This window comes from Odontesthes bonariensis, chromosome 23 (assembly GCF_027942865.1).
Source record: "Odontesthes bonariensis isolate fOdoBon6 chromosome 23, fOdoBon6.hap1, whole genome shotgun sequence".
NCBI lineage: Eukaryota > Metazoa > Chordata > Actinopteri > Atheriniformes > Atherinopsidae > Odontesthes > Odontesthes bonariensis.
Window position 1 is genome coordinate 27,125,572 of NC_134528.1, and position 144,179 is coordinate 27,269,750.

The 144,179-nt window shown below is 40.1% G+C and overlaps 3 protein-coding genes across 6 annotated transcripts in view; 1 reads left to right on the forward strand and 2 right to left on the reverse strand.

Annotated features, from left to right (window-relative positions):
* Positions 1 to 6,321: 6,321 nt before the first annotated feature.
* On the reverse strand, positions 6,322 to 53,489 carry mbtd1 (mbt domain containing 1). 2 transcript variants are annotated; one of them, XM_075457696.1, is made up of 17 exons: positions 53,313 to 53,489; positions 52,119 to 52,323; positions 51,909 to 52,042; positions 51,146 to 51,260; positions 50,979 to 51,061; positions 50,776 to 50,893; positions 42,329 to 42,463; positions 42,167 to 42,255; positions 41,565 to 41,799; positions 28,636 to 28,691; positions 20,088 to 20,192; positions 19,801 to 19,948; positions 19,582 to 19,664; positions 19,148 to 19,382; positions 9,776 to 9,847; positions 8,201 to 8,356; positions 6,322 to 7,796 (listed from the first exon to the last, which is right to left on the reverse strand). In XM_075457696.1, the coding sequence occupies exons 1-17, from the start codon at positions 53,331 to 53,333 to the stop codon at positions 7,678 to 7,680; spliced, it is 2,109 nt and encodes a 702-aa protein (XP_075313811.1). In that variant the 5' UTR covers positions 53,334 to 53,489; the 3' UTR covers positions 6,322 to 7,677. The 2 variants fall into 2 exon arrangements, with proteins under 2 accessions (XP_075313811.1, XP_075313810.1); XM_075457695.1 differs by having other exon boundaries at positions 52,119 to 52,347.
* A 295-nt stretch (positions 53,490 to 53,784) lies between these two features.
* Positions 53,785 to 74,785, reverse strand: tdrkh (tudor and KH domain containing). The gene is made up of 13 exons (XM_075457685.1): positions 74,691 to 74,785; positions 73,025 to 73,185; positions 72,779 to 72,870; positions 64,955 to 65,156; positions 62,262 to 62,401; positions 61,843 to 62,164; positions 61,576 to 61,742; positions 60,906 to 61,081; positions 58,404 to 58,468; positions 58,080 to 58,231; positions 57,883 to 57,993; positions 56,759 to 56,813; positions 53,785 to 54,454 (listed from the first exon to the last, which is right to left on the reverse strand). The coding sequence occupies exons 2-13, from the start codon at positions 73,152 to 73,154 to the stop codon at positions 54,399 to 54,401; spliced, it is 1,668 nt and encodes a 555-aa protein (XP_075313800.1). The 5' UTR covers positions 73,155 to 73,185; positions 74,691 to 74,785; the 3' UTR covers positions 53,785 to 54,398.
* A 20,753-nt stretch (positions 74,786 to 95,538) lies between these two features.
* tmem94 (transmembrane protein 94) overlaps positions 95,539 to 144,179 on the forward strand; it is a 67,172-nt gene continuing 18,531 nt past the window's right edge. Inside the window, exons 1-21 of one of the 3 annotated variants that reach the window (XM_075457023.1) lie at positions 95,539 to 95,649; positions 97,710 to 98,092; positions 109,725 to 109,844; positions 110,736 to 110,857; positions 115,364 to 115,500; positions 117,347 to 117,552; positions 119,317 to 119,468; positions 120,260 to 120,362; positions 120,450 to 120,536; positions 120,757 to 120,873; positions 127,138 to 127,194; positions 127,525 to 127,554; positions 130,869 to 130,973; positions 135,989 to 136,162; positions 136,308 to 136,520; positions 137,064 to 137,370; positions 139,796 to 139,969; positions 140,604 to 140,706; positions 141,316 to 141,524; positions 141,616 to 141,797; positions 143,691 to 143,823. In XM_075457023.1, the coding sequence (XP_075313138.1) occupies positions 98,069 to 98,092; positions 109,725 to 109,844; positions 110,736 to 110,857; positions 115,364 to 115,500; positions 117,347 to 117,552; positions 119,317 to 119,468; positions 120,260 to 120,362; positions 120,450 to 120,536; positions 120,757 to 120,873; positions 127,138 to 127,194; positions 127,525 to 127,554; positions 130,869 to 130,973; positions 135,989 to 136,162; positions 136,308 to 136,520; positions 137,064 to 137,370; positions 139,796 to 139,969; positions 140,604 to 140,706; positions 141,316 to 141,524; positions 141,616 to 141,797; positions 143,691 to 143,823 (2,755 nt within the window). In that variant the 5' untranslated portion in view covers positions 95,539 to 95,649; positions 97,710 to 98,068. The remainder of the gene's footprint in view (positions 95,650 to 97,709; positions 98,093 to 109,724; positions 109,845 to 110,735; positions 110,858 to 115,363; positions 115,501 to 117,346; positions 117,553 to 119,316; positions 119,469 to 120,259; positions 120,363 to 120,449; positions 120,537 to 120,756; positions 120,874 to 127,137; positions 127,195 to 127,524; positions 127,555 to 130,868; positions 130,974 to 135,988; positions 136,163 to 136,307; positions 136,521 to 137,063; positions 137,371 to 139,795; positions 139,970 to 140,603; positions 140,707 to 141,315; positions 141,525 to 141,615; positions 141,798 to 143,690; positions 143,824 to 144,179) is intronic. The other 2 variants (XM_075457024.1, XM_075457025.1) reach the window with 2 other exon arrangements.

The window sequence follows — 144,179 nt, forward strand, 5'->3', positions numbered from 1 at the left end:
TCCAATTCAAGCCAATTGGAATTCAATTAATTGAAATCATTATTCATAAAATAATCCAATTAATTCATAGAGCCAATTCACTGTAACACCATTCAAAGGATATGTTGGAACAGGGAAACATGAGTTAATGACCACAATGTCGTCACATATACATAATATCATTCGAGAAATTGAACTGGGGAAAAAGTGAGGAAAGGTGTGACAGATGAGGCCCCCCAGCAGTCTAGGCCTATAGCAACTTAACTATGGGATTTCAGGATCACCTGAACCATCCCTAACTATAAGCTTTATCAAAAAGGAAAGTTTTAAGCCTAGTCTTAAAAGTGGAAAGGGTGTCTGCTTCCCGGACATTTACTGGCAGCTTATTCCACAAGAGAGGGGCCTGATAACTGAAGGCTCTGCCTCCCATTCTACTTTTAGAAACTCTGGGAACCTCAAGTAAACCTGCAGTTTGGGAACGAAGTGCTCTGTTAGGAAAACATCTTACAATGAGATCTTAAATTCTATTCTGAATTTAACAGGGAGGGATTCATGTGCAAACCCTCCCCATGTGCAAAAAGCTTATTTATGCCAGTTGTTGCACTCTTTGGGGTGTATAAACGTATAAGAAGGTGCAGGCGACGCTGCAACTGTTGTCTAGATTCTTTCAAGTGTCCAGCACCAAATTACAGAAGTCTAAGGTTTCAGTTGATGTACTGTTTATGAAAAATCATTACGTAAGAGGATGCACTGTTATCCAACCAGAGGAGCAACAATTAGGTGTTTGCATTCAGAGCCAGTAATGACTTTTGCTTGTGCACTTAGCCATCTTATAGTTGCATACATTCACCACTTAAACTGTCCCAAAATTCACTTGAGTAAATTATGAAAGAATGACCATGTGTTGGATAGTGGATGAGGATCCAAGATAACGATTGCATAAAATTGTACAGTCATTTATACCAGTCTGTAGCCAAAGCAAAATGCAGAGGGATTTCGAACAGAAGTGAAATTGTAAACTAAGAGCCAAACCGAAACTATGCATTAGTTAAAAACAAAACAAACGGTCTGATCCAAACATTTGGCTTTATTTACAGTATCACAGTACAAATTTACAATGTCAAAGAAACTGATATGCACTATCAAAAAGATATACAAACTTTAAACTGCAGTCAAATATATTTGAGTAAAGATTAATATGAATAGATTTTTAACTATCAACATCTTCAAAATTTGTATCCAAAATAATTTTTTTTTTTTTTCACCAAAATCCTCTCAAATGGCAATTATTTTCAGACAATAACAATCCAATTGCATCATTTTTTTTTATCAAATATATTGTTAGCACCACAAGATAACGTTTTAAGATAATTTTGGGGGAACTATACAAAAGACCCGTGTTACTATACAAGCTGGGAGGGTGGAGGAGAGAAAATGAAAAAAAAACTTGAGGATACTCTTCATATATGGAAAGATCACAATTGAGGTCTTCAATAGAAACTTGTGGGGGTTGCATTCAAAATCAAAAGTTGTCACTTTTTTTCTTTGAACTTTAACAAAGCAATTTTACAGACGAATTACAAGTTTAATTTATTTGGCCAAAACCGTAGAAACCAGTACAAGTTGATCACAGAATAAATGATTTTCTTTGTCATAATTGCTATACTATACACTTAAAATTGAGTGGCTTCAATTTGAGTCCATGGTGTCAATAATTGATATTCAAACTAAAACAAAAATTATGAAAGAAAAAAAAAAAGACTAATTCATTAAACCTTTGACTTATCCGACAATTATTCTTATATCTCCTGTTAAATGTATTTTTTCTGTCATCTTGGTACAAATGGACTTCTAGCCCTTCCTGATCACAGCGGAAAAAAGAATTGGAGTGAAGAATAACCAACGGCAACTACAGCAACCTGAGTGGGGGCAGAGTATGAAAAGCTAAACAACATCAGCACTAGGGATTTTATAAAATGCATTTAGGTGAACAGTGAAATCAAATCAACTCATCACCTCCATCCATATGGGATCAAGTTGATTTAAAACAACTTTGTGCATTTTATTATTACAGGTTATCTTGAGGAGGGTAGCAGCAGTAAAGTGCAGTATTTAAAAAAAAAAAAAAAAAAAAAAAATGTTGAAACAAAGATATGAATGCAGTTTTATCAAGTACTTCAATGTTGTCCTTTTCTACCTTAAACATTAGAGGAAATTAAAAAATCCCCATCAAAGACTAATTTGTGTCCTGTCCTTGAGTTGTTTACCACTCATTTAGAAACTTTTTTCAGACAAGGTGTGTCTCCAATATCAGAAGTGGAAAGTGGCAGAAGTAAATGATTTGTGAATAAAATATAAAACAAGGAGCACGATGAACCAGAAATGCAACAAACTTAAGTTTTTGTTTATTTACTGAGGAAGACAAATTTAAAAAAGCGTATAAAATACACTCATCTGTAGGTAATAAAAGACTTGTACTGTTATAACTGAGCCTTATAAGCAGCTGAATTACTTTAAATTTTAACCACAATTTTCACTGTACAGATACCACTGAAAACCCTGCAAAAAAATACTTTTTTGCATTTTCTTTAATAAAAAAATAAAACAGGAGAAAAAAAAATTAACATTTAGTGTTGCCAGGCCAATTTCTTCATTAACTTTTTGATTCGTCTAAACTTTTTTCATCAGAAAAAAAACAGTCACACAGTAGTTACACAGAAAGATATGATTACTGAATTGTAGAATTGTATCATCATGGTTTTAGTTTTTCTTTCAGATTTAGAAACACAGGACTCAAATATTTGAAAAAATAATTTTTCAGAATTGAAAAGAGACATATAAAACATTAAGAATTTTTGTTTGTTCAATTACTCATTAAATGTATAATTTGCTAAAGTATAATACATGCAACTGAAAGGAACAAATAAAATCAATATTGACAGTTTCATCTTTGACATTGTAAAATGAAAAAAAAAATTATCTCTGAAATTAGAATACAATTATTCCATGCCTATCTTATACATTTGTTATTTAGGTTTCAGTACTAAGTATTCAACAGTTGCTCCATTTCTGTTCATTTCTTGAAAATCATATAAGAGCATTTCTTTGCTTCCACAGAAGAAATTATCATGATAAATGAAATAACAAAGTCGTTAAGCGTCTCAAACCCTGCTTGATTTTGAAATGTTATAATAAATTGTACTGACAAAAAGAAAAATAAGCTTCCTGAGAACTGAATCCTAAACCTTACTGGTAGGAAGAGAAACACTGGATCTTTTGCCATCACTGAAAGTTAAAAGTCTGCTCTGCATTTCAATGCGCTCTTTGACCATCCAGTGAATATTCATTGTGAACCCTTGCCCATAGATAAATCACAGTTGTACAACAGCTTTCAGTAAATTTTTCTTATCTCTTCATTATATTAAAAAAAGTTATCAGGACAGTCGCAGGTGTAAAATTTTTATTTAACATAGCAAAAAAATATGGGATGTTATTGCATAACATTCAGATGAGAAGACTACCTCACGTGCTGTGAAAAAAAAAATCTCCATTTGGTGTCTAGTCTTCAAGCTGTTATTTTTTTTTAGGTAAACCTCAAAATTTGTTTGCATATGCTAACACACTCGTTTTAGCTAAATGCTACTAGCATTGGGAGGTAGTAGGTAAACAGCTGTAAAATTCTAGCACTTAGAATGAAATCTTATCCATTTTTGACTGAGAATTTGTTACTCTATACTATCTTAGTCATGAGAAATAGAATTTGATTAATAATAATAATAATATATAAGTTTTATATAGCGCTTTTCCAAATGCTCAAAGACGATTAATATATATATTAGACTTTTAAAATACATACATACACACTATATTGCCAAAAGTATTCACTCACTCATCAAAATAATTTAATTCAGATGTTCCAATCACTATCGCCACAGGTGTATAAATTCAAGCACCTAGGCATGCAGACTGCTTCTACAAACATTTGTAAAAGAATGGGTCGCTCTCTGGAGCTCTATGAATTCCAGTGTGGTACCGTGATATGATGCCACAAATCCATTAATGGAGTTTCCTTGCTCCTAAATATTACACAGTCAACTGTCAGTGGTATTATAACAAAGAGGAAGCGGTTGGGAACCACCGCAACTCAGCCACAAAGTGGTTTGCTATGTAAAATGACAGAACGGGATCAGCGGATGCTGAGGCACTTAGTGTACGAGGTCGCCAACTTTCTGCAAAGTCAATCGTTACAGACCTCCAAACTTCATGTGGCCTTGAGATTAGCTTAAGAACAGTGCTTCCACTTTCTTAACCCAGTCCACTTTGTGGAATGGGTTTCCATGGCTGAGAAGCTGCATCCAAGCCATACATAACCAAGTGCAATGCAAAGCGTCGGATGCAGTGGTGTAAAGTACGCCGTCACTGGACTATAGAGCAGTGGAGATGCGTTCTCTGGAGGGACAAATCACGCTTATCCATCTGGCAATCTGATGGACGAGCCTGGGTGTGGCGGTTGTAGAGAGAACAGTACTTGTCTGACTGTATTGTGCCAAGTGTAAAGTTTGGTGGAGGTGGGATTATGGTGTGGGGTTGTTTTTCAGGAGCTGGGCTTGGCCCCTTAGTTCCAGTGAAAGGAACTCTGAATGCTTCAGCAGACCAAGAGATTTTGGACAATTTTATGCTCCCAACTTTGTGGAAACAGTTTGGGGACGGCCCCTTCCTGTTCCAACGTGACTGTAAAATGGTGCACAAAGCAAGGTCCATAAAGACATGGATAAGCGAGTTTGGTGTGGAAGAACTTGATTGACCAGCACACAGCCCGATTGAACACCTTTGGGATGAATTAGAATGGAGACTGCGAGCCAGGCCTTCTCGTCCAACATCAGTGTCTGACCTCACAAATGTGCTTCTGGGAGAATGTTAAAAATTCCTATAAACACGCTCCTAAACCTTGTGGAAAGCTTGCACAGAAGAGTTGACCCTGTTATAGCTGCAAAGGGTGGGCTGATGTCATATTAAACCCAAAGGATTAAGAATGGGATGTCACTTAAGTTCATATACGTGTAATGGTAGATGAGCGAATACTTTTGGCAATATAGCATGTGTGTGTGTATATGTGTGTGTATATATATATATATATATATATACACACACACACACACACACACAAATATATACATATATAGTATATACATACACATACATTTGTATGCATGTGTGTATTCTGCCCTCAGTCTACAGGATAACAGTGCATCATTTAATTTTGCAAAGCAAATCTGTCATTCTGTGTAAAAGAGTCTTCTGCTGGTCACATATAGTGTTTAATATTTTCTCTCTTTTTTGAGGTTTTAAAGCATTGTTTGAAAAAAAGTAATCTAACCATAAAAGAGTCGAGTGTTATTTTGGTAGCACACTGCAACCTCCATTGGAATTGAAAAAAAAAAGATAAAAGTTCCAAACGGAGTTTTACCTCTAGATACGAATACAGCAGCCATGATCTAAAAAACGCCCTTCTGAAACATATCAACCTTTGACACTGCTTGAGTGATGCCTTCTCAACATGAGTAATGATTGTATGGTGTGGATGACACGGTGATCAGTTGTGCCATCTGATTATGATTAGAATTAAGTTCATCCCTGATAGCAGCTTTATCCAAAGTGTACAGATCAAAGCTGTACTGTGAGGTTAGAATACTTGTCTGAATGTACCCTATCATACCAGTAAGGTTTTGTTTTTTTTGCAACACATACCCTGCATTTAGCCACACTTTGCTAACTTGTTTATTATATTTCTGTTAAATTAAAGTAAGATTTTCTTTTATTTCAATAAAAAAAAGTTTTCATTTCCACAGCTACATTATTACAGCACAAAACTGCTGTTTCTTTTTTAATACAGGAAAAAAATGCATTTCTCCTGGACTCATCAACACTGCAGAATTCATGAAACAGCAGCACAGTTAGTGGTAGTTTGGCCTTATTCAATTTCTTCAATAGGTCCCTGAAGCTCCACCTTAACTTTATTTTAACACCCAACACTGTCACTTTGTTGCTGTGTAGATGTGTACTCTATAGATTAAGCTTATTTTGGCTATTGTACTCTTCAGTAACCTGAGGGGAGATTACTAGCTGGACCATGAAAGAAAGCTTCAGTGAAAGCTGTTTCAAAATAGAGGTTCAAAAAGAAACACAACAAAACAAAATAAACCATGCCTTTAGCAACAATTTCATACAGAAAGTATTTGCAGAATTTAAATGGAATGTGAGAGAGTACTTATGTGGTATGTATCTACAAAAGTATGCGTTATTGTTTAAAGCTGCAGCAAAAAAGCGAAAAAGGTATGCATGTAAGTGAACCAAATGCAGCTTTAATGTTCAAAATAAACAATTGGTGGATTAAATAAATAATTAGAAAATCAACAAGTAAAATAAGGATCAAATTATTTCATATTGCAGAGAAAGAATTCAGCTTAACAAAAAGGAACAGGCTGTAACTTCTCTGCTGACCTATCAAGAGAAAAGTAGTTGTTTCCTGAACACAGAGTTGGGACAGCTGCTTGGACAAAGACATTTTCCTCATTTTTAAAATGATCAATCAACAAAACAACTGAACAATTAATCCTCAATAAAGCTATTGTTTTAGCAAAAGGTCATTTTTGATTAAATCTGTGAAATTATATTGTTGAGTGTAAATCTAATTTTGGTTCTGTAATGATTTAATTGGGAATAAATGCAGCTGTGGAAACAAAATCTGTAATGCTGAGCAGCACTGTACTATACTGTAATAAGAGTCCTCTTGAAATCTAAGTAAATTATATCTAAACTTTGTAGTTCTATGACAATAAGTCTCCATATACAATATGAATTTAATTACATAATGGAACAATGCACATTACAATTCCCACACAGCCACAACAAAAATCTAAATGCAAAGGAAGAGCATTAAGAAAAAGAAAAGAAAGGCCCCCAAATCATAACAAAATAAAATGAAAACTTCAAGTACTATTAAAGTAAAATTCACCCTGGTAATGTGTTCTAAAGAAAATAAAGAATATATACAGAACTTTGCTGCTCTCTCCACCAACTTCTGTTCTTTTTTCAGGCCGTTCAGTGGCTTACTCTCTGACCTGAAAATAAACTGAAACAACAACAACAACAACAAAACAACTTAAGACCTGGCTCAATAAATGGTCCTCACAGTTTCAACAGATCTCTACGTGCGGCCCAGATTATAGCAGAGGCAGGACGGGCTGATGTTGATAAGCAGAACCCTCCTCTCTTTGAACAAGGGTTGCTTTTTTAATTTAGTCATCTCTTGTCTGGAACAAACTGTGGAGCAGAGAAAGCTTGAGATGGTATAAAAAAGAGAATGCCCAAACATCTGTGACTCAAGCCAGGATGCTTTCTAACTCTTTCATCATACCGGTTTTTGATTGTGTAAGTTACACAGCTAAAAGGTTAGACAACTGCTCACAGGGATGTTCCCTTCAGGATTTTTCTTTTCTTTTTTTTTTTTTTTTAAGAAACATGAGATCAGCCTCCACTCCTTCTTCACTGGCATGTCCTGTGGTGACTCAACATGCAGCTTGTTGTCTGCAAAAGAGGGTGGAGGCTAATTTGACTTCATGTTCCCAATCTTTGATTGAATTTTCAAGAAATGTGTCCTTGTCCTGGTTCCTCCTGCTTATCCTTGTCCTTGTGACCTCAGGGCTCCTGTTTGATGTAGTAGCTGCCTGAGCCATTGCTCTCTTGGTCTGATGTGCCCTGTGAGAAGGTGAACTCATCCAACTCAGCTGTCTCCTCTTTCATTCTGAGGAGAGACTCTGCAGGAAAGGTGAGAGAAAAACAGCAGCTAATGAGCCACTTGTGTTCTGACAATGAATAAAATACATGCGGAGCCTTCGTCTTTGCCCTATGTGTTATGTTAAACCACCATGCATGACGAGCATCAAGATAAACTTCTTCAGAAACATTTTGAACATGCTTCAAAATGAAGACAACAATACTCGGAATGCATAAACTGGAATCCCTGTGAAGAGGACATAACAATTAAAGGCCATGTGAGAGACAAAGAACGTGTCCAAAAAGGTTGGTTTAAACATCAGGACAAGCAGTATCAGCAACCTGCAGTTTCACAGTGAGCCACTATGTATGGAACTCAGAAGACGGTCACCGGTTAAAAACGCCGCGAGGTGCCGTGCTGGTTTGATCGTTAGTGTGAGGTTACCTGATTTGTGGATTTGATGGAGATGGGTTCGTGGCCGGGGCCGAGTGGGCCCCTGGGCATGGTAAGGGGGTGGACTCTGTTCTTCATCCCCCGAGAAGCTGCTCCTCCTCCTGCCTGCCTGACTGAAGGGCCGTCGACCAACTGGAATCTTCCTCTCTAAACACCAAGCCAGACTCGGGTAAGCTACCAGGGGCTTATTACAAACGGGTTCAAATCATCTAGTGTGTTCTCAGTATTTGGGTTATGTATGAAGAAAGAAAGTTAAAAGGCTGGAGCCTTACGGTGAAACCTTAACCTCAAACCGTTGACACTTGCATTAATTTACCCAAATGAATAAGCCCCTGGTAAGCTGTATACAGATGGCCACACTCAAGTAAGCAGATGCACCATTAGCTACCAAGATGAAAGGTACAGCAACACTATCAATAGTAGACGAGTCTGTCTACAGCTCTTGTCAATATTCAAATGAAAGAATTTCAAAGCCAATTATATGAAAATTATTGAATTACTCTGCTTGAATGGAAAAAAAAAAAAGAGGAAGTAACAAACTAACTTTTTGTGAGAAAAACGCATAGCCTCATGTAATTCCAATTTTTGAATGACCTTTTACTTTAGGCGAATGGACTGTTTGGACAAAAGTGCTATATTCAAGAAATTCTGACGATTATAACTTTCTCCGCAGAAGATCATTGTCTATGTAAGCATAGCAAGATTCACTGCACAGGCGTTGTGTCTTAAAGTCACCTGAAAGGTGATTTTGTCACTGCGTATATAAAAATCAGGATTCTGTTAGAGGAAAGGGACAGCCTAAAAATGCTTAAAGTGAGCGCAAGTTGACATGAAGTTTTAAAGTGCTGTTTCTCAATTACAATTCCTGCTAAAAGGAATGGATAAATGTAATGAATGGAACATTATTAGGGATTGTGCAATATTCAGAAACAGAAAACATTATTGATTCCGTTTTTACCAAAAGATGGAACTTTGGAGCATGCGTGGAGCACCTAGGGCCATATAAGTGTAGTAGAGTATATATATCTACTTTGATTCCCTACCGCAGTCAAGTGGTTCCCAGACTTTCTTTACTGGGCCCCCCTTTGGTACATAAGAAAAATTTTACCAAACTCAAAATGAAAAGCCAATTTCAATAGACGCAATTTAATTGTTTTCACGCTTACAAGTATAATAATAATGTTTTGTTAACGATATCCGAATTTTGTCGCATTATATGTACAGAAATACAATACATTTAAATCTTAGGATTTTTTAATTAAATGTTTTACTATTAAAAAACTATATAAAGTGTTCAGAGCCATTGGAACATTAGCACTTTTTAAAAAAGCCAAAAATAAATCAAAACATCAATCACTCTTCTGCTCATAAATCTTTGTAATGTGATGCAAAAGGTCCGATAAATGTGTTGCAGAGTCTGAACCTGTGATGGATTCAGGAAGCAGCAGAGTTTCCAGATAAAGTTGTAGCAAAGTGAGGAGCAGAAGCAGAGGAAAAGGAGATGGAGGAATGAAGGAAGAAGCAAGAGGTAAGTAACAAAATAGTAGAGTGGGAGGGACAACTCACTTTTCTTGTGGCCTTTGTACTGTTGGGCCTTTTTCTTCTGCTTGGGCACAGACTGAGACGTTTCTCTGTTCCCTTAAATAAAAATAAATAAAAATTTAAAAAAACAACATGACATTAAACCACAATACACTTATGAACAATAAGGACAAAGTAAAATGAACACATGGGATCACAAATTCAACATATGGACAGTAAAAAAAAAATTGGATGATTGTTGTCAACACTTATTCCAGCTTTATGATCAGTCCTAGTATAGTCATATAATTATAAACAATAACAAAACCAACATATGGTTTAGAGCTGTCAGATAGTTAAATACTAATTGATACTCACAGAAACACCAGGAGTTTTAGAATCTGTGTATGGCTCTTGTATGTGTGAAAGAAACTCAGTCCAGGCGGGAAGTGGGAACAATTAAAGCTGCGAGGATCCTCATCTACCTTACTTTGCTCCTTGTTTTTAGCTGTCGGTTCATTTTTCAAAGACACAAGCCGAATGCTCTGAATGAGCGTCTTTTGATGGGACACTCCTGAATTAATAATGATGGTAAGATGCAGAAACAGTAATCAGAGATCACCTTCCAACAAGAAACTGCCTCAGTCAACAAAAAAAACCTTCACAATCCATGAACCAAATGATGCAAATCACCAATTTTGTAGCCTAAACTCTCACATTACTGCAAGTATCACATATGTATTTGCCCATATAGAATTCATCCATATTATATTTATATTATATTTTCTCAAAAATGTTATCTTGTAATATTAAAAAAAGAACTGAAACCTTTCAAAGCGTGTAAGCATTTTACAATACACTTTTATTTAACATCACAAATCCAGTATAGCTCTTGGCCTCACAATGCGACTTGATCTTGTGGTGGTGCTTTGTTGTGATCTTATGGACTAGCAAAAGCTCATTATCGCTGACTACAGTCTGTGGTATTTCAAACCTAGCAAACACCGCTTTCAGCTTTTTGATGAGTAATTGTGATTTTCTCCAACTCAAATCATCTATTGTAGTAGAGAGCTGCAACTATATACTGTCATTCCACGTGAATAAGATAGTGGCTACCACTTGCCAGGGTTGCTCAGGGACAGGAGGTGAAATCATCGGCTCCTTTGCAGAAGAGTTAAAACTCTCAAGGTAGATACTCCAGGATCTTACTTGTGCCTCCATTTCCTTTCCCATGCTGGGCCAGAATAACATCTCTCGCTTGCTGCTTACACTTATACCTCCCCAAGTGTCCTAAATGTAAGCGTGTTAGCATTTCAGCCCTGAGAGAATGTGGCAGGATGCCATTCATCTCTTGAGATTTTTTTCCCAATGCTCTAAAACAGAAGATTATTTTCTTTACTAGGGCCATCCTGTAAAGGTAACCTTTCTCAACACTGAGAGCTGCTTGTCTTTGGCTGTTGCGGCCCTGCCATTTTCCAGTCACTCACAGAAGCACTGCTGATCACTGGGTGTATTTGTGAGTCCATGCCTTCACTCAGCGAGCGGTCATCACCTTTGATTGGGTTTCTTGACAGTGTCTGCTTTCCCAGCTTGTGTGTAATGGTAATACCGCAGCTTTAAAGTTGCAGTATCATGCGTTGCAGTTGGGGTGGCACAACTCCCAATGACTTGTGCATCATTGCCTCTTATGGCTTGTGGTCTGATCCGACAATCACCTGTCGATACTGGTGAAACCTCTTGCATCCAAAGTGTACTGCGAACAAGCCCTCCACAATTTGTGCGTAGTTCTGTTCAGCCTCATTTAGTGCCTTATGGCGCTTTTCCACTAGCTCGGCACGGCTCGGATGCGTTTCCATTTACAACCGAGTATACTTCGTGCCTCCTCGACGCGGGCGGGGTCGGCGTAACACGGCTGTGCGACCAGGACAACAACAACATACAAGGAGGACATCGAGGCGCTCGTGTTGCTGCTCACCCTGTGGCTTTTTGTCGCACAGAAGGCAAGAGAAGAGAGCCAGAGAAGACTCCTGGCTGCCAGACAAAACAGTATTGAAAAGTGACGACACTCATCGGCCAATCAGTGGAAGGCAGTCGGCTGACGTCACGTTTTAGTAACGCTTCGGCCCGCTTGGAACCAGGGCTGAGGTGATACGGAAATCTACCTGGTTGCAGGTACTGCGTGGTAGTGGAAACACGCAATAGCGCGCCGCGCCGAAGCGAGCTAGTGGAAAAGCGCCATTAGATATGTACAGTGAACCCTCGTTTTTCGCGAGGGTTACGTTCCAAAAAGAACCCGTGATAGGCGAAATCCGTGAAGTAGAAAACTTTAGTTTTTTACAATTATTATACAATGAAATACTCCATAACACATTGAAACCAAAGAACAAAACCTTTTTACAGGCCCAAGCATTTGTTTAACAAATAAAAGTACTTTATAAACGTTTTTTTTATTTTTTTTATAAATAAATACTGTACTGTAAAATAATAATTTTAATCATCAATAGGAACGCTTCAAATTGCGGAGATCAGCACCGCCCCACCGTGACCCGAGTCATTGGATTAGAACGGGACACAATTAAAAATGATTATGAAAAAAAATACAAAGTACAGTACAGTAGGACAAATAGTGACTCACGTGTATTTCACTGCTCTTCTGACTAAGCCGCTGCATCCTGACTCCGCTCTGTAGCGTTTTTTTCTTCTAAAGCCTGCGGTGCAGGTGTGTTTTTTCGAGAGAAGAACATCGTTATCGGTAGTTGTTGTCGCTCTTTTCTCTTCTGGGCAAAAATATTCTTATATACCGACATGCCACCATCGATTAAGTTTGAGAACTGTAATAAACGGCTCATCAAAGGGTCCCATTCTTGAGCTGCTCGCTGAAGTTCAGTGGCCATTCTCAGCATTGTTGCTAAGCGACCAAGTGTTAGTCCATCCTCCTCATCTTTATCCACACTTGTGTCCTCTTCTTCCTCTTCTCTTTCATCATCGTTTGGTGGCTTTGTCATTTCTGCCAGGTCTGCATCGGTCAGCGGATGTGCGTCTGCATCAATCAGGGCATTAATGTCATCCGGAGTCATGTCATTAAAGGCTTCTCCTCCAAGCTGTTTAGCGAGATTCACAGCTGAGTGATGGATCTCGTCAAGCGAGCCTCCGGTTGGGTTTTGCACTGCCTCTGGCCACAGTTTTTTCCAGCAGGCATTCAAAGTTTCAGTTTTCATCTCCTGAATGGCCCTCTGAATATTTTGGAGACATGACGCGATGGTGTATCCACGCCAGTAGTCAGTTACTGAGAAATCTTGATCCGAGTCCATAGCCTCAACAAGATGTTGCGCGTATAGAGCCTTGAAAGCACGGATGATGCCTTGGTCCATGGGTTGAATCAAGGATGTAGTGTTTGGCGGCAGAAATTCGATTTGCACACCTTCATACGCCAAATCACCATCGTTGTCAACGAGCAGAAGCACTTTAAAGTCTAGTCCTTTTCCTCTCAAATAACACTTGACCTCCGGGATGAAACAGTGTTTGAACCAATCCAGATTGAGCGCTTTTGTCATCCAAGCCTTTGCCTTGTGCATCCAGTAAACGGGCAAAGCATCCTTATTTTTGTTTTTCAGTGCTCTGGGATTTTTAGACCTATAAATAAGCCCTGGTTTCATCAAAACCTGCAGCATTTCCGCACATAACCAGAGTCAAACGATCTTTTTGGGCTTTAAATCCTGGGGCTTTGGCTTTATCCTGCATGATGAAGGTGCGGGAGGGCATTCGTTTCCAAAATAAGCCAGTCTCATCCATATTAAAAACTTGTTCAGGCTTATATCCCCCTTCCTCAATGATCGCTTTAAATTTATTGCTCACGAACGCTTCTGCTCCAGCGGTATTCGCAGAGGCGATCTCTCCGTGCAGAGAAATTTTTTTAAGTCCAAAGCGTTTAAATTTTTCAAACCAGCCCTTGCTAGCATTAAATGCGCTTGGTACTGCGTGAACAGCACTTGATGATGGCCCGGTATCTGCATCCTCCTCCTCTTCCCTGTCACTGTCGCTGTCAGCAAAGGTTTGATACAGTGTTCTAGCTTTTGTGCAGATAACGTTCGTATCCAGCGTAATGGTTTTTTTTCTGCAGTCATTAATCCACAAAGCTAATGCAGACTCCATCCTTACCATGGACTTGTTGCGGACAGTTGCAACCCTTTTTGCATCCTTACTGAAACTTATTCCTGCTGTCGTCCTTATGTTATTTTCCTCCTCCTTTATGGAACGAACGGAAGATTCATTAATTCCGTAATGACGACTTACAGCCGCATAGCTTCTACCTTCCTTTAGCATGTCCAGAAGTTTAACTTTTTCTGTGATAGTTAGCGTCTTCCTCTGCCTTTTGGGCCCGACCGCAAGTGCCTTTGTCGGTGCAGAACGTTTGTGATGTAATTTAGAGAGGGAAACAAATAATGTATGGCTTTGTTCATTCAACAGGGGTCTAGACACACTCAAAGCTTCCCTGTTTTTGGCATTTACCCACTCAGTAGGTTCTTTAATCTTTTAAATTATGTCCATTTTTTCCATTCAATTTAGTTCGCCTTTGAGACGGCATTGCAAGGGTGTACTTCCCAGGAATCGATCTGATGCATTGGAACATGTCGTCAAACTTATCTCTAATGCTAGTGCTTGGCTGTACATTTACCTTGAGTGCCAACTTAACCCAAGTCCCAAGTTCAAGTCTGGGCGTGCTCGCAGGGCCAAAAGAGGAAGTGCATTCTTTGTGCATACAATGTCAAAGTCTAGCATGGCTATTTCATCTGCACATAAGCTTGCAGAAGCCGTCCACAACGAGTCTCTGACTGCCATATCCTGAAATGGTACTATCTGGTGGGCTCAGCACTACATTTCCAAAAAGCATGTAATGTTTCAGCTAGTTTAATGTTGGCCTTTGCGCCTGTGTCCAATTTGAATGCCTCCCTTTTCCTAATTCTACCTCTACAAATTCCTGTTCTCTGGTTGTGTTTGCTTCGTGATAGTGTCAATAAAAAGTTAATCTGGTGGCTGTTCCACTGTCTCTGCGACAGCATGCAATTTGTTAAGCTTGTATTTTGTCTTTGTTGTATTTGTGTCCTGCAAATCCCTTTAAGAATGACAGGACTTCTTACATTTGTTGCATTGGCATCCTTTTTCTAGACAGCCCCCACATGCTCCACATTATTTGTTACATGCAGGAATTTTGCTGTCAGTCCCACTTACTGTTGCACATTCAAGGTGTGTGCACTCTGGCTTGATTGGTTTTCTGATAACTGTTGGAGCAGGGTCACTAGCTGACGAGCTCATCTTCAGCTGTTGTTGATACAGCTTGTATTGCCCATGCTACAACAATTGCATGTTGTAACATTAAGTCTGGACCACAACATAGTAGTTTCTCACACACTTTCGGGGAGTTTTTGCCAAAGATAACCGTCTCTAAATATTACGACACTCTTTAAGAAAATTTCACTTTTTTATCATCAACTTCAGCTCAGTTACAAATTGGTCAAAACTTCAGATCCCTGAACGTTTGGTGGAATTTGTATTGCGCAAAAATTGGGCTTCTGTTTTAGTTTACCATGGACTTCAAACTTGTTGTAGTGCGTTTCCATGCAGTTTCTTTCTTTCTTCTGCAGAGTGTCCATGTGCTTAAGGCATAACTGCCCTTATCGCTAATCCAGAGTAGCAGATACCTGAACTTTTTTTCCTCCTTGCGTGACCTAGTGAACATTAGCTCTACATGCTAATTTCTTCCACGCGTTGGGAAAGTTCAATCCATTCAAGTTATTGGGACACCTGCATGTTCCATCTTCCATCGTCAGGACTATGTGAACACTGTTCTATCTGACACCATGTAATGTCTTCTCGTTTACCTACATTAAATTGTCTAGATAAACAGAAATGACTTGCTTTTACTGGTGCTGCGGTTTTCAATTAACTTTTTTTAATTCACATTTTCACACTGAGGCATGCGTAGTTTACCTATCAAATAGAACATTCTGAGGATATTACAAACAGAGACCCTTGTGAAGGCAACACCAGAATGATGTACAAACTACATTGGTGACCTGCAGCGGGTCCGTCAATATCAATTCAATTCAGTTTATTTATATAGCTCCAAATTACAACAAATGTCATCTCAAGGCACTTAAATAATATAGTCCAATTCAAGCCAAATTGGAGTTCAATTCATTGTAATGATAATCAATTTAAAAATAATCCAATTCATTCATATAGAGCCAATTCAAAAACAATTTCCTAGCTAAGGAAACCAACAGTTTGCTCCGAAACTTGTCTTCAGTCCAATCTCCCATTCTGAGCATGCATGAGGCGACTGTGGAAAGGAACGACTCCCTTTTAACAGGAAGAAACCTCCGGCAGAACCATCAGCATTGCATTTGAATTAACACATACTTAACCAATCTCAACTAGCCAATTATACCAACTTCATTGCTCTGACACAGAGACACATACACACTCACATCCCTGGAGATTCCCAAAGATAGACACACAAACATTGCATCATATTGTGAGGCCACATTTGTGCGGAAAAACACACAGCATCCCATACATACAACTAAAAAAGTAAAACTTTTATAAACACCAAATATCCTAGCACAAATTTCCAACACCAGTATTTTGATATTTGAATGGCTGAAATTGCGAAAAGTTCATAGCTTAGTTTTGGGTTGGCTGTAGCTCAGCTTCCCTGGGCCACAGGTCCGCATTGCCCACCCATTCATCCATTGGTGTATGAATGTGTGTGGATATCTAGAATGCGGCATGTAGTGTAAAAGCAGTAAGTGGTTAAAGTGGTCTTTGTTTACACGAGCTCAGGACAGTTTCGGATTTCAATATAGAAAAAGTACACCGTTAAGAACTCTAATTTCAGTCAGTGCTTCTATGAGTATAGTATAAGATCGCCAACAGCTGTTGGACCTACGGTCATCCGGTGTTCTCAGCTTTGTGGACGCAACTAAGCAGGAGCGTTTACGTAGCTTACCCCGGCAAGCACCCTGGACAAAGTCGGCACAAACATCAAGGAGGCATTCAGGCCAGCCCACCATCCCCACCTTGGTTCTTCGTATCACTCTTCTGTTATGCTAATTCAAGCATACAAGCCCCTGCTAATCTGAGGAGAACCTACAGTGTGGCAGATACCACTGATGTAGATGAGTACACCATGTCTGTGTCAGCTTCAGGGTTGGGGAGTAACGGATTACATGTAACGGCGTTACAGTAAAAGGATACAAAATAAAAGTAACTGTAATCCGTTACAGTACAAGCAAAAAAGATGTACTCAGATTACAGTTACATTCAGTGAGAATGGGGGTTACTTAACAGGATTACAATTTGTGCGAGGTTGCAGTGACAGAAGTACAGAGCGGCAGGGTCGGACTGGGGAAAAAAGTCGGCCCTGGCAATTTTCCCCGGGACCAGCCCCCCCTCAGTATTAATTAGTATCTCCAATCTAATTAAATAAAAATAACAAAAAGGAGCACAGACCGCTCATACAGTCAATGGCATGTACCCATAGAAAAAATACACACTCACACACACGTCACACAACCTGACTATCGCCTGCTAACAACCATGATCAGTAACCAACACAAACCCAGACACATAATGGCTCGGCGGCCAGCAATCGGATAAACCAATGAAGTGAATCAATCCTGTGAAAGAATGAAAACAAGTGAATGAAACCTGCACTCACCCATTATGAAGTTAACTCTGCCAGCCCCATACTCTTGCCCCTGCTCAGCCAACTCCTTGACGTCGGGTATGGTTGGTAACGTTACGGCGGCTAGCATTAGCAACGAGGCTGCTAGGCTTGCTAAATCGGTAAGCATTAAGCATCAAGGCTACTGAAGAAGAAAGCTAGTCTTTTTAGCTACGTTATATTATCATCTTTCTTCTCGGCTATAAGTTAACCTTTGTTTACGGCCACTGGCCCTAACCTGACGCGCTAGCTGTCAAATCACCTGGAAGTTTTCACCGGAAGTACTGGCGCACACACACAAGCAAGGGTGTGCAAAGAAAAATAAAATGTGATGTAAAAGTCTTACTTTGCTTATTTATTACTAAAGTAGAGCACTTCATTGTCATTGCACATGTATTAATGAAATGCAGTTTGGCATCTTATCAAGTGTAACGCGTGCAGATTGTATAGCATGCAGTATTTAGAGATAAAATGCAGTTATTTACAGCTAGTGTAAGGAAAGATGGTTAATAGATATGTGCAGAATAGATCAATTACCTAGGGAAATGCATGTATGTGCAGAGAATGTATAATGTAGTTATGGCAGTACAATGAAAAGAAAAATAGCATGGTATAAATAAATGTGATAAATACAGATGGAATCATACAGATAATAGGCTACCATAAATAGGTAAAAGTAATCCAAAAGTAATCCAAAAGTAATTAGTTACATTACTTTTTTTAAGTAATCCAAAAAGTTACACTACAATTACATTTTAAACAAGGTAACTTGTAACTGTAACGGATTACATTTTTAAAGTAACTTACCCAACACTGGTCAGCTTATATCAGTAAATGCACAGAAAACTTCAGTCATCAAAAACATCACCATCCAGGACTTTTTCCATGACCCCTGTAACACCAAGAACCTGTGGCAAGGCATTTGGGCTAACACCAACTACAGGACAGCCCTTACGGTGTATAACGATGATGCTGACTTCCTGAATGATCTAAATAACTTTTTTGGAAGGTTTGAGGTGCTGAACAGCACCCCTGCTGTGAAAGCTGTCCCCCGCCAGAATGAGAAGGTACTTTGCCTCAACAACATGGACATGTGGCGGTGTCTGAGGAGAGTCAACACTCGGAAAGCCCCTGGTCCAGACAACATTCCCGGACGGGTGCTGAAAGATTGTGCTGACCAGCTGGCTTGTGTTCTAACGGACATTTTTTACACCTCGCTAGACCAAGCAAAAGTCCCAGCTTGTTCCAAGACCACCTCTATCATCCCAGTGCCGAAGAAAACCCCAACTACTTCCGGCCTGTCGCAGTCACACCCATTATGATGAAGTGCTTTGAGAGCATCACATTACCTCCACCGCACTGCACAGACATCTTTTCAGTTTTTTTTCACTACTGCCACCATCACTTTGACCTCTGGTGTTTCTATTTATCTTCTGTTTTATACATATTTTAAAACTTTTATCTTATTTTTAAATTCTCTTATTTTTATTCTTTAAAATGGAAATGGTGTCAAGTGACTTCATGCACAACTCGCATGGAAAGACTGTTATCTGTCATGTATAAATCTGCAATGCATAGTAAATTCTGCTAGTAAATATATAAGCAATTTAACACATCTCGATTTCAAAGCTGACAAAGGCTTTTACTTCAGAGAGCCTCATAAAGGGAAATAAAATGCAATATATTCTTACCTTGTGAGGCTGGGGGTTGGAGCTGGTAGCCTGTTAGTTGACACCAACCCACAGGATAGAGGTCAGGTGATTCGCAATCAACCCACTGGTCATACTCCTCTTCCCAGCCGTCAAAGTGGATCTTCAGTAGCCGATGCACAATCCTCGTCACCGTGGCAACACACACCAGCCGTGGCTCCATCAAATCAACAGCTTCCAGCTTCATGCCTTGCTGGAAACCGTGATTGGGAACCTCCTGGAGGGCAAATGACTGGTCAAAAACCAAGTATTTACTTATGAAATAACAAAAGTAACCTAAGTTAAACGAGAACGTATCCTCTGGCAAATACTGAAGCATTTGTCATAGTAACCAATACAGACATCTCTAAAACAGTGAAGACCAGAAAACTTCCAATCTTACAAACTAATAAGAAGGGACAACACAAACAGCCTACCTTGTTAAAGAGCCTGACAGGGGCAGCTGCTGAGCATGTTTCTTTGAGGTAGTCAAACCATTTAAATGGTAGTTTAGTGTACCCTGGGGAAAAGGGGTCAGTCATTAAAACTGGACATAGGCAACCCCCAGCCAACAATCAACTTAAGCTCTGTAATCCTCCAGTGACAAACGCTTTGTTACATGTCACAGCAACACCAAATATTAAAGTGTACAGTACCTCTAGGAGGTGTGAGTTCAATGTTGTTGATTTCACAGAAGCCAACAGGGAAGATGGAGGGGGAGGTGCCATGGTAGCAAAACCAGTCTGATCCATCAACAGCGTCTGAGCCATCTATTCCAATCATGAGGTATCCATCTGCCAACACCTATAAAACAGAATGTTTCAAGTTAGTTTGGAGCATTTTGAACAGATTTGTATTATTATTATATTCTTTATTCTGCATTTCCTCCAGGACACACCACATCTCATCAAATACTATTAATATGGAGTGATCAGCACATCACCTTTCTTACAGTGGCTACACATATGGCTGACAGGTTGAGAGGATCGATTGCTTCCAATTTCATCCCATCTCTGAACCAATCCCCCGTTTGGTCCACATCTTTCACCTGAAATACAAATGCGAGTTACAATTAGGTACACCAGTGCAGCTTTAAAATATGCCCTTTGATTTTATGTCTTATGATCCATGTTAAAGGAGAAAGAATTTGTGTGGATGGGCGAGTATGAGTCTGTCTTATTTGAGCTGTACTGGACAGTTAATGACTTGAACATGCATCTGCAACCTCTGTAATAAAGTCAAACAAATTGCTGAAAACAAAATTAGGACTCTCCAGTGCAACTGTTTTCTTAGCCTTCAGCCTTCAGGAAGCAAGACAGGGAGTTATTGAGGACTGTCCATAAACAGTTAAAAAAAGGAAAGTGTAAGGAGATGTAAAGAAAAAAGCTGGAAAGAAAGCTCGAGCGAAACAAAGTGAGATTTATGTGGTCAGGGATGAAAAATATCACAGGCATTAATATGACAGAGGATAAACCTAATGGAAGCTTGGGCAGAACCAATGAGCTGAACTTATATTGAACTTGTTCCAACCCCTCCCACAACCCTGAGCCGGATTAAGCAGGTATAGAAAATGGATGGATAGCACCAAATCACAACAAATGCCATCTCAAGGCACTTAAAAGACAGAGCCAAATTCAAGCCAATTACAATCGTTCAACAATCTTATTCCAATTAATACGATACTGATTAAAAGAAATAATAATAATAATTGCCTAGATAAGGAAACCAACAGTCAGTAGTTACTGCTTGATGATTGGCCGACGCTGATGCTTTGTGGTAAGACGTATTGTATCGTATTATTTCCTGTTACCTTGATTGTGTTCTGTGGAATTTCTTGCTCCTCTTGGACTATTGAAAATCACTTGATTTCTTTTTTTAAGTTGCACATTTTTGCTTAGCCAGGTCTCTTTAGTCAGAGCGGAGTCACCTAGCGTAGCTAACCCCGTTAGCCGCCCCTTAGCAGACTCAAGCTTGAGTAAAATGTTGGTCGGTCTTCATGCATAATGTCCAGTTCTTTATGAAATGTCCATCTGCAAGAATTCAAGGGGCGCTTTCTCTCCTACCTGAACTTTGCATACAGCATCTAGGGTCGTGATTTAATGACAAAATTGTCACACAAACTAATGTATTTCAATTTATGCATTTGACTTCAGTTCAGTGGGTGGTCTCAGAAAACGTCCTGATGACAGATTCCATACACACTGCAAAACAAATGTGAACAAATCCATCCTGGGCCACCTTGAGTGATTGGATCTGATTATGTCCTCAATTCATCCACAATGCGTTAAGACCTTTATTTAGGACAGTCAAACTTGTGATTAGATCCGAATGGATATTAACAAGTCTGAACAGAGTAATATATAGGTAGGGGGCCTCGTCTACCATGCTCCAAACAGGGTTCTGTTACATTTTTCATTTCAAAACTTCATACTTTCTCAGAGTGACGTTGACGTTTTTTTTTAATCATTCAATTTTTGACATCAAAGTACAAACATTTACTGGAGAAGTTCCTTAAGGGTTTTGAAACCTAATACAAAGCTCAAAAAAAATGAAGGGAACACTAAAATAACACATCCTAGATCTCAATGAATGAAATATTCCAGTTGAAAATTGTTATTCATTACATAGTGGAATGTGTTGAGAACAAAATAACATAAAAATGATCAATATAAATCAAAATTATTATCTAGTGATTGGTCCGGCAACACCGATACGTCAAGTTCATAGAGCAAAACCCTGTATCGGTGCGAGTATTGCTTTAAGAAAGTCACGTGACCAAATACAGGAACTGTTTCGAACTGACATTGACGCGCCAAACTGTGTTTATAAGGAAGCGTATATGTCAACGGGATGCATCTGCCAATCACTGATCTTTTGCGGTTCATTGTCAAATTATGGAGCAGCCTCAAGCCAAAAGAAAGGTTTTTATTTGTTTTAATTTCCTTGTTGTTTCATCCTGTTCCTCTCAGAGCTTCCACTTGATCTATCTGAATTCAAATTAATTAGTTAGTAATTCGTAAATGAATTAGTTTACTATTCATATTATTTTCTGCAGGTTAAATGTCACATTTGTTTGACAAAACTTTCCTATTTAAACAAAAGCACCTCCTGAATCCTGAGGCATTATAGGGCCGGGCATGAGAATGAAGTCCCAGATAAACCCAGGATAAACTCAGGTATGCAGCCATTCTACAACTTACTCACAGTTGCTTTATTAATAATTAATTCCTATTCATTTATTCTATACCTCATTTTTAACCATCAAGCTTCCAGGAAGCAGATGCTGTATGAGGCTCTGCTGAATTTCATCCTGAAGGACTGCCAGCCCCTCAGCATTGTGGAGAGTGAAGGGTTCAGGGAACTGGTTCAGGTCCTTCAGCCCTTGTATGTTTTGCCAACCAGAAAGGTTTGTGTGGAAATTATCTAGAGTAGTAGTTGATATATCCAATCTATTTAATATTTCATTTAAATATATTCATTTGCTTTTGGTTTGACTTGGTGTCATTTTCAGACCATCAAACAAATGATGGCCAAAAGGTACGAGGAGGAACGGGAACGAGTGAAAATGGAAGTACAGTAAGCTGTGGCAGTGAGTATAACAGCTGACGTGGACATCTGTGAACATGGAGGCTTACTTGGCTCTTACCTGTCACTACATTAATGAGAATTTGCAGTGTGTTGGGAGTGCAATACTTTCCACAAAGACACACCTCTGACAATTTGGCCCAAGTCAAAAGGGGCATGATGGAGGACTAGGCCATAACCAAAAAAGTAAAGTGTCTTGTGACCGACGCAGCACCAAACATGATTACATCCACTAGACAGCTCCAAATTCGGCACTCAATTTGCATTGTACATAGTCTCAATTTATCAGTTAGAAAATCATGTGATCAGATCTCCACACTTACATCCATCAGACACAAAGCTATATGAGGTGCCACCAGGGACATAAATCAGAATTAACTTCCATATACACATGTGAAATTAAACTCTTCCACATACTATACTCAAAACCTTGCACAAACACTAGTGAAAAGCTCTCACATAAACTAGTGAAAACATTTACCTCTTATATAACCTACTCAAAAGCTCTCATACACACTACTGAAAAGCTTTCATATATACTAGTGAAAAGCTTTACCTTTCATATATACTAGTAAAAACCTCTCATATACATATGTCAAACCTCTAATATAGATATGTCAAACCTCTCATATACATATGTCAAACCTCTCATATAGATATGTCAAACCTCTCATATAGATATGTCAAACCTCTTATTTACATATGTCAAACCTCTCATATACATATGTCAAACCTCTCATATACATATGTCAAACCTCTCATACACATATGTCAAACCTCTCATACACATATGTCAAACCTCTCGTACACATATGTCAAACCTCTCGTACACATATGTCAAACCTCTCGTACACATATGTCAAACCTCTCGTACACATATGTCAAACCTCTCGTACACATATGTCAAACCTCTCGTACACATATGTCAAACCTCTCATACACATATGTCAAACCTCTCATACAGATATGTCAAACCTCTCGTACACATATGTCAAACCTCTCAAACCTCTCGTACACATATGTCAAACCTCTCATACACATATGTCAAACCTCTCATACAGATATGTCAAACCTCTCGTACACATATGTCAAACCTCTCAAACCTCTCGTACACATATGTCAAACCTCTCGTACACATATGTCAAACCTCTCGTACACATATGTCAAACCTCTAATATAGATATGTCAAACCTCTCATACACATATGTCAAACCTCTCATATAGATATGTCAAACCTCTCATACACATATGTCAAACCTCTCATATAGATATGTCAAACCTCTCATACACATGTCAAACCTCTCATACATATGTCAAACCTCTCGTACACATATGTCAAACCTCTCGTACACATATGTCAAACCTCTCGTACACATATGTCAAACCTCTCGTACACATATGTCAAACCTCTCGTACACATATGTCAAACCTCTCGTACACATATGTCAAACCTCTCATATACATATGTCAAACCTCTCATACACATATGTCAAACCTCTCGTACTCATATGTCAAACCTCTCGTACTCATATGTCAAACCTCTCATACACATATGTCAAACCTCTCGTACTCATATGTCAAACCTCTCGTACTCATATGTCAAACCTCTCGTACTCATATGTCAAACCTCTCGTACTCATATGTCAAACCTCTCGTACTCATATGTCAAACCTCTCATACACATATGTCAAACCTCTCATAAACATGTCAAATATTTGTGGATTTCAGTTGAAACGGAAGGCGTTTCAGTGAAACAGGAAGGTGTTTTATTAAACCGGGAGTTGTAGTTTTAAACAGAAGTCATTCTGGTTAGCTTCGTGCATTTTGTGCAATCTCCTGCCGGTATTTTATGAAATAAAATAAACGACAATTGCTCAGCCACCCGCTGAATACCTCACACAAACAGCGGCATTACTCAACTTTATTTTGGCTTCAACGGAGACCCTGCAGCTGGCAAAGGCATGCAGCGCTGGCAGGACGGAAAAAGAGATGCTAAGCGGCTATCCACCGAGTCCGGAGCTGGAGTTGAAGTGATCGGTTGCTGCCCAAGCCTTGTAGCATTTGACAGGGTCCTGATCGTCTCCGTTGAAGCTAAAATATTGTTGAGTAATGCCACTGCTTGTGTGAGGTGTTCAGCGGACTGCGGTCACGCCATCTGCGCTTCGGAAAGGCACGGTCGTGCTATCTACACTTGAAAATCGAGCGCGCGTCTACAGTATTTTAGCTTCAACGGAGACGATCAGGACCCTGTCAAATGCTACAAGGCTTGGGCAGCAACCGATCACTTCAACTCCAGCTCCGGACTCGGTGGATAGCCGCTTAGCATCTCTTTTTCCGTCCTGCCAGCGCAGCATGCCTTTGCCAGCTGCAGGGTCTCCGTTGAAGCCAAAATAAAGTTGAGTAATGCCGCTGTTTGTGTGAGGTATTCAGCGGTGAGGTATTTCATAAAATACCGGCAGGAGATTGCACAAAATGCACGAAGCTAACCAGAATGACTTCCGTTTAAAACTACAACTCCCGGTTTAATAAAACACCTTCCTGTTTCACTGAAATGCCTTCCGTTTCAACTGAAATCCACAAATATTTGACATATGTGTATGAGAGGTTTGACATATGTGTATGAGAGGTTTGACATATGTGTACGAGAGGTTTGACATATGTGTACGAGAGGTTTGACATATCTGTATGAGAGGTTTGACATATGTGTATGAGAGGTTTGACATATGTGTATGAGAGGTTTGACATATGTGTATGAGAGGTTTGACATATCTATATTAGAGGTTTGACATATGTATATGAGAGGTTTTTACTAGTATATATGAAAGCTTTTCAGTAGTGTGTATGAGAGCTTTTGAGTAGGTTATATAAGAGGTAAATGTTTTCACTAGTTTATGTGAGAGCTTTTCACTAGTGTTTGTGCAAGGTTTTGAGTATAGTATGTGGAAGAGTTTAATTTCACATGTGTATATGGAAGTTAATTCTGATTTATGTCCCTGGTGGCACCTCATAAAGCTAGGCGCATTGTCACATACTTCAGATCAAGCACTACAGCAAAAGAGAAGCTTGCTCAAGTGCAGCAACAGATGGGACGACCAACCCTGAAACTTATCAATAAGGTGCCAACATGCTGGAACAGCACATATGAAATACTGGCCTCTCTAAAAACAGATCTGACTCCACTTAAAGCTGATGAGTATACATCAAATGAGAAACACTTCTTGTGCTTGCTCCTTTCCATCAAGCTACATTGGAGTTTTCTGGAGAGGCAAGTGTCGGGGTCAAAGGTCATCCCGTTGATGAAAATGCTCCATCTTGCACTAGAGCGTAATGCTTCAACCTTGCACACACAGGCAGCCATACATCTACATGAACACATGAAGCATCGAGTCAGACACTGCTTCCAACCTGGAGTCATTAACTGTGTTGACCCTAGCAACACTAGTTCTTCCACGTGCACTGAGGCTATCAGTAGACTGCGGTCAGAATGTGCGTCTGTAATCGGACGCATAAATGAGCCCCAGCCGAGACCGTCTTCACAACAGCTGTCTGCACCCACTTCAGGCATGTGGAAATCATGTACTAAAATGCCAATTTATTGTTTTTTAGATAACCTTTGGCAACATCTCGACATCGAAGTGGGCAGGCAGACCAAAAGTGCCACAGCTGTTGCCATCCAGGAGGTGCAGAGATACCTGGCAGAGGGCAATATTGCCAGGTCCCAGGATCCTATGAGATACTGGGACAACCAAAATACAATATATCCAAACCTCTTACAGTTTTCCTTACAATTTCTCTGCACTCCAGCTTTATCTTTGCCGTGTGAGCGGGTGTTTTCTACAGCTGGAGAAATTGTATCAAAAAAGCGTAACAGACTCAATTTCAAAATGTTGGAACAACATTTCTTTTTAATAAAATTTTGTAAACAAAAATCCCAGTCCACAAGTATCCTCATTCACAACACATTCACTTAAATTTTCACGTTATGATACATGTTCACATTATTTATTGACTGCATCTAAAAATATCAAAGATATTCTAAATCTAAATTAAGATATGAAATAATACAATATAAAATACAATGACTTAAATTATATTATTGTATATACTAGGTCATCTAATCAGTGTCATTTGAGGTCCAGCAGGTGTCAGTATTCACTCAGTGACACAGTATCGACACAGTATCAATACAGTTTGGCAATTTGTCGAAACGCTTCATGACGCCTCATCTACCCATCACCATTATTATCCAATGGAAGTCAGGATTTGAAATCATACTCAAAATAAAAGTGGAAAAACACGTTGAAATTCCTAAAGACAAGTCAAAATGAGGCTCGGTAGTGTGTGTGGCCTCCACGTGCCTGTATGACCTCCCTACAACGCCTGGGCATGCTCCTGATGAGGCGGCGGATGTTCTCCTAAAGGGATGTCCTCCCAGACCTGGATTAAAGCATCAGTCAACTCTGAAAGCCTGTGGTGCAACATAGCGTTGGAGGATGGAATGAGACATGGGCCGTTTCTGAATATGCATACTTGTCTGTACTTGCGTACTCGTGTACTACTGAAACGTCATCACTGAAGGACCGAGTACTGTTCCAATTCAAAGTACGCATCCAGATAAGTACGCTCCACATTCCCGGATGTGTGCTTGCTCCGCCCATTTTATCGAGTTTGCTTCTGTGGTGACTTGTGTAGACTTCCCAGAAAGCAGTGCGGCACGAGCGATGATGGCAGAGGAGAAAGCACATAACTAAGTTCTGTTTAGGAGCTGCAACCACAGCTCGGACCATATTCAGTATTTTCTAAAAGTTTGATTTTTTTTTGCTGTTCAAATCGCACACGGGCATCAAGCAGAGTGGCAGCAATGAATAGAAAAATCAAAAACTTTTTGGCGGCAATGTCAAAGTCTTTGACGTAATCACGTAATCAAGTACACTTCCGTTCCAAATGCACAATGAACACCAACTTAGATTATTTTGTGCAGATCCATCATCCATTTAAATTACAGGTTGGAATGTAACAAAATTGGTAAAAAGCCAAGGGGGTTGACTTTTGTTACTTTTGCAAGGCACTGTATGTACACTGGATACAAGAGGTATATATCTATTTTCTTCACAGTTCTAAGGGGTAACAGTTACAGCACCACCAGACCATTAGGTCATTGCAGTTCTCCTCTGATTAATGTTCAAGTGAACAATCTCACTTAAAGAATGCAGTGAGAATTATCTAGCTGTTGGAGCAACAACAATTACAGCAACAAGTACTGTTGCACTCAATTTTTCCCAATGTTCAACTGGATCTACTGCAAGACTAGGGCCTTTGATATCCATTCCTTAGGATAATTCGCCAGTATGTGCAATTTGTAAATAATACCCTTAGCAAAGTTAGCACCAACACTATGCGGCTGGCATATCCTTCTGCCGTACAAAAAAGGGAGGTCAGCACATACTTTGATATTATGATCTGATGTAGCAAGCTAAAAACTCTGCATACTCTATCCACACCACAACCATAGAGTTTCTTAGATAAAAATATCCAATGTATATGTGGAGAGGGCATGAGTCCGACTGGCAGAACCTCCTGCTGTATAGTGCACATGTGAACAGGCATCAGTCCACACCTGATATTTCAAATGCTCTCCAGTGTTTTTCTTTTGAAAATGGTCATTGATTAAAACTATGTCTTGATAAAATAAAAGCCAATGGTATTTTCTAAGATGTGTGGGGAGTGGCAAGAGTTGCCAAAATAAATTTCGTCTTAAAGTCTTGTTCTCGCTGGTGTGATGTTAAATTTACATTTCGGATAAAATGGCCCTAACAGGTCTTTTACCACAAGAAGTCAAACCAAAGGTGCAGAACTTTTTTCTTTCTAGAAAAGTTTAGAAAGTAAAAACATGTATTTAGCTTTACCTTCTGGAAGAGCTGTGCAGGAGCATCAACCTGACCCTCAGTTTTCTTCATGACATCTGAAAAACAAATATATATATATATATATATATATATGTACAGTTGACTTCTTGTGCTTAAGGTAAGGGGTAAAGATGATACATTAATTCACACTGTAACCTGAGGGGAAAAAAGTTTGATCACCATAACTTCAAATAAAGGTTATAAGTAGAGTTTATAAAAGCCGGGCTTCAGTTTGAGATAGAAGAAAGAAAAAGTTTAATTCAAGAAAAGAAACACAGACATAGCAGGACCATTGTGTGTCAACTTAACTAGAAAAAAAAAAACTGACCACCTGAAACAAAATATTTTTTCTTTTTCCTCCAGCATACTGGCATGTATGTAACAGAACATTATTTAATATCATTGGCACAGGGGAACTAACAAGTTACAAACACTTTTACAGGTGGCGGTCCAAAGTTTTTTACATGAATTCTTGAGCAAGTTTGGCAGTTTAAAATGGCAAAGAAATGCTCCATAAGAAGGATTTAGCATGTGCAAACTAATGTAGTTTGTCACAAGCGATCTTTTGCTAAATTTAGAGCTCTACTCTTTATGAAAAATATCCTGCTGCTACTTATCCTCTGAGTTTGTTGTAGTTTCAGGTACAAAATGTCAGTAGCCTACATATATAGAGCCACAATGACAGTGTCTAGTGTGATAACTTTTTTACAAAAGTTACACAACTCCAAATGACAGCTGTAAGCAGCGAAAATGGGCTGGGTACACGTGGGCATCCATTCGCATTGAGCCTCGTCATACATCATGATAAGTTGTAACAAATCAACTCATATTTCCCATGAGTTGATTATAGAATTCCCACAAAAATGTTTCATGAGGTTCTGTCATTTCTGTTGCACACCACGTAAATTTCACATAAAGAGGTTGATGGAAGTCTAATTTAGAGTACAACTTATTTATTCATTACTCCATTTATTACCCCCTAATTATTTCTGCATTTAAATTTTACAATAATCGAACTTTTGCCATCTTTTATTAATAGATGTATTAAAGGTGGGGTCTGTGATGTTTTCTGGAGCATTTTTTATCATATTGTCTGAAAACCTCCTCCATTGCATCAACTAAAATAGAATGTTTGAAAAAAAAAAACCGAAATCTTTTAGTCCATTGTAGAGGGTGTAGCAAGATGAAATGTCTGACCAATAGAAGTAATGATGAGAGTTACTTCTATTGGATTCTGACACGCCAATCAACCGTCAGCCCCCCTCACCCCTCCCCTCTGCGCGTTCACAGACTCGTTCATGTGTTTTGAAGGCGTGGTTTCAAGGGGTGGGCTGAAGGGAGAGGCAAGGTTGTGTATTTTCAAAAATATAGCTTGCAGGAACCGTTTTTCCAAGATCTCAGACTCCACCTTTAATTCAAACCTCATTTCCCCTTTGATTTTTCTCCCGTTTTTCATCTTACATGTTTATAGTTTCTTCTTTTACATTTATGTAGGCATTTCAGCATTTTTATGCAAATAAGGAGGGCTGTGGCGTCATAGACCAAGATTTAGGTTAAGCCATGCACGAGACAAGGGCTGGGCAATATAGCAAATATATTATAACAACATTCTTCTTTCGATCTCGATATAGTTATATGTTACATATATAGAGACTTCTACTGCAAGAACTGGTGCACCAAGTCGCAATGGCCCGCATATTAATTGCTTTCTAGTGGCAACCTTTTCAGGCTATTAAACAAATTATGCATGACCTGTTTCACTATTGTATAATCTGTTCATTTTCAATTAATCCAAACCACTTCCATATCACTGACATAGATGGACATTTGTCAACTACTTCGAGAGGTTGAAAAGATAATGAAAGTTCAGTTTCAGTCTAAGCCCGCTTCCATAGCTCTGTTCGGCTACAATCATATTTTCTCTTATTTTGCTGCTCAATTGCCTTCCTCCTTCCGCTGATACACTATATTGACAAAAGTATTCAGTCACTCATCCAAAAAATAAATAAAAATATTACTTTTTTGCATTTTAAGAAAAACCGAAAAATAAAAACCGAAAAAAAAAGTAATATTTAAATTTAGCGTTGCCAGGCCAATTTCTTCATGCTAACTCTAAACTTTTTTCATCAGAAATCAAGTCACGCAGTAGTTACACGGAAAGATGCGATTACTGAATTGTATAATCATAATAAACATTTTTTTCAAATTATGGTTTTAGTTTTTCCTTCAGATTCAGAAACACAGGACTCAAATTTTTGAAAAACTCAAGCTAATTTTTCAGAATTGAAAAGAGATATAGAACATTTTTTAATGTTTTCTGTTTAAATACTCATTAAATGTATAATTTGCTAAGTACAATACATTCAAACCTCAAAATTTGTTTGCATATGCTAACACACTCGGTTTTAGCTAATTGCTACTAGCATTGGGAGGTAGTAGGTAAACGGCTGCAAAATTCTAGCACTTAGAATGAAAAAGTAATCTTATCCATTTTTGACTGAGGATTTGTTACTCTATACTATCTTAGTCATGAGAAATAGAATTTGATGTATATATATTAGACTTTTAAAATACATACATAAATAAAAACACACTCACAGGTGCCACCCACCTTATAGATGTGTATATATACAGACACACACACACACACACACACACACACACACACACACACACACACACTATATTGCCAAAAGTATTCACTCACCCATCCAAATAATTAAATTCAGGTGTTCGAATCACTTCTAAGGCCACAGGTGTATAAATTTACCATTAAATTCCCAATACTTAATATGAAGCAACATCAAGCTCTGAAGCATCAGCTGTACAAGTTTAAGGAAATATTGCTCTTAGTGGTAATACATTTTTACACTATATTTTACACTATAAAAATTCTGAAATCCTGTTGTAATAATGTGGGGCTGTGATTATTAATGAATATATGCATATCGCTCTGTTCAGGCTCTTATCACATGTAAAATCTGGAAAGACATCCAAATTCACCATGCCACCAAAACCATGCCATGCAGCGAAAAAAGTCCCAGTTTTGACCAAAGGCCATTTAATACCTTCACAGAGGCCTCTATCTGGGGAGAGCAAGAGCGACCATTTCTTTTTTTCCCCCAAAACAGACATGCATTCCTAACAACACATAGGCTTGGTAGATGATGCTAAACGTTGATCAAATGCAGACTGGTTATAAGTTTTAAAATTTAAATTTAAAATTTTCTGGGAGATGGTAGGGAGACACTTCTAGGAATCAAATGCTGAGAATTGTGTCAAATACTAGGGAACCGCTCTTCCCACGTGTGCAAGATCACATAAGCTTTTGAGCATTCATGATGACTTTACAAAAACATCCTGTTTCACAATGACAGTTTCTGAGATAACTAGGTGGTATTGTGACCTTTTGGCAATACTGCTACGAAATTCTGCTGTGATTATACATGTACAGTTTGTATTGGACCTAGTATATGCAGTTGCAACAGCTTAGTTTTTCACGCCAAATCATCAAATTCTCTCCAAGCCTGCCCATTCAAATGGAAAGACAAAAACTAAAATCCTTTACAATTTGACATACTTTGAACATAACAATTGTGAAATCAATCCCATTAAAACTCTAAACGACTTTGTTAAAACACCTTTCGAAAGTAATTCAAAACGGTTGACTCCCTGTTGGGATTACAAGATTCTTTCAAGAGGATTTTTTGTAGGACTAGTGCCACATATAAACAGAATTTCCATCAAATGCAGTTTTGGGCAGTCTCAATTGTAGCACTATTTAGCCATTTTGCCCTGCCCATGCAGAAGCCTCCAAAAAAAACCCAAACATAATAACAATTATAATAACAATATTAAGTAAAATTTAAAACATAGCACCGTTAACCAGTCCTCACAATGGGCCTTATGCAAGAACATTTTCGTATTTTTATTCTAAATTTCAGTCTCGTACAAACACGCCATGTCAGATTCAACAAACCCTCTTAACTTCGGAAAAAAGTGTGTAAACGACCTGCGTAAATGATGAATGCCACCCGTGCGTATTTAAGGAGCACGTGCACGAGGACAGTAAATTTGCATACTCCACGCCCAAAATTATACCATATAAGGCTGTGCTTCCTCGCTCCTGTTTCAGGAAATGTTGAGTGTTGAGTCATGAGAATGTCATCAAGGCGCAAAAAGAACAACTTTACGGGCTCTGAGATTGAAGTTCTGATTTCAGAGATCCAAAAAGGAAAATCTGTCATTTTTAGCAGTTTCAGCAGTGGAATTACGGGACTTGCTAAAACGAAGAAATGGGAAGCAATTAGGAGTGCTGTTAATTCAATGTCATCTGTGGTTCGTAATGTCACCACGATAAAAAAAGAAAAAGAAAAAAAGAAATGGTTTAATATGAAAATAGCTTAAAAAAAAAAAAAACACGTCTCGCCATGGGCAGGCGCTCGATGACTGCAACTAAAGCCGTGCAATCAGTTGTTGCCTCATCATGATCACTTTGATGGGGTGGTCCATGAGGGGGGTCTTCTGGCACCACACCTTCTGGTCTACCTGGGCTTGTTCAGGTAGTGGGAGATCCTCGTTCATGGCAATATTGTGCAAATCTGGCATGCCTTCTCTGGGCAAAAGATCAGTTTGCCCCCAGCTGTATCGAGACACAGCCACCTGGCCTTCAGGTGGAAGTAACAGGATTTGTACCGATGTTTGATGTGGTTTTCAAAGGTTAGGTGAGGGTCCATTCTCACACCAAGGTCGATGACAACAGAGGAAATGGTAATATTTTGTCCAGAAAAGGTGATGGTAGATATTGTGGATGATTGGACCTGGTGGGTGGTGCCAATAAGTATGGCTTCTGTTTTAGTGCAGTTGAGTTGAAGGAAGTTATAGCTCATACACGCCTTTATCTTTTTAGTGATGAGATGACTTATGGCAGAGAGGCGTGATTTGATCAGTGTTGTGGGAAAGGGGTCCAGGATGCAGGTGGTTGGTTTCATTTTCCTGATGAGCACTTCTATTCCACTCTGTGAGACCTCAGAGAAATGCTGGAGAGGGTGAGGGACTGTAGGCCGGATGACAATATGGCTTGAGCTGGATAGCTGGAGAGATGAGTGAATAGTGTTGATCTTAGCTTTGAAGAAGGAGAGGAATTTGTTGCACTGGCCCTCTGAGTAGTCTCTGAGTGTGTGCGTTTGGGACTGGGGTTTAAGCAAAAGGGCTCAGAAATGCAATATATACTTCTAAATTTTACAGCGTAGGCATTTCTAAAAGTGAGATGTACACCATTTTCTAATTTGATAGCTAGCAAGATAAACTTTGTATAGTCTTAAACCAATATATTAAACTCAGTCCTGTAAATAACTCTTTAATAAACCTCAAATAAAGTAAGATTTTGAAGTAAGAAATTGATGTCAATAGGTGTTAGTAAAGGTGAGAGCTTGTTGGAAATAAAATATTTCAGCTACTCTAGATCTAATATCTGCTGAATGGGCATGGATTGTGTAATCAAATTCAACAATATTCAGAGACCCCGATGACATAAAAATTTGTGCAATGTACTGTCTGGGAGTTAGAGAGCAAAATGCGTTGGATAGGTTCATTGGTTTACAGTAATCTTAAATCATGCACTAGATTATCAATTAGGTTGAGGTCTGGGCTTTGACTACTAAGCTATTCCAATAATCCCCTTAAAGACATGGTAGGTAATCCTGTTCAGAAACACATTTTGTAATACTGGGTGAAATGGTCCGTCTATCCTGAGAGAAATCTATACAAGATGTATTTAGAAAAAGGGACGAAAATAATCAGACCTCTGTGGCAGCTGCAGGACTGAGAAAAAGCTGACCAATCCGAGATCAGCGGGACGCTGATCTCGGATTGGTCGCCTACAAAAAACCAATCAGATGCCTCTGCTTTCTGCCTACGCCCCCCTCTGCCGGCTCCCTGCTCCATGTGCGCATGCGGTTCCACCGGCTTTGGATGAAGCACTGACGGAATGGGGAGGGGGGGGGTGGAGCTTAGAGGAGTGGACACTTTCGAATCTTGCTAGCTCTCTTGCTAGCTCTCTAGGATTACCTACCATAGCTTTAAATAACTGAAGTCTTGATTTAGCAGTATGGTATCATTGTCTTGCTGGAAGTTGAACCACCGTCTAAAATCTCTGGAAAACTAAAACAAATTTTCCTTAATTTTAAATTTTTTTCCTAAGCAACATCCATCATTCCCACAATTCTTAAAAGCTTACCAGTCCCTGCCGGTTAACAATATCCCCACAGCATGATGCTGCCACCAACACCAGTGTTCTGGGGGTGATGAGATGTGTTTGCATTAGATGTAGAATTTTTCTTTAATGTCCAAAAGGTTTAGACAGCTTAACAGCTCATGGAGTCGTGAAGTCCCAGCAAACTTCAGGCCCATACCCAATCTCCCATTCATCTCCAAGGTCCTTGAAAAGGTAGTTGATGCCCAGCTTCAGGACCACCTCAAACACAACAGTCTGTTTGTTAAACTTCAGTCTGGTTTCCGTTCCGCCCACAGCACAGAAACAACCCTGATCACCAAAGACCAGCTACTAAAAGTAGCTGTTTTAGGCTCACCTTCACTCCCTGTCCTCCTTGACCTGTCTGCATCATTCACAACACTATTGACCACCACATCATTGACCACCACAGGGTTGATAATTTTAAGAATGCGCCAGTGTGTGTGGCCTGCTGTATGTCATTCACAATCCTGTGTGTGTTTGTGCCGTTTGTGTACTTTTAACTCTTAATGTCAACTCTCTGCTGGTGTACAAACGGCAGTCACTTCTAGATCTTAGATTCCAAGCGAAAGATTTAGTAAAGTCAAATTATGTTGGACATAAAATTTTGCCTCCACTCCTATCGGGAATCCCAGCTCACTTGTGCCCCACCCTGGCTCCACCTCCTCGGCGTAAGTGCGCCCACCGCCGGGGTTGGCTGGTGAGGCTGAAGGCATGTCTGGCGCACTTTGCTTCGGCTCCAAAGACTGAGTTTGGAACCGTGTCTTGCCTCGATCTCCAGGCGTTCGACCCAGCTCCACCTCCCTACGGACGTCTGTGTGATACCTGTCGTTAGCCCGGACTAGGCGTTTCTGTCCCGCAGTCGCTACTCTCCTCGTCTCCGCTGGCGTGGAGTGAATCACCGCAATCTACGGCCTGTGTGTTGGGCTCCCTGGACAGCTGAAGTCGTGGACCAGCCGATTGCTGCCAGGATTGGCCTGGTAAAGCGAACAAAACTTTCATCTTTATGGATTTCTTCACATCCCGAGGATTGGATTTTCTCTGTGTGACTGAGACGTGGCTGAGTGTTGGTGAGTCCAGAGCATTCACAGAAACTTTACCCCACGTTTGCCGCTACTTAAGCTCCCCGCAGATGTCGGGCTGAGGAGGAGGAATAGGGACCATCTTTACGAGTCGTTTTAAATGTCAGCAGTTATCCCGATCAGCCTCGTTCACCAGCTTTGAGCTGAGTTTATTTGAGCTCGGTCACCCTCAAATGGTGCTGTGGTCCACAGGCCTCACAAATACAATAAGGACCTTTTAAATTATTTTTCTGTTACCTGGCTGAAATAATGCCTAAATATGACAATGACCATTGTCGGCGATTTTAATGTTCAATTCAATTCAATTCAATTCAATTCATTTTTATTTATATAGCGCCAAATACAACAAATGTCGTCTCAAGGCACTTAGATAGTAAGTCCAATTCAAGCCAATTGGAATTCAATTAATTAATAATAATCATAATTCATAAAATAATCCAATTCGTTCATATAGAGCCAATTCAAAAACAATTTCCTAGCTAAGAAAACCAACAGATTGCACTGAAAACTTTTTGTTTTTCGGTCCAATCTCCCGGCCTGAGCGGCGTGCCTGAGGCGACTGTGGAGAGAAACGACTCCCTTTTAACAGGAAGAAACCTCTGGCAGAACCAGACTCAGGAAGGGTGGCCATCCAATGTTCACTGTGTTGTCCTGATAAGCCTGGTTCCTGGACCTCATCGACTCTTAATCTTGTGCATTCTGTGTCTGGACCCACACAAGAACGTGGACACACACTTGGATCTCATTTTATCACATGGGTTGTCGGTTTTTAACCTTGAGATTTGTGACGCAGTGTTTTCTTTATTGAGGTTGCTCTTGACTGTAATGCAGTTAAATCTGGCACGGTTGCTGCTGTCGCATCATTAACCCTTTCACTGCTCTTCATTTCTCAGCTGGTTTTAATCAGAACTGCGTCTTCCCAGAGTCTGTGTGCCGCACAGAAGAGCTTAGCTCACTGTTTCCCTCCATAAGCCAAACTGTTTCAGACACTGTGGCTCTATTAAAAACCAGGCAGCCTAAAACTAAACCTGGACCCTGGCTAAATGACACAACTCATACTATCAGACCCGAGTGCCATAGAGCTGAGTGCAAGTGAAAGAAGGACAAACTGCAGGAGTCTTTTTAAACGCAACTGCTGGAGTCACTATCAGTGAACAGTGAAAGATGCTAAAAGAAAATATTTCTCTGACATTATCTTGTCAAACTGTCACAAGCCCCATGTTCTGTTTAATACCATAAACTGGGTTCTTAATGCCCCGCAAACTGTCTGTATGGAGCCCTCTCTGCACTTTTTTATTGATATGGTTTCTTTTACTAGAGCTCTTATATCACTACCCTTCAATCTCTGTTCCCTGCTCTGCTGTTTTTAACCAGTTTGAGCCAGTGACTCTCCTTTTTACAGGAGATTGTTGGTCGTTTTAAGCCCTCGGATTCTCCAGATGATGATGTCCCTCCTCGACTTTTTAAAAGAGGTTTTTCCCACTATAGGGCCATGTGTCACTCCTGTCATAAATAGCAGTCTGTCCTCAGGTGTAGTCCCTGAAAATCTTAAGCATGCATATATCAACCACTGATTAAAAAACCTGGTCTAGACCCTGCAGTTCTTGCCGATTTCAGGCCAATCTCCAAACTACCTTTAATTTAAAAAATCCTCTAAAAAGGTACTAAAAGTCCACTGTCATCTAATGGCCTTTCTCAAAGAGGATAGCATTCTCACTGTTTTGAAACCCTGCACAGCACAGAATCAGCACTTAAGAGTTTTTATCTTTTTAGCTACCGACTCTGACAGTGACAGTGTTATTCTTGTGCTTTTAGATTTAACTGTTGCTTTTGACAGAGTGGACTATGACATTTTAATATCACGTTTGGAGCAGTGGGTGGGCATCAGGGACACTGGAGTGGTTCAGGTCATACTTGGCAGATCGTACTTTCTGTGTCAGCCTTGGTAACTCTCGATCCTCCTCGGTTCCTCTCACCTGTGGTGTCCCACAGGACTCAGTTCCAGGACCCCTTCTCTTCTATCTCCACTTGTTTTCCGCTTGGCTCCATACTTAGGAAGTATAGCATTTTGTTCCACTGGCTGATGACTGCCAGATTTATGTGCTTCTTAAAAAGAATGACACACACTCTTTTAAAATCCTACTGAAGTGTCTTGATGACATAAATGCCTGGATGGCTCTGAACTTTTTAAACTTTCATGATAAACAGACAGAAGTGATGGTTTTTGTAAAGAATTGAAAATGGCAATTTGTTGAATTTGCAGCTTTAGGAGGTCATATTTTCTTAACAGGTCAAGTTACACTTTAACATAGGACTAGTGATTTGACAGCAGCTTCACAATTCTTGTATCTATTGAACTTGTGAGTTTTTGGAGAGTTTGTGCTTGAATTCCCTTGCAGGATGTCAGAATAGCCTCCTAGAGCTGCTGTTTGGATGTGAACTGCCTCCCACCCTCGTAGATCTTTTGCTTGAGGATACTCCAAAGGTTCTGAATAGGGTTGAGGTCAGGGGAGGATGGGGGCCACACCATGAGTTTCTCTCCTCTTACACCCATAGCAGCCAAAGATGCAGAGGTATTCCTTGCAGCATGAGATGGTGCATTGTCAAGCATGAAGATGATTTTGTTACAGAAAGCCCAGTTCTTCTTTTTGTACCATAAAAGAAAGTGGTCATTTAGAAACTACCCTAAAGGGGCCTACCAGCTCTCTCCCCATGATTCTGGCCCAAAACATGACTCCGCCACCTCCCTGCTGACGTCGCAGCCTTGTTGTGACATGGTGGCCGTCCACCAACCATCCACTACTCCATCCACTACTCCATCCATCTGGGCCATCCATGTTTGCACGGCACTCATCAGTGAACAAGACTGTTTGAAAATTAGTCTTTATGTATTTCCGGGCCCACTGCAGCCATTTCTGCTTGTGAGCATTGGTTAGGGGCAATGTTCCCTATAATTTTTCATGTGTCTGGGCATACACACAAGCTCCCTGAGCATACTGAGGACCACTGTGAGCAACATCAGATGTGCACGCTATGGCAACACACCAGTATCACACCAGTATCACACCAGTATCACACCAGTATCACACCAGTATCACACCAGTATCACACCAGTATCACACCTGTTCAAAACCTTGGATCATAGCAAGTTACATGGCTTATTAAAATAATCAAATCACAGCAGCAATTTTCATTAGTTTACTTTTAATATAAGCGATTTGGAAAACACATTATTGGTCTAATTAATTAGATTAGGTCTAGTATTAGATATTAATACGTTTATGGTGAATTTTATTTTATGCACTGCATAGATTTTCTTGTGCGCTGAGAATGTGCGAGCAGTGCGCGATTGCGCAGGTGCGCAGCTTAGAGGGAACATTGGTTAGAGGTGGCCAAATAGAAGGTTTATGCATCACTGTAAGCCTCTGCAGGATCCTACACCTTGATGGTCGCAGGACTCCAGAGACACCAGCAGCTTCAAATACCCGTTTGCTGCTTTCTAATGGCATTTTAGCAGCTGCTCTCTTAATCCGATGTATTCATCTGGCAGAAACCTTCCTCATTGTGCCTTTATTTGCACGAACCCATGTGTGCTCTGAATCAGCCACAAATCTCTTAACAGTACGATGATCACGCTTAAGTTTTCTTGAAATATCTAAGGTTTTCATACCTTGTCCAAGGCATTCAACCATTTCCCGCTTTTCAGCAGCAGAGAGATCCTTTTCTTTCCCATATTGCTTGAAAATGATGGACTGCTTAATAATGTGAAACATAATGTGTCAAACTTATTATCACAAGTGTCTGACATTGATTTAAATGATCCAAAGAGCCCTGAGACAACAAAAAAATAAATCTTTATGACACTTTAATACAATTTTCATAATAATTTGTAACGCGGTGTAGATAAGGGCATCTTTGAAGATTTTATTTTTTTAAACAAGGGTAATATAAAATGCTTGCAAGTGTCTTTTTTACTACAATCTAGGGCTGGGCAATAAAACAATCGCAAAATTAGATCTCGATTATATTTATGTCAATCTCAGTGATCAGCATGCAACATTTTTAGTCGACTTATCTATTGAGACAGTTGTCCACTCGTTAGCGGTAATATACCTCTGAGTTGACTAGTATATACCAAGAAAAGCCAAAAGGAAAACAAAACATACAATGGCCTTGCAGCAGACTGAATAAGGAAACTGTAGCTAAAGAGAGCCTCAAAAGCGGGGGTGAGGCTGAAACTGACCTCATGTTATGTTCCCACGAATGCCGAAGTAGTCGAAATTAAATTAAAGTGTTAGTTCGCCATTTTGCACATTAAGCCCTGTTTGGGGGTATTCTGGGATGAGTTAGAGATGTTCTGATCACAATTTGGACATTTGGTGCTGAACGGAGCATTTAGGTATCCACTGCTGCAGCCCCCCCACCTTTGCATTGAGTCAATGACCACTCAAGCAAACAATCATAAAACGGCATTAAACTTTCGTTTGCAGAGACATGAAACTCACCGTGTGGTCTGTGGTGGACAGCGATACGTTGGCTCGAAAATCACCGCAAAATACGCTTCCAGAGAAGTTATATTACCATTATTGTCCGTCTTCATTGATTTGTATTGGTTTGACTAGTATTACTCCGCGCGCTGTATGTCGCTGGATGTCTTGCTGCTGCTATTCAACGGTGTCCGGAAAAATAGGTCCACCAAATGCTAAAACAACTGTTAGAAGGCACATTTCGCTGCGATTTTCGGGTCAATTTATCGCTGTCCACCACTGACCACACGGTGAGTTCCATGTCTTTTCAAACGAAAGTTTAATGCCGTTTTATGATTGTTTGCTTGAGTGGTCATTGACTCAATGCAAAGGTGGGGGGGCTGCAGCAGTGGATACCTAAATGCTCCGTTCAGCACCAAATGTCCAAATTGTGATCAGAACATCTATAATTCACCCCAGACTACCTAAAAACAGGGCTTAATGTGCAAAATGGCGAACTAACCCTTTAAATTAAATGGAAGTGGTTTGGATTCAGCAAAAATGATGAATTACAGATTTGAAAAAGTGGTCGTCGGTTGGTGAACGCCAAAACAGGAAACACGACTAATTTGTTTAATCACCTGAAAAGTCAACCCAGTGACTACACAGAAAGCATGAAAACGCAGGCCAGTTTGGTGTAGCAATTCTTGCAGTGCAAGCTTCAGAAAAAAATCCATTCAAAATTAAGCAAAGCGTTTACAACCATAGTTTCATATTTCCTAGCAAAACACATGATTTAAATGTACAACAGTCTTGTGATCCATACTTTTATTTAGAATTCGTGATTACGTTTATATATTTAGGTTTTACAGTAGTAGTTTTTAATTAAAAGGGGAGAAAACTTGTATTGTTAATAAGTATGTTAGCACAGTTGAGTAACATCACTAAACTTTGGTTAATAAATTATTTTGTTGAACGGTATATTTTTTTATGTTGTGGTCATTATTAGTTCTCTATATAGCGATCAAGATCAATCAATATAGAAAATATTATCAGAATATTTTTTGCCATATCGCCCAGTTCTACAACAATCCTCAGGATTTGGAAACAGAATTTAGATAGACCCACCTGATCGTTTGAAGCGGTGCCCTATACTTCGTGACCAGCCTATACTGTGGATGAGGGGGCTGTACATGTGGCACCAGAAGTCATCTGAGCTGTCCTGGTTTTCCTCATAGACCAGCTTGAGGCGACCACCAATCACTTGCTCAACCAGTGCCACCCGTGTCCGGCACAGGTAGTTCTTGTCTACCACCTCAACACGCATCAACTTCTTAAAGGGGAACTGCATGTTCTCATGTACCTAAAGTAAAAAAAAAAAGTGATACGTGTGAAATGGAATACCATATGGTGAAAGCTTTCCAACTGTGATGTCAGGTTCAGCATGAAATTACAATTAAAAAAAATACTTACAGTGTGGCCATTATGTTTATGTTATGTTTATGGTAGACCCTTTTATCCAAAGCGACATACACTCATATCCCAGGTAGGCAGGTAGCATTAGGGGGATTTTGCCTACGAACCCCTAGTAGTGCCTTTCATGCTGGAGGGTCAGGATTTGAACCCCAGTCACCCACATGAAAGGTGACAATCTATACTATCAGTAGTACATTGCTTATAAGTACATACATTTTATGCGACTTGCTGTTCTCGGCAGTTGTGTGTCTCACCTTGGCATTGAAGTCAGGTGGCAGTGTTTTTGCTCCAGTGAGACGCTTCACAAGAAAAGCTTTCCAGTTTGAGTACTTATGCTGTATGCCTGGAAGGGAGACCACAGATATAAATACAGTTGCTACAAATTTCCAAGAAGCAAATTTTGGTATCCAACTCACTTTTTGGAGGTACAAGAGGTTTGCCATTGGAAGCACACCATCCAACTGGGTGCACCTCAGGGGTACAAAGATTACACCAGTAATCCTTACTGGTGTCATTGTCAAAGCCCTCATACCGCAGGAGTGCCTTGAACCCTGGAAAGCATAATTTTTTTTTTAAAAAACACTGCTCAATGAAAGAACAACGCCAAAGATAAATTATGTAATTCCTCTGTTGTCTGAACCAACCTTTTGAAAGATACCAAAAGTAAAATGTTGCTTTTCTGCCTTAATTTGTTTACATTTTGGAAATGTAATTTACCAAAGTTACATACACACATATATATACACACACACACACACACACACACACACACACATATATACATGGTTGAGAAATGGTGTCAGAACACCAAGAAAGTTATTTGAAGATGATGATTTTATTTAACATATTTTACTTGAGGAAAAATTTTAGGACCTCGACATTTCTGGAAATACTTATAAATGAGAGATTTTTTTTTAGAAGCACTAAGCTACATCAAAGCACTAACCATATACTGGGTTATTTGCAACTTCCAACAATTTACCATGAAGAATCCATGTGATATTAAAGATGTCCATGGACAAAAAAGAATATCAATAGCTCAGGACGATCTTGGAAAAAGATGGCTATACATTTGATGATGAATCATAGGAAAACATTACTTCCAAATGCAGAAAATGTGTCAGGGAAGCCAAGGATAAAATTGATCAAATGTAAAAAAAACAAAAAAAAACAATTACTATTACTACACTCTTTTCAGATGACATAAAATGGGCTGAATCAAGGATGCTTTATGCTGGAAATATAAGACAGAAAGAGGCACTTATGTGTATGCAGTATAAGAATGTTTAAAAGCTTTTCCTTTTTAGACAGATGTTTTGGACTGTATGGGCCAAGTGTGATTTATCCAGATAAACAAGACTGTGTCTCCTTGGGGACAGCGGCGTCCTACCACAGTTGAATAAGTTTGTAATGAGATGGCTGGTTTTGTGACTTGTGCCAGACGAAGTAAGTTTTGGAAAGAGTCTCAAATTCAAACGATACTGAATTTTTTTTTAGAATTATAGAAAATAAAATAAAAACTTACATTGTGAGTAAATTGTATTGTATAAAAATATAAATAATACTTACAATATCTCCAATACTGCACTAGGTAGTACAAATGCCTTTAGAACGCATCAATGTATTTTTTAATAATAATAATAAAAAGAAAAGAGGAGCATTGCATCCTTTTCTTATATAAAGCTCTTCTTGGTAAACCTGGCTTCCTCAAAAGGGAGGAAGGCTTTCAACTGGTTTCCTTGCATAAATAATGGTTATGAATGAAAGCCTTACAGATATTACAAATTGCAGGCTTTGGGTCATCCCAACCAGAACTGAATAACTTCCACACGAACATGCTTCTGAGCGACTTGCATGACCAGTTTTCACAGACAGATAGATAACAGTCTGGACTTTTTCCTCATCTCCTGTTGCCACTTGTTTCATGGCGGGAGACTCTCTGCTGGAAATACGCTGTCACAACTAATGAGGCTGCTGTCAGCAGCAGTATGTCCTGTAAATCTGCTGCTTTTCAAAGGAGTAGAGACGAGAGTCAAATGAGACGATATTACTGTTGTTGTTGCCGCCGTTGGAAAGAAACAAACAACGCGATGGAGAATGCGCCGTTGTGCATCGTGTTTGTGCAACAACCATGCTCATCACAGACGAAATGTAGAGGGACATAGCTTCATCTTGCCCTTCATTCGCCATCTTTCTCGAATGCCTGAGTTTGTTGTTGTTGTTGGTGGTGAAGAGGATGTGTCAACCGGATGTGGCTCTATTAGCAATAGTTTAAATGGGTACAGCGCCACCTATCGTATGACATGTTTTGTGCCAATGATTTGATTCATACACCGCCATATATCCAAGGATAATTACCCTTGCCGCTTTAGGATAAAACAGCATTCTCGATCATTTTCAGTCTGCTAACAAAATATTCAAAATATTCTCATTTCACTCCATTGCTAACTCAGCTGCACTGGCTTCCCATCCACTACAGAGTACATTTTAAAATGTTGGTTTTAACACACAGAGCTCTATGTGGACAAGCCCCAACTTACATCAGAGAACTTTTGCAGCCACACATCCCCAGCAGTTTCCTGAAGTCATGTGATCAGGGCGTGCTGGCTGTGAAGCACACAGGATGAGATCCATGGACTCTGATCTCTTTTAAAAAGCAGTTGAAAATCCAATGCAACAAAATTTTAACCTATCAAAGAAGTCTGAGACAAAGAGGGCAGATACATTGTGTTAAAAGGTCAAAAGGAAGACCAAATGGTCTTGTGAAATATTTATGCTCCACCAGACAGCGAAAAAAAAGAGAGACTATACCTTTTATCCTGCCCTACATTCAGTGTATACCAGAGTAGATTATTTCATTACTAAAATGCACAGAAAGTTTTAGGGTGACAGAATGTAAAATAGGTGCAAGCAGATTTATCAGACCGTAACATTGTGTAATTGAATGTCGACTTGATTGGGAGGAAAAGGATCCTCTTAGCGGATGAATGTAGTTATTCTCAATAATCCGGAATATGTGGAGAAAAAAAAATAATAATAATTTTGCACAGACAGGAAAACGACAATTTGGAAGTGGATGCTGTAAATCTCTGGGATGCTTCGAAAGCAGTGAGAAGAGGGAAGATAATATCTCACACAACCCATCTTAAAAAGACAAGACTAAAATAATACCAGGAAAAATGGTACAAGAGAGTTAACTCCCATATTGTTGGCCCTCTTTCAATTAGACTAAGAGCAGGGAAAATCCCTTCCTCATGGAAACAGGCTAAAATCACTGGAATCCCAAAAAAAAAGGCAAAAAACAAAGAAGTCAAATTATAGTCCAAATTTCAATACTGAATTGTGAATACAAAAGCTACACAGCCATCATTAATAGACCAAGAATAAAACCAAGAATAAAATACACCACAAAGGGGGGATGGCTTTACAACATATTCAAGAATACTACTCTGCCCCTCTAATTCGACCCGATATACTGGTATGACTCAAGTTACACTGCAAAATGGAAAGCAACTGAAAAAGGAACGGAAGGATGCCACATTCAAAGTATGATTCCAAATAAGGACTTATACAAGGGAAGCACAAACTTGCTTGACCCAATAACTAAGTTCACATTAGAAATCTGGTACACAGTGGTCAAAAAATGTAAGCTGGAGAAGGAGATGGTTGACAAACGACCCTGCATGAAAACCAGGGTTCCTAGATAACGCATTTAAACAATGGTCAAACAAAAAAATAACAACATGACCAACATTACTCGATAGAGGAACAATCAAAAGCTTCCAAAAGTTAAAAGAAGAACTTGGTTTGGAGAACCAGGATCTATTTAGATATTTCCAAGTCAGAAACTTTGTTGAAAAATTCATCAAGCCAACTCTTAAGGAGTCCTCCAGGTTAACTTTAATACTGAGCAAAGCCTCTAAAAATAACACGGACAGTGTTATCAGTCGTATATAAAGGATTAGAACCGAATGGCGAAAATTCCACACACTATATTAGAGATGCATGGGAAAAAGAAAAGAAAATTCAACGGAAGATTGGTTTCCAAGCAGAGACATCCGCAAACAGCTCAAGGATCTAGATAAAATTTAGTTGGAAAAACATTGCAAAAAATACCCAAAATCAAAAGTAAACGTTCAGATCATACGAGTTGGAGAGGATGTGGTACAGAGAATGTAGACCACACGTGTTTTCGTAATGTGTGAAAATTAAGAAATTCTGGAATAAGTTGTGGTCACAATTAAAGAAGACACTAGGATATGAATTGCCAAAGACATCTGAGATACTCTAGCTGGGGAACCTGAAAAGGAAGAGGTCCCTGACAAAGACATGTTAAAATCTTACTTGCAACAATTTAAAATTAAATTTAAAAAAATAAATAAATAAATAAAAAAATCAATCACCAGTAGATGGGGACCAGTAGAACCTCCCATTGTGGAAACCTTGAAGGATATTGTCAAGGAGATATTGGACCTTAGAAGACTCACACATTTGTAAGGATTCGAAAATCAAACTTATGTTGAAAAATACACTAAATGGACTGCTTAAAAATCCCTTCACGGAGACACCAGCGGAGATGCCTGCGGAATAAGAATGGCTTTCGTTGTAAGGATAGTCTTTTGAGGGACCCTGGTACTGTTTAATGTTGGTCTTTCTGTTCTTATTTTGTTTTGTTTTGATTTGCCCAGCTCTGTTGTTTCATGTAAGCACTTACTCACTGCTTTAGAAACAGACTAAAATATCAGTTAAAAAAAACAAACTCGGAAAATAACTCGGCTACACATTTGCCTGATGCTATCAAATCTGAGGACATTGTAGTCTCAGATAAAATCACCGTGGTTGATAATTTCAATAAACATCTCAGTAAGTCTGGTCATGCCTTCACTAGTGACCCACTCCTGCGAGGTGCTTGGGGTGCTACTCAAGCTGGATCCACACAAATCAGCTGGAATGGATGCTCTTGATCCCTTCTTCCTGGAGTTACCACCACACATTATTGCAGCACACAACTTCATATGTGCCATTGACAATAAGAAATATTATTTGGCTGTGTTTGTCAATCTGGCTGAAGTCTTTACCTCAATAGACATTAACATCTTACTCAAGACGGCTCACAAATACAGGTCTTTTGGAGAAATGCCTGGCATGGTTCAGAAGTTTTGGTCTTTGGTCGTGAACAATTGGTGCGACCTGGGGGTTACCAGCCTGATTCTCTGCCCCATCTATGGGTGTTCCTCAGGGGTCTATATTAGGTCCAACCCTATTCAAAAGCTATATAAACAACACTGTCCATGCTGCTGGCAGTTCTCACATCCATTTATATACTGGTGACACCATTATGTACACATCTAGTCCAACCCTAAATGCTGCCCTGACTTCCTTGCAACACAGCTTCAACACATCTCCAACCTTCACCCTCTCCTAAAACACAAACAAAGCCAAACTCGTGATTTTCAATTGTAACATACCTCAGTCATCTCAATATCCCCCCTTGGATGGTTCAGCATTACAACTTGTCAGCTCCTAAAAGTATTTTGGTATTTGGCTTGACAGTTCACTCTACTTTGACATCAACATCAATAGATTAATCTCCATTGTCAAATAGAGAATCGACTTCCTGTACGGCAACAAATCATCCTTCACTCGTTCCGCAAAACACACCCTGGTCAAAATGAAAATCCTTCTCATTCTAGATTATAGTGATATAATTTACAGGACTGCCTCCAAAAACCTTCTCAATAACCTAAATGCCATCTATCATAGGGCAACCCGTATTGTTACTGGCCCCCTTTCAACACTCATCACTGCAATCTGTACTCACTTGTTAACTGGCCATCACTCCATTCCCGCAGGTTGTTGCATTGGTACCAGTTCATTGACAAAACCATCATTGGCAAAACCCCTCTAGACCTTTCCTCACTTCTCAACATTTCCAATGTTTATTTGCTCTTGGGATTTCCTTGTTGAATGTAATGTATATATTGTGTGAGAATGGTCTTCATGGTTTTTAATTGTTTTATGTGTTCTTTTTTTCCTTTCTTATCTGTATTGCGTAGTTTGCTCTTTTCTGCTGCCTCTTGGCCAGGACATCACTGCAAATTAGAATAGGTTCTTAACCAACTTCACCGCCTAGCTTTCAAAGAGTATAGTTTATGAGCCGGAAATACCTGATAAACACAGGGAAAGGGGTGAGAACATAAATACACAGCTCCATCTTCCCATGCCAGCAAGTAGTCGTTTACTGCTACTAAGGTTTGAAACATTGTAAACCGAAACTATTATAAGGTCTGAAATTCAGTACAGCGCAGAGTAAATGAAGAGTAAAGAGAAACACTGCAAGACGGACTGACTTCTGTCCTGGAAAGCAAATTTCTAGCTTGATAGCTAGTAGACAATTTTGTGCACCACAAGTGGCGTTATACTGAGAACTGCAGGTCCACCATGGGAACGTGCACAGCTTAATAAATGGAACCTCCTGGTTACTGTCACTCATTGCAATGATTTATGAGTTGTATTATGGGTCAAAAGCAATGTACCATTCTTTGTAGGTTTCATTCATGGATATAAGTTACCTGCAATCTGTAGTTTATAAACATATAAAGCTATTCCAGTGAGAGAAACATTCTTCATATGCTTCATCTGGACATTTCTAAAGTCCAGATGAAGTAAAACTTTCTCTCTGCACTTTTCTGGCACAGCATTTAACACACTCATGAAAAAACACAATGCCAAGCACATGCCCAGTTGTTAAACCAAAAAAAATATACCCGCTTTCCTGGTTTTCATGTTGATTTTTTTCTTCGATTCTGATATAGCATTATGTTGAACAGTGTTTGAGTGGAAATGTTGGCCGGCTGTTTCTGCACCAGATTTTACAGCAGTTTTGTTTTAGAAAGTTTTATAGGTGACCGCTGTCTACAAAAGTTGTGTGGCACAGTGCATGTCCCATGAGCTGTTATAATGGATTTGATATATATTATCACCTAAAAACTGCGACATTAGTTTTAGCAACCAAGATACTGTAATAGTAGCTAAGATTTAATGTTAATGAAGTATATGCCCACACATAACACATTTCCCCATGCACACTGTAGATATGTAAATAACAATTAGTTAAATAAACTAAAACTATTCAAATAGAATAGCTCACAAAACATAACTCAAAATATTTTTTTTAAATTTAAATTAACGTGCAAACTTAAACAGAAGTTAAGCCAACAAAACAGAAATCATGAAAAATAAGACATTTTTAAGGCACACTGTTAGCATGTTCAAATACATGTCTAAGTCTAACAACCACCTCAAAACTAAATTCAATTTGAATACGATTTACAATTTTAAAGCGATACAATGTAACTTCTCAAAAAGACCACTCTGGAGCTCCCCCTACAGGCTTGGAGGTAATGTACGGTTACACTGTCGTAAATACAACACCCTTTCACTTTCACTTTTCACATTTGTTGACGAACCGGCGAGGAGTTAGAAGGTGCAAGCTATGTCGACCAAGAAGGTAAGAGTAATCAAATGTACCTGGGAGCGTGAGAGGGGTCTATTTGTTTTTGCAGTAGGTGTGCCAGAAAGCAAGTCAAAGTACTTCCGCTCAGCTCCCGGGCCACCACCGGGCCGCTCCAGCAAAGTTACATAGCGCAGTTTTTCCAACTCAGACCCCCGAAGGGCATAGGAGACAGGCCAATCGTAATATTAAAACTCATTCTAGCCACACAAATTTTTTCAAGCTGTTATTTTAAGGTAGAAATGTTACATAGTATTGCTTTGTGTTGTTTAACATTGTATTGGCCATACTACAAAACGTGTTTCTCGTGTTCAAAAATTCTCAAGTTATAGTGATAGTGTGTTCATGATATACAACTGATCTGTAACAGACGGCCACACACACATTTTTCAGACTTAGTAGTTGAAGAAAAAGTGACAGTTTCTCTCCACAGCTCTTCTCTCTAGAGGCTAGAAACATCAAGTAAGCATTCGTGTCCAAGCCAACGTTTAACCAAATTCTGATTAGATTCCCGAGCACACCATTTCTTCATCGTCATCTCCAATTTGTTATTGTTTGATATTTTCATTTTCCAGGTTTTGCCTTGTTGGGTCTCCTCGCCCAGTTACTTGCTCTTTCATAAGCCTCTCTCAAATATACATTTTTAAGGAATGATGCACCTTCATTGTGCACTGAGTGATGTGATAAAAGTATAGAGGCAGAATAGGGGGTCCAAGTTGATCTGCCACTGAGCCAGTAAGGTCAATTAAAACAGAGGTGAAATGGGTAAGCGTTGTTGCCCACACATTTCAAGCTGACATCTCGGAACATGTCACTCTAACCAACAGAGCTGTTGTAACTCACCTGAATCCACAACATAAGTTTAATAAATGGACACAGCGATGTAGGGCTGAGCGTTTGGCATGTGTGAATTACTAAAAGGGAACAGCGGTGGGTTAACACGGATGTCTTTTTTTGTTTTTTAAACCTATAAGGCACAACCGATGTGGGAAAGAGGCTTTCACACACAGAAATTGAGAACCGCCAACTGAAGCAATGATTTGCCACTGTTATGGGCCTGCAACTTGAAAATGTAGCTTAGTCTGAGCTAAGCTTAAGAGAGGAGAGGAAAAGTAGTAACAATTTAGAAAACACTATATAGTTAAGAGAAATCCTAAAGTTGGAGAAATGCAACAAAATGTGATCTGAAGTATGCATAGGACAGCAAACAGACCTGCAGCTCAGATCACAGATTACACCCCCCTCCTCCCCGCCATTGTGAAGCAGATATGGGGAAAATTCCCCACCATTTTGAAAACTGAATATCAGGCCCTATAAAAGAGTTGATTTGTCCTTTTGTTGTAGTCATACCTGCTAGCTTTATAATTTCTGCTATCCAGTACACCTTAGTGGAAAGGTTGGTATCAGAGTTGGGCACTTCAATCCTCACTCCTTCTTCTATGTCTCCCCAGGATGTCCCCATAGGGGCCTGACCCACAAAGGAAGCACTGACGTTATTCAACCATAAGAGCATAAAATAACTAGTCACCATCTAAAGTCCAGATTTTACTTACATGCTTAAAACAGCTGACAGGAGCTCCAACCGTGTTATTGCTACAGATATACCTTCCCCAGTCAAAGCTCTCTGCGGGGACGACTAATAGAAACAAGAGTGTAGAGCTGGAGAAAATCTGAAATCTGTTAGACCATTAAATTTCATGACTGATTTTTGATTACTCACTGGCTTTCGACTTGGCCTGGTTCTGTTGACTTGCTTGGTACTGGGCGTAAGCCGCCAACTTTGCCATCAGAGGCTGTTTTTGTAAGACCTTTGCCTTTTTTGTTGGAGGTTTGCCCTTGTGAAAATCAAAGCAGAAATCAATATTTGTACAATCAGATACTGATCTTACATAAACTGGTACACTAAGAGAAGCTATCTATCCATCTACATATCTATATGTAACTCTACCTATCTATCTATGTAGATATATATAGATACAGTGGTGTGAAAAAGTGTTTTCCCCCTTCCTGATTTCCTATTTTTTATGTATGTTTGACACACTTAAATATTTCAGATCATCAAACAAATTTAAATATTCGACAAATATAACACAAGTAAACACAAAATGCTCTTTCTAAATTAAGGTGTTTGTTATAAAGGGGGGAAAAAATACAAACCACAGGGTCATGTAGGTTTGGATTTTCCCCCCCCTTAATAATAAACACCATTTAGAAACTGTATTTTGTGTTTATTTGTATTATCTTTGTCTAATATTTAATTAGTTTAATCGGAAACATTTAGGTGTGACTGTTACAACCCATAGACCCATTACAAACATACAAAGAATAAAAAATAAATCAGAAAGGGGACAAACACTTTCACACCAATGTATATATCCATTTATATAGATATGTACACATATCTATATATATGTATTCTGCATACATACATACGTGTGTGTATGTGTGTGTGTGTGTGTGTGTGTGTTTGTACGCGCACACACCTGGAGTCTTGCCAAGATGCTCGCTTTCTTAGAATTCGAGGAATAACTTCTGGAACAAGACACACTGCAGAAGCGTTTAGTTTTGGAGTAAAAAGCATCTCGTACTCCGACCATTCCACACATCTCACAGGTGGCTGTGAAAAACAAATAGTTCTCACTCACAAAATTAAATTTCAGCTGTACATAAAAATAAACATTTCCATTACTGACCCATTCCAGCTTTGCCATCAGGGTAAGTGTAGACCTGACCATTGTTCTTGATGATGGGCAGGCTGGCAGGAATGGAGGGCACCACCTCATCCTCACTGTCCTCCGAGCTGGAGCTGCTAGTTGACTCCTCACTGCAGCTGTCATAGCCATCGAACATCCCAAAAGAGTCTCTCCTCTTCCGCTCTGAACGTGGGGTGCGTTCAGCCTTCACAAGACAACAAAATAGAGGCTGAATGCATGTTAAAAGTTATGTTCAACCGCAAGTCCAAAGATCAAACATATTTATTTCTACTATGCAGGAACTCAGTAAAATGTTAGAATATGGAAGAAAATGTTTGTTCTAACAAAAATTTGCTGCATAATGTTCAATTTATTAATGGCTAATAAAACAATTAATTATTCTCACCTGTATGCCATTCGGTTCGGAACACTTTCAAAGAGCGAATTCCAAATTCAAGTTCGGGATTCTACATTTTTCTCAATTTCAAAATATCTTATCTTTATTAGGTAATCTGCTTTGGTATTTTGGACCTGAAATGTTGGCTGTTAAACCTAGAAGAAATTATTAATTAAATTAGTTTACATGCGTTTAATTTAACCAGTGCTATAGTCGTGAATATCAGCACCGTTTTGTCCTGTAAATATACAGTATCCGAAGAGTGTTCAAATATTCCGTTCAGTCAGTTTACTTCCTCTTCTCATACTCACAGGTGAAATTTGAATAGGTTGCGCTAGCATTTAGTGTAACGAATAAAACTTGAAGAAATTAATGCAGACATTCTAGGCAGATAATTAATCTACATAACAGCAAACTGCACTCAAAAAAATAAAAGCAAGTCAGGGGTGGTCTTATATGAAATTGCAAGACCTGCTAAGTATGCTAACTAGCACTAGCACAATTAGCGAGGGGAACCCTGTTTTTCCTGTTTTCACAAAAGAAACAAAAGCAGTGGGCATTTTCAGATACGTATTAAATCAGCATATATTCATCTTAAGTTAACACAAATGTTTGCTTGTTGTACGTCTTTCGTTTTTGCTTTTTTTTTGTTTGTTTTTTTAGAGTTTTTAGAAAATCAACACTGGCTAAAGCACAACCGAGCGACCGAAAGCAGTTAACAACAAAGGAGCAGCGCTAGCTTAAAAATCCTCAGGAGCCGGAGGCTCGCGGCCCGAAATTGTTTTAAACTCACTCACCAAATCTCTTGTGTCTTCCATCAGCTCTTCATATAGATGAAGTTTCAGTTGGCTCTGTTGTCCAATGCAAATAAAACTCCCACAGTGGGGATTAGTTTAGCTACGACACACTAGAGTCCAAAATAACACTGCCAAGCAGGATATCAACAAATTACTTCAGAGCTTTTGCGCATGAGCATGCGTAACCTACTTTCGTGTGATTGGTCAATCATGAATGGAGATCATAGACCGATACAGAAATTAAACGGAGGACTGCTGAATAAATGAATGAAATTCCTCTTCAGTTCATGAAGAGTAACTAAGATTTCGGTAAAAGCGGTGTAGCTTTGTAGCTTATTTCATATTCTAACATTTGGCTGTTGGCTCTTCATTATTCATAATATTTTTGTTTTGAAATATAAATATGCATTTTCAATATGGGAAAAAGAAAGAGTAAAAGACTATTTTACTTGTGAAATAAAACAAAGTCTTTATTGCAATACAGAGCAATCCTACACACAACTAAAAAAAACATTTTATGTCCTAAGCTTATGATACATTGAATGTCATATTTTCATACTGAACACAATTTAATTAACCACATTCAATAATACCATTTGTTTTTATTTCTTAAACTCAAAACAATCAACTTAGTATCATCAACTTAAACAAAGATACAATTACAGAGAAAATGACAAAAACATTAGCAACCAACGAGATGCCTTCTGTTACCCACTGACACATCAGTTGTCACTGATAATACTGACAATATGTTGTTCCCCTCTTATTTCTTGAAAGTAAACTATAGTAACATTAAAATTCAGCCAAGCAGCACAAGAGAACAGCATATAGGGTAAAAAAAAAAAAAAAAAAAGAGCGAATGTGGCTCTAAAGAGTGTGGCACACACAAGCAGGTAAGGCTCCACAATGAGGATTTATGCATTTGAGTTTGGGTAAAGAAAAAAACAAAACTATTCAGCTCATGTGTTTCGGTGGTTAATGCTTGCACATAAGAGGAGGAACAAAAAAAGATTTTTTTTTTCAAAACATAACTGTGATAGATTCATTTTGTTGCACTTGTGACAGGAAATACCTCTGTTGGCTGTCTCAGAGTGGCTCATCCTCTATGACATCATCAATGCTTCCTGAGATTGAGGCAACCTCTGGAGTACAAAAAGGAAACATTCATGTTAGAATTCATCAGGGCTCTCAAGTCTCACGCAATGAGCGTGACACACGCAATTCAACAAGTTCACACGCCATACATGGCATTTCTAACGCTGAGAAATGATTAACTTCATCGCACAGAAATTCAAATGGCCTATACTATAAACGAGTAAATGGCAGGTTACTGTGCAGTGTGTGCACTGTACCGCTGTCTTGATTTAGCAACCCATCGGCAAATCACAAAAAAGAATTTCTCAACCAATCAGAAAACAGAATTTCTTGTTGCCGGGTGAGGTCTGAAATAGCTTTCAGCTGCAAGCACACGTTCCATGAATGCAGAGCAGACGTAACCTATGCTCTGAATGCGTGCAGAAGTTGTAAACGAGCTGGAGGTGGAAGAGAACCGTCAGGATCATCATCAGGTAATATCTTCATTTATTTTAATCTTTTATTAGTTACTATAATTTTCCTACTCTATGTAAAAGACCAATGCTTGCCGATATTCGTTGGAGTACTAGGCCTAAAGAGAATGAAGAAGAGGAATGAGGAATGTTTGCCCGTTTTAAAGATGTCAGGGAAGAAACAAAAGAGTAGGCTTTATGTGTTTATCTTTGTTTAATTTGCATTTTTGTTTAGAAAGGCGTACACAAAACAATTTATTTTAAAATATAGCAGAATTTAGTGTAAAAGTGAAGATTTGTGATTTTGGTATAAATGTTGCTCCCCCCCCTCGTTTAATTTCTCAAATGATATTATGTACATGTGACATTATTGTGGTCATTAACCTGTGTTTCCCTGTTCCAACAGGTATCCATTAAATGTTGTTCCAGTGTTTGTTGCCCCCTCTTTTCTGTCTTCTCAAACCCCAGCTGGTAGAGGCAGATGGCCACCCTTCCTGAGTCTGGTTCTGCCAGAGGTTTCTTCCTGTTAAAAGGGAGTCTTTCCTTTCCACAGTAGCCTCAGGCATGCTCAGGACGGGAGATTGGACTGAAGACAAGTTTCGGTGCAATCTGTTGGTTTCCTTAGCGAGGAAATTGTTTTTGAATTGGCTCTATAGGAATGAATTGGATTATTTTGAAATTATGATTACAATGAATTGAACTCCAATTCGCTTGAATTGGACTATATTATTTAAGTGTCTTGAGATGACATGTGTTGTAATTTTGGCGCTATATAAATAAACTGAATTGAATTGATCCTTTATTTTTGGGCTGTCCCAAAAATTCTCTGAAAAGCCTTCAGCTGATCCAAAATGCTGATGTGAGAATTGAACTGTCAGGATATTTCTCCAGTTTCAAATTATTTTCATTGGTTCCTTGTTAAATCCAGAACAGAAATAGAATTTCTTCTCTTTACATTCAAAGCTCTTTACTGACTGAGCTCCATCATATCTTAAAGATCTTATGGTTCTATATTTTACCAACAAAGCACTTTGGTCTCAACTGCAAACTTCTTTGAGTTTCTAAAAGTAAAATGTTAGGCAGAACCTTCAGGTATCAGGCCCCTTACTACTTTTAAGATTAGGATTAAAACTTTCCTTTTGATAGATCTTATTGTAAGAAATGGCTCAGGTGACCCTAAAACATTGGTTATGCTGCTGTGAGCCTGGACTGCTGCGTTACCTCCCATGATGCACCTTTTATCACTCTGTTCTCTTTACTCTCCATGTCCATATGATATTATTGTTCAGTAACTTGTCATAAACTTGTGTTGTTGTTTTTCTCAGCAGGTGTGCCTGGTATTATGGTGCTTATTGACCCCTCTGCCCTATCCTCTCAACCACCAACTGGTCAAGTCAGATGGCCACCCTTCCTGAGTCTGGTTCCGTTGGAGGTTTCTTCCTGTTATGAGGAAGGTTTTTCTTTTTACCTCACCCTCATACATGCTCACGACTGGAGATTTGTATTTGGGGATCTGTTGGTTTCCTTGGCTAGACAATTTTTTTGAATTGGCAATGTACAGTATGAACTGGACTATTCAAACTTGGATTTGAATAAATTTGATTTGATTACAATTAATTTGATTATTAGCTTGAATTGCAATGTATCTTTGAAGTGCCTTGAGATGACATTTGTTGTGATTTGACACTATATAAATAAGATCACTTGAAGCTGAAGCAACACCTCTGCAGAGTCTTGCAACATCCAGAAACCTGGGTTAACATACAAGTGCCCTGCTTTTCCTCACATGACTCTAGTTTGTATATTCCGATTCTTCAAAAGGAGGAGGAGTACAATTCCATGTCCATGTAACCACACAGACTGACCAGCTTCATGGTAGATCTGATTGTCTTAACTCACCTGATAAACTGATGCATGAGAGACTAAGCTCTGATGATGCTCCTATTACATCATCCTGCAAGAACACAAAATAAAAGTAATCAACGATATTTTTTAATGGTTCGGTCAAGGTTTCAATTATCACAGGAAGCCTGTATATCGCTTAAGATCTAAATGATGTTTTCAGTTTGATCAAACAACACCATATTCAAGTCCAAGTACTAGCTTTTTTAACTACATCTTGACCGTTACAGAGTCATTATCAGGGACATGGCTCACCTGTCTTCAAATTTGAGATTTTTTCCGAGAAAAACAACTTATCTACAGAGCCAAGAACAGTCTTTGTGAACAAAACTTTTACACATAAGAAAACAGATATATTTAGTTGTTCCTGAGTTTTTCTAGTTTAAATCAAACATGTGGAAATGTACAAAACTAGTCTTAAAGGGGAACTGCGGTATTTTCAACATTAAGCCTCTTTTCTGAGTCGTCTGCAATGTTTTAGAACCCCCCTCACCGCTTTTTTGATGTTTACTGCTGTCTCCGGTATTTGCTTAATTTTGATTCTTCTCAACCTGCTTCAGAATGGCAAGTCATGCGCATGTCTAGAAAGGTCCGTAAAAGCACAATAAACGTCCGTTTTCAAAATAATCAACTCACCGGAGTGGTTACTGGTGTGCACTGGCAATCCATATCAAATTTCGTTGCGAAAAGTTGCTTCTGTCGTGTTTTATTTGGCAGCTCGTTCATGCTCGCACTATTTTCTTAGCGGTGGCGGAGTAATATCAACGAACATCCAGTACAAAATGTCAAATAAAACACGACAGAAGCAACTTTAAGATGCAAATGAAATGTAAAAGATAAACTAGTAAGTAGAGCTTGAGTTAAGATTAGTCTTTCAAACTAAAATCTGCACTTCTAAAAGCCCTAATGATGGGACTTAATTTGACTACACAGTTCTTGCATATTTGGTTCCTATATCATTGTGTGTAAGATCTTATGTCAGTGAAGATGTGGCTGTTTTCACTTGGACAACAATAGCTTCCATAATCATCTACATTTCTACAAAGAAAAACCTTCATCGCAACCTACTCTACTATGATAGAACTAGTGACATTTTGAAAAACTCCAACTCAGTGACTCACCAGCATCTTTTGCAGACTGCCCAGTTTGTCTCGCTCAGTCCTCCCATTCAACACTTCCTGAAAGCTGACGGCATGGCCCAACCTTATGAGCTCCTCACCGATATCCACAAGCTATAGTGGACAAGTTTGTGGGTTTTATGTAACAATATTTGTGTACAAAGACAGACGTGTAGATAAATAAGAAAAATCTTTCTTACCTTTCCCTCACTGCTGTCGTAAAGCTTGACACAGGGCCAGGAGGAGATTTCAGAGTGGGAGTAACTGCAGAGTTTGGCCTGCAGGGGCCTCCAGGAGGCACAATATGTCAGACGTTCAAACTCATCCAGGGCATCCTCAGTCCACATCTCTCCTAAAATGGCAGAAAGGCAGGTCAAATCAAAACATAAATACTGGGAAAGAGGCTAAATTAAAGGATAATCAACTAATATCCCACAGTAACAGAGGAAAATGTTTGAAACCTTAACCTTATTCTCAGTCAGGTGTTTGTGTGATAAAAATTATCAAGACGACAAAGCCTTTACCTTTTGGACTCACTCCAGCTAAGTTGCACTCAATAGCTTGGAATGGTAAGCTGAGGAAGTCACTCCTGAAATTTTAATGCAGCAGCTGTTAATACTTAGCTTTGTTGTTTTCAAACTCAAACTATATACAAAAACATGCACCTAGTAGTGGGATTACAGCATGGTAGAGAGTCTAATTCACTGTTTTGAAACATCTGTTCATGCAACCATCCATTTATCTTCTTACACTGATTGTTTATTGGGTTGTGGGGGCAATAGTGTAAGCAGACGTTCTTTGACCTACTTCTCCCCAGGTCTTCCAAAGAAGATATATTCTATCCAGCGTGTTCTTGATCTGCTCCGAGGCCTCTTTCAGGTAGAACATGTCTAAAATGCCTTTCCTGGAAGCAATTCAGAAGTAATCCTGACTAGATACTACCTCAGTTGGCTCCTCTGAATGAATAGGAGTAGCGGCTCTACTGAGCCCCTTGCTGATGATTCAGCTCCACACCCTACCCATAAATGTCATTTAGGCCACTTGTATTTACAATCTCATTCTTTCTGTCGATATTAACTCCAACTGCCTTGTCTCTTACCCAAATGCGTTCAGAATGTTTCTTACGTTTTTAACCAACCAATCAAGAGTTCCAATCAAGAGCTTTCTGCCATGCTTTTTCAGTATCCTGAGTATGTGAGCTTCTGCTGCCCGTCTTATTTTTTTCCCTGCATATCAGTTGATAAGAAGGGCTAACTAAAGAAGCAGGTTTCTTCTTACCTTGTTTTAGATGCTTTTTTTTCTCCTACATGTTGATGCTGATCATCACCATATAGTTTTACAAATGCCATGTATACACTACCGTTCAAAAGTTTGGGGTCACTTAGAAATTTCCTTTTATTTCAAAGAAAAGCACTGTTTTTTTCAATGAAGATAACATCAAATCAATCAGAAATACACTCTATACGTTGTTAATGAATATTCTAGGTGGAAATGTTTGGTTTTTAATGAGATATCTGCATAGGTGTATGGATGCCGATTTCCAGCAACTATCACTCCAGTCTTCTTCATTCATTGTGTTCATTGTGTTTGCCAATCGCCTTAGAAGACTAATTGATGATGAGAAAACCCTTGTGCAATTATGTTAGCACAGTTGAAAACTGTTTTGCTGGGGAGAGAAGCTATAAAATTGGCTTTCCTTTGAGCGAGTTGAGTATCTGGAGCACCATTTGTGGGTTCCATTATACTCTCAAAATGGCTAGAAAAAGAGAACTTTCATTTGAAACACTGCCAGTCTATTCTTGTTCTTAGAAATGAAGGCTATTCCATGCGAGAAATTGCGAAGAAACTGATATTTCCTACCACTCCCTTCAGAGAACAGCACATATGGGCTCTAACCAGAGGAGAAAGAGAAGTGGGAGGCCCTGGTGCACAACTCAGCCAAAAGACAAGTATATTAGAGTCTCTAGTTTGAGAAATAGATGCCTTACAGGTCCTCAACTGGCAACTTTTTTTAAATGGTACCCGTAAAACACCATTGTCAACGTCTACAGTGAAGAGGCGACTCCGGGATGCTGGCCTTCTAGGCAGAGTGGCAAAGAAAAAAACATATCCGAGAAAAGAGCAAAAGAAAAGATTGATATGGGCAAAAGAACACAAACATTGGACAGAGGAAGATTGGAAAAAAGCGTTATGGACAGACGAATCAAAGTTTGAGGTGTTTGGATCACACAGAAGAACATTTGTGAGACGCAGAACAGGTGAAAAGATGCTGGAAGAGTGCCTGACTCCATCTGTTAAGCGTGGTGGAGGTAATGTGATGGTCTGGGGCTGCTTTGGTGCTGGTAAAGTGGGAGATTTGCACAAAATAAAAGGGATTTTAAATAGGAAGGCTATCACTCCATTTTGCAACGCCATGCCATACCCTGTGGACAGCGCTTGATTGGAGCCAATTTCCTCCTACAACAGGACAATGACCCAAAGCACACCTCCAAATTATGCAAGAACTATTTAGGGAAGAAGGAGGCAGCTGGTATGCTGTCTGTAATGGAGTGGCCAGCGCAGTCACCAGATCTCAACCCCATTGAGCTGTTGTGGGAACAGCTTGACCGTATGGTACGCAAGAAGTGTCCATCAAGCCAATCCAACTTGTGGGAGGTGCTTCAGGAAGCGTGGGGTGAAATTTCTACAGATTACCTCAACAAATTAACAGCTAGAATGCCAAAGGTCTGCAATGCTGTAATTGCTGCAAAATGAGCATTATTTGATGAAAGCAAAGTTTGAAGAACAAAATTAGTATTTCAAATAAAAATCATAATTTCTAAGCTTGTCAATGTCTTGACTGTATTTTCTATTGATTTTGTAACTCATTTGATAAATAAAAGTGTGAGTTTTAATGGAAAACACAAAATTGTCTGGGTGAAACCCAAAGTTTTGAACGGTAGTATATATGCCATATGTAATTAAAGAAAAAGTAGCAGATGTCTGCCACTGAAACAGTGTTTTCCCTCCATGGTGACATGCCTTACCTCATGCAGCGGAGGCTGTCCCTGGGGAGCTCCCCATTGTCACCAAAGTCTTCATAATAAAGATCTACTAGTCCAGAGGCAAGGACTCCCAGCACCCTAGCTCTGTTCCACATGCCATGGTCTCGGTACGGAGCTGCCACAATGTCTCCTACTACAATGGTGTCAACCCGCCGATCCTACAGAGCCACAACATCAGCTGTAAATCACACATTTTCAACGCAGGGGAGAGTGTTGCTGAAATAGAAGAACCGTTGGTGGAAAATTCTGAGTTCAGGGTTCCTAATCAGTCTTAGACCCAAGATTAGTTTTAGCTTGGTTTTGTTGAAAGGCTATGTACCACAGGTTATTCAGGTTAGTATAATTAAACCTATAGTTAAAAAAAAAAGAGAAGAAGAAAAAAATACTGTGGCTTGCTAATTTAAGACTTATGTTAAATTTCCATTTTATATCAACAGTTCATGAAAACATTGTTGTTGCTCAACTTCGAGATAATTCACATGGAAATAATCTGATGAGTTTCAGGATTGTTGATTTATAAACTGATAAACTGATTTATAACTGAATTTAATTGAATCAATGCCTTACATTTCTCCTGCCACTTTAAACCCCACAGTACTGTCATAGACTCCTAGTGCAACACAAGCATTAAAGCATCAGGAAATGTTCTTACTGTGGAATTTCCACTGGTGTAAAAGGAGTTCATTTCCTCTATCAGCTTATCCAGCTGGAGGGAACGAACCCCTAAGATTTGGATCCAGAAGTGATTTGGGTTTTCTGATGCAGAAACATAAACCTCCAAATGTTCATCAGGCTGGAAGCTCAGGTCTGGGCTGGGAACTGGGACACAATAATAATATTTGTGTTAAATGACAGGGCTAAAAGATACCTCACAGGAAACCTGCAGTCATAAACATGCTCTTTACTAAAAGTGACTAACTTTCAAACTTGCAAACTTCCGAGGGTGATCCAGTTGAGAAACTCTTCTCCTTCTCCTCCTCCTTGCCTTCCATGACTTTCACTTCTTCCATCTTGTCAAAAATACTGTGCAGTGTGCCAGTGGTTACATTAACATGGATAAGCCCATTCTTCTCTGTCTGAAAGATGGGGCCATTGTTGTTAAGCCCTAGCGATGATCTAGTCTCCACGCAGTCTGGCCTTTGATCCACAACAGTATGACCACGTTTCTGGCGTAGGGCTGATGACTCTGAAATCTTTGTCCTAACCATCAAGTTCTCTCTGACTTTCTCTAGAATCATCTCCTGCAAACAAGTCACAAAAGTAGAAGTCACACTTAATCTGAGAAGGAAAGCGTCACAGCACACACAGAGATAACCTGCACGAGACAGCCTACTTCACCTTGGCCTGCTTTACTTCCCATCTGGCCCCTGTAATAGTCACTTTGCCCTTTGCGTCCAGGCTCTGCATCTTTTCTTTGGAACAGGCCACTTTGGCTCCTGTGGTCCTGATGATCAGCTTCAAACTCTCACCACCTCGGCCTGCAACAGCACATGCGCACACACATCCATACACACAGAAGTATGGATACATGTCCTCCTTCATCAACTATTTATGAGACATTATATAACATAAAGCTGATGCTGTCTGTTTTTGTTCAAAGATAGTCCAACATAAAGTACTGTGTCCATCTCCATTGTTGTACGGGAACCAATTAGAAATGTACCGATTAGCTACATTGTTCAAGTGTGTCATGTGTTAATCTATTACCGTGAACACTTACCCCAATTTGACTCAATCAGACATGCACTGTTGTATTAACAGAAAGACACACTTGACATATAAAATCCTTTTAATGTCTGTAGAAAAAATTCCACAGCTAGTTATATGAAAAAAAAATATCACTGATTTCAGATGAACTTCAATTAAAGAAGTGAATTTATGAAACACATTTTGGGAAGACTTTCAAACTTAATCTTAAAATAACACTAGACAAAAAATGAATGGCCTGTACTTGTATAGTGCTTTTCTAGTATATCTGACCACTCAAAGCGCTTTCACACTACATGCCACATTCACCCATTCACTCACACATACAGCACGCTACACAGTGCTTTGTTCTAAGCATTGGTAGGCAACTAGGGGTTCAGTGTCTTGCCCGAGGACACTTCAACACGTGGCCCAGAAAAGCCACGAGTTGAACCACGACCTCTGGATTGGTAGGCGACTGCTCTTACTCCTGAGCTACAGCCACCTCAACAATGAACAAATCAAAAAAATCTAGGACCAGACAACAATTACAATGAAAGTGCCCAGAAGTTTTGTTTTTCTTAGTGTTAGTTGTTGAATAGGTTGTATGTTAAATATTAACCCATGTTAAATAGGTTGTATCTGTAAGAAAACACATAGTTTTAATAAATTACAAGTTCAGCCAACATCTTTTCCAGACAGATACAGTACAAACTCTTCCAGGTAAAACAAGCAAAGCTCGCCTGCAAATAGTTCACCACGACTATGCTTTTGTCATTTGAGAGTGCAGCACCCTGCAAACATTTTTTTTTTTTTTTAACCAATGTATGAAACAGTTTGCGCTTGATGTCAATTATGACATTGCATCATGAACGAAAGTGAGAGCAAAGAAACATGCATTGTGATAAGGGTGAATGGCTGTCACTCGCGGTTTTGTATGCGTGTTTATGTGCGCCTGCATGAGTCACAGGGTTAAGGGTTATCATTCATGTTAAAAAGGTGGAGTAATTTCATGTGATTTGGAATGGTATATTCATATGAAATTCACATCTCTATGCAGAATAAATAGGAAGACAAAGGGGGGTAGTGACAAGCAACAAACTTTTCCTCAGTCAAGGACTTATCCACTTATCTCGTCTATTTAGGCGGTTTTAGGCATCATAAAGCTGTATCACATTTATTCAGGAAAGACAACAAGTTATTGTTGTTGTCTACCCCTTGGTAAATTTCTCCAGAGAAGCTTAAAATGAGTACCTTCAAATCCAAACCCGTCAGCAGCCCAACTAATGACCAAACAGATCACTCAATACATTCATTGTTCAACATGTATAAGAAAAAAACAAAGTTATCCTCCAACTTTAGCTTGATATATGTCAAAAATTTTACATCTTGCTTTATGCTTTGGTATCAAAATCAAATCTCAACATCAGTTACATAGTACACTTGATGAAAAAATAACTAACAATCCTATACCCGTACTTTCATATTTTACATCCCCACAAGGAAATCTGATTTCTCATTGCCATTCTTTCATTTTTTACCAGTCAGTCATTAGAAATTCTGATGTGCTATTTATTTTGAATACACCATCAATACAGCACTGGTAATAACCATTATAAAATGTAACAGTGGTGAAATATTGCCCTTATAAGCAACAGACATATTAGCAGCTAAAAACTGATGAATGGAGCAACAATGAAGCCCAGAGTTTATGGAGTCGACATGTGACCAAGCTACGGCGCTCTGCGATGCATGTTTTAAAGACATTTTGTAATTTGGTCAACCCTTATGTGGAAAAGTGTGGTTTTTGGCACACTGCACGCAATGTACCACTATCACATTATATTATCGCCATGTTTCCAATAGAGATGATTACGTTAATACATACAAAATGTTTTAACAGTAATTAATGGTACACATAGATTGCTACATATTACATTATGTACATCTCTAGCTTGATTCATTATGATTGAGGAGAAAGTATTTATTATTAGCGTCTATTGCTAACTTACAGTGCCCCACTGCTAACCACGGATGGACTGCAGACAAGGGAAATATAAGCATTAGAGAATAAAATCACCAGTCAAGTATTTTTGATTTATTTCACTTTGGTGTGTGATCTGAGCTCTCAAGCTGTGCACTGTATAATCAATTTGAATAGATATATAACTATATAATATAATATATAAAAATTAGTTTCTGTAGTGTGTGTTATTTTAACTAAAGCATGGCCTGGACAGTTCATTAAGACCTTATACAATTTTGTGACCTTGTGATTAAAAACACAATATGCTTCCTTTAAAAGCAAAAAGGTCCTGAAGAAAAAGGTTTATCAATCAGTATACCTATAATGCGTCCAAAAGAGGTCTGAGGAACCTCCAAAACCTCAGACACTGGTTCACAGTCGGTGACCAGGTTCTCCAAGACACAACGGGCCATCAGGACTTGCTCCTTTGAGCCCTGCAGCAGGAAACATATGGCCGTCTTTGATCCAGGCTCCCCTGAATCAGACAAAACCCTCACATGAGCTCCAGACTTCTGGGTCACCTAAACCAAAGAGACACAGACTTTCTGTTTGTTGGGAGATTCATGACTAACTGTTCCATGATTCACACTGTCATCAAGTTAATGCACTCAACTATGTTGGAATAACACTGCAAAAGTGCAAAATGAAACAGCAGCAAAATATTATGCACAACACCATAGAGATTACATCAGCTCTCTATGATGATAAAATCAGACTGAATAATAAAATGCAAAAAAAAAATAGAATGCAGCTAAAAATATTGAAAAATAGAATAAAGAATTTAAAAAATTAGTTGGAAAAAGCACAGGAGATTCTATGTAAAATCAAAGATAAATGTCCCCTGCATCACAAGTCAGTAGAATTACCAAAACTGTCTTAAAAGTAACTGAACAGGAACTTGAACCCTGGAATTAAAAGTCTGATGTGCTACCATGTAAGCTACTCGGGCTTATAAGGAACTGGGTCACAGGGACAACAGTCTAAATAGAGATTCCCAGACCTCTTTCTCTTTAGCTGCCTCCACTAGTTCCCCTGGATGGACACAGTCAGCTGAGAGATATAATCTCTCTACAAGGTCCTGGTTCTGCTTAGAGGCCTCCTCCCAGTTAGAAATGTCCAAAACACCTCCCCCAGTGAGATGTTAGAGAAGCATCCTGAAAAGACACTCAAACCATGTCAGCTGGCTTCTTTTGTTGTGGTGGAGCAGTAACTTTACTCAGAGCACCTCCCTGATTACTGAGCTTCTCACCCTATCACTAAGGCCAGATTCATACATACACCTTTCAGTTGTCAACAGTCTTGCTTCCTACTAACTTTGAACAGGGTGACATCCCACTTTGCCAAACTGAGTTCTTGGTCAACTGTTTCGCGAGTGTAACTTGCAATGGAATGTTGAGAATAATTCAACTTTTTCAAACGGCAGTGGACCCAGTCAATTCACCTGACTTATCTTCCGTCTGATCTTGTGACTGATTATTGCAACAACTTCAAATGCCAAGCCCACCCATCGTAAAACAGTGATGCATCCAGCTGCTTTACACTCAGTGAAAAACAGAAAGAGTTTGAACAGGGGGTCTTCGACCAATGAAGCCGACAAGTTTAACAGTACATACTTATACTGTTGAGGACTTAAAGTTAAAAGCAGTTTAGTTATTATGTCTGTTTACTACAGCAGCTTCAAGTTGGTTGATTCAGAATTAATTTGACAATTTTTGTTATAAATGAGAGTAGCTACTTTATTGAAACTGGTAGCAGGTTGTTCTGCATAGTTTTGCTATTTGACTCAAGTGGCTTCATACAGCTGCAACAGGTAGCTGGTGCTTCACAGTGCTCTGTAGGGGGGGGGTTCTACAAAAACAGTTCCAGTACTGGTTCATTGTTCTAATAAAACTAAAGACACTTGGTGATATACTCAAGACATTTCCCTTTTGTGCTCTGTATAATGACTCGAGTGAAATAAACAACATGCAGCAGTAATGTGTTCATCTTTGTTTTTGCTTTTATCTCTCATACTACACATGCCACTCTGCTAAGTCCTTATGCTTCTTAGAGATACAACTGTATCTTTAAGATGATGTCACATGTGTGGGGGTGTAGCCATGCCAAATTTCCGTTTCCTGTCGTTTAAAAATGGCTGCCATCCCAAAAAGTACATTTTATCGGAGAAAGAAAGGTGAGTGTGTTATTTATATTTAAAATGTTTTTAAGTTGTATTTTTTTAATTAATTTTCCAAAATGAACATCTAATAAGTCATTCCAGTGAGTTTTTATAACTTATCTTATTTAGTTTCACAGGGCAAATTAGTAATTTATCAATGTGTACTGTAGTGCACGTCAGGACTTTGTACTTTTTTTAAATTTTTCTAGTAGACAGCTCTCTGACAGAGGCAGAAAGAATTCTTAATAGAATCATTGAGGGAGATTCAGACAGACCTTTCAGAAGATGAGATTCAAGTGAGCCGGGTAGGAGAGGGTGAGAACCCAGATGAGGAACCAGACTAGGATGACCAAGATGCAGGGCCAGATGTAGTGGAGAAAGACACACAGAGCCAGCTGATGTGTGCCGTCGTCCTATCTGGGCCAAAACCAACATGTAGGGATTTTTGATTTTGACCAAAAAAGGAATGGTAACATACAGAAATGTAGTCCAGTAAATGTATTTAACTTCTACTTCTTGTAAAAGAGTTGAACATGAACTATCCCAGATATCCGAGGAAAGATTTAAGATATTAATTCTGCTAAATGGTGTATTGCTAAATTATTTTATTTTGTCTCTTAAGTTCATGCCTGTGTTGGAAGAACACAGAATTGTAGATGACAGTATCCTAATGACCCGTAGTGATTGGAGCCCACAGCAGTATTTCCAGCAGTACGTTGACAAAAAACTGATTCAGGACTTGTTCTTCTTCACCAACCAGCGTATGGTACAGGAGTCGGGGTAGTTTAAACACAACGCCAGAAGAGTTTTTAGGGAAAAAAAACCTTTTTAGGAATCTCAGTGCACATGGCATGCCTTGGATATCCAAGAATTAAAATGTATTGGGCTGCCAAAACAAGAGTTCCAGTTATAGCCGATTCCATGACACATTATCGTTTTTACAAGATCAGGTCTTCGCTGAAAGTGGTTAATGATCTGGACGTGCCAGAAGATGATGAAAAAAAAAAAAACAACTTTCCCCTGTGGAAAGTCAAACCAGTTCTGAAAAGAGTCCTCCAAGGTTGTCGCAACCTACCAAGGCCAACAAAGGTCTGTATTGATGAACAGATTGTTCCATTCACCGGCCGTTGTCCAGTTCGTCAGTTTGTGCCTGGGAAGCCGAATCCAACAGGTTTAAAGGTGTTAGTTCTTGCAAGTCCAGGTGGTTGGTACTGGATTTTGAAATCTACATGGGAAAAAACACCTTCACTCAAGTCCGACAGATGGGAATAGGTGGAATTGCAGTCCTGTGTTTGACTGAGACACTTCCCAGAGGATCATTGGTCTACTTTGACCTGTATTTTACCACCATTAGTCTTCTTGACGCTCTTTAAGAAACAGGCCTGCTTGCTACTGGAACAATTCAAAGGAACAGAATCCAAAAACAGTGCCACTTCACTGCTGACAACGTCCTGACCAGAAAACCAAGAGACTCATTATAAATGATTGTTCAGAGACATGATGAATAAGCAGTCACCAAGTAGATGGAGAACAAGCCTGTTGTCATGGCATCGACCGCCCATGGAATTAACCCCCAGGATACCTGTTCCAGATGGTCAAAGAAACAACAGGCAAATCCAAGTCCCAAGACCTGCAGTGGTTGCAGAATATAACATGAACATGTGAGGGGTTGACATGTGTGATCGGATGCTCAGCTTCTACAGAATGTCCAGCAGGACCAAGAAGTGGACTGTTCGCACCATACTTCACTTCACTGATTTGGCCATCGCCAACTCGTGGCTTCAGTTCCGACAGCCAGGTCTTGCAACGAGCTGCAAAGAACACCTCACAGAACCTGAAGTTCAAACTTCTCTTGGCCGAGGAACTGATAACCCAGGGGCAAACATGTCAACAAGACCTGAATGATTCAAGTAATGAAGAGTTCTCTCTGGAAATAAAGAAAAGGAAGCCCCACCCAGATGAGAGAATAAGAAAATATGGTGCAGTCCACTTGCCAACAAAGAAAAAGCTTAGTTGGAAAGAGCTGTGGAGTATGGAGGAAAGGAGTATTAGATTTTTGATAGGGGCAACATATGATGTATTGCCAACTCCCCAGAACCTAAAACTCTGGGTAAATGAAGACCCGTTATGTTCGTTATGTTCAGGTACTGCAACTCTAAGGCATATTTTGTCAGGTTGTAAGGTTAGTCTCTCACAAGGCCGGTATACCTGACAACATGACCAAGTACAGTGAACCCTCGCTATAACGCGGTTCACCTTTCACGGTCTCGCTGCTTCACGGATTTGCATCGTGCATTGTGTTCTGCATTCTGATTGGCTAAACAGTCTCTCCGCTTCTTCTCTACCTGTGTGTCAATAACGTTGCGGTTTAATATGTACACGTACACGTTCATTACAGTTCTCAAACATAATCAATGGTGGCATGTCGGTATATAAAAATCTTTTTGCCCAGAAGAAAAAAAAAAGAGCGACAACAACTACCGATAACTATGTTCTTCTCTCGAAAAAACACACCTTCACCGCAGGCGTTAGAAGAAAAAAACGCTACAGAGCGGAGTCAGGATGCAGCAGCTCAGTCAGAAGAGCAGTGAAATACACGCGAGTCACTATTTGTCCTACTGTACTTTGTATTTCTTTTCATAATCATTTTTCATTTTCTCACGTTCTAATCCAATGACTCGGGTCGCGGTGGGGCGGTGCTGATCTCCGCAATTTGAAGCCTTCAGTTCGTATTGATGATTAAAATGATTATTTTACAGTACAGTAGTTATTTGTTAAAAAAAACGTTTATACAGTACTTTTATTTGTTAAACAAATGCTTGGGCCTGTAAAAAGGTTTTGTTCTTTGGTTTCAAAGTATTATGGAGTATTTCATTGTATAATAATTGTAAAAAAAAATAAAGGTTACTACTTCACGGATTTCGCCTATCACGGGTTGTTTTTGGAACGTAACCCCCGCGAAAAACGAGGGTTCACTGTATTAAGAAGCTTAGCTGCAGGTATTGAAGATAAACAAAGGCAGGTAAACTTAGGAGGGTCTAAGGTGAAGAGAGTGGCAATTCAGTTTGTTCAAGAGGGGGAGAAAGTTAAAAAGACGATAAGGAGGCAAGACAGCTTGGAGGATGCTTGTGATTGGGAGATGCAGGTAGATTTAGGAAATAAGCTTGTTGTTCCCCAGGAAATAGCCTCTACAAATCTAAGGCCTGATATAGTCTTGTGGTCTAGGAGTAGAATGAGAGTCTATTTCATAGAGCTGACTGTTCCTTGGGAGGAATTAGTAGCAGAAGCATATGAAAGGAAAACGCTTAGGTATGTAGAGATAGGGGCAGAAGCAGAGCAACGAGGATGGAAAGTTAGGATCTGTCCAGTGGAAGTAGGATGCAGAGGATTTGTTGCAAAGTCTGTCGTCTAATTGTTGAGGGAGCTGGGTGTAAGTGGACAGAGTGTGAGGAAAATAGTGAAGGAAGTGTCAGATGAGGCAGTAAAGTCCAGTCAGTGGATTTGGATAAGAAGAAGCAATAGTAGCTGGGGGCCCAGCAGGGGGAGCACTTAGGGAAAACAGACTCTTTGAGGAAGCAAAGAAGAAATTTCAGGATATTTAAGTGGAGGGTGTGGCCCATGTACAAAAATAACAAAAAAGCCAAAGTACAGAACAAGTCTGGCAGATGAAGAAAGCAAAATATTTTGAGGACACTGGAAAGAAAACTAGTGAGATATGTGCAGTGCTTAATTTGTAAAGTGGGAGGTCCCGGAGTGCAGAGGATGAGTGGCTCTGGTGCGAAAAAAAAAGGGTGCGGGGGGCGCTTTCGAGCAACCCTGTGCGCCACACCGAAAATAATCTAGGCATGTATTGTAGGCCTAATAACGATAGTCACATCAAATCCGGCGCCGCTTTACAAACTCTCTGGCTAACTGTCCAATAGAACGGAAGTGTGCACCCTCCTTTTCCGTAATATAGATATTTTCAGTATCTCGTTTCATGACAGAAATCACCAACAAGACGGATATCAAAACCAGACATTGACACTAAACAAACTTTAATTTATTTGTTTAATTATTTGATTTTTTTTTTTTTTTAAATAAATATTGTTTGTCAAGAGAGGTGGCGGATCGCAGATGACGGCTATAAATAGCTGGCGGAGCCAACGTCAGAGGTTCCGGAGCGCGCTCCGGCTTGCTCCCCCTCAAATTAAGCCCTGGATATGTGTCTAAATAGTGAAATACTAAGCCAAGACAGGAATTTTAGTCTCAAAGAAGACAAATCACTAGAATCCTGCACAGGAATGGACTGCGAGGATGCAGACCAAGAAACTACAGGAAAGACACCTTCAAGGCAGACCAAAGTACGCTGGACAACCTGGAGAAAGATTAAGTCAAACTGAGAGTTTGCTCTTGTGTATTTAAAAAGTAGATAAAAATAAATAATTTAAAATTGTAATTAGATACCTAAATTTAAAAATTAAAACCATTTTAAATTGCTAGAAGGAAAAGAAAGAAAAAAGTATTGTGTTCAAAGGTCCGCTAATTACCTGCATCTTGCATGCTGAAGAGACGCATGACGTCTCCAGCCAGTTTTTCAACACAACAAAGGCAGGCACCATTAGAAAAGGATAGGATAAGCAATCTGCGCGTGCAAAGCTTTAATCTCTGCAAAACCCGAAGAGACAGCCAGCAAGACGTTATTACTTTATTTGGACCTTAATAACGCTTCTGTTCATTGTTTAGCATACAGTTTAGATGCTGTCCATTTGCTTGATTTACTCCACTACGTAAGGTTTAACATGCAGTCGCACAGAATTGCCATTAATCAATATTCTACCTTGATCTATACTGTTACAGGTGTGTGTGTGTGTGTGTGTGTGTGTGTGTGTGTGTGTGTAAAAATCTGAATGAAATGATGGTTTTGCGCGTTGCTACATTAGTGATTAAACAATGAATAAAAAATTGATCTATCGGTAATTTAAGTAAATAAATAGCCTTACACTGATTAACACTACTTTGATTCAAAATAATCCATTTGGTCATATAAAGTTATTTATTTATTTTGTATTTGTTTAGATAAAATACACATTTATTGCACTGATAAATAAAATAAAATTCATTTGTTATAAATGAAATTAGTTGATTACAAAAGTCTTAGATCTGATTGTTGTTGTTTGATATGATTTTAGCGAACTGACTAACAGCTGACAGAATCTCCTGACTGTCTGAAACTGTAAATAAAGAAAGATAAAGGAGAAAATGTTTGAGTGGAATCCAGTTCCCTTCGAGTTGAGAATCAGTCCCTTTAAAGTTGGGGAATTTGCATAGTGAAGGCGCAACTTGATAATTATGCATTTTGGAAGCATGTCCTTTGGTCATATGAGACAAAACTAGAGCGAAAGGAGAGGCTTACAACTCAATTAACACCATTCCCACAATGAAGGAATCATGAAGAAAGGAGGATGTGTGAAGAGATGATATGTTTAGCCACATGTTATCGTTCAACCACTGGGTGTCTAGGCAGTGTCCGGCAAACAACATGGGCTACATACGTAATCTGCAATCTTTCTAGTGAAAAACAAAGTCCGATTAGGAGAGACATGCATCCCACTATCTAGAATAGAATAGAATAGAATAGAATAGAATAGAATAGAAAAATACTTTATTCATCCCCAGTGAGGGAAATTGAAAATCTAGAAATATGGCCGAATTCGTTAATAGTCCAAAAACATGACAACCCAGGGTTGAGACTGGACGCAGAGCTGTAGATTATAGATTATATTATATATTAGATTGTAGTGTAGAGCTGTATACACTTTTCTGCAGCTTCCGATCTGCTGCTACCACCTGCTTTTTTTGGCTGGATTAGCCTCATTTTATGAAACCTGAATTTATATAATTACCTGTAACTATGATCAGTAGAGACATTCTATTTTTATCATGCAGTTATGTCAGTGAGTGGCCAGTCTGTTCACAATTGTAGAGAAAGTACAATCTACTCACCATATCCAAAAACGTAGCTTGGCATCTGGATATGTTCCTGTAGACTTCTATGGGAAGAGTCATTTTGGATACCTCAATGCTGAGTGCATGACCTGTAGTGGAAATCATTCATAAACGACCAAGTACTTCTACCACTATGAACAATAATAACAACAACAACAACAACAATAATAATAATAATAATAATAACAATGAATTAAACATACATTTGCTTGTTATTATAACTGATGAACAGCAAGTACTTACGGCTGCTGGTGTTGCTAATATGGCGATAGATGATGTAGCCCATTGTGGCCCCAACAGAGAGCCCAGCAACCAAAGCCACCATTTTGCCTGAGCTGAGGCTGCTCTCATGACCCTCCTTCACTGCATCCATGATGAACCGTATGCCCAGTATGATGCTCCACCTAAACAGAGATATTAGTCTTCTTCCAGTACTGGTATTAGAGCTGTGACAATTATCTCCTTTTCAGCTCCAATTAATAAATCTTGTTTGTGACACAACCGCAAAAGTTCAGGGATTTCTTTCTTTTTGCAAACCATACAAATGGCAATGGTTTTAGCTGATTTCAAGTACAATCCTCAGCCTTTCTATTTCCATGTAGAGCAGATCTGCAGTAATGTAGCACAGAAGTTAAAACAGTGAACTCTAATATTTGAGGGTTCTCAAACATGTTCATGATACAAACTTCTCAAAAAAAAAAAAAGAAAGAAATTCCACTGATAACTGAAAGATATTTGTAATTCAAATTCTTGACACTGGAAAGAGTAGCTGAAACTAACTATGTAAAATGTTTACATTCAGCTATCAACCACATGTTACAGAGGAAAAAAACTAAATAAAATAGCAGTATTTAGCTGCATTGTTTTATTTATTTTTTAATTAAAGCTGCAGTCGGCAGGTTTTCAAAATTGCGAGTCTAAAGTCGGAAAATTCGAACTGATACAACTTTCAGGTCCCTCCCCCAACCTCTACCAAGTTCCGAATCGCCCCCCAAACCCCTCCCCCTCTGTGGACGAGGTTGTGCACGTGAGTTCACACCAGTGTGAGCGCACACAAGCTGGGGCAGACTCACGCTCAGCAGCGTGTGCACAAGCTGTGATTGACAGGTAGGATTCCTCCACCCTAACTTGATTGGTTAAAAACAGCCGGGAGCGCTCGGTTTTTGCAAGCATGATTACAGGCTTCAGAGGGAGCTACAGATTTCGTTATTTTTCCTAAACAGCCTATTTAATATTCTACTTCCAGAATCCCATGACAGTTCAAGCTAATATGACTAAAAAAAAGTTGCCGACCGCAGCTTTAAACTATATGACAGGTAGGGTTGGTAGTGCACTGTTCACTTTGGAAACAAGTGCTGGATAATTGTGAATTTAGTTGCTGTTCTAATGTGCAAGTCAAATTACATCATCTCAATCTGCTGTCATGGAATTAAAGATATCCATGTTGTTTTAATGATTCGTGTCGGAAAAAGCAGCTGAAAAACAATTTCCGAAAAAATAAACCCTTCAACAAACCCTTGCCTGTTAAGCAAAAACATCTGCTAAATACATATTGATGAAATTGGATTTCAAATAGATTTCTTATTCACTACACTGGACTGGACTGGACTACACACACACACACACACACACACACGTACATATATGCAAGAAAAACCTTGGCTTCCTGGGACATTTTACATTGCAACATATCGGTGTTAACAACATACTGTTCGCCTATTAATGCTCAGAGAATTTTCTCCAACAAGCTAACTTATTGGCTAACAACTGCTAGTCGCTGGTTCAGGTATACACATCAGTCATTCCGAAAAGGTAGAGGAAAATACACATCACAAGTCACCATGGAATGTTTACAATGTGTCACATCATTTAAATTGGCATTAATGACATGCTACAATTAATGACATACCGAGAGACTCTGGCTCCTCTAGTCGACCCTGCTCTCTGGGACAGTTGTCAAGCTAGCCAGGCAAAGAGCTAACAGACAGCTGTAACATCGAATAGTGACCATTGCTTTCTGTGACTCTGGAAGGCGCTGTTGCCTCTTACCAGCTTATCTCAGGGTCCGATAGGATAAACAAAAACAATTACCTCCCATCATCTTTTCCGAAACTATTTCCTTAACCTCGATGGAAAACTTAATAAAATTAAAAAGAGGTGGAAAGATACGGGAAAAGTATTACATTAATTTGAAAAAAATCCGTTTTTTCTGAGTAATTTATTTTTTGGTTTGTTTTGGGGGTAATTGTTCCTGTTTTTCTGAGTAATTCCCCCCCCCTGTTTTTCTGAATATGTTTTCCTGTTTTTCGTGTTAATTTTTTTCACCCTGTTTTTCGGGGTAATTTTCTTTTTTTTTTTTCAGAATTATGGAGATACATCAAAATCCCGCGAGAACATCCAACCTGCAAGTCAGTCTCTCGTAGATCCATGGGGGACTCCTGATCCATGCTCCTGCCCTGTAGGCCTACATGCCAAATCTTCAACTTTCTACCGTAGAGGGTCAATAAATGTAAGGCATAAAATTAGTTACACACAGGGTATGATACTCAGAAAACAATAACTTACTTAGCATGTAAGAAGAATATGTGACTACTAGCTCAGGGGCTGTGTGATAAGCACAGAATGATTTTTTTTTCTATCATACCAAGAAACAGTTAACAATTTATTTTGATGTAAGACACTTTTATTATCAGTATATGATGAGAATGTTTGGACATTTTGTTATATTTTCACTGTTAAATCATAATATAATTTGAATCTCTACCTCATATCAACTGTTAATAATGTTTGTGAATCTGCTCCTTACATTAAAAGGTACTTTGAGGTGTTTCTTTTTTTAAAAAACAGAATCACAGGTTGCTGTCTTATTTTGTTCAACTCTCAACAGATTGTTTCTTTAATGTTGAGTCATGTAGTTCAGGAGTCCTGCTCGGTGAGACATGACATTTTTCCTTTTGTTATGGGGTGCATGTATGGTGAAATATTAAAGTTATCAAATGTGTGTAAACTCAAGGAAAGATGCATGCCCTCATAAAAGATAATCATATGCTTTGTTACGGGGTAACAATAATGTGTCCCGGGCTGAGGAAATAAAACAATGAGAACTGATGGGTGATGTGTGATGTTAAATGGTTATTTATTGGAAATGAAGAGTAACACTATTCAAACAAAACCTAAAGGAAAAACACAATCCCAACGGAAACTGCTGAGGAAAAACAAGAGCCTAAATGATTAACAGAACAAAACCAAGTCAAACTGTCACCCTCCTTCCACTGAAAGAGTTACGCTTAACACCCTGCACAAGCTACTGAAAAACACCAACAATAGCTGGCCCCGGGTGGCGTCTTCCACCTTCTTTTAAAAGTAGCCCAGCTGATCAGACCTACTCAACCACAGCTGAGACAACTCACCTGGCTGCAGCCCTAACACACACACACTCTAAACGACCCTCGGGTCGTAACACCCCCACCCATAAAAAACAAAACAAACTTTGGTTTGTTTTTAAAAAAAAATTCACAAGGCCCTTACCTCACACACGAGACAATGCATCTGCTCCCACATTCTGCACTCCTTTCTTGTATTGGACTTGTATGTTATATTCCTGCACCAATAATGCCCACCGCATTAACAGTTGTTTATGTTTGTACATCTGCCCCAAGAAACCTAGAGGGTTGTGATCGGTGTACACCGTCACTGGGAGGGTAATGGAAACAACATATACCTCAAAGTGCTGCAAAGCAAGCAGCATCGCCAGGGTTTCCTTCTCGATTGTTGAATAGTTCATCTGATGATTTTTAAACTTAACTGAGAAGAAACAACTGCATTTATTGACAACTGCATTTCAACATAAATCTATAAAGTGACATTTCATTCAAATACATAAGAATAGTAGATCTGATCTGTTTATATGTTTAAGAGATGACATGATAATCACCAACTAATTTTAGATACACACATATTCACCTAATTTTGTTACATGTAATTGTTTGGCTGCAAATGACATACAGTAACTTCATGAGAGAAACAAAAAAACAAGAAGGTATATTTCCTAAATGCTAAAATAAACAATAACTAAATATAAAATGAAAAAACGGTTTCACTGCTCGGTATTAACAGGTATTGTGTCTGTAAGAGCTACATTTGAAATTCACCATACACACCATTAAGAACAAGATATTATAAGCTGTTTGATTTATAATTGATAATGACTGTCCTTTTTGTAGGCTGCTCTTTTTACAATGCAACCAAGATTTTCCATTTTTTCACAACGTGTAATATGTGATGCAATATTTCATATGCAGCTATTTGACTGCCAGCACTTATTATTCTTTTTGTCTAACCTTATCATAATCCACTGCAGACATGCTTATATTGATCACTGTATTCCATAACATGTTTCAGTGCTAAATATAATCTGTAAATGTATTCAATGATGTGTTTGCAGTCTCGCTTCCCTCTATTTTTAGAACAGTGATAAATGTTGAGTCTGTTGCTCCCAAAAATAATGCTTTGATAAAATATATAATGTAGCAATCAATGCACATTATTGGTCAATATTCAGCAGAATATGCGGAGAAAGTAGTCGTTTTGACACGTGACTGTGTGTCGGCTAGTTCAAAGAGTGTCGTAACTCTCCTTTAAGGCACTGAATCTTCCTAGTGTCACATATTGTAAACTAGTTTGAGTGGTCACTTCGCTTGTTGTTACTATGGTAACAAATCCCCAACTGGCTATGATCCTCCCATGAAATTGTAATACACGAGGGAGAGTGAGGAAACATTAACCCCCAAAATACATTAAACTAAAATACTGACTCCTATACAATCAAAAGTCACTGCACCCTTGAAATCAAAAACATTTCTGAATTCCATAGACACATGTCACAGAGGAGATGCATGAAGTTGAACAAGGAAGAAGAATACAGTCAATTTGTTTGTCTATGTTTAATTTTACACATAATGGAGAATGAGCCAGGCAGGAACAGATCACAAGACTTCTCAAGAACAGCTCCAATGTTGGAACCAGCCTGATCTGGAAAACCGGAACTGCATTGATATGTCCATGGAAGAAGAATACAGTCAATTTGTTTGTCTTTGTTTAATTTCACACATAATGGAGAATGAGCCAGGCAGGAACAGGTTCACAACACTTCTCAAGAACAGCTCCAATGTTGGAACCAGCCTGATCTGGAAAACCGGAACTGCATTGATATGTCCATGTTTAAGGCATTAATGTTCAGCTTTGATATTCAAACTGGCAGTGTGACATAAACCCAGTCTATTGACTCATTCCTAAGCAATGTTGTCTCGATTAAGTGTTGTTTTGGTCGCAAGTTTGTCTGTACATCTGTCATTTCTCAGCACAAGACTTGCAGCAAGGGCACTCGTTACCTTAGCAAAGGTTCAAATAAATTCAAAGGTTGGAGCCTGCAGGATCCCCGATTCCATATACTCCACAAAGATAGTAGGATGGATGCAGCGGCAGATGCAGGGTCATCTCACAAGTATTGGCCTCGGGGGAATAGTCTCCGAGTCCCATCATCAGCTTGGAAAAACCGAATGGTTCGGTGGTGGGGAAGTTTGGGAATATTGTCGGTGCCCGATACAAATATATAAAAATTTGGCCCAGGTTTCAACCATGGATGAAAAAAAGAGGACCTGACAATGATGAAGAAAATAAAAATGTTTAGATTAAAACTAAAGTTACACATGGACTGGACAGAAACTGTCTAAATACAAATCAGGTTCTAAAGATACTTCTAAAGCTGCTGTACTTGATGATACATTAAGACATACATATTATTACTAGGGCCGGGACTTTAACGTGTTAATTAAGATTAATTAATTAGACAAACATTAAAATTATTGCAATTATTTTTGCACCGCTGAATGTTTCTCACTGGACGAGTTTCAGGCGTACCGATTGTTACTGTTTTATTGATACTGTTCTAGAATGCGCTGCTGAGGTGGCAGGACGTTGGAGTAGCTCTGTACCTCACATTGAGATTAATTCTTTTTTCTAAATTTCATTCCTGTTTTTTCTTGGAAGAAATTGCATTTTTTTGGACAACTGTTCCTTCCTGCCTTGGATGCTGTGCAACTGGATTGATTTTTCCCAATACTTTTGTATATTTTGCTCTTTTGTTATGATGCATAACCATAGCAACAAGGTGGTTTACAACAGGGAGCAGCTGATTAACATTGGAAAAGCAGAAATAATTCGACAACTGAAGCCAGAAATCCCACTGGAATTGAAAAGGAGGCGTCGTGGATGCAGAGCTGGAGCAAAGAGGAGAGAAAGAAAGAAGAAGTTCAAACCATCTCTGCCATCCGTCATCATGGGCAATGTAAGATCGTTAGCTAACAAGTTGGATGAACTTCTAGCCTTGACAAGGACTCAGCAAGAATATCGGGAATGTAGCATTATGTGTTTTACTGAGACATGGCTGCAGGATCATATCCCCGACTCCAGCGTCTCTCTGCCGGGCTTCCTGACTGTACGAGCAGATCGAGATTTAAAGAGTAGCAGGAAAAGGAAAGGGGGTGGATTGGCAGTGCTTGTCAACAACAGATGGTGTCACCCAGGACATGTTACTGTGAAGAGTTGTCTCTGCAGTCCTGACATTGAACTATTGGCAGTAAGTTTTCGTCCATATTATTTGCCAAGAGAGTTCACCAGTGTTGTTTTGGTGGCTGTTTACATTCCACCCTCAGCTGTTGCCGACACTGCATGTGATGTCATCAGTTCCGTTGTTGCTAAGATACAGACACAACACCCCAATTCTTTTGTGGCAATATCTGGTGATTTTAATCATGCCTCACTCTCTGCTACACTGTCAACTTTTCAACAGTTTGTCAGCTGCTCTACCAGAGAAAACAAGACATTGGATTTGTTTTACACAAATGTCAAGGATTCATACATTTCCAAATCAAGACCTCCCCTGGGAAAATCAGATCACAACCTTGTTTTTCTCTGTTCAGCATATAAACCCCTTGTCCAGAGACTACCTGTCACAAAAAGGACTGTTAGAAAGTGGTCACAGGAAGCTGAAGAAGCCTTACAGGGTTGTTTTGATGCAACCGATTGGATTTCTCTTTGTAAGCCACATGGAGAGGACATTAATGCCATGACTGAGTGTGTGACTGACTATATAAACTTCTGTGTGGACAACACCATCCCCACCAGAACAGTGAGATGCTTCCCTAATAACAAACCCTCACCAGTGAGCTAAAGGAACTATTGAACAAGATAAAAAGAGCCTTTAGGGAGCAAGACAGGGAGTTACTGAGGAGTATACAGAAGCAGCTCAAAGTCAAGATCATAGAGAGCAAGGAGGTGTATAGAAAGAAGCTTGAGAGTAAACTGCAGAGGAACAATATCAGAGATGTGTGGTCAGGAATGAAGAAGATCACAGGCCTCAAGCAGAGGGAGGATCGGATGGATGGAAGTCTGGACAGAGCAAATGAGCTGAACACATTCTTCAACAGGTTCAGTTCAAGAACAAGCTCACCATCCTCCCCTCCTGTTCCCAGCCAAAGAGACATCCCACCCTCCTCTGACCCACAGCTTTCCTGTAACATCTCCACCTCCACCTCAGTCTTCAACCCAATCAGGAGATGCTGCTGTCCCCTTTGCCTCCCCCTCCCACTTTTCTGTTTCTAGAAGTCAGGTGAAGAGGCAGTTGGAGAGACTGAACCGGAACAAGGCTGCAGGTCCAGATGGTGTCAGCCCCCGAGTCCTGAAGGCCTGTGCAGAGCAGCTCTGTGGGATTCTGCAACACCTTTTCAACCTTAGCTTGACCCAAGAGAAGGTACCACTGTTGTGGAAGACATCCTGTCTGGTTCCGGTACCAAAGAAAACTCACCCTTCAGACATCAATGACTACAGACCTGTTGCCCTGACATCCCACATCATGAAGATCCTGGAGAGACTCCTGTTGACCCACCTGTGTAAGCAAACCAGCACATATCAGGACCCCCTGCAGTTTGCTTATCGCCATGGAGTTGGAGTTGAAGACGCTATCATACACCTGCTTCAACAAACCCACTGTCATCTGGACAAAGCAGGCAGCACTGTGAAGATCATGTTCTTTGATTTCTCCAGTGCATTTAACACAATCCAGCCTGATCTGCTTCGTCTGAAACTCCAGAAGACTCAGGTGGAGGCCTCAACAATCACCTGGATTAATGACTACCTGACAAACAGACCACAGTTTGTCAGACTGAAGAATTGTGTGTCTAACCAGGTGATCAGCAGCACAGGAACACCACAGGGGACTGTACTCTCACCATTCCTTTTCACTCTGTACACTTCAGACTTCCAGTACAAGTCAGACTCCTGTCATCTACAGAAATATTCAGATGACTCTGCAGTTGTCGGGTGTATCAGAGATGGACAAGAAGCTGAGTACAGAGAGCTGGTGGACCGCTTTGTGGCATGGTGTGGGAACAATCATCTCATCTTGAATGTTAACAAAACAAAGGAGATGATTTTAGATTTCAGGAGAAACAGGGTCAGATCAAACCCTGTTTCCATCATGGGAGAAGAAGTGGAGGTGGTTGAGGAATATAAATACCTTGGTGTTCATCTGGACAACAGACTGGACTGGAGACACAACAGTGAAGCAATCTACAAGAAAGGACAGAGCAGACTGTACTTCTTGAGGAAGCTAAGGTCCTTCAAGGTTTGCATCAAGATGTTGCAGATCTTCTACAAGTCTGTTGTTGAGAGTGTCATTTCCTCTTGCGTCATCTGTTGGGGCAGCAGCATCAGAACCAGGGACCTAAAAAGACTCAACAACCTGATAAGGAAGGCTGGTTCTGTTCTGGGGACGACTGTGGAACCTCTGGAGACAATAATGCAAAGAAGGATTTTGCATAAAATCAAGAGAATTATGGACAACCCTGAACATCCTCTCCATGAGACTGTTATCAGAAAACAGAGTCTCTTAAGTCAAAGGCTTCTTCAGTTTGGATGCAAAACGGACCGCTACAGGAAATCATTCCTGCCCACAGCCATCAGCATCTATAATAACTCCTTGATTTAATTGAGCTACATCAACATTTAATTTCCCTCTGGGATAAATATTTTTGAATTGAATTGAATTTTGAATTTGAATTGAATTGATTATACTGGAGCACCAAACTAACTGTGCGTTCAGACCGAACGCGGTGCGAATTTTTCGCGTGACGTGATTACATACAAAGTCAATGCAAAGACGCGAATTCTAGCCGGCGGCGCGAATGACGAGACACGAATTCGCGCAAGTTCAGAAAATCCAACTTTGGCGAAATATTCGCGTCACGACAGCCTATCAGCGTTGCGATTCTGGACGACAGTGACGTCATGCGTCCCGGGATCTTTTTAATTGATTTATCTGCCACTCACCGGAGACAAATGGACAGGCGCTCTGCAGCTGAAATGGAGTCGTGTCTGGGTCAGTGACATCATCCAGAGGTGCACTCAGCTCGGAGAATTTCACCGCCTTCTCCAGGAGTTGCGTCTGGATGACGGCCGCTTCCAGCGGTATTTCAGGCTCACCAGGACCCAGTTTGATGACCTGCTCGGGAGGATCGATGCCGTGATCTCTCGGCAGGACACCAACTACAGGTGCTCCGCAGCTGAAATGGAGCGTCTGTAGTAGGTGTCCTACAACCGCCATCGAGCTCCCGCTGCACAGCCTCCTCACCAACAACGGAGAGCAGAGCCTGCACCTCCTCAGCACTCCAGGCTCCTCCTCAAGGGAACCGGTCCTGTGTGCTAGGTACCCCAAGCAGATGGGTTACAAAAATGGTAATGGGTACCATGGGACCGGTGCGCTTTCGTGGTAGTGGAAACACTGAAATAAGCGAACCGTTCGGACTGCATAGTGGAAACGGGGCTTTAGTGTTCTGTCATTCTTTGACGGTCGAATGATGTGCAAATCCCAAACACAGATGGTTTGATCCAATTCGCCCTGGAAAAATGATGATGTATGTATAGTCAATCAAATCAAATCAAATCAAATCAAATCAAATCAAATCAAATCAAATTTATTTATATAGCACATTTCATGTACAAACAGTTCAAAGTGCTTTACATAAAATAAAAGCATTGCAGCAGGGAGTGGAAGAAGCATTAAAAATACATAAAAGAATATAAAGAGAAACAAATAAAATAATTCAAATGAATTAAAAAAAGTTCACCGCCAGAGCTGTGTGTCACTCAGAATCTGGGCGAGAAGATTTAAAAACAAGCAACAGTCAAGATAAGTTAAAAGATGCAGATTTTGCAGATTTCATGCATAGACACATGAGAAAAGAAATGTTTTTAACCTGGATTTAAAAATTTCTACATTTGGTGAAAGTTTAATCTCCACTGGCAGTTTGTCCCACTTGTTTGCAGCATAACAGCTAAATGCTGCTTCTCCATGTTTAGTCTGGACTCTGGACTGGACCAGCTGACCTGAGTCCTTGGATCTAAGAGCTCTGCTAGGTTTATATTCTCTGAACATATCACAGATGGATTTTGGCCCTAAACCGTTCTGGGATTTGTAAACCATCAGCAGGCTTTTAAAATCTATTCTGTGACTGACTGGAAGCCAGTGTAAAGATTTTAAAACTGGTGTGATGTGTTCAGATCTCTTAGCCCGGGTTAAAACTCCAGCAGCAGCGTTCTGGATGAGCTGCAGATGTTTAATGCTCTTTTTGGGAAGTCCAGTTAAAAGAGCATTACAGTAATGGAGTCTACTGGAGATGAATGCATGGTTGAGTTTCTCCTGGTCTTTTTGGGAGAGGAAACCTTTCATTCTGTTGATGTTTCTGAGATGGTAAAAAGCTGCCTTGGTGACAGCTTTGATGTGGCTTCTGAAAGTCAGATCTGAGTCTATCAACACTCCGAGGTTACGAACTTGGTCAGTGATTGTAAGGTCCCGAGTCTCAAGATATTTGCCAACGCTGACCCTCTTCTCTTTGCTACCAAACAGAATGATCTCAGTTTTGTCTTCATTTAATTGTAGAAAATTATCTCTCATCCTGGTGTTTACTTCTCCAGACACTGGCACAGTACGTCTGCTGGGCAGCAGTCGTCTGGTGACAGACACATAAAGTTGTGTATCGTCTGCATAACTGTGATAATTGATGTTAAAGTTCTGCAATATCTGACCCAAAGGGAGCATATACAAGTCGGGCCGCAGCGCCCGAGCTGGCCCCAGAGCCTGACTTAGCCACAGCCACAGAGCCCAAGTCAGCCTCAGAGGCCACAAAGCCCGAGCTGGCCCCCACAGAGCCCATGGGGCCCCCGGACCCACAGTTTGGAGCCCCTCCCTCCCACCCTCAGACTTTTGGGATGTCTGGGAGCCATCCCTTAAGGGGGGGGGGGGGTCCCCCCTCACCGGACGGTCTCCGGTTTCCCCTCCTGCCACGTCGTCGGATGTCCGGCCACCCGCCAGACCATCGCCTCCTGCCGTCACGTCGCAGGAAGTCTGGCCGCCCGCCATTTAGGAAGGATATTTATTCTTATTAATCTAATTCTGCTACCAAACTCAAGAGGCTGCAGGCTCCACCCACCAAGGTCATTATATATATATTTTTTTTGCTAATACAGTTATAATTAATATTGTATAACTATGACATGTCTTTAGGCAAACTTACTTATTTAATATAAGATGTGTTCCAATTAAAACTATGCTTTGTGTTTAATTTTTCTGTAAGTGTGTAATTAAATGTCATAATCTGTGTTTTATGTATGTTTAGGACATATCCTGAGTACTCTCCATATGTTTCCAGCATTTTCATTAATAGAGGCAGGCCTGAACTTGGATACTTTATTGCGATCAATACATCATCCGCATATAGACTTATTTTATATTCCACTCCTCTCATGGAAATAACATTTAATCCTTTCATGACGTATTGCTTGGGCCAAAGGTTTGATGAATAAATTAAAAAGGTTGGGGCTGAGAGAACAGCCCTGTCTGCAACCACGTTGTAAAGTTATGGAATTAGACAGACTGCCATTAACCTTAATTCTCGCAGTAGGGGGTGGAGTAAAGTGCCTGAATACAGTGTATAAAGTCCTTACTGAAGTCAAATTCCCACCCGACTGAATCAAAAGCTTTTTCAGCATCTAACCTGAGGATAATGGCACTAATTTGGTCCTTGTTAATCCATTCTATGGCACGTAGAGCTCTTGCCAACAGTTTTGATGCTATTAGGCCAGTCTCATAATATCTTGGTTTATTGAACCTTGTATTTTTCTCCACCTCCTTACCTAATATTTGATCTATTTCCTGTTTGGTATGTCTGATTTGTTGTATAACAGAGGGCTCTTTATGTAGTAAGCCCTAAGTAAGTAAGCTTTATTTGTACAGCGCCTTTCACAGACCAGGGTCACAAAGCGCTTTACAGTTACAACAGAAACACACAGTTAGGAAGTACATACAAGTATAAGTTTATAAGGCCAAGGCAACTCAGTGACAATCTTAGCAGCCCGAAGACAATTAAGCAAAAACCTGAACAAATAAATAGGTCTTAAGTTGCCTTTTGAAGGCGTCAACAGACTCCATCGAACGCAGAGAGAGCAGAAGATCGTTCCAAAGCCTGGGAGCAACAGCCTGGAAGGATTGGTCTCCTCTGGTCCAGAAACGAGTGCATGGCACCATCAGTAGATTCTGATCCACAGATCTCGAGCTGGGGTGTAAGGCTGGATCAGATCACTGATTTAAGGTGGAGCCTGACCATGCAATGCTCTGAAAGTTAAAACCAAAATTTTAAAATCCATCCTTGAAGAAATTTCTTATATGTGTTTGCTCCAAATCTCTCAGTTTTTCCTGTTTCCTTTTTTTTGAGTGCAGCTGTCCTGGCTATAATCTTCCCCCTGGGAACGGCTTTAGCTGTATCCCATAATATACTAGGGTTTACTTCTTCATCATCATTGTCGGATGTGTAGGATCATTCAACATACCAGTATTAAGTCGCTGCAAAGGTTTTCGCTGTCTACCATCTAAGTGTAAAGTTAGAAAAATCCCTCAATGGTCTGAAAGAGTCCCCAATTCTGCAGTATTTCAGTCTATGTAGGTCTTTATTATACATAAAAATAAAATAAAAAAAATCAATCCTTGAGTAGGCTGTGTGTCTTGCAGAATAAAAGGTGTATTCTGGGGTTGATCCATTCAGGGCCCGCCATACATCAGTTAGTCCATCAGTTATTTTATTCAGTTAATTTTGTTATTTTATATTAAAGTGAATTGCTGGATAATAATTAGTTTTCCTAGTGTTCATGTCACTCAAAAATATGCATCTAACTCAATTCAGATTCGAGTCAAATAGTTAAAAAATTGTTTCACTCACAAAAAAAGGGGCTAAAAAATTCACCAGACAAGGAAGGGTGAAGGCAATCGGTTTCAGCCGGCCCTTCTAATGAGGTGTCCCTTATTTATTTTTCAGGGAGTTGGCAACCCTAGACATACCCGATCTGTTTCCAATCTCCCTCTGAAAGGTTGCGTGGCCAAAAATCCAAGAGTGGTGAGGACCTGGACGTGTGGTGGAATTGGGTTTGATTGGCGTGTTTCTCTCTGGAGTTGTGGCTCTAGCAAGCTGCATATTTGCAGCAGCACAGTCCTTGGCAATCTAAATCGCGATGTCAGCCATTCGTTTGTCTCTACACGGTCTCTTCCAAGAGCCTGACGCGTATGAACGAATCTGTGCGTACGAACGGTTCTTGCATGAGGCCCATTGTTCAAACAGTTGAGACTTTGGTATGGAGGTACCTCATTTTGATCATGTTTTACACTGTAAAGTAAATATTAAGTGGCTATTTCACTGTGTAGTTGTTTTATCCCCAACATAATGCTGTTTTCACACACATAAATGTCCTCTCATCTATATCATGTTCTGTTAAATAATTTAGCCTATTTAAACTAACACAGACTTCTACTCAGCCAACAGAAAGAAGGCAGATGCCCGTAAAACGGGTGGTGGCCCATGCACCGTCACCTCTAACAGAGGCTTAGTAGCTGGCCCTAAACCAGAATAATGGAAGGTGGCTGAGGGAATCCCTGGAGGGAGTCCACCCCCAAGACACAAATGCCTTTATGAAATATAATAGGCCTATATATATCTTTTTTAAGCCTGTTCATACAAATATGTATGTATGTCTTTTTTCTTTTGTCCCAACAAAATTCTGATGGTGCCGCTCAAAAAGATAATTGTCTGGAAATGCTAAAACATCTATCTGATAAACACCTCCCGACAAATATTTAATTCTCTGCGCAATAATGCTGCACCTTCATCCACGGGATCGTTGTCAGGACATGCCATGTTTGTGAAAAAAGTCGTCTCCTACTGTTCCTAATCTAGAACTAGAAGAACTAGGCTACACCAAAACTCGCCCTGCTGACTGAATGAATGAGGAAATCAAATGGCGTGTGTGGCTGAAAGAGGGCGGAGACAGAGAGAAACTCAGGTTCCTTGGAAAGGAAAGTTAATCAATTAGATCAGAATCAGAATCAGAATCAGAATCAGAATCGCTTTTTATTGCCAGGTATGTGGACACACACGAGGAATTTGACTCCGGTTACACCTCACTCTCTTTAGTGCAACAATTACAAAAAAATAGACAAAAAATAGACATAGAACAAGATTAAATCAGAAGTGCAAATTGGTGCATGGTGCAAGGATGAAACACTGAAGTCCGGTTTTAGCTGTTTAACACAGAGACAGCCTGAGGGAAGAAACTGTTCCTGTGTCTTGTTGTTTTGGCGTACAGAGTTCTGTAGCGCCTTGCAGAAGGGAGGAGTTTAAACAGTTTGTGTCCAGGGTGTGATGGGTCTGCAGAGATGTAACCTGCCCGTTTCCTGACTCTGGACAGGTACAGATCCTGGATGGAGGGCAGGCTGACACCAATAATCTTCTCTGCAGACCTTATTGTCCGTTGCAGTCTGTTTTTTTCCTGTTTGGTGGTTGATCCGAACCAAACGGTGATGGATGAACAGAGAACAGACTGAACAATGGCGGTGTAAAACTGGATCAGCAGCTCCTTAGGTAGGTTGAGCTTCCTGAGCTGCCGCAGGAAGTACAACCTCTGCTGGGCCTTTTTGATGGTAGTGACTGTGTTGGTCTCCCACTTCAGGTCCTGAGAGATTGTGGGGCCCAGAAACCTGAAGGATTCCACAGCAGACACTGCGTTGTTGGTGATGGTGATGGGTGGCAGAGTGGGGGGGCTTCTCCTAAAGTCCACTGTCATCTCCACTGTTTTTAGCGTGTTCAGCTCCAGACTGTTCTGACCACACCAGCAGACCAGCCGTTCAACCTCCCGTCTGTATGCAGACTCATCACCGTCCCGGATGAGGCCGATGACTGTTGTGTCATCTGCAAACTTCAGGAGTTTAACAGACGGGTCTCTTGAGGTGCAGTCGTTGGTGTAAAGGGAGAAGAGCAGTGGGGAGAGTACACACCCCTGGGGGGCACCTGTGCTGATGGTCCGGGTGCTGGATGTGATGCTCCTCAGCCTCACCTGCTGCTTCCTGTCAGTCAGGAAGTTTGTAATCCACTGACAGGTGGAGGAGTGCACAGTGAGCTGGGTGAGTTTGTTGCGGAGGATGGCTGGGACGATGGTGTTGAACGCCGAACTGAAGTCGACAAACAGGATCCTGGCGTACGTCCCTGCAGAGTCGAGGTGTTGCAGAATGTAGTGCAGTCCCATGTTAACGGCATCATCCGCTGACCTGTTCGCTCGGTAGGCGAACTGCAGGGGGTCCAGCAGGGGGTCTGTAATGTCCTTCAGGTACCCTAACACCAGTCTCTCGAAGGACTTCATGACTACAGATGTGAGGGCAACAGGCCTGTAGTCGTTCAGTCCTGTGATGGTGGGTTTCTTGGGGACCGGGATTATTGTGGAGAGTTTGAAGCATGAGGGGACTTCGCACAGCTCCAGGGATCTGTTGAAGATCCGGGTGAAGATGGGGGCCAGTTGGTCAGCGCAGACCTTCAGGCAGGAAGGTGACACACCGTCTGGGCCGGGTGCCTTCCTGATCTTTTGTCTGTGAAAGACTGACAGAACATCCTCTTCACAGATCGTGAGTGCTGGTGGGGGGTCAGAGGGGAGAGGTGGCAGAGTGGCAGGTGATGTCAATGGGGGGGGGGGGGGGGGAGGTGGAGAGGTGTGAATGTGTCAAACCTGCAGTAGAACACATTCAGCTCGTCAGCCAGTTGATGATTCGCTGCAGTGTTTGGGGATGGTCTCCTGTAGTTGGTGATGGACTGCAGGCCTCTCCACACTGACGCTGGATCGTTGGCTGAAAGGCTGTTTTTAATCTTTTCAGCGTAGCTCCTCTTGGCTGCTTTCACCTCCATTGTCAGCATGTTTCTGGCCTGGTTGTACAGGACTCTGTCCCCACTTCTGTAGGCCTCCTCCTTGGCCTGACGAAGTTGCCTGAGTTTTGCAGTGAACCAGGGTTTGTTGTTGGTGTATGTGCGGAAGGTTTTGGTGGGCACACACATGTCCTCACAAAAGCTGATGTAAGATGTCACGGTATCAGTCAGTTCATGCAGGTCTGAGGCTGCAGTCTCAAAAACACTCCAATCAGTGCAGTCAAAGCAGGCTTGTAATTCCACTTTGGCGTTGTTGGTCCATCTCCTCACCGTCTTGACCACAGGCTTAGCAGATTTCAGCTTCTGCCTGTAGGTCGGGATAAGATGAACCATGCAGTGGTCAGAGAGTCCCAGGGCTGCACGGGGGACAGAGTTATATGAGTTCTTAAAAACAGTGTAGCAGTGGTCCAGAGTGTTTGTGTCCCTGGTGGGACACTTAATATGCTGTTTATATTTTGGCAGTTCGTGGCTGAGGTTTGCTCTGTTAAAGTCCCCCAAAACAATGAGCAGAGAGTCCGGGTGTTTTTTCTCCACGTTATTAATCTGGTGGGCCAGGTGTTGTAACGCCTCAGTAACACAGGCCTGAGGAGGGATGTAGACTCCGACCAGAACAAACGAGGAAAACTCCCGCGGCGAATAGAACGGTTTACAGTTGATGAAGAGTGTTTCTAGTTGAGGACTGCATGATTTGTTTAGGACCGTGACATCAGTACACCAACCTTCGTTAATGTAAAAGCAGATTCCGCCTCCCCTCGTTTTCCCCGTAAGCTCCGTTATCCGGTCCGCTCGGTGCAGGTGAAATCCAGGCAGGTAGAGAGCAGTGTCCGGGATGTGCTCACCGAGCCAGGTTTCGGTGAAGCACAAGGCAGCAGATCTGTTGAAGTCCGTGTTGGTTGTATTGAGGAGCTGCAGTTCGTCCACCTTGTTCGCCAGAGAGCGGACGTTGGCCAGGTGAATAGACGGGAGCGCAGTGCGAAACCCCCGCTGCCGCAATCTGACAAGTGCGCCGGCTCGCTTCCCCCGATGTGTCCGGCGTCTCCAGCGGAGACCACAGAGAGCTGCTGCTCATCCAATGAGTAGTTCTGTTAAGTTTTCCGGATCGATGAGAACCGAAGAAAAAACTTTGCTGGTGGTTATACCAATGTTTAGGAGTTCTTCTCTGGAGTAAGTGACCAGAGAAGGAGCACAGAAAACACGACAAATGCACAAAAACGTAAAAAACACGAGAGAGCGAAGTACCGAGGCAGCCATCCGCGGCGCCGTCTCCATGGAAAAATGATGTAATGAAAGCAAACAATACAAAGTCAAATTCTACATTTTCTGCTTATGTTTCTGGTAAAACTTGTAATGTTATTGCAGAAGAGCTAACCTCAAATTTAGAAAATAATATCAGCTTAACTTGGTGATTAAAAACCATTTGCACCTGATGAAAGGTGATCTCACTGAGCAAGAAGCAGAGGAGAAATATTTAGATCAGCTAAATTTTTAAGTCATGTTAATATGATCTCTAAAACAATAGAGGCTAACCTTTACTGCTTTAAGATGATAAGAAACTGTTTGACATCTGACGTCTGATCTTGCTGTTAAACATGCAGATGATGTGTTGGTGTATGGACGAGACAGACAGGAACACGACCAGTGACTGCACCGCGTGCTGCAGAGGATGCAGGAGGAAGGACTTACGCTTAATGAGAAGTGTGAGTTTTCACAAGAGCACATCACATTTGTTGGACACAAGGTATCCTCAAAAGGAATTGAGCCAGACCCAAACAAAGTGAAGGCTATCCTACAGATGCCTGAGCCTACCTGCGTGGAGGATGTGCGCCGTCTAATGGGTATGGCAAACTACCTCTCCAAGTTTGTACCTCAGATGGCCACCATCACAACGCCACTCAAAGACCTGCTGAGAGAGAAAAACGAGTGGGTTTGGGATGAACCGCAGCGTACTGCTTTTGAAAAGCTGAAAAGGGGACTTGCTGAGTACACAAACACAGCAGAGACAAAAGTATCTGCAGATGCATCACCATACGGAATAGGTGCTGTCCTAACGCAAAAACAAACAGATGGGACCTGGCAACCTGTCACATACATCTCAAGGGGATTGACAGACACAGAGAAGCGCTATGCGCAAATCGAAAAGGAGGCGCTGGCGGCGACGTGGGCGTGTGAGAGACTTACCTCATACCTGCTAGGACTGCACTTCACTCTGCAGACGGACCATAAGCCCCTGGTCCCTCTGTTGAGCAGCAGAGGTTTGGACGACCTCCCCCCCAGAGTTCTGAGATTTCGACTGAGACTCCTCAGGTATGACTACGACATTGTTCATGTGCCAGGCAAAAGCCTCATCACTGCTGATACTTTGTCCAGAGCTCCACTGAGTGACCCTCCATCGGCGGATGACCTGCGGCTGGAGAAGGACGTCCAGGTATTCGTGGATGCTGTGGTGTCTTCGCTGCCAGTTACGGACTCACGGCTGGCAGAAATCAAGCAGGTACAGCAAACAGATGACACATGCAAAACCGTTACACACTACTGTCAAACAACTTGGCCAGAGAAACACAGGGTGAGTTCCAACATCGCACCCTACTGGCAAGTCAGGGCAGAGCTACACGTAGTAGGAGGGCTTCTGATGAGAGGGGAGAGAATCGTCATTCCCCAGACACTCTGAGGCGAAATGATGAGCAAACTCCACGACGGGCACCAGGGAATTTCCAAATGCCGCGCTAGAGCTCAAATTTCGGTGTGGTGGCCAGGTATCTCCACACAAATCAAAGAGACTGTAGACAGATGTGAAATGTGTCAGAGATACCGAAGTCTGCACAGAGAACCCCTCATGCAGTCACGTGTCCCTGATAGGCCCTGGCAAAAAGTTGGAATGGATCTGTTTGAGTGGACGAACAAGACCTACCTTCTCATCGTCGACTACTTCTCACGATACATCGAGGTCGTGGAGCTCAAAAACACATCATCGGAAGTCACGGTTCGTGCTGTGAAGAAGGCTTTCGCACATCATGGGTACCCGGAGACTGTGGTATCCGACAACGGACCACAGTTTTCTTCAGAGACATTCAGAACATTTGCAAAAGAGGCCTGTTTTGCACATGTCACGAGCAGCCCTCGCTACCCACAAGCAAATGGTGAGGCTGAACGTGCCGTGCAAACAATCAAAAGTCTGTGGAAAAAGGAGACTGACCAAACCAGAGCACTACTAGCATATAGGGCCACACTAGAGCCTGGCTCGGGCCGGATTTTTCTGTCCGAGCCCGGCCCTCAACCGACAGAAAAGTTCTCAAATCCGACCCGAGCCTGAGATTAATTAAAATATTTGTGTCCGAGCCCGCCGGAAGCCCGAGACCAGTGACCAACGCAAGACGGCGCACCCTAATCAGTAAATACACATTGGTGACAGCGCACCATTATCCACCATAATCCATTATAAAACATACACATTAATGGCGGTGCACCATAACAAATGCACAAGCACTCTTCGACCAGAATAAACACCCATTCAACTCAATACAGAGAGAAAAAAAAAAGTTGACTAATAAAACAGTAGAAACATTCTCATTTCCCACGACTTTCAGTTCTCCAGAAGCTATTTTCTTTTAATGTCCTCCATAGCGCTTCCAGCCAAATGAGCTCGGCTGCACTGATCGCACGTGTTTAATGTAAAGTTGTTCGAATGTTCGATATGCGTGCGTGCGCACCGAGCATGCACACACCACAGATGCACACAGATGCATGCTGCACGGCATGAGGCACGAATAGCCCACCAACATTTTCATTTATGCATATTCAGTTATTTATGTTTATCACAAAAACTGACGTTTGCAATTAACTGAAACCTGTCCTCTGGCTGTTTATAATTTTCACGATGTCTGCTTGCTTTCGAGCCCGACCCGAGTCCGACAAGACATTCTAATTTTTTGTCCGAGTCCGGCCTGGCCCGTCGGGTTCCGACCGGGCCCGTCGGGCTTCGGTCGGGTTGCCATTCTCTAGGCCACACCATTAGAGCACGGATACTCACCTGCACAGCTACTGATGGGGAGACACCTGCGCACATCCCTCCCACAGTCTACAGGTCAGCTCACGCCATGGCCTGACCTGGAGGCTTTTCGGAGGGAGGATGAGGAAGGACGGCGCAAACAAGCTTCACACTACAATCTTCGCCAGACCACTTCAAGAACTCGACGCAGGACAAAAGGTGTGGATCACCACAGAGAAAGCTCCAGGGACTGTGCTTGGGACTGCAAACATGCCAAGATCATACTTGGTGGAAACAGACAAGGGGGTTCTAAGAAGAAACAGACTTCACTTCAGAGCAACCAAGGATCCCTCTGTAACCACCACCAAGTCAGGCAGAGTCTCCAAGACTCCAGAGAGGCTTGACCTGTGATTATTATGTTCTAGAAACCTGAGACACAACAACAACATGATAACATAAAAATATGATTGTAACAATTACATTTGCAGTTACAGAATAGAAAAGTATTAAAGCATTCAAGGGCCCCAATGCAATAACACCCAAACCAGCAATATAAACCAGAAACAGGCCTAACTAGGTTATCAACAAAAAACAGGACACAAAATAAATTAAACTGAACAAGGCTAAACACACCATTAAAGAGCATTTATGTAGAAATGAAAATGTGTAATGTAAGTTTATTTATTGTAAGTCCTTTGTGTAATAGCATATGTATCACTAGTGTGCAGTGATAGCTAATAACAAAAATCTTATCTTAAAAATCATTTTCTTACACAGGAACACAAAACAAAAGCCGAAACTACAACACTGTGTGCGTGTGTGTGTGTGTGTGTGTGTGTGTGTGTGTGTGTGTGTGTGTGTGTTTATTTAGGCCTTATGTAGTAAATATCTGTGTGCTTTAGTCATATAATAAGCAGTAAAAAGAATAAAGAGAGTCAAGGGATTGGTCAGAAATTTGGTCGGAAATTTGATTTTCACACACAAGAACTTTTTCAAATCCACACACAACGGCAGGATTTCACACACAGAATCACAGATAGTACAATCAAACCGGTTTACACACACACACCAAGTCAGTCCGTCAGTCATTATTTAATTCTTCACAATTTTAAATTGTTTAGTTCCTTTTATTTAGTCTTTTACTTTTCAGGAGATATTGTCATAGACTACATATGAGATTTAAAACATTTCTTTTATAAGCCCTGTGGTTTATTCAGGGAATCAGAAGAAGCTGACGTGCACTTTATCAGCCTCACTTGTGACCTCTTTTAATATCTCCTGTGGCCAATTCATGATCCAATTTGAATTCTCTTCTTAAAATCTTTCCGATCCCGAGGTCAAAGATAACTCCGAAGAGTTTTACTGGAGAGATACTTGAGATTCTGAGATTCCACCTTCAAACTTTTTCTGTTCTCAGGTCAATCAATCATCAGTATCCGTCTGCTCCTTGTCTAGTGAGCGACTAGTCCTTCACAATCACTACAATATACAGTGCACTCACAACACAGCATAGATGGCTTCCTTCACAGCCACTTGCTTCACAAACACATCTCACAAGCTGCTGTTTGCCCAATTATTGTCCTAATTCAAACACTCAGCACTTCTATACTCAACAGTTTTCTTTGAATAATTTCAGCAGACCCCCTGCGCAGAGGAAAAATAAGAGGCTACGAGGCCGAGCCCCCACCTTCTCCTGTGTTCTTAATTTGAAGGAACCCCAGAAGCCGACACACTGTACCTCTACAGCAAACATCTGCCGCTTTAAATTTTTAGAAGAAAACATACCTGCCAGCCGGCTTTCATGACTGATCTCGGCTGGAGGGGCACAGAGGACTCACTCAGCTGGGTTGCAGAAGAAAAATTCACGAAATTGGGGTCACCATTATGTTGTGGAGAAAAGAGTAGTCGGACTCACCTTTGCAGCCTCTTATGGGGAATTTATTGATCAGAACGACACAGAGACATGTACATTTCAGCATGCGTGGAAATTCCCAATGACCTTAGTTTGTGAGATCTTCTTATACCTCTTGATATCATTCTGTGTGTATGTGCCCCAAACCCAATCTCTATCTGGCACCTGCTGTCTGAGAATGCTAATACATCTTCGTCATTCTTCAGTGTACCTTCTCAGGTGGGTAGCCACAGCTGTGATTCGTTGTTTGGCGGTTGTTTCTCCAGTATCTCAGACATGGAGAATTAGTTGTATTTCTTAGGCAGTTTCCACACACATACACATATGTGTGTTTTTATATATATATATATATATATTTGTGTGTGTGTTTATATATATACATACCGGCATATGTGTATATTTGGACTTGATGTTTCTAGGCCCTTGCAATAAATACTCCAGACCAAAGGGGGCGGTTATGCACAGAGTAGTTTGCTACATCCCCATAATCAACATGAAGAAAAAGAAACCGCGCTCTCCAATATGGCTGCCCTACTATGAACTCATAGAAGCTGCCTATATTTTCAAATACGTTATTACATACTGTTAAGAAGATGTCAACATTGAACTAGACTAGCGAAAGGTGAGTTCTTACAGACAATTACTGTTTCTTTTTTTTTTCAGCACAAATTACATCACTATAAAACGAGATTGTTCGAAGCCTCGCGTCTGCTTTTAACATAATGAGATGGTGGCGTTCAGCTGTTATGCTAGCCAACTTGTCTTGAATTTTTATTTTAGCTTGTGGTTGTAATGGGAACATACAAGATACAACAAGCATGGCTTGCGATGTTTTTTTTTTTTCTCTTTTAAGTTTTCTAATATAGCAGAAGCACGTCAACTGGAAGTTTCCACAATCTTTTCATTTTGACTGTTATGTGCACTGACATGTTGCACTATTTCAAAGCTATAAAGATTGTAGGTAGCGCTAAGTCCTAAATAGCTTTCAAATCTATTTTATGACTTTGGCAGATCCATGTTGATTATACACTTATTAGTTGACAGTTCATTGTTAATGTTGATATTTTCAGTCAGCTGACGACTTAACAGCCATTCATACTGGCACTTTATACTTCGCTGTCATTTACAGAAACCTTTACTGTCGCAACGAATAATGTGAAAACAAACTGGAACTTTCTGTGCATATTTTGCCAACCTTGGTGCATCTTTTCCCTACATTGTCTTAGGATTCTGGGTGATTTGAGAACAGCAAGGAATACATCCTTGAAATTTCAGAGAATAAAGGATTATGTTCTCCAAGGGATCCTTCATATCTGTACAGTTCTTTTACGAGATACTATGAAATGGAATCTTGAAACCCTGGCCTTTAAGGATTCTTTCATGACTTTAAGAAGCAACATTTGAGAGGTGCATGGGCTTTGTTATATTGTTTTCACAAGTGAAGCTAAGCAGATGCAGATCATTTTTTGTAGTGCTTCCCATGGATTTATACTTTTTTAGATATTCAATAAAACTCTCATTATATAAAGCAAATGTGTCATTCTCTGTTGTATGTTATGGCCTAAAGCAGGGGTGGCCAACCTGCGGCTCTTTGTCTGGTTTCATGCGGCTCTTATGTTCATATCAAAATTTTAGTTTAATATGGCAGCGGTCTCCAACCTTTTTTGCTCCATGGACCGGTTTAATGTCAGACAATGTTTTCACAGATAGGCCTTTCAGGTGTGGTGGATAAATACTACAAAATAAAATAATACAACTAACACAGACTCTGTGGTATTTAGTAAATATAATAATAAACTTTAATCCACTGTGTACTTGTATGTAACTTTATTAGCAGCGTCCTCCTGACGTAACATCCTCTCTGCCTCCTAACGCTCTCTGGTCGCTATGGTAACGCTTAAACATGCCTTTCTTAGTGGTCACAGCCTCTTCTAATGTCTCCTCACTTGGAAGAAGCTTTCCAAACACGCCTGTTTTTGACTCATTTTGCTCGGTTCATGGGTTTAATATCAGCGTTGAAGCGTCACGTGACCAAGACGAGAGCGAGTCAAGAACAGACGGATGGAACGGAGAGAATTCGGTCATTTTTCAAAAATAATGTGGCTCTTTGTGGTAACACAGTAAAAAATGCGGCTCTTAGTCTCTGACCGGTTGGCCACCCCTGCCCTAAAGAATCGAGTTGTAAAACTTTCTTACTGCTGCTCTATTACCGTTTTTGTTTATTACCTGCAGTTTCTAATCTGCAGAATAGGATTTTCTTTTTGGTGGCACTTTGTTTGTTGTTCAGTCTTTCTCAGTTGTCTTTGAGTTAATGTTTCAGTTAATTTTTTCAGTGGTACAGGAGCAGCAGAATCCAGTTGTCACAAGCCTAGAGCATCCTCTCGCGGCTGTAGATGGCAATGTTTACTCCTTGTTTCATGTCAGTCAGTATGAATTAACATTTACAAAAGATGTTAAATTATATATATTTTGATATATAAGTCGCAGGACCACCCAAACTATGGGAAAAAAAAAAAAAAAAGTGCGACTTATAGTCCGGAAAATACTGTACTTTTCCATACAGCTCTTATGTTAACATTGGGTGTTCTTGCTGACATCATACAAAATAAAAGCATTGATGCTAATTATCAACGGGGCTAATATAAATATTATCTTCAGATTTTTCATGTCATTTGTCCACAGACGTCTACATGGTTGCCCTGAAGAGGATCTTTGTGCAGCAATAAATTCTTCAATCAAGAGCGTCATATCCCAGAGTGCCCTTCATCTTTGCTGGTCCTCGCAGGTGTCGATGTGTCTCCTGTCACACTAGCTGAAGTGGCAGGACAAGAGGTGTTATCGTGTTGCCTTCTCCAGCTTCTACTGTCTGTATCTGAGCCACTTAATGTGTAGCCTCCACAGGTGGTGGCTTCAGAGGGATCCAGCTGAGAGTCCTATGTTGGGAGTATCCATGTAACATTTGGAAGTTGCAGGGTGGCACTGACAGGTCTTTGCTAGTTTGCACTGGCCTGTTGAGGAGCAGAGCATGTGGAGTGGTTGCCATGGACACACAGGACAAGAAGCAGGTTAGTTTGGTTGCAGAACTCAGCATCTTCGTATGAGAATGTGGGGTAGCAGGTTATTGAAAAGATAAAACCTTAGACATCAATCTGCTCCATAGTTTTTTGTCATTCTCTGGAGGGAGACATTTTCTCTCAGCTTTGTAAAGAAAACTCAATTTATCGCTTAAATACTGCGGAAACCTTTGGTTATCAACCCAGAATGGTGGCTCTGGCTTATTGTCAATTTGGAGCTTTGGAAAAGAGAGATGGTGGATTTAAAAATTCTGACTCGCAAAAATTCAGGAAGGAATTTCAACATGTTACTACATCCATCAGCTGCATACAGAATATACACAAGTAAATAGTTGAAGATAGACTTGCAACTGTGGAAAAAAAATAGTTCTTATATTTTTGATGGCCAAAATAAAATCAAAATTAAAATGGGGAATAACCAAAAAAAATTCAGTATACACACTAAAATCACTGCATAAGAAGAAAAAAAAACCAAACTAAACAAAAAAGCAAAACAACACAAGAAGAGCAGGTAACATTGAACTGGTCGTGCCACTAGTAACTTATCCTTACTTATCCTGAAGGCCCCAAGAAGGGGCTGAAGGCTAAAATTTAATTATCATTAAACTATTGGACACCAAATAGTTTATATGACCTTTATCTTGTTATGACACTATTTTGTTTTAATTTCCATGAAGTGTTCGAAAAATGGTCTGAAAAAATAAGGAAACCTTACAACCTAAGCTTCAGGCCAAGCGATTCAGGACTGAAGGTGTGGTGGCTTGCATCTCTTGTTTCTGCCTTCACAGATTGGGATCTGGAGGGAACTAGTTTTGTTTGGTGCAAGCACATTGGCTTGATGTTGCTGCGCAGTGTATGTGTGACCACATTGTGATAACCTTAACTAAACTGTTGTTGTTGATGTTGTTGGCGGCTTTTGCTAGCACTTGGTCTAGCTGGACATGCAAGGACTTTTGACTGAGAATAATGGACCTGGAATTTGTTGCTATCGAAGGGTTGAGACCAGGATGCAGAGTTGTAGTCTTAAACTCTTCTCTGCAGCGTCCCACTTGCTGCTAACCCCTGAAAAAAACAAAAAAAAACATAATGACGGTGTCCAAGACCTTCATCATTTTTTTTGTGTCAAGATTTTTTGTGCACTAGTGACTTTTATTTGACAGTAGGTAGACAGGAAAGGGGGCAGAAAAAGTGGTGGGGGCAGACATGCAGCAAAGGGCCACAGGCCGGGACTCAAACTTGGGCGGCCGGGCAGGGACTCAAACTTGGGCAGGCCGGGACTCAAACTTGGGCTGTCCCGGGACTCAAACTTGGGCTGGCCGGGGATTCAAACTTGGGCTGGCCCGAGACTCAAACTTGTGCTGGCCCGAGACTCAAACTTGGGCTGGCCCGAGACTCAAACTTGTGCTGGCCCGAGACTCAAACTTGGGCTGGCCCGAGACTCAAACTTGGGCAGGCAGGGACTCAAACTTGGGCTGGCCGAGACTCAAACTTGTGCCAGCTTGGAGGAACTACAGCCCTTGAACCATAGAAAGGGAGGAGAAGTGGCAGCTATCTTAAAATCAGGGTTACTGATCAGTCCGAGAACCTAGAGTAGTTTTAGCTCTTTTGAATCCCTAACTGTTTTTCTCATCCAAAGTGGAAATCACAAAAGCCTCTTCTGTTTATAGTGTATCGTCAACCTGGCCCTTGTTCTGAGTTTATGTCTAAATTCTCATATTTTTTTTAATGTCAGTTAGTGCTGAGTACAGATAAAGTCATTGTAGTGGGTGACTTTGATATTCATGTAGATGTCGAAAATGACAGCCTAAATATGAACTTTAAGTCTATATTAGGTTCATTTGGATTTTCTCAAAGTTTTCAAAGACCTACTCACTCTCTTATCATATCCTTGATCTAGTACTAACGTATGGCATTGAGAGTGAATAATTAATAGTATTCCCTCGTAACCCTGTATTTTTGACTATTTTTCTGGTAACCTTTGAGTGTACGTAACTTGACTACACAGTGTCTGAGAAGAAATGTATATATAGTTGGTGTCTGTCAAAAAAGCTTTTGCCAAATTCAAAGAATCAATTCTATTATCATTCTCTTTACTGTTAAGTGCCAATACGACAAAGGATAGTTGCCTAAACTTAAGTCATGCACAACTTGATTGTCTTATTGACATCGCGACAACCCTAAATGCATACAAAATTGAACAATGTTCCCCTCTGAAAAAGATGATCTTTTCGAAGAGAAAGGCTCCATTCATAGATTTTTTCGCTTTAAAGCAGACTACAAAGAAGCTGGAAAGAAAATGCCATTCCACTTTAGAAGAGTCTCACTTAGTTTGCAAGAGTAGTTTGATAACATACAAGAAAGCCCTTTATTAAGCCATCACTAGCCCCTTTCACACTGCCGAATAACCCGCGTTTAATTCGCGAATTTAGCGTGTCCGCTGTTGCGTTCACACTGCCGACCCGGGCTGCCGCGTCAACTCGACTCGCCTTTCGACCCGCGTCGGACCCTGGTCTTTTTGCCGAGCCGAGTTTGATGTGAACACAATCGACGCGGGTCGGACGTGGGCGTGACGTGAGGAGTTTAAAAGACAGAATGGACAGCTGATTCAGAACAACAGCGACAGGTGAGGACAAGTTTTACTCTGTTTTAGCCTACATCAAGTTCGAGACATTTTTTAATATGGCCAACTGGGGAGACAAGGAGGTCCGCGAGCTCCTCAGCCCCCGAGCAGAGGACGTTATTTACCGCCACATGTCGGGGACGGTGAAAGATGGACATCTGCTGGAAGGGCTGGCGAGAAAGATGGGAGAGCTCGGTTTCCCACGCAGCAAGACGCACCGTAAAGTAACATCTCCATGAACTGCATTGCAAAAACGAGTTCTCAAGGTGTCCCGCCATCGTTTGTTTGAAAAATTTGATTCAGACAGGTGTATTTCACCCTACCTCCGGTGCATGGCCTGTGCCTACGTCATTGTACACGCCCAGCATTTTATGCGTTTCGTGTGACTGCCACTAGGCAACTCCCCCTGAACTCGGCTTCAGGCGACACGGGTCACCCTGACACGCCAAGCGTTCACATTGCTCGACGCGGGTCGAAGGTGCAATTTGGACCCGCTAAGGTAGCGGGTCGCAGTGTGAAAGGGGCTATTGATGATTTAAAAAAAAAAGAAAAATCCCAGGTTTTCTTTTTAGCACTGTAGTCAGGGTGACTAAGGTTCACGCTTTCGCACCAGAACTGTTTGATCCACTTTAAACGGACCAGAGTTTGTTTCCTTAGATAGTCCACTTTGTTTGGGCAGGTGTGAAAGCTCATCTGAACTCTGGTGCTGACCAAATAAGCGAACTCTGGCCCACCTGAAAATGTTGGTCTCGGTTCGCTTGCAAATAAACCCTTGTGTGGTTAGTTTACAGTTGGAAATGGAAATGGCCCATCTAGCAAACCAAAGAAAGGCAAGTGAACCAAAGGGAGGAAGTGACATGTACAGAACAACATGATGGATAGCTCGCTGCCTCGCATACTGCTCATTCTGGGCAGCTTCTTTTAAAAAAGGCAATTACGTTTTAACACCAAAGTAAAAACAAACTCCGAGACTACATGAATTTCGTGTTGCTCCATTGTTTTTTTTTAACAGCCAGCTGAAGGGGATGGAGTTCCGTTTTGGTCCTGGCCAGGTTATCTTCTTCCTCATGCTTTTTTCAGCCCAGGTCAGTGCTCGTTGTGGGTAATACCGCCGCAAACGAGCAGCTGTTGTAACTGTGTGACTTTGTCCAGGCGGTTTGGTACATTTTCAAAACTGCAGTGTGAAAGCAAACCAAACCAAATGAAAGTGTGAAATCTTTCAGCATTCCCCACCCAATCAAAGAGAGACCCCTGGACTATGCTGGTATGAAAATGCTTGGAGTCCTCTCTCTGTTGAGCCATGTATTCCTTAAACTCTCAGTAGTTATGACTCCATGAGCATCATTTATTTGTTTGTTTATCTATCAGTTAGGGAATAAGGCTCAGAGGGCTAAATTCTGGCAGTGAAAGTTCATTGCTACTTGGAAGAATACAATCAAAAACATTAGAGCCTGCCTCCCTCTTGACATCAATGTAGCGCAGTCAAGCAGGCTTTTTATGTTGTACGTTTCAGTTTCATTACCCGCTTATTTTTATGGTTCAATGATTAATTTATTTATTATGACAGCATTAGTTAAGAGAAGTGGGAAGTTGCCATAGTTGCCAGAATGTTTAATTCTGTAGCAGTGGAAGGGTGGTAGCCACAGCCAAACTGAGCATTTCACTTAGTTCAAGAAATGCTTCAAATTTGAAGAAGTCTCTGGAATGTCCAACCCCATCTCCCATCTTCATATTGGACAACACTAAAAACACTTCCGTTTGTTATATCTTACACCTGGCTTTTATGGTTTTTATCTGATGTCTGATATTGAATTTTTCTGATTAAAATTAGCTTTAAGCACGGACGTCATTAAAGTTGGCGATATATTAATGTTTACATTGACACTTTCAGTATCACATTCAGTTCTTTATTGAAATCTGTAGGTTGTTGTTAGATGGTGACCAATCCCACTCATTGTGACAATTGTAAACTCGATCTGGTCAGTTACAAAAGGCACATAGCTTTGACACAAGTTCATTGAAGGAGGCTTTAAATATTTTTAGGCCCTGGTTTTTTTTTTTTTTTTTTTGCTTTAGTTGGGTCTCCTTGCGTGTGGTTTTTTTTTTTCTTTTTAGCCTGCATTTCATATAAGTAAGCCTATAACTTTATGTTAGTGACGTGACCGAGGGTCCCTATAACTTTGTTAAGGCTTACTCCTATTTGCTGCAGTGGCCCTACACAATGACTTTTTATAATGATTGATAAATAGTTTAACTTTGTTTTTATAGTGCAACTCTATTGATCGCAAAAGGGAAATTATAAAGCATCATTTGGTTCAGTTCAGTTTAATCATACTAAAGTGAATAGCATTAGCTTTTAGGTTTAAACAGAACATGAAAAAAGTGTTTTTTTTTCCTTTCACTGCAGCTGCAGTGAGAGGCTCATCTCTCTGCACTGCAGGACTGAGAGGTTCAGGAGGTCCTTTGTTCCCACAGCCATAAGGCTTTTTAACAGTGACTGCTGAGTTCTTCTCAAATTGATTGATTGATTGATTTTTTTTAATTTTTTTTTTTATTGATTTATTTATTTAGTCATTTATTATTATTATTATTATTATTATTAGTAGTAGTAGTAGTAGTAATTAGTAGTATTTTTTATTAGAATTGGTATTGTTGTTGCTAATATACAATCATTGTAAATATTTATAATTTTTTTGAGCTTCTTGACTAATTTGAATTTCCCCCATTGGGGGATGAATAAAGTATTTTTCTATTCTATTTTTGAAAACTTCGTTTCAGATGGATTTTGGCATGGCCAGCTTATAATTCAGTGACACTGTCATGCATTTAATGAATGAATGAATCAGTCAGAAGAGTAATAGTAAATTAAAGCTGCAAGCAGCGATAAAGGCCCTCATACCTTGGTAGTGCTTTGGCAAGTGATGCGACCGAAGGTCCCGGCTTACCGAGCATAGCACTTGAAGTATGGAGAGATCGCTTCATCCAAGCATACAATCGGTGAAAATGTGAACATGAGTCAGTACTCATGAGTGGGTCTACATTCTGAGATTAATTCGATTATAGCTATAGTTGGATTATGCTCTTTATTTGGGCAAGGGCAATTATCCAACTATATATGGGGGTGAATAAATGGAATCATTGGCACAAAGCATGTCATACCCTGGTGCGATAGGTGGCGCTGTACCCATTTCAACTAGTGGTAATAGAGCCACTTCCGGTTGACCTCTTCACCACCAACAACAAACTCAGGCATTCAAGAAAGATGGCAAACGAAGAGAAAGATGAAGCTACGTCCCTCTACATTCCGTTTGTGATGAGCATGCTTATTGCACGCTTAACGCAATGTACAACGGCGCATTCTCCATCGCATTGTTTGTTTCTTTCCGACGGAGGTGACAACAACAGTAATATCGTCTCTGCCGACTTCCGGGTCACGACCCCGGGAAAAAATCTTGAGCATGCACAGAACACAAAGTCCTATTCACCACGTGCTTCACCGTCTACAACAGTACGATCTTGGACTGGTTCCAAGTCGACCGCGAGGGGTGTAGGAAAAAAATGAAAAAAATAATTCTCACACTGAAAAGAAATTAAAATATAAATTTCTCTGGCGCACCTCTATCGCTATGGAAACGTCAGGAAACAAGCACGTCACCCATGAGTAAGCAGAGCAGTTATTAATAACAACAACACTAATGATAATATTATTAATGAAAGACCCCCATTCCTGCGATCAGAGCGGTTACCACTCCTAAAGGTAAACATGGCTGAGGTGAAACGCGCCAAGACCTACCATTTTAACTCAGAATGGGAAGAAGATTATTTTTTTGTTTATTCTCATTCAAAGCCAGTGTGTTTGATTTGCAATGGAACGGTGGCGTTGGTAAAGAAATGGAATCTGGAGCGGCATTACACGGGAGCTACAAGAGAGATTTCCCCGCAAAAACGCCTTAACGCGCCACAAAAGTGCGGGATTTGAAAGCACAGCTTGCAGTACGGCAGTCAGTCTTCACCAAACAGAAGACCCAGGGTAAGGCCGCAACTATTGCTTCCTATGGAGTCAGTCACGTCCTTGCTAAACACAAAAAGCCGTTCAAAGACGGCGAAATTGTGAAGGAAGCCTTTCTCGAGACAGCGGATAGCCTTTTTGACGACTTTAAAAATTAAATAGAGATCATGAATGCCATTAAAGAAGTGCAACTCTCCCGCAATACTACCACAAGGCGATGTGAGGAAGTGGATGTGGAAGTGCAACTGAGGAAGGATATTGGCGTGTGAGGGCTTTTCACTCCAATTTGACGAGTCGACTGATATGGTGGATGTGGCACAATTGTGTGTTTTCATCAGGATGGTTTTTGAAGACATGAGCACCAAGGAAGAGCTACTCACCATGTTGCCATTAAAAGGACACACCAGAGGTGAGGATATTTTCAATGCCTTCATGGGATTTGTTAGCGAGACAAAACTGCCGCTCTTCAAGCTGATCTCCATCACAACTGATGGGGCGCCTGCTATGTTGGGCCGCACCCGTGGGTTCATTGCACTGTGCAAAGACATTGAATCTTTCCCGGATTTCCTGAATTATCATTGTATAATTCACCAGCAAGCGTTGTGTGGAAAGATTTTAAATATGCAAGAAGTGATGGATATTGCAATGAAGATGTGTGTTCAGTTAGGTAGTCTGCAGAGAAGGCTTTTCCGTGCTTACTTGGAGGAGAATGATGCTGAGCACACAGACCTGATGTTAGGTGGTTAAGCAGAGGTAAATTTTGGCCAGATTTACGGAGCTGCTGCCTGAAATCAAGGACTTCCTGAAGCTTTCAAAACGAGAGTTACGGATGTAACTACGGTTCTATGAATTCTGGATGAGGGCCAGAGGGCGGTGCTTTCAGCACTGGAAATCTCCATCTCACATATGTGCAGGTCGAATTATTGTACCAACAAAGTCACGTGTGACCATGTGATGATGTAGGGTGCACGCCCCAGTATAAGATCCCCACGTCTTCACGCAATCTGTTCCTACAGAATCTTCTCGCCCAGATTCCGAGTGACACACAGCTCTGGCGGTGAACTTTTTTTAATTCATTTGAATTATTTTATTTGTTTCTCTTTATATTCTTTTATGTATTTTTAATGCTTCTTACACTCCCCGCTGCAATGCTTTTATTTTATGTAAAGCACTTTGAATTGTTTTGTACATGAAATGTGCTATATAAATAAATTTGACTTTGACTTTAAGTTCATTGTGCGTGTAAAGGCAGATGAGCAAATGCTTTTGGCAATATAGTGTAAACTACTACTGCTGCTGTTGATGATGATGATAATGAAAATAAAGTCTACCCAAACTCACCAGCACTGGATTCTTCAATTTAAGTGTCTGCAGATCCAGGCAGGAATGAGCTGAATTACTAAGGTCTTTTCCATTTTATTGTCCATCCCTTGGGACCCTCCAGAGCATCCCTGGCTCTCACACCCCAGTCACTAGAAATAGTATATTACTAAAGAGATATACAGTATCAGTATATTAAATATTAAAGTGTTGATATATATCGTCATCATTTATAATCATTTGAATAGATAAATTAATCAAGGTAGTCAGAATTGTTGACACTGGAACAACATTGAGCTTCAAGGTCCAGAAGGCAGCTGCTTAAAGGCTGATTCATACTCGGCGCAACCTCGCTCATACTAGCTGGTCGCAAATGGCGCAAACAGTCACGTGTCCCAAAATTCCGCCACGCCCCCCTTCGCAAGCTAGAAAATCCTCGCGCGGCGCAAGGTCGCGCACACAACTTTTTTTCTGACTTCGCGCGCGCTCAACCGGAAACAGCTGACCAAGAAAAACAAAAAATGAACACTTTCGGAAGTACCCAAAGTGCTTCTGCTCGTCCATCGTCCTCATTGGCAGAACAAGGACAAAGAACTCACCAGTCTCTTCTCTGTTCTGGTGCAAAGGACGAACATTCCACCTTCTCTTCTGTTTTTGCCGCAGCCGCTTAGCTCTGAGATACATATACAGTTCTACACCCAGAGTAAATTCATTCCGCATCAGATGTGCCAGCCTCTGCTGACGTGACACCACAGGTGGCATTGTGTATGCTTTCTTCGTATGCTTTTCAGCTTGTTTCCTCAACAGTGACGCCCGCTGGTCTGGAGAGAACTGCAAATGTGACGCATACTCGGCGCAAACTGCGCTTATGAGCTGAAGGAACTGTGAAGGGGCTGGTGCTTTCGATGACGTCATTAATGGTTCTCGAGCCAGAACAGTTGCGCGTTTGCGCCGAGTATGAATCAGCCTTAACTCACAACCAACATAAAGTCATAAGACAGCAGACCTAAAAATGAAATGCAGTGTTAATTCTCCTGTTTTAAATCAGTATTATTATGTAATGGAAACTGTCTGTATACATCATGCAAATGAACAGCTTGTCCCCTCATTATAAAGACTTGGCATTCTTTGTTGATGTACATAGCGTGATCTTTTGACTCAGAACTGTCTGCTTCTAAATTCAGACAAAACTGAAGTCGTTATCTTTGGACCTGAGCGTTTCAGGGAGAAATTGTCTAGCTATATAGTTACTCTAGATCAGAGGTCTTCAACAGGGGGTCCGCGACCCCCAGGGGGTCCGTGGAGGTACTGCAGGGGGGTCGCGAAATCTTTGGTTGATTAGACGATTTAAAAAAAAAAAAATAAATAAAAAAATAAAAATTTTCAAACAGTTTTTTCTCACAAATTGTGTGCAAACGTGTGCCATCCACAGATGGTTTGAGGATTCATTGTCCCATCTACATGCATGTTTAAAGTTAAAATCTGTGGATTATTTGAATAGCTCAGTGTTGTATGCAAGATGTTTGTTTATAAATGGCAGTGGCACGGCCACCCTGTACCTTGCACATGTTTAAAATAAAAACATGAATATATTAACCTGTGTATTATTTGAATAGCTTAATATTGAATGTACAATAACAGAGTAGCTAGGTTTATACACGGCACTAGGTCCCGTTAAATATAAAACACAATTGTATGCCATATAAATAGTAGGGGGGTCCCTGCTCCAACTCTCCATAAGTTTGGGGGTCCCTGGCCTGAAAAACGTTGAAGACCCCTGCTCTAGATGGTATTTCCTTGGCTTCTAGTTCTACAGTGAGGAACCTTGGAGTTATTTTTGACCAGAACTTATCATTTGACTCGCATATAAAACAGGTTTCTAGGACTGCCTTCTTTCATCTTTGTAATATTGTTAAAATCAGGAACATCTTGTCTCAGAGTGATGCAGAAAAACTAGTCCATGCATTTGTTACTTCAAGATTGGATTACTGTAATTCTTTATTATTGGGCTGTCCCACATATTCTCTGAAAAGCCTTCAGTTGATCCAAAATGCTGCAGCCAGAGTTTTGACGAGAACTAACAGGAGAGATCATATTTCTCCAGTTTTACCTTCTCTTCATTGGCTCCCTGTTAAATTCAGAATAGAATTTAAGATTCTTCTCCTTACATATAAAGCTCTTAATGACCGAGCTCCATCATATCTTAAAGATCTCATTGTAAGATATTTTCCTAACAGAGCACTTCGTTCCCAAACTGAAGGTTTACTTGAGGTTCCCAGAGTTTCTAAAAGTAGAATGGGAGGCAGAGCCTTCAGTTATCAGGCCCCTCTATTGTGGAATAAGCTGCCAGTAAATGTCCGGGAAGCAGACACCCTTTCCACTTTTAAGACCAGGCTTAAAACTTTCCTTTTTTATAAAGCTTATAGTTAGGTCTGTTGAATCTGATAGTGTGTCTGCTAGTGTGTCTTGTTCTGCCTCCACCTCTGGCACCCTCTATACTTTCATTACCCCCTACCCGAACCAGGGTTTGAATCCCATTCCCGCCTATCTTACCTCTTTTATTTCTCCCCCTACCCGAACCAGGGTTTGCATCCCCACCCCGCTGTGACTGGTGTGCAGTTGGTGAGAGTGAGTTGTATGGCTTTGTTTTTGTTGGTATTTTTAGTGATTATAGGACTGTTTAGGTGAGTTTGTCTGCTGAATCTGCTAGTGTGTCTTGTCCTGCCTCCACCTCTGGCACCTTCTATACTTTCATTACCCTCTACCCGAACCAGGGTTTGAATCCCATTCCCGCTTGTCTTACCTCTTTTATTTCTCCCCCTACCCGAACCAGGGTTTGCATCCCCACCCCGCTGTGACTGGTGTGCAGTTGGTGAGAGGCTGAGGTAGCTTGTGGCTGTAAAAAGATGGTTGTTGTGGTGTGAGGAGCAGATCTATATAGGGAGTACAGGGAATTACTCACTGAGTCTGGTCCTTTATTTATTTATTTATTTTTTCGTTAGCACAAGTTTCTTGTGTTTACCTTGAATAGGGATGGCTCAGGTAATCCTGAAACATCCCATAGTTAAGCTGCTATAGGCCTAGACTGCTGGGGGGCCTCATCTGTCACACCTTTCCTCACTTTACTCTCTTTATGTATATGTGATATTATTGTGGTCATTAACTTGTGTTTCCCTGTTCCAACAGATATCCTTTGAATGGTGTTACAGTGCCGCCGCGGCCCCCTCCCCCTTATGTCTTCTCAAACCCCAGCTGGTCGAGGCGGATGGCCACCCTTCCTGAGTCTGGTTCTGCCAGAGGTTTCTTCCTGTTAAAAGGGAGTTGTTTCTCTCCACAGTCGCCTCAGGCACGCTCAGGCCGGGAGATTGGACCGAAAAACAAAAAGTTTTCAGTGCAATCTGTTGGTTTTCTTAGCTAGGAAATTGTTTTTGAATTGGCTCTATATGAACGAATTGGATTATTTTATGAATTATGATTATTATTAATTAATTGAATTCCAATTGGCTTGAATTGGACTTACTATCTAAGTGCCTTGAGATGACATTTGTTGTATTTGGCGCTATATAAATAAAAATGAATTGAATTGAATTGAATTGAATCTTTTCTGCTATTGTTCCTCTTTTTTTTTCTAAATATGGAATAGACAATGACGAGATAGTTGCATGTTTTCATAGGAGGATGATGGAGTGACTCTGGGCCTTTCAACCAGCCAAGCACTGGTGAAGCTCCGGGATCAGCTCAGCACTTTGCTGGACCAGCACCAGAGAGCTGCTTGCAGACAAGCCTCTGCATTGGTAGGTACACTTTTGAATAGAATAATGTGTATCAGAGTTTTTTTTTCCACAAACTGAAATGATAATTATCTAGTTCTCTATTTCACTTTAATATATCTATGGTGTCCATACGGTCCAGATGACAGAGGCCATCTTAAAAGACCATGTACCTGGTAAAAACTTGTGGTGGTCCTGCACTCACTGTTCTGCTTTCGACTAAGGAAGAACAATGCTGCAGTAAATGGTGGAATGTGTTTATTCCAGATTGTACATGTCTCCACTGATGATAGTGACGGCAGCTGTGGGACTACATAAATGTATAGTAAATTTATGGCTATGATTAACTTTGCTTTCTGCAAAGTTTTTTCATCTCCCCCAATATTAATCGTAAGAAAATACCAAGTGAGCACCATGTAACTCAACTGGTTGAATGGACACCCCATGAACAGAGGACTGAGCTACAAAGCTGGCTCAAAATTTCAAGGTTAACTTTTGGGTTATCTGCCTTAACTTACCCTTACAATGGATATCTCGTTATGTGATACTAAGACAAAGGTCAGCAGCTTGGCAAGTCAATCCAAGTTTTCTGACGTTGGATATGTGCTTGTTCATGCAAAACATCTGCAGGTAGCATCAGATGACTGATCATATTCTTATTTTATAATATTTTTTATACCCTTACTTTCATACCTAAATAAGCAAAATGAAAAAAGTCATTATTCCTTGTTAGGATGCCTGGTTCTCAGAGAGTAAAAATTCAATCAACAAAGCTTTGCTATGCATGATCTTGATCTTGATCTGATCCATTAATAGCCACACGATTTATCGGTTACATGGTTGAAATCTTTGTAAGACATGTTGCATATCGTTCTGCTTTCTCCTTGTTGTTTTACTATGTTTAAATGGGAACAGTGGGTGAATAACTTCCTGTACCATGGCAACCGTCAATCCTGTCTACATTGGCCAGAAGCTGCCCTTACTCTACTGGTGGTGCTGGGACTCCTCTGTTGTCATGGCAGCCAACCTATGGGCAGGTAGGGAACCTGTTTTTTTGCAGTCATCCTGTCCTGAGCTGTCAGTCAGTGAGAGACTCGAGCATAGAAATGTTTCAGATCGTTCTACTGTAAATTCAAGTTTTTCTGTTTTATTTCTTTCTTTGTTTACCACATTCTTAGATTCTTAGATAAAATATATTTCTATGCATACACACAGTCTAATGCTGCATAATTTATTTCTTACACTACTGTTGTTAGGGTACTTGTCTGACTGCATTGTGCCAAGTGTAAAGTTTGGTGGAGGGGGATTATGGTGTGGGGTTGTTTTTCAGGAGCTGGGCTTGGCCCCTTAGTTCCAGTGAAAGGAACTCTGAATGCTTCAGCATACCAAGAGATTTTAGACAATTTCATGCTCCCAACTTTGTGGAAACAGTTTGGGGATGGCCCCTTCCTGTTCCTGACCTCAACCCGATAGATAACCTTTGGGACGAATTATAGCGGAGACCTCGTCCAACATCAGTGTCTGACCTCGCAAATGCGCTTCTTGTAGAATGGTCAAAAATTCCCATAAACACACTCCTAAACCTTTTGGAAAGCTTTCCTAGAAGAGTTGACGCTGTTATAGCAGCAAAGGGTGGGCCAACGTCATATTAAACCCTGTGGATTAAGAATGGGATGTCACTTAAGTTCATGTGCATGTAATATTCGCAGATGAGCGAATACCTTTGGCAATATAGTATAGGTCCAATGTTATGCTAAATTCACTGGGCTATATTGGGTGGTATTATATGGGAAGGCAGAGATATAAGCAGTGAGTGTGTAAGAAACTACACCCAAGTGTGATGAAAGTCTACATCTGGGCACATTTCAGATTTTAGAAACTTACCAGACAGCATGAAAAAAAAAAGTAATACGTTTGTAATGTCAGTGATATGAGTAACCAGGTTAGCTTGTTTTCACTCTGACTTAACATCTACAATGGCAGGGAACACATCAAGCCCAATAATTTACAAGGTGCAAGTAATATTACCCTTCTACTCTGATTGAAAGAATAGAATCACCAATTGGCTCTCATCTTTTGTAGATTTTGATGGTCTTTACATCAAAATTACAACATTTGGTTTCACCAGCTGTTGAGCTGTGGTATAAACTCACATTACATTTGTCATGAATATCTGCACTCTTTTTCCAAACTAAAACCAAGGTAAAAGATGTTGGTATGTAAAGCTAGTCAAGCTTTACTTGTGTGATTTGGACAGAATATATTGAGATTTATAGAGCTACATTAAATGAATAGTATTTTAACATTTTTATTAGATTTTTATAAACCTAATGCAATGAACACAAGCTCAGACATAACACATACGCCTATTGGGAAATCATAAAGATATGGAAAAAGTAATAAGCACATTTCATATACCCTGCAAGTCACTCGCCAACCCCATCATAGAAGATGAGAGGAAATGAGGACTACACTGGTTTGGGAAAACTATATATTTCTAACTTTGGTCAGTAGTTCTCCAATCTTTTCAAAATGCCTCAGTCTACATATTATGATTTATTTAGCATTCTTCCAGTTAAATGATAGTCCTTCACCATGAAACAGAAATTTGATATTACTCAGAAGTGCACTGTCCTACCCGACTCATTTATCATGACAGCTAACTGTGCCGGTCTGATCATGTGTGCATGTTAGCATTGACTCCTATTCACATTGTCACCAAATGGCTGTTGAGATTAAAGTGATAGTTCGGAGTAGATTCATCCTAGGGTCATTTGAACCGTGACATCCAGCCAAGTAGCCCACCCGAAGTTTTTTCGATATTGGCTGAACATCAGCTGAGTTACTGAGTTATCCCGAATAGCTTAGTACAAGCGCTAATGGAACCTGGCAGTATCTCCAAAATTACCACACTAAAATCACATGCCATGACACCAAACTTCTACAGTAGTACAAATATGGTCTGTACTCACAAAACGATGCATTTGGAAGTTTGTACACAGTCCAGGAGTTTATTATTATCAACACAAGCCTAATAGCTTCTCTGCTGCTAAAGCTGCGTCGACGTCACTTCCTTGATCTGGGAGCTTCAAAGTAAGATGAGGGTTGATCTACTACTGTAGACAACAAAGTATATGCTATATTCTACATGATTTTTTATGAATTTTTATGTTGTAGAGTTGTGAATTTATTTTATCAATGGAGAAATTGAGCAGCTTTGCTTTGTTGCATCTCAGAGATACGGCCAAATGTCCCGTTTGCGCGTCGGCATAGACTTTGATTGGCTGCCACGGAAAAACGGAAGTGAAAAAAAGTAATCCACATGATAACTTATTTGCGGCTTGGTCTGAAGATTCTATGTGCCAAGTCCCGTGGAGATTGGACAATAGGCGTGACCTTAAATGTGTTTTGAAGGTTTTCGATTAAATTCAAAATGGCGGAAAATCCAAGATGGCGCAGATGACGTCATGAGGTGCGTTATCCTCGTCTGTATCCAGTGATTCCATTGGTACCTCATTTGGGAATTTTGGACCAAGGAGTCCAAAGATATGAGCAAAAATGCATTTTTGCTACATATAGCGCCACCTATTGGCCAAACATCACCAAACTTCTTGGGCCACTTACCTTCGCGGTCTTGAGTCTGTGTTAGAAGTTTGACGTCATATCATCAAATGGTTGCCAAGATATGGCCTCACTTCCGGTTTGGCGGCATTAACCTCGAGTTTGATTGGCTTTTATGGAAAAACGGAAGCCTAATTAAAAATTCCACACGATAACTTTTGTGCGGCTTGGTCTTAAAAGTCTATGTGCCAAGTCTCGTGAAAATTGGACAATCTCTGTGACCTGAAATGCTTTTTTAAGCTTTTTGATTTAATTCAAAATGGCGGAAAATCTAAGTATACGCAAATTGACGTTATAGGGTGCGTTGGACTCGTCATGATCCAAGGATTCCAACGATGCCTCATTTGTGAAATTTGGACCATGGAGTCCAAATTTATTAGGCTGAATGTATATTGAACTTTGGCGTGTAGGTGGCGCTAGTGAGTAAGCTCTTGGGGCATGAAAATTCTTGACTTTGGCTTTGGCACTTGGTTAATTAAGTGTGCCAAATTTCACAACTTTTTACCATAGGGTTCATGGGGCTGCCATAGACTTCAATTGCAGCGGAAACGGATCAATAATAGGAAATGCTACTAACACAATGGGTGCCTTCGCAGCTTCGCTGCTAGGCCCCCAATGAATGCCACAGATGTCTTTTATTTGACATTTAATTTCATGTGTTTTTAGTTTTAAGCTTTTCTTGTTCCAGATTCAATGTTTAAGCAAGACTTAATATGAAAAGGTTCGTCGTCATATCTGAAGAGAAGGAAAAACTTCCTCAATTGTAGACATTTTTTCAATAAATATCAAGGTTGGCCTGCAACTTTCTCCAAGTCTTTAAAGGAGAAGTTCGTTTTTTTTTTTAAACCTGGACCTTATTTCTGTCATAAAATACGTTAATCTACTCACCAATAACAGTTCGGACACTATTTAGATCCGCGTATATATCGATAAAATGGGAGTGAACGGGGGCATCGGCTGATGCCCCTATATATGGATATATTCGCGGATCTAAATATCGTCCGAAGGAAGCCGACTTTCACCAAACTGTTATCGGTGAGTAGATGAATGTATTTTATGCCAGAAATAAGGTCCAGGTTTAAAAAAAAAAAAGAAAAAAACTTCTCCTTTAATTTTGGCCCACTGTGTACTTGAGTTTGATACCCCTGGTCTACAGTGTTGGGATTCATTCTCAATCTCATTCCTTGTTTTTCTCAGATGCCCTCTACATTCCTTCGATATAATGAATACAGTTAGTCATTTATTGATGCAAAAACAGTTTTGCAGAAATGACAACTAATTGCAAGCTATATTATTGTTTCTGCTGTTTGTCGCAAAGTTCAGGAATTAAATACATGTAATAACTGGCCGTGGCTCAGTGGTTAGAGTCGGTCGTCCAATAACCGGAAGGTTGGCGGTTCCCACTCTTGCGGTTCCCACTCTCCCCATTCCCACTCTCGCCACTCAAAAAAGATTGGTGGAACTGATAGCTGGAAGGGTGTCAGTCCACCTCCTTGTCACCGCTGAGGTGCCCTTGAGCAAGGCACCGTACCCCCCATGCTCCCTGGGCGCTTCATGGCTGCCCACTGTTCCAGGTTGGCATCTGTCTCTGAGTGTGTGACCCTGTGCATGTGCATGTGTGTGTCAACAGGTGCCAACCTGGATGGGTTAAAAGCGGAGGACAAATTTCGTGTGTATGTATGTATGCATGACCAATAAATCGGATCTTAATCTTAATCTTAAATAAATCGGATCTTAATACAGTTATTATATATTTTACTAGAATCAAATGAGGGATAGTTTCTCGAAGAGCTCCAGTTGATATACCTTTTTTCTTTTTTGTTCATTATTATTTTTTCAGTAATATCTCTGATCATTTTATGGTTGAATGTTTTACAATTCATTTGTGACATTGAGCTCTTTTATGTTCTTTACTTCTACAGTTCAGGTTTAGAGCTAGTGAATGCTGCAGCTCTACTCCTCCTTTTCTTGTTCAACCTGTTGTTGGTCAGACGCCAGGAGAGGCTGAAGAGGAATGAATTGGTCAAGCGCCTCAAACGCATCATCAGACATCTCAGTGGTGAGTCAGGATTGCAAATTTAAGCCCTGGTAATACAACAAAATGATGAAATTTGCACATCAAGTTGTCATGAGTTAGTTTGAAATAAAAAATACTTTATTTTGTTATATATACAGTATATATATATATATATATATATATATATACACTGCTCAAAAAAATAAAGTGAACACTAAAATAACACATCCTAGATCTCAATGACTGAAATATTCCAGTTGAAAATCGTTATTCATTACATAGTGGAATGCGTTGAGAACAAAATAACATAAAAATGATCAAGGTAAATAAAAATTATTATCCCATGGAGGTCTGGATTTGGAATCATACTCAAAATAAAAGAAAAATCACATTTTCCTCGAGACAAGTCGAAATGAGGCTCAGTAGTGTGTGTGGCCTCCACGTGCCTGTATGACAAGTAATGAAACTTTAGTTGACTTGTCATAAAACAACAACCAAACATTTTAAACAAATTTAAATTAAATGATTTACTTCAACAAGTTACTTAAAAGGAAAGTTCCGTTTTTATAAACCTAGACCTTATTTCAAGCTGTACGTTCATTTACTCATTGATAACATTTTGGTGTCACTCAGAGTTGTTTGGACGCTATTTAGATCATTCGAGATACTTTAAAATACTACATTTCACCAATACTTTAAAGTATTGGTGAAGGAGTTTCGTGCCCCGTTGACTCCCATTATAATATACGCGGATATATACGCAGCTCTCGGATGATGTAACCCTCTAACTCTCCAGCACCATATTAGGAGGAGTACACATGCTTTACATTAACTGTAGTAAACATTTGTTCCTCTTCTTGCAAAAACGTGTGGTCATTCATATTCTCTCTTTGCCTCACTTTGTCATAGACTCAACTTCTAACCCTGTTCCCATGTTAGGGGGAGGACACATGCTTCACATTACCATTAGTGAACACCTGCTTAGTCAGCTTAGTCAGTCTTCATAACTTAACATCTTCTCATGACCTCTTAACCTCTTGCCTCTTAGGCTACGGCTACACGAAAACGAAACAAGGTTTTTTTTTAAAACGGGTACGAAAACGATTTCGACCACACAGGGGAGCTTCTCTGTCCACATGACAACGCGACGCTTGCTGAAAACGATGCAGTACACACGAAACACCTCTAGGTGCGCTGTAAGCCACCCCCACCGGTTACACCAGAACAATAGAACAAGCAATGCGCATGCGTGTACGCCCCTACTTCTAACAGCGCGAAGCTCACGTTGTTCCTTCAACAATGCCGCTGTAGTTAGCAGTGTCTGCAGCAGTGCTGCTATCAATGTTGTGGGGTCCATGATGATCGCTGTCTGTCCTTGTTGTGTTGTCTTCTTCTTCCGGATTTTGAATAGAAGCTGCTTTTTGTTCTGGTCACTGACGTATGTGTATACGTCACTGGCGTTAGCCATGTGGCTGTGCAGACGTAAACAAATCCGTTTTCGCTGTAACAATGGAAACGAAACGACACCGTTTTCAAATCTTCCCACTCGTTACAACCCGTTCTCAAAAACTATCGTTTTGGGGTAGTGGGAACGCCGGCTCCGTGTGGCCGCGACAGCCAAACGATAAGAAAAAGTATCGTTTACAGTGAAAAACGTTTTCGTGTAGCTGTAGCCTTAACCTCTTATTGTTCCGAAAATTGATGCTCACTCAACGTAAACACCAGGTGTCAAAATTTCCTCATTTTTGTGTTTAAACTCTTTATGCACATTATTAATGAACAAATGGGGGATGAGTAACCAAATGTCTGTTTTTGTGATGATTAACAGCATTTATGTTCGCTACCCTCCCCTGTTACATTCATTCCCTTTCCTGCCTCTTCATCCAAGATTACTTGTCAGGGTGTGTGGGGGAAGTACGGTGGCCCTCGTCTCTTTACCCTGACCTGTATACACCCTCATCCTCATCGTGGTCCCTTCACTGGACTTACCGTGACTCTCAGCTGGTTAACCTGCCTGTCAGTCTGCTGGTGGAAGGAGATATAATTGCTTTGAGACCTGGACAAGAGGCGTTTGCATCCCTCAGAGGAATCAAGGTCAGTCTGTGTAGCTGCTCAGCCGTATGCTATTCAGTGATTTATGCTTTTGAAAATGTATTTTTTGGCATTGGTGTAGAAAGCCATATGGGCCAACATGGGCACAGTAGTGCACACACATGCACACACTCAATCCAAAATATTGGTAATATCAGAGAGCAACACTGATTGTCTGAAAAGATGCTTTTCTGAGTTCTTCTAACATTCATAATCCATTAGCAGGTTGTGTGGTACAACTCGTTAATTTTTTTAATTCCAAACAAGTTGTGCACTGAAACATTTTTAGTTAATTCATGGATGTGAATAATGTAATGTGTTGTATTAAAAAAAACTAAAGAGTTTTTTTTTTTTTTTTTTTAATTGAATTTTAGACCGTTTGAGACTTGTTATAAATGATAGCTTTTTTTATTTCCTATATTACACATTCAAAATATTATTTGTGTAGGAGCGCTTTGTGGATTTGTCCTGATATTTATTTGAGGTAGTTTGTGGATGGAGTACCATAAACCTGAATGTCAAAAAACTCCAAGGCTCTCTCTTTTTAAAAAATCATTTTAAAAGTCTTTATATATTTAATTTTATTGCCTTTATTATTTTTTATACATATATATGTCAGTGTTTCCTGCAGCGCATTATAGTTAAGGCGACCGCCTTAGCAAACTCGCACTGCCGCCTTGCCAACGTTCCCAAAAAAAATAAAAATAATAATAATAATTTTTTTTTTTAAACCGAAGTAATAATGCTTTGCCAGGCTCAGACATTAACACATTGAATACCGGCGGTTTTTACAGAATTATGTCGTAGAATCCCAGCGTTCTAAACCATTTTTTTAACGTTTTTTGTACAGTCACAGCATATTATGTGATAGGGCCACTGAAACATGTTATGGCTCGTTTGAAAGCTGAGACTTTAAACTCTTTGTGGGTCAAAACTGTGTGTTTCTAGGTGCCGCCATTAGCGAGCTATCCTTAGCTAAACCAAGGCGGGTATCCACCAAAATCAACAACAAAGTGAGATATCGGGGCTTTTGTGAAACGTGCGCTCTTTCAGCCTGTCGCACTTTAGACACTTACAAATCCGGGTCAGAGGATTTGCGTCGTGTCGCATGTTGCAAAGCTAACCTGTTCATAAGACCGCCTCCTTAGACTTGTCGCGTGTCTTCTTCTCCTTCTTGTTGTTTGTTTATGTTATTTTACCGTCACCCTCTGGAAACCGACACGTGCGATTGGACAAAATGCGGAAATGCACAACAATCAATGCAGCGTTATCAAAATTGTTCTTGAGTTGACGCAAAGCCATTGGCGTAATGATCAAAATGTCCAGATGATGACACCAGTTTTTGACTGCCATCTATGTCAGTTCTGTTCATCACATAATTACAAAAATCACACAGAATGTGCATTAGAATGTATAGATTCAGAATCCATAAAAAAACCGTAAAAACTTATTTTTACCATTTGGGAGCCAACGCATGGGCAGTAAAAACGTAGTTTTACGTGACTTGGGAGTCAATGTGTTAAGTGTGCTGTCTGAACGTAGCCTTGGATATGTGGTCCAGATATGTGTACCAGCGGCCATATTTATATAACGTGCCCATATTAATCTTGCGACAAAAAAATTTGTGGCGTTCAGAGGAATCTCTTTTAACCTGATAACTTTGTTAATGTGTTCATTTTAACAGCCCTAATATGTATGTATGTATTTTGTAATCAGCTCTATAGACTGCCCCCTTAAAACTTTGCTATTTTTTTTTCTCTTACTCAGGATGATGGGCACATAGTATTGCAACCAGGAGATTTGTTCCCTCCATTCTCTCCACCTCCTTCCCCTCGGGCCACTGAGAAGAGAGGACCCCAGAGTCCCCAGAAACATAGGCTTTTCAGAGTGGTCCGTACTCCAGTGCTGGACCCAGTCAGGTAGAATACTTTGTTATGTTGGGTACACATTGTTTCATTAATAAATGTCTCCCTGAATGTACGTGTCTAATCATTTATAAGAATATTATTTTAGAGACTGGGGGCCAGATGCATTAAAGTGTAATTTCCTCATTAAAACTGTGTATGCACAAAGGCAGAAATACGCATGTTTTTGCCAGTGTTTTAAAGCACTGTGTGTGCATGGTTCTCTTTTATACATCCCAGTCATCAAGAAACTAGAAGCATTTGCAAAAAAAAAAGATTTCTACTTCAATTTTTAGCCATGAATAGATGCAGAAACGAGACAAAATTTGCACCCAACTAAATACACATTAGAATGAAAGCAATAATAAATAAGACGCACACTTTTTTTTTAGTTTATAAAGCTGAGGCACTGATTAGTGAGGAACTGAAAAAGGAAATAGGTTTTATTTGGTTATTTCAGGTCATTATAATAACGAACAGGGGGAAAAAATGGTGAACTGAAAATGTAACAGGCGATCAGCTCTTTAAGTTCAAAGCAAATTAACTAAGGTATACAAAATCTTTATATGTGTATATATATATATATATATATATATATATATATATATATATATATATATGGTATGTTATATAGAACATAAATATCATATAGGTATTTTATGAGGCCATATAAAGAAAACTCAGACTCATGTTGATGACCTATAATATCAGATTATACGTTGGGGTGGAAAAAAAGTGGTCTGGGTTTATGTGAGTCTTAATTTCCTTCCACTCATTGGGCGTTTATTTATTTTTTTTACCAACAGGAGCAGTTTGGACTTGGCATTGTCCCGGCCAATCACAGTGCTAGATAATGAGAGGTTTACTGCGCAGTCGATTATCACGAAGCTCATTTGTCCTGTTGTGATGGTGAGTTTTGACATGGGTTGTCTATTTTTCTCTCTTTTTTTTTTTCTCTTTTTGTCTTACAGACATGTTTGCTTGTTCCCATTTCAGGTTTCATTCCTGTTGGTGAACACTGTCCGCTTTTTTTGCGATGCCCCCAACCTCACTCCTGTCCGCTACAATTTCTTTCAGCTTCAGGTAAAATAATTCCAAATAATTATTGCATAGATGGAAAGACTAGAGATGCACTACTGTGTGATTTATTTTCCTTGTCCGTATTAGTCAACCAGCCTATTTTTGCAGGGTCCCTGGAGAAATGCAAACATTTTTATCCTTTTTAATATCTGTGGGTAATAAAATGTCATAATACCAGAGGAGATGACTGTGCAGTGATGTAAGTCTGAAATTGTATTTGAAGCTGATGGGTGTTCTGCCCATCTTGCCGCTGCTCTTTCCTGTGATGTGGGTGCTGGTGAATGCCTTTGGAGAAGCCAAGGTCCTTGCTGAGTTCAGCCGTGCATCACCAGCTAGCTTGGTGAGCAGCATGCACACACACACACACACCGACAAATGTGACATGTACCGGCAGCAAAAATGAATTTGGTTACCAACACAGATGTTTTTGTGTACTTTTTAATATAGTCATAAAAAGAAAGGTATACCCATTGACAATTACAGGGTTTTCTGTATCATCACATAAAAATAATAAGAAATCATCTTGTCTTTACAAAGTCTTAAAATTAGGTCAGTACAAGCTGAGATGAAACTAAAATTACTGATAAATTGTGCAATTTCATTTTTCATGTAACAAAAGTAAAGCTAAAATTCAGAAGCACTCTATGAAAACTACTTATATAGAACACACTTACTGCTTCCATTGGAATTAAGAGAGGAAGTTTCAGCCAGGTACTGCTAATCAATTGCAGTTAAGTAATTGATCACGAGCAAGTGTGACCCCTGCATGAAAAGTTTTGACAGTTTCCTGGTCTAGCATCTTCAGTTATGTGATAAGACAATGCCAGGAAGGAAATATATCCGCAGTGACAATAGAGAAGCCATTGTTGCAGCCCAGGGCGATGGAGCCGATTCCAAACAATTTAGTCCATCTTGTACAGGAAAAGGAATTATTCACATAAACATTCAAGACTGTTGCAGAGCTTCTCAGGAGTGAACAGCCTCGCAGTCCCCCCAAGGTCAAACCGTGCAGTTCTCAGAGAAAGTCCAAAAAAATAAAATAAATCAAGAGCTAGAACAAGTATGGCTTGTATAAAAGTATAACAGGAAAAAGCATCTTCTCTCTAATAACAACATGGAAGTACATCATAGGTTTTCAAAATTAATATCTGAACAAATCGCAAGACTTCTGGACCAATGTTCTTTGCACATATGAGACCAAAGTGGAGAGGCACCATCACCTCAGGCACTACCCAGGCTCCGCCCTCGCAGTGACGCAACACCTTCGGCTCTGCTACACTTACTCAGGCAAACTGCTCATTCAGGTGGATTCGAGTTCCCGAAAAAATGGGAACTCCACCTACTTTGTCGGGAAGCAATCAACTTCGAGCAGCGCCAACGGCCCAGGGTAGAGGCGTGTTCAAGGTAGTGACGTGGTTGAACTGCCACTCAATCCATGGATTGTACACGGAAGCGCTTCATTCAATATCAACATGGAGCAGCGTCAAGCTTTTGACACTGCTGTAGATGCTGTAATGAAAGTGTTCGATGGGAGATTCTCGTTAAAAATCGAGCAAAGAACAGCCCTTGAATCATTTCTTGACAGGAAAGACGTTTTCGCCTTGCTCCCTACTGGCTTTGGTAAGAGTTTAATCTACCAGTTAGCCCTGCTGGTAGCTAAATCATACGTCAGAGGAAAGAGTGGTGTGATTGGCTTAAGCTTAGGCACAGCCTTTTCTGGCCACAACCAGTAGCAACCCGAGGGAGGCGGGTTGACCAGGCCATTTCGAATCGTATTCGTTATGGTCTTGGTCAGACCAGAATCTCGAAGAGATTTGAAAGTCTATGTTAATCAGGCTACTCAGGCACGGTAGTGGAGGGGTGATGATTTAGGCATTATTTGACGCCACAGGACCCAGGCATTTGCATTCACTGATTCGATTAAGAATTCTTCTGTTTACCAAAGTGTTCTAGAGTCAAATCTGAAGCCCTGTGTCTAATAGCTAAAGCTAAGCTTTAACTGAGTCTTGCAGTCAGATGGTGTCCCCAAGCACTCCAGCGAATCTACAACAGGATGGCTTGAAAAGAAAATAATTGAGGTATTGCAATAGCCTAGTCAAATCCAGACCTCAATCCAATTGCAATGCTGTGGTGGAACCTGTGCATAAATGAAAGTCTACAAATTCAATGAACTAAAGCAATGTTGTATAAAGAAGAGTGCGCAAAAAAGCCCCAACAATGATATAGAAGCCTGATGAAGTCGTACAGAAACATATTAATTCAGTTGTGTTAATGTAAAATCACAGAAAGAGTACTTTCACGGGTGTGCAATAAGGCTGCAGCAAATATGAAGGACAGAAGAATTGAAAGAGAAGCTAAATCTGAGTTCTACACCTTCTTTGAGTCCTTAATCCAAAGAATGTTTATTATACAGACCCATAGCTGATGTCAATCAATCTCCTAAAAGTGTGTGCTGGATATTAGAGATGTCCCGATCCGAACTCGATCGGAATCGGACGTATGCGTGCCGTAAAGCGAAGCAGAACACGGCAGCAGCTTGAAGCTGGGGGCGCGAATGTCTGCGGTGTGGAGGTATTTTAAAGTGGATGACAAAAACGTGAGATATGCAAACTTGGGATTTCAAGAGGTGGCAAGGCAAGGTTTTTATATTAGACATTGTTGCACTAAACTACAATATGAAGAATTTTTTTTTTTATTACTTGATTACTTTTTTTGTTCAAGCTACCTCACAGAAGTGCTCTGTTTATAAGTGTTAAATCACAAAATAAGGTCGATAAAATAAAAAAATCAGGGACATCCGGGATCTGTTTCTTTGCTGTTCTTAATTTTTTTTGATGTACTGTAGAAGTATCGGATCGGGACTCGGTATCGGCAAATACTCAAAATCAAATGACTCGGATTCAGGGGCAAAAAAACATGATTGGGACACGCCTACTGGATATGTAAAACCTGATTGCATGTCCGTTATCTCTGCAATGGAGAACATAGATAGTCAGATTTCCTGAATGTGTTTTTTGTTGGTCCACTGTATTTCTCTACTGTAGCATGCTGGTTTTTGCAGCATTAAAAAGAGAGAGGATTGAAAGTTAACCACTGGCTGTAAGTGTTTTTGAAGGTGTTAATGTCCATTTTTGATATTGTAACAATTTCCCTCACACGATCAATAAATTAACAAAATGTTCATATAGAGAAATAGCTCATTTGTGTGACTGGAGGAATAGTTCCGTTATGTTTGTGTTTAGTAGATGCACACCAGAGAGCCAGGTTTTGATAACGGGTAACATACTGAAAAACATCATCTTGTGTAAACTCGAGTCACTTGGTTGTATGACAGCCAGCAACTTACATGTAACATGTAAAAAGTAACCGTTTAGCAACACGATTGAAGCCTTGATGGTGAAATTTGTTCTGGAGCTCCTCCTTGTTTAGGGTCATATTTTGGTTCATACATATACATTTCACACTATGGGTTTTAGTGGAAAAGTGGCTTTTGCTTCTAGAAAAAAAACAGAATATGTTTGGAGGCATAGACATGGACTACTATATATACCACTTTTTCTTCTTCTTTCGGCCTCTCCCTTTATCGGGGTCGCCACAGCAAGTCGAAACTGACAAAGCATGAGTTGTTGTTTTTTGTGTGTGAGTTGGGATTTCTACCAGTGCTTTATGTCTGTTTCACTTATTCATTAATTTTATTTATTGTCTTAATGTACAGCACTTTTGTCAAGCATTGCTTTTTTTTTAAACGTGCTTTATAAATAAATTTGGATTGGGTTGGAAAAAGTGGTGGCTATAAAAGTGTTTAAAATAAAGATATTGAGACCTGCCCCTAAATCTGACTGATATAATGAATTAATACAGCAAGCCTGAGGACTGCACCTGAAATATAAGTAGAGTTTTTCTGCCTTTGGGGCAGATAAGTGTGCTGCACACCAACTTTGTCTTTGCCTGTGTCATGCACTGCAACTAAGTATGATTTGTATCTGCTGTCGTGCTCCTACCCCAGATTATGTCACACAGCTGCTTGCTCTCTTTCCTTAATTTTCTTTAGGCGTATGACATACTGTTCCCGGAAGTTGCATTATTTCATTCATTGCTGAAGTTTCCTTATTAGTGGGATGCTAATAATAGTTTGTAACTTGGCTTCTGCAGCCTTATATTCTAAAAAATAGAAAAACTTAAGTTGCAGATGGTGGGGCAAGAGGAATGAGGAAGGCTGGCTGCAGACTGAATTGTTAGCTTTATTTTTAAATGCATTGTAATGGGCAGGACTTTCTTTGACCATGTAGCATGGGAGCACGGGGCTGACTTGTTACATTTAAATATTATCATTGTTATTATTATTCATGTATAATACATGCAAACTGATTTGAGCTGCACATTTTAAAAGTATTTGGATCTGTTTATGTTTTATTTAATATGGCAGAAACAGAAGTTTGAGGATAAGAACGGTATTTTGAGTGTGACTTCTGTGAGAGAAATTATTAAAAATTGTATTTCAATCTACAAAAATGACTAATGGATATCACATGCACCCTTTTAAATTCACTCAAATGATGTAGCTAAGCACTGACTACATTATGTTTTTTTTTTTATGAATAAAAACTAAATGAAACTAATTAAATGGTTAATAAGATAGCTCAATGGTAAGATGTGAATGCATCTTTTCAGATGGCCGTGGTGCTCATGTTCCAGTACTCCATAGCAATTCATTGCACTTCATAGCAATATGCATCATTTAGGGAGGATAATTAAGAGGAGCTCATAATAAAGTGAGAAATGAACACAAACTAGTTTATTTTGGAACTGTTATCTTTGTTCAAAACTTTAGATTGAAAACTATGAACATGAACCTGTTCAATTTTAATCTAGTCCATCCCAGGGCCAACACATGTAAACAACCAAATATCACACACTCATACTTTTCAGTTAGAATTACAATTTAATCTAAGATGCATGTTTATCAATTGTGGGAGGATGCCTAATAACCTGTTGTGGGTTATATGACCACAAGGAGAACATGCAAACATGAAATTTCCCACAAAAAGACTTTTCTTCTGTTAAATGATACAGAGCTTTGAAAATCTTGATTGGTTGATGCACATAAAATGATAAAAAAAAAAACATCTATTTAGAAAAATTAGAGGTTGTAATGCTGCAAAATTATACAATTGGGTAAATACTTTATTCGGCTATACAAATGCTCTGAAATAGTTGAAATTACATGAATGTTCCTCTAATTTAGATATCTTTTCTTTATTGATGATAATGACAACTATAATCTTATCATTCAACCTTGTTTTAATTTAATATTTATTTTAATATATTGTGGGCCTAAATTAAGCATTAAGCAAAGCTACACTACTGACCACATCCTTGGACATGCAAAGGACCTCAGCTCATAGACTGCATATAAGGATATTCAAACCAACCCCCATTTTCCTAATTGTATGACCCACCCCCACTTTCCTTATGAGCTCAAGTAAAGCCAAAAGAAAAGCAGGAGGCAGCACCTTAAGACCATGTCTCCACCCCAAACGAACCACCTGTCAATTTGACAATTTGGTCCCTCACATTTGCTCACACAAGATGCTCACAATTCTGGCTTCAAATTAAATAAGGCCGGAAAAGGGTGGAATGCCCTCTCCGGGTCGGGAATGAGATCCTTCCCCAAGTGGAGGAGTTCAAGTATCTCGGGGTCTTGTTCACGAGTGAGGGACGAATGGAGCAGGAGATTGACAGGCGGATCGGTGCGGCGTCTGCAGTGATGCGGGCTCTGCACCGGCCCGTCGTGGTGAAGAAGGAGCTGAGCCAGAAGGCGAAGCTCTCGATTTACCGGTCAATCTATGTTCCTACCCTCACCTATGATCACGAGCTGTGGGTAGTGACCGAAAGAATGAGATCGCGAATACAAGCGGCCGAAATGAGTTTCCTCCGCAGGGTGTCTGGGCTCTCCCTTAGAGATAGGGTGAGAAGCTCGGTCATCCGGGAGGGGCTCGGAGTAGAACCGCTGCTCCTCCGCATCCAGAGGAGTCAAATGAGGTGGCTCGGGCATCTGGTTAGGATGCCTCCTGGACGCCTCCCCGGTGAGGTGTTCCGGGCCCGTCCCACTGGGAGGAGGCCCCGGGGAAGGCCCAGGACACGTTGGAGAGACTATGTTTCTCGGCTGGCCTGGGAACGCCTCGGGGTCCCCCCAGAAGAGCTGGAGGAAGTGGCCGGGGACAGGGACGTCTGGGTTTCTCTGCTTAAGCTGCTGCCCCTGCGACCCGACCCCCGGGGAAGCGGAAGATGATGGATGGATGGATGAAATTAAATGTGAAAATCATTGTGTGTACACTAGTTAGAGCAATGTTATGTGTCTTGAGACCTGAGTAAAGTTGCTTTGGACTTGAGTACGTGTACAAATCAACAAACAGTATTACGTTATAGATGGATATTGACTGCGTACAGGTTTTATAAGTTTAAAAAATTGGCTGTAAGCATCTTTACTTGAATGACCCATATGAGTTTAAATCTAACATACATGTGAAAACGCACTGAAAGAGAGACGAGAACCTTTGGAGGCCTCGCTCTGTGTTTTAACCAGACTCTTCTCTTGCCCCAGCTTGCTAAGTTCTCTGAGGACACTCTAAGCAGCTACACGGAAGTGGTTTCATCCCAGGTATAACCTCTCACTGTCTCGCTCTTCTCTCACACACTAGCTTGACTCCCAGCACCATCTGAGTTTGTCTATCTTCACTCACTCACTGTCTTCGCCCGTCTGCAGCACCTCTGTGGAATCCCTGTTCACAGCTCTCACAATCCTTCAACCTCCGCTTCAATGATTTGATTTCTGTACCAACGAAATCACAACCAATTTCGTCTGATTTTTTTCCATGTGTCCACTCCCTTTTATTGTTTGATATGATATGTTTTTTACATTCATCTTGCTCGTTGTTATTTTCTCTCCTTTGAATCTTTGATTTTGGTCACTGTTCAACTGGATTATCAGTCAAAACATCTTGACCAAGCACCTCTGAATGTAAGTTTACCCTCGGTCCTCAGTCATCTTTAATATCTTAACTGTGTCAGTCCTGCCCCTTAAAGATTCCCATCCAATGAATATAATTTCTGCATCCGACACCTTTTACGGTTACTGACTAAACTGAATTATTGACCGCTATTGTCACTAAACTGTAGTATTCAAGGGACAATGGAGCAAATCAACAGTCATCAGTTGATTATTTCTGCTCTGTCTCTTGAAAAGTATCACATACAGTATGTACGTTGCTCTAGATAAATCCATAGCAAGTGTAACATCCTTAGAGGGAATTTTACATCAGTTTGTGCCTGGCCTTTCACCCTTGCTTGTCTGGTTGCACTGCATGACTGCAAAGCTGACTCTGCGCTGGTAATTCTGTAATGTTTCCTCTCCTTGTGTCCTCTCTATATCATGTAAATAGTTTCCACTACACAGAATAATATTTAGCAAGTGATATTATGGTTTGAACAACCGATATACCTACATAAATACATGTATATACACAGTGTATATATATATATATATATATATATATATATATATATATATATATGTAAATGTTATGGCATGCCGTTCAGGAAATTAATCTTTGAATATATTGAATGAAACTTTGAATATGTGAAGTGAACCTTGAATACGTTGAATGAAACTTTGAATATATGGACTGAACCTCTGAATATATTGAATGAAACTGAATATATGGAATGAACCTCTGACATCAGTCAAGTTTCATTCAATACATTCAGACTTCACGGTAGTGCCTGTGTCCATCTTGTGTAAGGTGTGGATACTGCAGCAAAAAGTGAATGACAATGAGTCAGTCCGCTCGGAATCTCGTAGCAGAAATATTAAACAATGAGGACTTCATTAACACACTGGCGAATGCGTGTATGGGCCTCCCGATACCCCTTCCCAATACTGTTCTTCTGACGAAGAAGTTCGCTCCCTTTTTAATCGTGGTAGACCTACTACAACAGGCCAGGCAGCTGTTTATCAGGCCAATCTCAGCATGCCTTCAACCTCTCAGGAGTGCCCCAAAACAGCCCCTGTGTGCAATCTCTGCCTGTAAACAAGAAAGGACCCAAGACACAAGATGTAGTAATAGCTAGGCTTTATTTAAAACTAGATGAGTGCTTTTATAATGCATATAAAAATATAGATCATATTCTATATCTCAGTGCAGCTATGATGAGCCCTGGTAACAGGGACTCTCCTTCACAAAAAAAGAACTATTAAAGGAACACTGCTGCGTGTAGAGGTCTGTATGGTTAGCTGGATATAGTTTTCAGTTGATTTAATGAAGGTAAAACACAGTGAATGGCCGTGCGTAAGGGCACTGCGCTCTGCACTTCTCCGGCACTGGAGAAGCTGCTACGGCTACATGGATTTTGGGAACTGAAAGAGAAGCTCTTCATATCTTGTTTCGATACAATAAGAATCACCCACCTTCATAGACCAGTGCAGGCTGAATATTTAGTTTAATATTGAACGAATTTGATGATTGGCAAAACATTGTCATTCGTTTTTACACACTGTTACACAAGATGGCCGCAGGCCCTGCAGCGAAGTCTAACGTCATTCAAGTTTCATTCAATATATTCAGTTTCATTCAATATATTCAAAGTTTCATTCCATATATTCAAAGTATCACTCCATATATTCAAGGTTCACTCCATATTTTCAAAGTTTCATTCAATATATTCAAGTTTCACTTCATATATTCAAGGATTCATTCAATATATTCAAAGATTAATTCCCTGAACGGAATGCCATAGTGTGTGTGTGTGTATATATATATATATATATATATTGTGTGTGTGTGTGTGTGTGTGTGTGTGTGTGTGTGTGTATATATATATATATATATATATATATATATATAGAATACTTTATTCATCCCCCAGTGGGGGAAATTCAAAATGAGTGAAGTAGCTCAAAATATATGTATTTTTTAAAATATTTATAGTGATTGTATATTAGAACAACAACAACAATAATAATGAACGAATACATAAATAAATAAATTTGAGACAAACATCAAAGTCAGCACTCACTGTTAAAAAGCCTAATAGCTGTGGGGACAAAGGACCTCCTGAACCTCTCAGTCCTGCAGCGCAGAGAGATGAGCCTCTCACTGCAGCTGCTCCTCTGTCCTGCCAGGATGCTGTGAAGAGGATGTTTATTGTTCTCCAAAACAGAATAGAAATATAATGTATGTGTATACATATATATGATTCTGCAGTTGTTGGCGACCTCCGCACACTCTGCGCCTCAGTATCCGTCTGTCATTTACGTGGCCTACCACTTTGTGACTGAGTTGCTGTTGTTTCCAATCGCTTCCACTTTGTTATAATACCACTTGACTGTGGAATATGTAGTTGTGAGAAAATTTCACGACTGGACTTGTTGCACAGGTGGCATCCTATCACGATACCACGCTAGAATTCACTGAGCTCCACAGAGTGACCCATTCTTTCACAATGTTTGTAGAAGCAGTCTGCATGCCTAGGTGCTTGAATTTATACACCTGTGGCCATGGAAGTGATTGGAACACCTGAATTTAATTATTTGGATGAGTGAATGAATACTTTTGGCAATATAGTGTATATAGTATCTACAAATAACATTACAGACATGTTGATGGTAGTAGGATTTTTTTATTCAGAATATTAGAATATTAGGAAAATAATAAGGATATTCACCACCTCTATTTTTCTTGCTGGCATTATGGCATCAAAAATTAAATGGTGATATTCAGTGTACCATAATGTGCAAGATAACTGATAATTTTGGATACATTAGAAACAAAGAACATCCTCTTGGAAATATGATTACAGGTGCTTATTTGTTTTTGCATGCTGGATGCTGCCTAATGGAGTGGAAACAAGATTTTGAACATAATACTTATTTTTTAAAATGATCCTGAACAAATCGTTATAATTGCTTATTTTTCTGCCATCAAGGATTCCATCTAAAATTAATCGTAATGTCTGCATGGATGCGTTTGTTGCAACTTGCGCTAGACTTCATCTCTTTGCCAAGTAGTGTAGAATCTTTGTCCTTTTTGTATGTAGTCTGATCTCTTAGTTAATTAGGAAGATATCCTCTGTGGTTTATAGTTGGGTAGAAGTTTTTGATAGATTTTTTTCCTCGTTTTTTGCCTCACACAATGTCCATATTGTATTACTTCAGTGTTGTTAAAGACTCCTGTATTTATATATTCAATATTCCTCAGCTTTCTCGTGTGTGTGTGTGTGTGTGTTTTTCTGTCTGCTTGTATGTGTATTTTTGTGCGTATGTGCTCATTATAACAGGAGATGTGGCGTTGTGTTTGGCGAGACCTTATTGGAATCCTGAAAGGAGAATCTCACACACTCAGCTATACATCCAGCCTTCTACATACACTGGGATCTGTCACTGTGAGTACTATGTACCCCAATCTTTTTTGAAAAAAAAGCAAAAGGTTTTCTGAAAAACATTTAAATTTGGTATGGTAATATTATCAATATTTTAGTTTTTACCTTGTATACGGTGCTGTTGGGATACGGTGCAAAGTTTAAATAAAAATGGATGTATTGAAGTCCTATGTTCAGCTGATAATAGTGTAAAGAAAATATTTCAAATGTTGAAAATTTTTTTGTTTTTGGAAAAATGTGCTAATTTCAACTTTACTGCCATCCAAATTCAACTCAGTAGTTGGTTGAGATGTGTTGTTCAGCATAACGTCTCAGCAACATTCTTCTACTTCAGATGATTTGCAGATCTTAAGCTGGACATATAGTTTATTCAATAGGAATCCTTTGTGTCCCCATAGCAAAACAGGTTTTATTTGCTATTTTCAGATTCCCAACTTATGGTTTTGATTTTTTTTAACTCGCATCACGTCTGTAAGAATGCCCTCCCTCTGTCTCTTTATTGAGAAAATAGAATTAAACAGTCCTAGTTCCTTCAGTCCACATAGAGGGACACCAATGTCTTTGCCCTGATGTATAGGCTGATTTGGATGTATATGTCAGCTGTGGTTTACCTGCAGAGCACAAACATCGAAATGGAAAATGGACTGTATTTAAATAGAGCTTGTCTAGTTTACCACTCAAAGTGCTTTTACACTACAAGTGACATTTGCATATTCACACATGCACTCATACAGCACTTCTCAGTCCATACAGTGTTATATTCTAATCCATATTTATTCCCTATCAAACACATTCACACACCCATGAACTCATCTGGGACACCTGGAGCCACTGGGGCTGTGTCTTGCCCAAGGACACTTCAAAATGTGGTCTGGGCAGTCCAGGATGTAAACACTGACCTTCCAAGTGGCAGACGACTGCTCTTCATCCTCAGCTATAGTCAAGCTATATGTTCAAATAAATGTATGACTCTGCAATGGAGGTAATGTGATTCCCTAAGTTTACGATCCATCGTGTGGCTCTTCCAGTGTTAATCGCACCAAAAATGGTCTTTTGGTAAATGGCACACAGCCAGGGTGAATACTTTCCTTTGCCAAATATGCCATCTTCTGTACCATCATCCTACAATCATATCTTCTACAGACATCATTCAGTTATGATCTGTTTCACAGATGTATTGCATCTGTAATCCTGTATTTCCTCCTCAGTGTGGGTAGCATGTGGTTCAGACCACTATGGCCCAAGTGTTGGTGAATATCTTTCTAAATAAGAGTAGTTGTATTTGGTCTTTGGGTAAGAACATTGGGCCTCATGCAACAACCGTTTGTACGCACAGGTTTGTTCTTAAATCGTGCATACGAGTGATTTAAGAGAATTTGCGCATTCACCATTCTTTTCGTATTTTACGTTTTCTTTCAGGTACGAACAGAATTTACGAGTGATCCAGACCTGTCGTAGGAGTTTTGTAATATAGTCCGCTGTTATTCCAATCAAGTTTGTTTCACTAATGGATTGTATATTTAATCACTTTGAAGCAAACATAAATAAATATATACATTATACCCCATAATGATGCTGACATTATTCTGTTTAACTAATTGAGGGTTAATTTGACTCTGTATATAACAAGGTCAATGGGAAGCGTAACCAGCGGCTGACTTGCTACTTTTGGATGCCTTGGCGCATGTGTGCTCCGAGACCGTGTAGATATCTTTGCGGAGACAGACTAATGGCTTACATCGCGATTTAGATTGCCAAGGACTTTGCTGCTGCAAATATGCAACGTGCTAGAGCCACAACTCCAGATTACACTACACATCCAGGTCTTCACCACCCTTGGATATTTGGCCACGGAAACCTTTCAGAGGGAGATTGGAGTCGTGTGCTCTCTTAGTCATCAAAACTCTCATCAGTTTATCACCCATGGTACATCAAATTCCCATACACCGCTGTCCAACATGTACAAATTAAGAGGGACTTTCATGCCATGGCTGGACTGCCAAACATAATCGGAACAATAGACTACACACATATACGCATCAAAGCACCCGTGCTGTTGTGGAGCGCACTATTGGTGTACTGAAGGCCAGGTGGATGTGTCTCGATACAGCGGGGGGGAAACTGCTCTATAGCCCAGAGAAGGCTGCGTTTTGCACAATATTGCCATGAACGAGGGTCTCCTACTACCTGAACCGTCCCAGGCAGACAACATGCCAGAAGACCCCCCTCATGGACCTGTATTTATATATTCAATATTCCTCAGCTTTCTCGTGTGTGTGTGTGTTAGTGTGTGTGTTTTTCTGTCTGCTTGTATGTGTATTTTTGTGCGTATGTGCTCATTATAACAGGAGATGTGGCCTCATCATGACCGCCCCATCAAAGTGCCATCATGATGAGGCAACAACTGATTGCATGGCTTTAGTTGCAGTCATCAAGTGCCTGGCCATGGCGAGACGTTTTTTTTAAGCCATTTTCATATCAAACCATTTCTTCTTTATTTCAGTGACATTACGAACTACGGGTTACATGGAATTAACAGCACTCGTAATTGCTTCCCATTTCTTCGCTTTAGCAGGTCGCGTAATTACATTGCTGACTCTGCTAAAAGTGACAGATTTTCCTTTTTGGATCTCTGAAAGCAGAACTTCAGTCTCAGAGCCCCTAAAGTTGTTCTTTTTGCGCCTTGATGCCATTCTCATGACTCAACACTCAACACTTCCTGGCACAGGAGCGAGGAAGCGTAGCCTAATATGGTTTTATTATGGGCGTGGAGTATGCAAATGTACTATCCTCGTGCACGTGCACTTAAATGCGCACGACTGGCATTCATCATGTTTACCGAAGTCGTTTACACACCTTTTCCGAAGTTAAGAGCATTTGGTGAATCTGACGTGGCGTGTTCTTGCGAGACCTTCATAGGAAAAAATTTAGAATAAGAATACGAAAATGTTCTTGCATGAGGTCCAGTGTTTCTAGATGGTTGTGGAGGCATCCACCTGTATTTTCTAGCTTCTTACATAACGGTGTAGGCTGAGTTGTATTGGCAACACTGAAGAAATCAAAGACCATGATCCGTGCTGCCGGCTTTATCCAGATGAGAGTGAGCTTGTTGATGCTGGCAGATTTTGGCATCTTCAACACCAACCCCAGCACGATAACAAAACTTTAGTGGGTCCTGAAAGGTGTAATTTGTCCAATGAAGTCGGACAATAATAGTGTCTCTATGACTCAAGTTATGGGATGTCAGGGCAACTGGCCTGTAGTCCCTGAGTGCAAATGGATGGGATTTTATCTCAGTGATTTATCTGTGTTCTGTTTCTTTCAGTATGTCATGTCCAGTGGTCCTCTGTTTTTCTCTGAACTTGAATGGCAGTTTGGATGTAATGCCCACATATTACCTGGCTCATCCAATTGTTGGAAATACCTCAGCTCCTCCATAAAAGTGCAGTAGATGTGTAGAAAGTGTGCATGAGCATGTAAGGTGATGGCATCGTGTTTTTATTTCATGCCAAGACATCCTTTCTCTCTTTGCCACAGTAACTATATTTTTACTGACATTTTTCTTGCAAGAGCTGCTTTATCAACTCAAGTGTCATATGCAGACAGCTACACAGATGCTCCCTTGGCTGCCTTAAAGTGAACTGCACCAGATATTACAAGCAGTCAGTTCCACTATACTTTACTAGACTACTTGTTTGAATGCTCTTATGAAGGAAATGAGGGTCTCCATCAAACACTGGAAATTCTCATCACGTACAATGATTAGGAGCATTTTTGTTTAATACGTGCAGATGTCGTTTTGTTCAGCTTTTGCATCACTGTGAAGATATCTCTAGTTTGGCTTTGATCAACATCAGTTTGCATTGGAGCATTCATTTCCAGAATATGTTGACACAGAATTATCATTGTACCAACCCTAATTATCCATCACTCTCAATATCAATGCATTGGATATTTCTGTGTGCGTATGGACATGAATGGCCATTATTGAATTTAGCAACGCTACACATAAAGAGTTGGATACCTTTACTCAGGTGAATGATTCTTCTTGCCAGCTCTGAAGAATAGATGCATTGTCTACACAGATGTACATGATGGCAATCCATCATCCATGCTGGTGGATAGCCTTCCAAACAACAGATGCAATTTTCTTGCTCTTCTCAATTCCCCAAGTTTTATGATCTATCAGCTCTTATTCAGACATGGTACACAGTGATTCATTACTGCACCTTTGGTTGACATGTAACAGCCAAGCCTAAACGTAGAGCTCCTGAGGTGATGCTTGATGGACACCTATTTACAGGCTGTTGTTACCTGCTTGTTACTTGTGTCTAAGTAAATAAAGTTCAAGTTTGCTTGTCTCGTTTGTACCATTTATTGCTCATCCTAAAGTCCCATAACGCATGATGTTCCACATTTTCACAAGCTTACAGATTTCCAAAATACACAATGCACTACATGCCAGTACAGTAGCAAGGGAAGTGGTGAGAAGAATTTGTGTGCTTACCCTCTTTCAAGCAACATTACTGGCAGGTAAGGACCCACCTACATAGTTTAGAACCCAAAATACATCACAGCAACACCTAGTGAACAAATTTAGTACCTAAATGAATAAAAAGATAACTACTTCTTTTAGCAAGTATAGACTTTCAGAATGACAAGTTGATACTGCTGTCTGTTACAAATTTTCTTTTGAGTGGTCAAATCAAAGACCATATTTTAAATTTTCAAAGTAAATCTTATGTTGGTCTAACCACATAGACCTTAAAGTATCATAAGCCCTTTTCAGACAGAGGTTGAGCTTTACTTTTGCAAATAAAATTGTCCACATTAATTCGCTTCTGCTCTCATTTGGTAAATTACACAGAGAAAACAGAAGTATCATAGAGGCATCGGTGTATGCATACACACACTAAACCAGCTTTGCAGGATCAGCTGAGTGACAACCCCCCCTCTTCCATATGAACTGTAGTGAGTACATGCATGTATGTAAGCTGTAATGTTCTTCTTGTGTGTAGGTGCTGTGCTGTGTGGACAAGCAGGGTATTCTGTCATGGCCTAACCCCAGTCCAGAAACTGTCCTGTTCTTCAGTGGACGAGTTGAACCTCCTCACAACAGCCAAGATGATGTCCAAGATGACATGTCCATCAACTCCTTCTGCCGGATGGAAATTGATGATGACAGGGTTGAGGTATGTCGGTAATGTAATTTTAGTCTGTAATATCTTAGCAAGTATTTACTTGGCACAATTAGAGTTTTTTTCAGTAGAAAATTTGGATGGTTATTTACCACCTCAAAATGCTCAGTTTAGTATTCATTTTGTGTCTGTTGCTCAGGCCCATGAAGCAGAGGCTCTGCTCTCTCTGCCGGAAGACTCAAGGACCCAGCTGTGGGAGCCACCCGAGCCCAGTGAGACGTCCCATGACACTTCTGAAACGCTCCGGTTTCAGCGGCCTGGCCAACCTGCACATCCTCGCGCCAAACACCACTCTGGATCAAACGTTAGCTTCAGCCATGACACTGTAGGAGGAGAAAATGATCAGGCGCAGGTTAGAAACTAAAACACTTGATATGATTATCAGTATGTTGGGCTGTTTTAGATGCAAGGTAAGTCATGAGATAAGTGCCTGTGGTAAAAATTGTGTTCCAGTTGAACGTAATTGTCCATGATCCCTGAGCCTCTAAAAATTATATTAGGATTGAATTCTAACAGCGTTATTGTGGCTCTAAGTCAGACTTAAAAATCTGATTTTACCATAACAATGGTGCACAGTACAGTGATCATTGTGTCATGCTTTAAGTTTATGAAATCTAACCCCCCATAATACGTGCACAAAGATTTATGGTTGGATTAAAAAAAACATTTGTTTGATTTTGACAAATCCAGAGCTGCAATTTAGGAGTGCAGTTCTGTTATATATGCATAGATGCTGCTGGTTGATAAGGCTTTGCTCTTCTAAGCAGTTTTTTTCTATTTACATTGTTTTCATTCATCATGTGACTGCCTATAAATAAATAAAATACACTAATTGTCATGGAGTCTGAATTCATAGTGATGTGACTGTGTTGTAATGTTAATCTTTTGTCTCTAGGATTTTGCTCTGAGTTGCCCAGAAGCTGAGGACTTTGTGTGTGACTACCACTTAGAGATGCTGAGCCTGTCCCAGGACCAGCAGAATCCAGCCAGCATTCAGTTCGATGATCTCTCCTGGCAGTGCCACCTGCCCTCCCTCAAGCCACTGGGCCTCAACATCATGCTTAACCTCTGTAATGCCAGCATCACCCAGCAGCTATGCCTCTTCTCTGATCACTTGTCCAACCTGGCTCTGCAGGCAAGCAACGGCACGGTGCTGCCCATCAATGTCCCCTGGGGACTCTGTGAGCTCTCCAGGCTGATAGGTGAATTATATTATTTTTATAGAACTACTGTGTTCCACCATGACCTGAATTCCACTAAGTTTAAACTATTCAGTCATGTAAGGGCAGTAGTCAGATTTACATGAACAGACATTAACTTCCACTCCAAAGCTTCCTTCAGAAGAGAAAACCTGATTTTACTCTCATGTCTGCATGAAATACGAATGAAGTCTTAGCCCAGATGAAAGTTCCACCTTTAATTATTAGCCCATTTTACACAATGTGATTAGAGTCATGTGTGAAGTGCCTTTGCTTTTCTGTAACATTTTGAGACAGCAAATTGACTACATCAGATCAAATAACTGTGAACCATGAACTCCCCAGAGCATAGAACTGGTGGACACAAATGCACAACACAGGCAAGGCTCGGACAAAGAAAGCAGGTTTATTCCAGGCAGGGTTGGGTACACGGGCAGGCAGTCAGACAGGCAAAGGTATCCGAGAAGGGAGAGGCAAAAGGCGGGCTCGAGAAAACGGACGAGGTCGTACACAAACAGACTATGACTTTGACTATAAATGCTGGGACGAGGACCGTGAAGTACAATGAACTGGCGACGAGACTGTAAGACACAGAAGGTAATATACAAAAGGAAATGAGGGAAGAAGGGAGACAGGTGGGGAGAACAATCAGGGAGCAGGTGTGATGAGACGGGGGAAGGGCGTGCCGGAAGATGAATCTGGAGTAGAGCTTTCTAAATAAAACAAAGACAAGACATAAGATGAAAAGTGCAAAAGAAAACGGACACTTAGCAGACATGACAATAACTTATATACATATATCCAATTCAGTATGGCACAAGTATGCAGCCACATTAACGGACAGGCATGCACAGCAGTTCAAAAGAATCTTAACAGGTTGCAACTTCAAATGAATAAGTAATAGCGCTGTCCAAATGTTCATGGTTTTACAGTACCACATTTGATTGTATAATAATTAGATGCAGCACAATCATTAGTTCATTCAACATTGAGCCAAATTAAAAGCAAATTGAGCTGTAGATGAAGTTTCTGATCTCTTTCTGACAAACATATCAACAATTTCAACTGCTGTTTTGATCAATTCAATTTAGTTCCATTCAATTTAACTCATAAATACTTGATTTATTTTAGAAGGGAAAGTGCTGCGTTATGAATTATTATAGAGAGACATATCAGATATATTCTATTGGTATAGGTAAATAACAAAATAATTGGAAAACAAAGTCACAAAAAAATTAGAAAGCTGTCATGTAACAGAGATAGGTTTCGAAGAAATCGTCAGATTGTCATAACAGGTGTCTCTTTTATAGCTTGGTAACACTTGGCAAATAAATACACTCACAGCCTTGTCAGGTAACACAAGTTGTTTACTTACTCTCTCAGTAAACAACATGAACAGGAACTCACAGCCAACAGATCAATATCTGTCTCTCTCTGCAGTGTCCGTCTCCCCATGTAGTCGTAAAGCTGAGTAGTAAGTTGTTAGTTTTTCCTGCAGCCATGTCTCGGTGACAAAAAAATATTGCCCTCTTGACATTTCTGCTGTGTCTTCATTAGGGTTTAAAGGGGAACTGCGGTATTTTCAACATTAAGCCTCTTTTCTGAGTCGTCTGCAATGTTTTAGAACCCCCCTCACTGCTTTTTTGATGTTTACACGACAGAAGCAACTTTTCGCCACAAAATTTGATATGGATTACCAGTGCACACCAGTAACCACTCCGGTGAGTTGATGATTTTGAAAAGGGACGTTTATGGTGCTTTTACGGACCTTTTAAGACATGCATATGACTTGCCATTCTGAAGCAGGTTGAGATGAATCAAAATTAGGCAAATACCGGAGACAGCAGTAAACATCAAAAAAGTGGTGAGGGGGGTTCTAAAACATTGCAGACGACTCAGAAAAGAGGCTTAATGTTGAAAATACCGCAGTTCCCCTTTAAGAAGCTTCCTCCTTCCTCTCTAAATGTTTTAAAAATCTGTGTTGATGCAGAAAAAAAAAAATCTTTTGAAAATCCCAAGAAAATGCGAAAAGACACAATGAGTCGAGAGCTATTGCATATAATTGTTTTACACAATTCTGCGTGTTTGTTAGCCTGAGATTAATTGTTTAGAACAAAGACTGAAACATTAGAAGGACCTTTAGAGTTGAGTTGGTGTAGCTTCCCTGCTGACAACCATTGGTAGCCTCAGGTGAAATAAACATAAAGTTTTTCCTTGAGTTTATAAAAGACTGCAGTGCAAATCTTCACAGGTATAACATTAGCTGTTTAGTAAGTTTAAACATGTAGAAAAGTAATATTTTCAGCTACATTTATCCATCGCCTCTTTATTTTACACAACTGGAGACTTGGCATGTGTAGAGCATATGTGTGTGTGTATATATATGTATATATATACTTTTGTGTGTGTGTGTGTTTGTATATACAAGGGTTTACTCCTGGTGCAAGGGAGCTGTTTAAACAGGAGAACCATTTGGCTCTGTATCAGCTGCCGTCTGGGGAGAAGACCAACGAGTTCACCTCTCGCCGCCTTCACCACTTCACCAAACGCCAGCCTCCCATCCCCCATCTCATCTCACTGTTTGTGAAAGATTCTTCCTCCAGTGAGTTCATCAGCTTTTTCTTTTTCAAATATTGTGTCAAGGTATTTTTACTCCTCTGCAATCTCCACTGACTTCCCTTGAGTAATGATGTTGACTGCCTCAGGCTAACAGTTGCATGGTCCAACACAGCCTCTTGTGAGAATAGTAATCCTTTTTCATAGTCTTGTCATATACAGCCTGTTGTTGTCCATGTGGAGGAGATGGCTGATGATTTCTCTGCTTCAAAATCTATATCCATTGCCACTCTTTCTAATGATCTAGCTGAGAAGGTTCAAGCCTACACCGCAGCAGGGACAGAGTATCTCTTCGTTCGATAGTGTAGCAGTGTGTGTGTGTGTGTGTGTGCATATGTATATGACTGTATATATGTATATGTGTGTGTATTTTTTATTATTCAGGACAGATCCTTCTTTAGTGCTCCAAGAAATTTCCAAGAAATTTCTTCCTATACCCTTTCTATTTTCATATCAGTTGGCTTCACATGTTCTATTAGAATTTTTTCCTTCTTTTTTTCAAACGGCATCCTTTTTTCTTTTGTTCACATTGACCAATGCCTTTTTTTAATATGCGTAAGTAAGCTGGAAAAAGTTTTAGTTTGTGTTTCAATGCTTGCTACTGTTCTATACACTTGTAGATAATGTCCAGATGCTGTCACATGGTTCAGCTGATCTTATCCTGGAGGCCTGCACTGACTTCTGGGATGGAACTGATATCTATCCACTTTCAGGCTCTGACAGGTCTAGTATCTCTGTCACGTTAATTGCTTTGGCTTTAATTTTAATGTTTAGCATCATACTGGAAGTCTACACTTTAACCCTAATCCCTGATAGGAAACATTTTTGTCCACTTGGGGTGTACTTTCTTCTCTAATTTCACTCTGGAAATAGTGATACTCATCATATTTGGTCCAGTTGTGCATTTTTTAGTATTTTTTTTAATTTCAAACACATCATATACAATGCAATTTTTCATTGTGTAGAAAAAAACTCCTTAATTTCTGAAAAGGGACATTTTGTCCCCTTTTAAAACGACCTGAAAACATCATATATTAATATTTTTTTCCTGAAAAATGTCCCTTTTCAGAAATTAAGGAGTTTTTTTTTTAAATCAGACATAGCAAAAAATAAACAAAAACCCTAAAAATCAAAGTTGTTGCTGATCATTGACATATCCCAGACCATAATTATCCCTGCTCAACAATTCCACTTTGCATTCTCTATATTGAAAATATAGCAGGTTTTTTTTAAGTTGTGTTTTAAATCTGGTATGAGGATTAAGGTTGCCTCCTCTGTATGTCTTTGCATTTTAATCACTTAATTTAGCCTTTTTGTTTTTCCTGTTGACAGAAAGAAGGTTCTGGACTTCTACCAGCGGGCCTGTCTGTCAGGTTACTGTTGTGCCTTTGCCTACAAACCCATGCAAGTCTCACTGTCCAGCCATCTGAATGGGAAGTGTGTGGAACTGGCCCCTGGTCCCTGCCTTTTCACTGGGGTTGAGCTTCCTTCCACGACCCCCATCAAGCACAACTCCTACAGAAACAGCTGGAGCTCAGACGGTAGGCACGAGTGACAGAATTATGGAAAGTTGAGGTAATAAAACACCACTTCTAATTTTTTTTTTATATTCTTGTCCCATCACATCCACAGAGGGAATTGGTGAGGGTGTGGAGCGGGAGGACTGTATTCAGGCCCTGAGTGGGCAGATCTTTATGGGCATGGTGTCGTCTCAGTTTCAGGCGAGGCTAGATACAGTCCGTCTCATTGATGCCCTGGTCACTGCTTGTATTCGCTTTGTTTATTTTTCCATGGAAGATGAGCTCCGCAGCAAGGTGAGCAAAAACAGTGCGTTTCTTCTTGGCTAAAATAGTTTAGATATTGCACTCTGGACAATATTTGGGCATCCTAATTAGTTTCTCTGTGCTAACATTTTGCAGTCCGACGAGGGGTTAAACCTAGGGGTTACATCAATGTTGTTGAGAACTAGATTAGGACTGTAGTACTGTATTCTGGGTAGTAGGTGTGTCATTCAGGCGGTGCCGGTGAGAACACCCACAAAGCAGTCTCCTGCTCCAAACTCTTTATTTTACCATTATGTATAAAATTGTGCAGAGAAAAATGTGAGTATGTGTGGTCTGCACAGACCACATAAAGGAAATAACATCGTTACTGTGTTAACACCACATCATGAAGCATTAACTTTCAAATGCAGCTGATAATATTTATACAAATTAATACTAAAGTCGGTGTTCCCAACTAGCCATATGACTCAATTTAGAATCATGTTGCAAATTAATTTACAATGTACAAGAAAGAAGATTTATTACAAGAACTCTCTCCATACACATAGCTTAGGTAGACAGATACTATTATTCTTCAAATAAACTACATCTTATGTATCAATGCCATAAAGCTACGTATATTTCGTAATATGATTTCAAAAAGAACTGCATTGCTGTCCTTTGTAAAAATTGTCTCACTCTTAACCGGGACAAGTGAGGATGTATTAAGCGCCACTAGTTAGTCCTTTCGCTAATATAGTAACCATTAACGCCCTTTAAACGCTAGCAACTGAATCAGTTGTAAAAATCTTTCCAACAATGTATTTGTGTCCCTTTAACTATTGCTTGAATGTTCACACTTACGTAGCATTTGAGACACCTACTGTTTAGCCCACACCACAGACTATCAGCTATCAGACGTCAGCTATCCAGACAGCTACTGCAACAATCAACTGTCTGCATCTTTTGCTCTCCGTGGTGTAGCACTGGTGAGGGCTTAACAGGACGAAATGCAGCTCCAGTCAGGTGCTGTAGCCTAGCTGCGAAGTAGAGGGAAACAGAGAGTCGTAAGTAAATTTACCTTTCCTGTAAATTTCCCTCAACTCAGCACAAGTTTGAACTGCTGATATCACATTAACAGACTGAACAGCAGCATTGTATAATGGTTTCTGAAAGCTGTTCAGAGATTGGATCGCATAACTGAATACAGCAGTGTTCAAAATTCCCTGTTGCATGATTTTTGATTTTCCCTTTAACACCTGCGGCACCAAACCATGAGAAAAGACAGCTTAAAAGCAATCTAAGTTGCAACTGCAGTTTCTATTTTCTTTCAAATCATAGAGCAAGATTTTCAACTGCTTCCATTTCACGTTTTGTTTAACACATTTTAATGGAAACACAAGTTTTATGTTGATATATGGCTTCTCATCTCACAAACAACAATGACTATAACATAACGTGTAAGACCGTGTCATCAGGTGAAGTCAAATATTTTTGCGAAAAATTTTAATAACCCTTTAGTGTAATTAAACCCTCACTAGTACAACTCTAACTATTACAGAAGCTTTGGACTGTAGAAAAGTTGTGTTTTTTTGTTGTGAGAAACTTGTGACTCTTTAAGGATTTTAATATTATACTTCACTTGACGCCCAATCTCATGTGACTAATAAATGTTGTGCTGCCATATTTAAATGAAGAGTGAGGAGCATCAATGCAAAAGTTAGCAATATCTGAATGAGCTAATGTGGTTTTGTCAGGACTCCTATGATAACAGTGTTACATATTTTGTGTCTGAAAAGGTTTATATTGACAGTGCCAACATTAATATACTGTACAACTACATACAACATATAGAGTATGCTGCTATTCTCTACTTGACATGTTTATGTGGAAAAGGTTTATGTGATAGCACAAACTGATGCAGGTAGTTGTTTGTCCATGCAGGTCTTTGCAGAGAAGATGGGTTTAGAGACAGGGTGGAACTGTCACATTTCTCTGACTCCAAACGGAGACAGTCCCTGTGATGGATCACCATCCAGCCCAAGTCATGGATCCCTGCACGAAGACCTCAACCAAGGTACCTGTGTTTGTCAACTCACACACTCAATCTCTTTGTTAATGATCAAATCAAATCAAATCAAATGTATTTGTATAGCACATTTCATGTACAAAACAATTCAAAGTGTTTTACATAAAATAAAAGCATTGCAGCAGGGAGTGGAAGAAGCATTAAAAATACATAAAAGAATATAAAGAGAAACAAATAAAATCATTTAAATGAATTTAAGAACAAGCAACAGTCAAGATAAGTTAAAAGATAGCGTGCAGATTCCATGTATAGACACATGAGAAAAGAAATGTTTTTAACCTGGATTTAAAAATGTCTCCATTTGGTGAAAGTTTAATCTCCACTGGCAGTTTGTTCCATTTGTT

Bases quoted from the DNA above. Each gene is read 5' to 3' on its own strand.
- mbtd1 (XM_075457695.1), bottom strand. From the start codon at position 53,333: ATGGAAGACACAAGAGATTTG. The intron at 19,665-19,800 runs GTACTGTACACT...CCTTTTCCCCAG, and splicing joins TGAACTCACACCTCCTAGAG to GGTACACTAAACTACCATTT. The intron at 19,383-19,581 runs GTAGGCTGTTTG...TTTGCCCTCCAG, and splicing joins CTGTCAGGCTCTTTAACAAG to GAGGTTCCCAATCACGGTTT.
- tdrkh (XM_075457685.1), bottom strand. From the start codon at position 73,154: ATGGATGCAGTGAAGGAGGGTCATGAGAGCAGCCTCAGCTCAGGCAAA. The intron at 65,157-72,778 runs GTGAGTAGATTG...TCTTTGGTTTAG, and splicing joins AAGCTACGTTTTTGGATATG to GTGACCCAGAAGTCTGGAGC. The intron at 62,402-64,954 runs GTATACTGATTG...GTGCTGTTGCAG, and splicing joins CTCTTTTGGACGCATTATAG to GCCGAGGTGGTGAGAGTTTG.